The following is a 141,951-nucleotide window of genomic DNA, read 5'->3' on the forward strand; positions in this document are numbered from 1 at the left end:
CGTTGGCCCCAACTGTATCTCGCAATACAGTACGCATTTTCTTCGCAATACTAACAACGTCTCATTTTTTATGCTGTGGGTGCCGTACGTGCTGTGCTTTTCGTTAGCAACATCTCTCAAAATGATCGCCGCACGCGAAGTGGCTCTCACCGGCAGTGCCGTTGGCGATAAGTTCCCAATCATCGAGCAATTCGAGACATCCTTTGGGCCACAGGCTTTATTTTATGTAACAGAAGCACGCAACAAGTGACCTAACTCGTTCTTGCAGTGAGTGAAGAAAAAACGGGTAGGAACACTTTATTACAATTAAGATGAACAAGGCTTTCGTGCAGAGTCTGCAACCTGATGAAGTGCAGACTCTGCACGAAAGCCTTGTTCATCTTAATTGTAATAAAGTGTTCCTACCCGTTTTTTCTTCACTCAGTGTAATCACAGTTAATTGGACTTTGGCGTTGCTTTTTACTTTGTACTATATTGGTCTTGCAGCGACAATGATAGTACAATACCTTATTTTGGTTCTACAAACTGTTTACGTGCGACTGCAGAAGCAGACGACTTCCCAGAATCCAAACATGCCGTGACGCACGACTTCCTGGGATGAACTCCGGAAGTTCTCTTTCTACCAATGAGAGTCTCCGAAAACTGCTACTGCTCGTAGCCACGATCCACTTTAGAATACTCGACTTAGGGCGGTCGTCGAAGTGTTCGTGCAAGCCACTTAACCGCAACCCTAAACTTAGTGCACTAACGCGTTAGTGCAACACTTGCCAAGTGTTACACTTAGGATTGTTTCGTGCAAGCGGGCCCAGGACCTGTTTCTGACTCAAGTACCATAAACATCGGCTCAGGTTTCCGTTTATGGATCTATTCGTACCGTGGTCTGGGGAGACCATCTTGGGACACGCGGTATACATATCGCTCTCTACATTACTATTAGTTTTAGGGGGGATTTGTTAGAGCGCTGACAGGTACGTCACTTTCCACGATTGTTGGAGCAATTACTGCTTCCAACATGCTCGTCCGTAATTTGGGTAGTCCGGTGTAGTAGTAGTTAGGTGTCCGTAATTAACATCGGGTTTTTTTTCCTATCGCTGTCTTTGCGAACCGCTCTGTATTGAACTAGCAAATGAAGGAAACAAAATACCGTATATGTAGGGCTAAGTGGACGAAATCTAAGAGTGGTGACCAGTCAGTGAACAACAGATTACGAGGGGGCTGCTGTTTATTCCAGTCGTGATAAATACACAGAACAGAACACATCAGATCATTTGTGAAGGACGAGCTATCAACACAAAGTGGGACTGTTAACACAATCGTGTACCAACACCCCTCAGACACACCTTTCATCATCTCCATCCTGATGCACAACACAGCGAACACAATGCACGCGATAGACCCTGCATATGGGCAACAACGAAGAGAAGGTGATACAAGATCGTCACAGTGCACTCGTGTACACTCGTCAACAGTGAGTACTTCTCAGCCACCTGCCACTGCGCATGTCGTGTTCCATTAACAAAACGAACAAGCTGCCCGTTCAGGCTTTCAAACGGGTATGCGGAATAATTCCACAGCGGTCCCCACATCTGCACGGAGTCACACAGATGCGTCAGGAGGGGCGCGTTATAAGTAGGGCCTGACTTTTTAGGGTTAAACCCGTATCCGCCCGATATTTACCCCCCGAACAAAATCTGTAAAATTCGGGTTTAACCCGAATCTACCCGAACACATCCGGGTCGCGTGGCACACTCATAAGCGTGCATTAAAATAAAGTTTGATAACATTGCTAAACATTAGTTCCATGTTAAGACAAATTTTTATTAAACAAAAAAAAATCACCCTAATACACCCGAATTCCTGACGACAGAATATGCCGTAACGGGATTTAACCCGAATACACCCGAATTTTCAAATAAAAAATATCACCCGATATTTACCCCCCGAATTTGGCCAAAAATAAAACCCGAAAAAGTCAGGCCCTAGTTATAAGTTAGATTCTCCTTCCCATACAACTCTTGCTATTCCTGTAAGAAAGACGACATTGCTTTGCGACATTCTCCAAGTTTTTCGGTTGGAATAGTGTCCGAGAGGTAGAAGTGCATCAGTCCCACGAATTTCACCCAGTTTCTGTAATATACAGATGGCAAAATGGCACGCAAAACCGTTGGGGAATAAAATAAAAGCCAATTTTGCCACTCCGAGGCTTTCCAGTACCTTCTTGACTTTATTGGCCGAGGCAACCTTGAAATCTCCCATATCGGGTGCAACTCGTCTGTCAACTTCTTCCATCATTGACCCTATGCTGTACGGAAAGGCAGCGCGGGTGTCGAACCACATGCATGTTGTGTGTCTGACGAAAGCAGAACAAACAGCATGCATGAAGTGAACGCCCGAAGGGAATGTATGCCCTTTACGCCACATGTCGGTTGCTGAGCCTCTGCAGCGAGATCCAAGAAAGATTGGTGCGTCCTGGGTGGGCGGTGATATGGTGCGTACGTGACTGTTTCCTTTTTGCACAACCTCTCCTTCCTGGACACACTAGCCACAGCCATGCGAACCATTCAACTGGTTCATATTCATGACCATGGCTCTGGCCGTCCACGGAGCATGGCCCTGGAAAAACATGGACAGCCGCTTTCCGATATGCCAGTGCTTTCGCTATCGCTAGTGTCAGATGATGCGATCACGACTCGCTCTGCCTCAGTGCTCTGGTCTTCACCTGGTGCAATATAAACATCACCCTAGAAAGCAAAAGATGTGTATACGCATAAAGAACTTTGTTTCGATATTAGTGGCATCATTCAGAGCATTAAGGCTCGAGACTTTCCAGACGAGAAGGCGTCCGTAACCCTGGATATGTAAATGTGTTCCTATATAAAGCATAGCAAGCGTGTAGTAAGGTACCTTACCACATAAGTATGATAAAATCAGGTTAACGAACAAGATAATTTCAAGTGCAATAACCAGTGATAGAATGTGACACATCTTCATCATCTGCAACCCCCAAAATGGTGTACCGAGCAAAGCAATGAATGTATTTAACTTGATCCTTAGGAGCGGGATCGCTGTGAATATTTCGAAGCATGGTTGTTTGTTTCGTGGTGCGCATTTCAGACCTCCGATTTGACATTTTTGTTTTGTGAATTGCCTTTAATCCAATGTGGAACTTTGGTTCAGAACACGCAGTACGCGTTTCTGGCGTAAAGGTGTTCCCGTGACGGAACCCCGCAGGGGTGCCATGATTAGTTTATTTTACCCTCAAACGCGACGTTGATCGATATAAAGGAGGAGTCAAACTATCGAGCCTTACATTTGACACACGTTTGTTCTATATTCGGCACCGCCTTAGGACAGCAGAGCTTTTTCCGGCAAGATAATAAGAATAATTCAGGATTTGCGTCGCAGGTCAACTATGATCATGAGGAACGCCACAGCGGTTGGACTGTGGATTAATTCCAACTTCGAACAGCTTCGAACCCGCGACCTTGGCGTTGGAAGGCATACGTGTGGCCAACCAAGCCACTGACTACGCTCTTTACGACAACAGCTTTCCAATAACGGGAGGAAGATAATTGCACATTGTGTCGCGGAAAGTGCGGGGAAATCGCAGACTGGCTCAGACTAGTATGTAGACTGCAGACATGGTTTACCTCGTGCCGTGATAATGCGTGTCAGCCACGGTCACTGCATTGCAGGCGACGGGGAACTGGCGTCAATATTTATTTATTTATTTTCACTTTATTATTATATTATCCGTAAGTCGAAGCGGTGTGGACTGAAGTGGTTCCCACTCGTTTCTCTGTACCACCCCGCTAGCTCAGTCTTGACGCAGAATCGGCGCAAATTGCAATTTTGGTCCAGGGTTGCGTAGGACATGAACGATGGCGCTGTTGGCGCAAATGGCTCATTACTTCCATCATTGTAATGACATACCTTTAGTAATTTTACACAAAATTACCTCTACCAGGGCGACGTAATACCTGCAGATACCTACCGTGCTTCCGCCTCTACTTCCAGATGACGTCGATGGCACAGCCCCAAGAACACACACGGTCCTCAGGATGTCCCCACAATATCATCGTGTCCTCGTCCTTCGAGGTGTATCCCCAGAACATCCTGAGGATGACAGTCGCGGACTGTCCGTGAAGAGTCATTCAGATACGTCCTGTGCCCGTCCCTGTGAGTAGATAGTGGGACGAGAAATATTACTTTGTTTAGTTTACCAGCTCAGACTCTCTAAACACATTTGTTTTGTTTTTTTCTTTTTTCGGCCGATCCTTGGACCCGATTGACATTCGTCTGAAATAAAGGGTGGTCTAGCGTAAAATTATCTGCCTCCGAAAAGGATGGCTGTCTATGATACATGGAGCATTTCTCGTGGAAATGACAGAAACGCGCGATTCTGTTATACTGCTTTTGACTTGCAAAGGTCCTGCCTGAATGTCTCAAACGAAAATGAGTAAGAAACATAGGCTTTGCAGTGATGCAGAGCTAATACGTCAATCAATTCCTCGCTTTTAGTAGTTTTTCTTCGCGTAATCGAAGGAAACATGGACAGCTCACCCTCTGCTTTGTGTCGCAGACGAGCATGGCTCTCGAATTTACGGAGGGTCACGTAATAAGCAATGAACAGTATCGGTTTCGATAACAAGGTTGCCGGGCAGTACCGCTTGCGTTGCTGTTCTGGGAAAGAATTTTTCTTTCGCCTTTCGGAGTGAGTTTCTCAGACTTTTCTCCGCGTCTTTTATATTTCTATCTGCTTTCTTTTTAAACCGCTGCTAAGATGCATGGAGTCAGTATGCGACTGTTTTCTGCGCAATAAAAAAAAAACAGTGATATAGATTCTCTGACGAGGCTATTTTATAAGTGTGCATACTGAAAAAGGGATATGAATATTAAAAAAATGGTGCATCCTAGAAATGCTCTAGCACTGTTCTCGAGAGGTCCTCACGTAGGATCTGTGGATGATCTGAGGATACCATGGGGACGCTATATAGTGCCAAACTGACATGTTGAGGATGATTTGAGAATCAGATTCCCCATCCTGGGGATGTCACCCCCGTCAATGCATGATGCTCTTAGGATTTCACTGGGATGACAGTGTGTTGTTGGGGAGGGTCGTCTGATGGCGCTACGTGGTCCGGACCTCGATCATCCTCGGGAGCCTCAGCGTGTTCTCCGGCGTCGTGCCCCTGACGTGAACATTCCGCCTGTTTGGAATGCCTGAACTGCGTGGTTTCGGTGTATTGGGATCGAACAGCCATTGTCGATACCTTTTTGGCATAATCAGGCCGGGCCGGGCACCTCCTCTACAGCGGAGGACGCGGTAGTCACAGACTGCGACACTCATAGCGTGAAATATCTCTGAACCCGTTCGTGATTATTCCGACAGCAAAAGGGGTAGCCGACGCACAGCATAAACCAATGTCAATCCGCTATAATAAAAGAAGTGAACTGCTTCGCGAGCAAGGATGTGAAGAACAGCGGTCAAGGTCAATGCGACTGCTTTGACAGTCAACCCAGCGCAGCCTTGGCCCTGGCCTATCTGTTTTTCTCAGTTTTTTTTTTTTTTGCATCACATATCTTCCGGCATGTGCTTATCCCGTCGCTATCACATTTATCATATCATCCGCCAGCCTTTCCTTTTGTGCGCAGCCCTGGCGCCGAAAGCTGAAGAAACTGTATCCTCCTTGTTGCTTCCACTTCGTCAAATCGTTGAAACAGCGTTGACGGCTTTGGTTTTTAAAATGACGCACATATTGGTAAAATGGACAACAGCTGAAGCATGGGATGTCTACCCGACGCGCAAGGTGACTGATATTCAGACAGCAACTGAAATAATGAATGACCCACCAATCGTGGAGTCACTCGTCGGACGCACCTTTGAAATTACTTGGAAGAGCGGGGAGCCGCCGGCAAAGGCACATTTGATTGCTGCGGGTAATGTCTGTTTTCTTATTTCGCACGTTATCGCTTTGCGGTCAGCTACCGTTGCCGATCGCCTGCTTGAATTTAATTTAGATTGGCGCGAGCTTTATCAAGTTCAGCAATATTGCTAACACGAAGGCAAACATTTTTGCCGGCGCATGCGCTCCGATTTGTTTCGGTAAAATGCGAGACTTGCCGCCTTGAAAAAACGTGTGGGATTCTGAACATCGTCATATACACACAATGTTCCAGGAGACCCAGGCAACCATGAGAGAAGACGGAACCGCCTCGCCGCACGAGCATGCAAGAACATGTCACAGGTGACTGGCTCAAAGCACATATTTTTTTTTAGAACAGCAAATCGTGATGGGTGCATTACAAATTAACTGATTGCATGGCAATGAATGTGTGACTATCCATAATTCCGTGAGTCATCCCAATGATTGCGTCGTCGCTTGGCCCTAGCTTTAAAACCTATTCTGCCCTGTCACAGGCGAGTGGCTGCTGTGGTCATGAAGAACAAATAAAGCAACTGCAGCGGGCGAATGATGACCTGAAACGTAATATAGAGGATCTGGAAAACACGATGGGTATACAAGAGTGCATCACGATCTGCTGGTTTTCGCTGACTGTTTTACATATTTCTGACTCCCCAGACATCCAGAAGACCGTGAAAACACTCGAGCGAATTGTCAGAAAGATGAAGGCTTCTCAGGAGGAACGTCCTGTGCTGGAGCCGAACCGGGTGAGCGCTGACGAATTCGTAGCTGGGCGCCCTAGTCACATCCGCTCACAAGCATACGTACTGTTTTTTGTTTTCTTCACCGTGTCCTTCCTGCTACAATATAGCAGTGACACCTACTACATTTCGCATACGCACGGTGTCGAAACTAAATGTGCACAACATTTCTCATTAAGCGACCTGTCGCGGGAAACTGGTGTCGTTGCTTGAAGACTTGTGTTGCAAACATGTGCCGCCTTGCAAGATCCACGCGTTTCTTGCACAAGCATCACAGGGAACTTATCAGCCTATCGGAACTTATCGTTGCCTATGACAACGATTTTTGTTAGAAATTATGTTCACATTTAGCGTGGGCACCTTGTATATGAATGAGTGGAACGAACTGAACGTATCATATCTCGACGAAATGTGTTTTCGTTATAGCGGCGTTGGTATCCCAGGTCGAGCCCCAGTGAAGCGCACGTAGAAGCTATTCGAGCACTATACCTGTGCAGGCTGGAATCAAGAATTATTTGCGGTCACAGAATCGGCACGAGTTGAATGTCCGGCTAGGTGTCACATGGCTGTCAGGTCGGCGTTGTTGCCACCGCGATTCATTGCACCAGGATTCGACAGTGTCGGGGAATGTCCTAGCTGACATCTAGGTCTTAAGTCACTTGAAACATTGCAATCACTGCGGTGTTGTATTTGTGAATTTTTATCATGTTCCAGTACGCATTTTTTGCAGACCTGCGGGGTCCTGGTCGGGTAAGGCCCAGTCTTCATCGGGCACTGTCGTGCTGGGCTTTATTTTTTCTGAGTCGGGTAAGACGACTCTGCTTCGGGCACGCGGGCAGGACATTAGAAGCTGCAAAATGCTTAGTCGTTCACAAAGCGGAGTGACCGTGCGTGCCCAATTATTAGGGACGTACTGGATGTGGCACAATCCATGTCAAACATGCGTGCGGTGTCTGCCCGTTATTTAGTCTCTTTCTGTAACAGCTGTGTGAACATGCAGTTTAATTTTCTTTTAATTTTCTTGACGACAGGTAGACCTGGGAAGCGGCGTGTACGTGTCCAGCGCGACGCTTACAAGGCTACAGGAATCCTACAAGGATTCTCCCAGCAAGTTTGCCCGTGCTCTCACTCGTGTACTTTTTACAGATGAAGAGCTAAAAAACCGATCACTTTTTGGTAAACAGTCCAACAGCCACAAGAACAAGGACCCAAGGCCTGCCCTCGACGAGAACCGTGTGACAGCTATCTTGGGTATGCGCTTCTTTGCCGTGCATCACACTTCCCAGCAAAAGCGTACCCGTCGTATACTGTCCAAAGTGGCAGTCCGCATTCAAAAGGAGCACCGAGGTGTTCGTATAACAGTGCCGCTTATGGCAAGGGGAAGAGACTTGTGAAACAAATACCTCAATCCAAAACCCATCGTAACTCGCGTCAATGATTATTCTCCACAGAGCACGAGATGCTATGACGACGCATGGAAGTGTCCCGCGACATAAGACTTTTGTTAATGAATAGTTTAACCGCTGCAGACAATTCAAGACGGAGGCTGTGTTCGGCATATCTTGGGCGCTGACTGTGCTCAGGAAAGACTTTCACCTACTTTTTGCCAAGGCCGTTGCGCCCCCCCCCCCCCACTGAGATGTGCAAAAACTGCAATGTGTCATGGAAAGGAGTCCGAGAACCAAAAGGAGAAAAACAGGGTCGCTGAAATTATTAGGAATCAGTCCTTAGGCACCGCAAGCCTTTTTTGTCCAGCGTCCTCCCTATTACCCCTATACACCACTTTATCCGCACCGTATGTACGATATGGATATTAACCAGGGACGTACAACGTGTAAACAGTAAAACAGCCGTTCACGATTTATGTCGTCTAAACCGTTAGGTAGGCATGAATACGTGCTTAAAAGATGTAAATTCCTTTCCGTGGATCATTCGCTGTTTCTATTGCAGAGCACACGTGCGCTCCATTCAAGTGCGCGGACTACCTGGTGAAAAGAAGCCTCAGTGCCATGCTTCAGAAGCTCAACAAGGGCACCCCATGAAGCTGCTGTGTACAATGTGCAAATAAATACTTTGGGTGGTAGTTCGCACCAACAGCTTGTCGGATGCAGTGCTGAAAATATAGCAAGGCCCACTGCGTTGTTTTTAGCAAAATAACATGCACACCCCGTAGAAGGGTGCTTGCTGGAGGCATGGATGACCAAAAAAGTAAGCTGAATGCTTCGAGCCAGCGTGAGTTCTGGGGCGCTTTAGAGACTGCATATTTTCTGCGGTAAGCGTGCATTGAGTTGTGCAGGCTTTCTGTAGGAAGGTAGGCTCCATTTCTTCGACGGGTGGCAGCTAGTCTGCTGTATGCGTGAAGCCTTTCCGCGTACTAGGTCACTTGGAGTGTGTACGGTATCGAAAGCGGGGAAATTTATTCTACATAGACTTTCCATACGAAGACTCGATCCGCTGGACCAAGAAAGATGAAAAAGCCTGCTCCAAGGTTTAAGAGGGGATACCACCTCCGGCGGCCCCATGTATTTTCTATGGGACAAACTTTGCAGTCTCTTTCGGTAAATAATGAACCGATTTTCACGAGACTGGTATTGTTGGATAGTATTCGGAAATGCGCTTTGTCGCTTCAGGAAAAAATATTGCTTTTCTCAAGACATTTTTCTAAACGCGTTATTGAAGTACAAAAAATTACCAAAATTGGATACTCAAGCTTTGACACGCTCTGATAAAAAAACTAAGAGACCTATGCGGAAATTTTCCTGGAGCGGCAAAGCAAAAATCTTTCCAGAGCATTTTAACAGAGGATCATCCACATCCGATTATCTGTTCTCTCGATATATGATAAAATGTGAAGGTTGGTAACGCGCTGCATTTTGCGCCTTCCTGTGGCGCCATATCGCGGGATAAAGGGGTACAAAGAATCCCTCCGCCACACAGCAGCGTAAATCCAACACCCTATCCTAGATTCCCTTTCCTGAAAGGTTCCATTCCCTCTGATGAAGTCTTTGAAACAGCTCTTTATGGGAGATTAGGTAAGGGAATGACAAAAGCGTCTGCTGTTTGGGATTGTTGGAGATAGTATGTGTGTCGCAATCTCCCAGTCTGTTCCCTGCCTAGGGTTTTTCCGACCTGATCGGTATGGCAATGCAAGTTTTCCGGCAGGCAAGTCTGCAGCTATGTCGATCACCCTTGTTTGTTTTCTGTGCACAGTGGCCGCCAATTTTTCGGTGAAAGGACCATGTATCCTACTTTTATATGGTGCTGTCTTTGAAAGCATACAAGTTTTTAATTGCACTGAGTATGAAAATCGGCACTGCTTTTGTTATTAGTTGCTCCGGTGCAGGGTTTTAGGAAAAAATGCCCCCACCCCCAAATAATCAAAATGCCACTGAAAAAATTATCAGCTGGAAGAAATGTGCACACAAAAAATGTCCCCTGAGGGACATCCAATATTGATGCGCGTGGGATTGTTCACTTTGGACGCCGGCTTTTTGCTACAGTGTGAATAAACACGGGGGGGGGGGGGGGGATATGAAGATGAATTAAAGAAAAAGGGAAAAAAGGAAAGGTCAACCGAAGCGAGTAGTCGTATATTCTGTTTGAATTCCGAATCAAACATGCAATTCAACGTTCGAATTCCTAATCGCATTGATGTTTCTTCCAAACCGAACACATTTCAATAATTGATTGATTGATTATTTAAAAGAAAACCAGGAAGAAACATTTCAATAATGTCGAAGCTGCACACGTTTAGAGGGCATAAAATAATGTGAGCGCTGCTCCAGCATGGAAAGCAACGGAGGACACGAAACGTCTAGGTAAATTGTAGCAAGATAAGCTAAGTTGATAAGGAAATTTAAAGATTACGTCCGTTTCATGCTGAATAATGATTTCGCATGTGGTGGATACCATGCGTACGGGTGTAGAAAAAAATGGTCGACAAAAAATGGCCCCTCAAGCAGTCTTGTGCCCGTTACTCGACAAAAGTAATTGATTACCGTTACCGTTACTTCTACGCAAAAGCTAATTGATTACCGTTACCAATTACTCGACTCCAAATGTGATTGAGTAGCGAGTAGAAAAGTAACGCGTTACTCCGGTCGTTACTCTACATTCACGCAAATTATACCCGTCCTTGTGTGCCCCAAGAAAAAAAAAAAAAGAAGAGAAGAAAGAAAGAAAAGGAAAAGAAAAAGCTGTTCAACAGCGGAACAGCTGAAGAACAGCAAAAAACGCAAACGCGTAGAAGAGGTAGATCTGTACGGCTACTGTATTTATGGCCTCGGAAGCCATTGACCCGATTGTGGGAGAACATTGTGTGGAACTTCCCCATGACTCACTAAACCCCAAAAGCTTCATGTACCACACCTCTGGTATAGGAAGGGATTTGGGAGAGCGACCCTGAGATTCCAGAACGTTATTACAATGTCCTCCGCTTGCTATAGTAGAACTAGAGTCACTAAAAAAGAAGAACGGCCCAACTAAGGCTGAATGAACGTCGAATGAACGTTTCATCAAAGGCAGATTCACCGAATCCGAAAATCGAAAAAGACTGCAGATGCATACTATAAACAACGTTGAACTAAGGTTTTATATGGCTGTTAATTCATTATTTTTCGTTGTACCATGGCGAAATTATCTTCGTATAGCACCCGCAGATTTCGGGTAGCTTACGCGCACATATCGCTATCCCATTTCAGATCTTTCCCAACCAATGAAAAAGGTGCCCAGAAAATATAGAGGTTGCACCCAGCTTGGGGTATTTTTTTTTTTTTTTTCAATATGTGTCCTACTGCTATACGTGATTGTTCCGCACTGTTCTATTCCGCTGTGCTGTTCGTGAATGACAAAGATATGAAAATAACCAGTGGTCTCCCCTCTTCAGCTGAAAAACCAAACAAACAAAGAAAGAAAAAAAAAGAAAGAAGAAAAATTTCGCATATTCGTTTCGAATACAGCTATTTACAATTCGTTGCGCATGTAGTGCCGCTGCGAATTAATTTCTATCGGAATGAAGTTCACCAGGGCGCCGACAATCGCTCATCGGATAAGAGCTCACCCAACGAGATCGCTCACATTTTTACCGACTGCGACTCTTTTACTGCCATGGCCTTTTCTTTTTCTTCTGTGGGTTCAAATGTCCCCGGACGAAATGTCCCCGGACAAAATGTCCCCGGACGAAACGTCCCAGGACAAAATGTCCCCCGAAAAGGCCTCGGACAAAATGTCCCCAGCTGCCGTCATCAGCCGTCTGCCAGTCCTCAACTGCGTTCTTGTTCGGCGGATTAAAAAATCAAATTATTCAGATTTTTTCATTTAAATATGATGAATATTGATTAAATCACTGAGTTGATTTTTGTCTTCTAAGACAGATCTTCACCTCATGGCTTCCGTGTGTCACCTCGTAGTAGCGAAATCACTTTTTGAGCACATACAAAGAAGGGCGTCTAGACTTCTAACAGTGCGGCTAACAGTTACTAGCTAATGCAAATGGAGATCTATTTGAAAACTATATATTATGAATTACACCGAATAGTAATAGGAAAAAGAAATAACTGGAAAAGTTCTACGCTCGTGGAATGACCACCCGCCATGTGTAACCAAATTGTTTGCCAGTGTACCGGAGAGCCACTGAAGGGGTCACGTGACGCTGTTTGTGCTAAAAGTCACTGAAGTATAATATATTTCAGGCTGTGGTTCATTCCCAGGCTCAGTCTCATCTTCCCCAGCGTCTGCAGTTTTATGTTACTATTCGAATTCAAACATATTCGAATTCTAACATAAGGGAGGTGATTTAAATCTTGATTAATATTCATGACTTAAATCGCGATTAAAATCGGTGATTTAAATCTAGCTGATTTAAATCAATCAACCCTCCACATGATAGCATGAAAAACATTTGTCACATTTGAGGTACCAACGGCTGTGCAACCGGACTGCATCTGGGGACATTTTCGGGGAAGTTTTGTCCGGGGAGATTTCGTCCGGGGACGTTTTGTCCGGGGACATTTTGTCCGGATCCCGAGACTCGTAAACATCAAGCATAGACATGAAAGAACTAAGATGTGGGTTCGAGTCCTACAGCTGGCTAACCTTTTCAGTGACTTTCTCCTTTCATCGTTAATCAAGCATAGGTTCGCTTGCGTGTGTGTTTTGCAGATTGGAGAAATTCTATATGGTAATGTAATCAATCAATCAATGCACCACATCTTTTCTGTGAATACACAGCACTTGGCTTTACGAAAGCCTAGCTTCTATCTGCGAAATGTTTTGCAACTCCCAGCCAAAGAAACATCAGCAGGTCAATATAATTTTAAAGAAATAAGCGCGGCGAACGAAACGTAACACTTCGACTTTGCGTGCTGGTGTCGAAGAACTCAGACATGGAAAGCTTAGGAAAGCTAAGATAATATCAACCCCAGAAGTCAGGAGATGCTGTCCACAAAGGGACAATGAAGAAGAATTCGCCTTGGTCGGACCTGTCTTTTTTCCTTTAGCTCAGTTGACCTTGGCAACCCACACAAGACGAGAGATCCCTGCACCTCAATAGTCAAGGAGGTCACACGTGTTTATGGAACTACACAATCCCGCGGAGGAGAAACTCGTAACAGGGGTATTCATTAGAACTTTCGCCTTGATGAGACCCGGATGTTTGTGTGGCGCCATCTACATGCGACAAAGTCGTGAATCGGAGATGGCTCCTCGGTGATATCCCCTCTTAAGCCTTTCTGAATACGGGGTCTGTTTAGTCATTCTCTTTTCTGTAGGAAGACAGCAGAGCTTATAGTACGCAGACTTTCTATAGGAAAATGTGTTCCAATTGGGATTAGAAAGGTGACAGGTGTAATAGACGGTCTACTGGATTGTTTCACGTTTTCTGAGTACTAAGTCGCTTGAAGTCTGTATATTTTCTATAGGAAGGGCAGAAGATTTTTTGTAAGGGCAGACACACACAGGGGACACACAGGCAGAGAGGGCACCTACAGGGTCACAAGTGGACACACACTGGCGAGAAGCCATACAAGTGCGATCTCTGTCCTGCACAGTTCCGGCATAAGACGAGCCTGTCTTATCACAAGCTAAAACATACAAGCGAGAAGCCCTATAAGTGCGATATCTGTCCTGCAGCATACCGCTTTGGCTCAAGCCTATCATATCACAAGCAAAAGCACACTGGCGAGAAGCCACACAAGTGCAATCTCTGTCCTGAACAGTTTTCAGCTACAATAGATTTCTACTACAGCTTCGCGCCCCTGGTTGTGCGGCTCACCGATTCGGTTCGGTTGTGCGCTGTGCTCATGTGGCTCACTAACTCGTTTTCTGATCCGTTCGCTTCGCGCCGTTGGCTGGCGGGAGTGTCTGGCTCGCTGAGTCATGGTGTGATTCGTTCTCTTCGGGCTATTCTGAGTCTGTTCGTTCGCGCTTTATGGCATTATCCACGGAATGGTCTCCTGATCGAGTGAGTGGGAACGGGGCTTGGACTGGTTTGCTCTGGACTGTTTGGTGTTCCGCGGCTGATCCTTTACGGGGATGAATCCGTTCGGTAGATAACGAGTTGATTATATCATTAAGCGGTCTTAATAACGGTAGCAACCCCGACGCGTCCGTTCGAAAAGGGGTGCAACCCGTTGCCGTGCTAGCGCTGTAACCCTTGGCCTTTCTATTAGGATTTGTTTATTTCTCGCCGTATGAAGGCGATAAAACTGGCAACGTGAAGTAATGAGATATGCATGAAACTGCTCGAGACCCGACTTTAATGAAAGGCGATGTCCGTAGCATATACATTAGCGACAGCATACATTCGGTATGATTTACGTTAGAAAACGGATGGAACACGAATGAACAGGTAATTGTAGTGAACAAAAGTGTAAACATTACGCGACTTGCGTTTTGAGTTCGAATGTTCGAGCTCTGGTTACCACGTTTTTATTTCGTGTTTGTTCATTTCCTATGAGTGTCGTGCTGATTGTGAGTATGCATTGTATTGTTCACCAACATTAATTTATCTTTAATAAAAATATACCCCCATTAATTTATCTGTGGTTTTTGAGTATGTAATAATAAGCAGAGATAATCACAGCAACATGCGGTTGCCAGAAAAGCGCCGTTCTTCTCTTCACCTCTTTCTTTATAATAAATGTGAGGTCAGCGATCACATGACCTCATGACGTCATTGCGTCACGTGTGTCGTGACGTCACTGAATCACTGAACGAATCTTTTGAACGAATCAGTAAAATGAACTGAATCAAATGAATCGATTCACCAAAAAGAGTCGTTTTGCCCATCGCTAATTCTCTACCACGAATCCATCCTCAAGCTGGTCAAGCAAACCGCAGTCTCCAAGCGCATGCGCACAAGAAGCGAGCAGACGACGAGGCGGCGGCAAAGAGCGGCACGTGACGTATTTGCTGGCGCATGCGCAGCGCAACTTAATTTCCTCTCCCGAAGGCCAAGTGTTGATCACGGCAGTAAACGTCGTCTGCTACGGCGATGTGCTGCATTAAATAAATAACACGAGTTCAGTGATATCGGGAAATAAATTCAATATACATGCTAGAAAATCTATCATCATATTTTATTCCCTTTTCGTTACCCATGCAACGACATCGGCACCATTTTTTTTTTCCTTCTTTCTTCTGTGGCGGCGGTACGTGTTTTTAGTATAATGTCATTAATTAGAAACAGCCTTTAATTTTCGCTTCGAGGCATTAGAAACGTGGTGCTCTGTCAATGTAAACGATATTCGGATCGTCAGCGTTTCCATACCATAAATCTAACCTAAATTATCACCAAACTAACCTTCGACACTACAAACAAGTTAGTTGCTGTACAAGGGACGGAGATTGTCGCGCGTTCCGGGCAGCCTACTGCTTGGCCCTCCCAACTTGATTATCGAAGTGGATTTAGGGGGCCAGGCAAGCTATAGCCTATAGGATGGCCCCATTAATCTGACCTAAGAGCACCATACATCATAAGCTGGGTTAGTTTAGGGATAAGTTAGGTTAAGTGCTGGAATATGCTGAAGTGTAATTATGTTCTTCAGCCTGAAATGTAACTTGCAGTTACTGAGTTACTCCACAGAGGACATAGAGGACGCATGATGATGATACCAATGTGTTGAACATGAAACAACTGATGTTCTGAGGTTGTAACAACATAGAAGGGACAAATACATACAAAGCCCTTCTATGTTGTTCCAGCCCCAGAACATCAGTTCTTTCATGTTCAGCAGTTGCCGCCTGCGTCGATCCCGTCGTATGAATATGTGTATGAGTGAGCAAAAATGTAAGAGTGAAAGGAGGATGAGTGAGAGAGAGTGGCTGGTTTGTCCCTTCAGATGACGCACCCCGGAAGTCGCTGAGAAGGCGTGTTAACTTAGCTCAATTGGTAGAGCCCTAGACCGGCAATCCAGAAAATGTGGGTTCGAGTCCTACAGCTGGCTAACCTTTTCAGTGACTTTCATCTTTCATACCAATGTGTCTTCGTTCGGGGATTGAGTGGAACTCTTATGCTGACTACTTTTATGTGCGACCCGTTTCGTTGCGTACCGGTTATCGAGCTACTATCTTTTAGGGTTCTGCTCGGGTTCGAGTTCAACAGTGTCATGAAAATTTCGGTTCGGGTCAGTGTTGCCACATCTACAGATTTGTATGGAGATCTACAGATTTCCGGCAACATCTACAGATCTACAGATTATTTCTGAAAACTACAGATTTTTTATTCCATGATGAAACAAGGCTGAGAATGGGATACACGAACATACACAAAGATCGTTACCATGACCAGGCTTGTTTCATGGATTCCATGCACCAGCCAGTCCATAGGTGCCGACTGCGGTGCGGGGGGTGCCCTGCCCCCCTCCGGAACATGAACTAGGGGGGGGGGACGCCGCCTCCCCCGGGAAGTCCCGCTAAGAGACTGACACCAACCTTTGGGGCTCGGCGAGCCCGGGTCAGAAGGGCGAAGAGGCACCAACCCCAAAAATGCATCTTGCAATTTGTAAAATATGTATCCGCCCACCATATACTCATTATCACAGTAGAAGGCGAGGCGAAGAAACAGAGATGATGACACAACACATAACCTGAATTTCGCCCAAAGCAATCAGATCAATGAAATGAAGCAGTCGAAAAGGTACCAGCAGCTGCCAGTGAGATGTAACGGTAGGATCTTCGGAACGCATATCCGTTGGGAGCGGGTTCAACTCCCGCTGCTCCATTTCATTGACCATATTCATTATATTGCGCGCATTTCGGGTCAAACACCGAGGATTCAATGCATTTTGTTCCTTTTGCACTCAGTTTTCAAAGGCATAATGCCTTCAGTTGTGCACATGTTCACTGTTTACGTTCTCTCTGTTTTTTTTTTTTTTCTGGTCTTCCTTCCTCTTATTTCTATACCAGGTCTGCATACATCATAGGATCCCGCTAGAGTGTGTGATTCTTCAGCTTTAGTTTTGTGTTATTCATTTTTCTTTTTCTTTTATTTCCTTCTTTTTGTTTTCTTTTGCTTTCTTCTTTTCTTTGTCTTTTTTGTCTTCCCCTTTCACTTTTTTGAATAACAAACCGACATCCATCTGGCTTACTTTTCCTTTCTTTTTTTTTCTTAATAAACATATACCCCCTCCCCCGCCAGAGAACTTACTTCGCGGTGCGCCCTTGCCCCCCCTTACGGGAAAATGAAAACTCTCCATCTCTGAGCCAGCCTGTGTTTATGCTATTGTCAGATCTCCTGACAATCGTTAACAAGTTGTAGAAGCCCGATTCACGATGATCCACTCTCGGTCGAAAAAACAAACAAAGAAATAGAACGCATTTTTAATTTCATGTTTGCTTCGGTGTGTGTCAGTATATAATCTTTGATATTTCGTATCACCCGTGGCACGGAGGGTGTTCGCACTTAATTACAAGATGTAGCTATTAATCATCACGGTTAGATCGCTTATGTATTGATTTGTCTGATGATGATGCTTGCCCAGGCGAAAATCTGGACTGGTCCCAGAATGGTTCCAGTTGAATCTGGACTGTTCCAGTTGGATGTTTGATGGTCCTGGAATGGATCCAGTTGAATGTGGATGGTCCCAGCCGTATTCCCAAGTGGGGTGGCTGGTTCCACTTTGGTGACATCAGTGGTACCACTCCGGTCTCAGATGGTTCCAGAAGTTCCAGCTGGAGCCTCACAGGTACCATTTTGTTCCCAGAATGGTCGCTGAGACACCAAGTTGGGCAGCTTCCCCCTTTGAGATTTCATCTTGTCCACACTTGCCATGTTTTGTTTGATCTATTACTCTGATGTATTTTAGCACAGGTATGATCTCTTTTTATTGCTGTTTATCTAGGTGCGCGCGTCTGCGAATGCTGTATCCCTGTAACTCCAATTCGTGCACATTCTCATCTGAGGTGAATATCATAATATATTAAGTACCAGAGATGTGTAAAACAATACATGTCAACAACAACAAAAATTAAGGTAAATACTAGAAGAAAGACAGCAACAAAAAAAGAAAATGTAATTGCAGCGGCTGATGCAATGTGAAGACGCCACGGCAATTCAAACTTCAAACGGCGAGAGCCGAGAGGGAGAGGAGAGGGCGAGAGTGGCAGTGGCAGGTGGCAGTTGGAATGGAACTGGGACGCCTCGCAGCAAGTTGGTTTTGTCTTCAGTACTAGCCGTCGCAAGGATGGTGTATCTCCTGTGCAGTATTTACGTGTGTTTCAGTGCGCTTTGTAAGACAATGCGATGACAATGGTTCCTGTGCAACACATTGTCGATTTCCCGGAAGAGTTTTGACGCCAAGAAGACGTAAACGGTGTAGGGGCAAGAACGCACTGTGAAACGCCAATCGGACTGCACGTCGCGAATGCTTGCAGGTATGAGTGATGACCGTGATCCTTTGATTACTATTAATTAGATGTTTCATTTTAGAAGCATCTTTTTTTTCACTTTTTCACTTTTTTTTACTTCGGAGGAACTTGAAGAGAAACAGGATAATACGATTCCGAACGTACGGTGAAGAGGAATGGGTGTATGTCGCGACCTGCATGGAAAACAGGAGTGTCGTGTCATCAAGCAAATACAAGATGTGAGGTGGCCAAGGAACGAAAGCTCCCCGTGGTCCGTGAGTGCATCGCACAGGCAGGCATATATGCTTTGTCTAGACACAGTGAGTGATCAGACTTATACTACGTGGTATGTACATGTAGAGATGTATTGATTATTCCTTTCTGCTCAGTGTATGCTTTTAGCAGAATAAACGGTAATTACTTGAGCAATATGTGCATTTCTACGCATTATTTTCGGTCATGCATTCAGTGGTCCCAGCTGCTAAGTGGCCGGATCCCGGACCGCTTAGCAGAGGGGACCACTGGATCAATTCCACTGGTTCCACTTCAAGTGGGACCATCGTGGAGCTGGTTCCACTTTCAAGTGGTCCCAGGCACTAAGTGGTCCCACACCCAAAGTGGGACCTGTCCAATAAACCACTTTGAAGTGGTCCCACTCCAGATTTTTGCCTGGGTGATCTTTTCTTATTCTTGATGCCTCCACTGGAAATAAATAGATCTCACGCAGTCGCCGGCGCATTGGCACCGACAATCAGGTGGTGGTGGTGTGCTGATTCAGAGCGGTTTGCGTGACGGCTTGCTGGTTGCTGCTCGGCTCTTCCCAGACAGTACAGCTGGCGCCAGGATCTGAATCCAGGAGAGCCAATCCATTGTGCCCAGCTCCCCAATAACTTTTGCCATGACATATATTTCCGTTGTTTCGATGCAAAAAGCGAAATAGGAAATGTCAGACGACGAGACGCACAAAATCCTGGCGTAAAAACGACATCACTTAATCAAATTGCATGTTTTACTGCAATCTACAGATTTTTACGGAAATCTCCATACTTTTTAACAAGCGATCTCCATACATTTCCTCCGACGGGTGTGGCAACACTGGTTCGGGTACGCATTTCGGTTCGGTTCGACACCATGTTCGACACCTTGCCTGTAAAGGGCGCCTCACACTAGACGAACAAAACACGAAGCAGCAGCAAAGCACGAGCAAAACACGAAAGCAAAACTGCTGGCGAACAATGTTTCCAGAGCACGTTCGTCGAACATCTTCGCACACTACAGAAGCAGACAAAAAACATCGGAGGACAGCTGTTGAAATTGTTGAAATCGCGAACAAAAACATGCACGAAGAACATGTGCGCCGAACAAAATCTGTGTTTCGGACATTGCTCGATTTTCGAGATGGAAAACACGGCTCTCCACAGTATAGCGTTGCGAGCCCTAGGGAGTTTTCTTAGTTCGCGAGCAGAACATCTACGTTGTTGTTGTTGTTGTTGACTAGCAGTGTTGAGTGTACAATCAACATGTTCAGGCTGAAGATTCCAATCACTAATGTCGTTAGGAAAGAATTATTTCAGAAAGGAAGTGATATTACAATGGGGAAGCTTAATCACATGGATGTCGTTCAGACGAGATGAAATGTAGTTAAAAAGCGATAGAACTTGCGTCGTCTGTTTTGTCTGTCTGTCTGTGTCCCCTGCACTGGAGTTTTATCGCTTTTAGAAATCTAGTTAGCAGGGACTAGGAGACGATCGCCAGTGTTTGTGTTGTGATACATTTTATGGTAGAGACACCGCCTGGCTATCAACCGTCTTGACTTGAAGATCAACGTCGAGATTTTTTCTTTATACGTGAAACACTCGCGTCTCTGGAATAGTTAGATGTAATGAAGCACATTTTGAACTGACTCTAATGCTTGAATTAAGTACTCTTGATGAGAATCCCATATGTATTCGAGTTTGAGCAGCACGAATGTACGATATGAAAGCAGCTATGAAAGTGATGTGGTGGGAGCACAAGATGGCTGCGAAAATTTAATTTGGTAACTCTAAACATAACTCTAAAAACAGCACGCCATCAATGGTCCCATATCGGTCCAAAATTGGCAGCCAATATAACTTACGTTGGGCCAGTATATAGGCCGTGCAACAAAGGTCCGGTAATACGCCAATGAAACTGCCAATATTGGTCCAATGTTGCAAGCCCGTGGTGAGCCAATGAAAAATACGAATGCCCTGTAGCTATAGTAACTGCCACTCCGGTCTAGTTTTAATTGGTTTGAATGGCAGCACGACAACGGGAAGGCATCACAGTACAATGCATTATTTTTTCTCTCTCTCTTTCGTCTTTTTTGTTATATTTACCTGGGTAGGTACTGAAACACTGCCATGGGTAGCACAGTGGTGAGAGTAGGAGCAGCCAAGATAACACCACTTATTGCTCTTCATTGGCTTGATTGGCCCTCATTAGGCTCACTAAAACCGAGACAGTGCCAATATTGGACCAATATTGTGTGCTGCTCGGGTAGTTAGAATCCGCAAAAGTAACTGTAATAACAACTAAAGCACGCATCCCGAGCTTTCACAAGCTGGCAATAACTATAACTTGCGTCCCCTCGAAACACGTGTCCTTGTGGCTGCTATGAGGCCCTAGGACATGTCCTGCGCTGTGTGCGAGCCGCTAATTCTGATTCTCGCTCATGATGAAGAGGAATAGCAGTCTCTGTTCGAAATATATGGGCGGCTCTCCTCCTGTTACACTTCCCTTCATCTTTGCTTACCGGTTCACCGAATTTTCTCCTCATCTGCATCTCTTGATGACATCTAAGTGGACACATTACTTCCAAGGACAACTGCATATAATCATTTAATCACACGTACACAAATTTAATTTGTAACAGGCATATTTGAGTCAGTTGAGGTTCCTTTACACGAACCTTGATTACTTCAAAGTAATATGTTCCGTAATCTGTAACGATAACTGGAAAAGCAATTTGGAACCCTTACATTTATTAGGTCGTAATAAAAGTACGACTGTATCACACATGTGTTTCGCTCGACAATATTTACTTTATTCAACTCTGCAGCGAAGTGAGCGAGAGTTCCAAAATAATTTGAATTAAACTTTCTCCAATGTGCGAAAAACACTTTTGTTCATTTACATTTGACACCAAACATAATCGCACGCAGCCGTATTCTAATACTGTGGCATATCATAGCTAACCATATAACTAGCAGATTAGGAATAGACACATTTTTTACACATTTTCAAATCACCTTACGAACCTACTACGGAACGGTACTTTGTAACATAAGGAACAAGAAGAAACAAAATGCGTAAGTCATAATCACAATCACAAAAAATCAGAAAAGTGATCTTTTTTCTTTCATTTTGACACTGGATGAATATTTGTGCTTTCTCGGATGAAGGCAAGGACTCAGTATACTGCTGTTGATACCTCTATTAAAACTGCTATATCATCTTCAGAGCTCGTGTCCATTGACAGCTCAGTGGCACTTGGTGCTTAACCACAACCGTTGCCAACAATCGTCAGCATCATGAATGAAAGTCATTCAAGCGAGTCCATTTCTGAAGGAAGCTAACCAATTCGGGATCTTGGCTACTTTGGAGGGCTCGTTGTAATAGTTTCTTGCCTTCATCATCCTTAGCAGAAACATTTGTATGTGGAAGCAAGAGAGGAATATAGCTCAGGAGTAGTGATATCTCAGTCTCTGTTGGATGCCAGAATGAATAACTCTCTACATAATACTCTCGAATGCGGCTGAGTGTTGCACGGAAACACTCATCTACTGCGTTGACATCTGAGTGGAGTACCATCAGTTTCAGACAAAGCGTATCTTCCATACTCATATCGTCCTCACAAGATGGCAGCTCGAGATTAGTCAATAAACTCGCTGCGTCGTAATCACAAGAATATGGTAATAATGTCATTAGCTCTTCTCTCATATAATCTTCTGCACACATTCGCGTTGGTGATTTGCCGTCTTCATTAGGACAGTTCATAAGAGAGTGTGGGATGAGGCATCTCAGAACATTCATTTTGCTTTCTTCAGCGGAAAGAGCGCAGCATGTGTAACCGACTGTGTCGCGCATATTAGGAAAGGAGTGGGGAAGAAGGAAATTCACGATATCAACTTCATCACTGTAACAGGCCGAGTGAAGAGGTGTCCATCCATTCATGACACGGGAACTGATTCTAGAGCGGAGTAATAATAACTTCACAACGTCCAGATGTCCATTTAAGGCACACACATGCATTGGCGTCATTCGATACACATCGATCACTTCCACTGATGTATAAAGAGGAATGAGAAGCTTCACCACATTCGCGTGTCCCTTCCTCGCGCTCAAGTGCAATGCAGTGTTCTCTCTCTCATCTGTAAAGCACACGGATGAATGGGAGAGGTGGATCTTAACAGCTTCCACATTACCTTCCCCTGCTTCTATTAGCAACTTGATATTGCCATCGTCGTCGATCATTTCCGCGTTGACATCGTCAATGTGGAGATCATCGGTGTTATTCATGTGCGACCATCCCCGATATAAGGTAACGATGTCCTCATTTTTTACTCCACGTTCTACATAATCCTGCTCACTGAGATTTAAATGCGGCAGTAACAGCTTCATGTAATTAATGAGATTTTCTTCTTTTATCTTACGTAGCTTGTCCTTGGCCATATCATGTAGCAGTTTGCGGCTATCAGGATCACCAGCGATGACATCTAAATGGAGGAAGAGATGTTTCAAACACGAAATTTCTTGTTGGAAATCCTCGCTCACCAGCACAAACACAAAGCTTCTGCTGATCCTCTGTGCATGCCTAGGGTCACTGTGTCGCAAATAAGGCCATAGAGTTTGCATCACTTTCCTTACACCATCATTCGCCCAGACGTACAACGGTGATGAGCCGAACGTTTCAGGTGAGTTCACGATCGAGTGTGGGATGAGACAACTCACAACGTTGGACTCCACACTCGAATGATATTTCCAAATTGTCCTAGCAAAGTCTGAGCACGTTTCTCTTGCGTAGTTAAGCATGTGCGCGTTTGTGTGGGGTAGAAGAAACGTCACAGCTTTAAGGGAAAGAGAGGCAGAAGCCACATGAAGCGTTGTGTTCAGTCTCATGTGATGTTCGTCATATGTCCGAGTGCGAAGGAGTAACAACTTCATGGCCTCCAAATCATCTCTCTTTGCACATATATCTATCGGAGTTTCTTCATGATAATCGAGAACATTCACTGAGGAATAAAGAGGCACAAGTAGCTTCGCAATCTCTGCATCTTCACTCAAGTGCAAAGGAGTTTCAAAGTGTCCATTTCTATTGTTAACGGATAAATGTGCGAGGTAAAACTGTGTTGTCTCCAGATTTCCTTCTTCCGCGCTAATGTGCAACATTGTGTTTCCATAATTATCAACAATTCCAATATCGCAGTAAAGAAGGAGCATTTTACAAACAGTCTCGGACTTTGCATAAAAAAGGACAGTTCTATTGCTACTGTCTGTAAAACTGTCAAGGTTTCCAATTACCGAAGACTCTGCAGAACATCTCAAGCTTCGTTCCTTGCGTGATTTTAATTGGTCCATGATGTCTCTGTGCAGATCTACTGTACTCTCTCTCGGGGACACATAGGTCAGATACACATCTAAAACGCCTCGTAGGTCGTGTCTCACAGCCGTGAATATTGCTCGTTCAAGGAAATGTCTCTTTTGCTCCAAGGTTTCAAACCTGCGCAGATTTTCGGTAGAACGTCTCACTGCTTCCTCACTGCATCGAGCGCATAACACATTAAGTCTTTCTCCCGCAGCCGAAGTCTCAGTCTGCAAGCATTCCATCCACTTCCCAGCGTATTTTGCGTCCCATGGAGACCGCAGCTCTGCGTACCCAAACGGTGACAGTTGAAACAAATCCTCCTTGATTAGCTCATCATCCATCGGAAGCTTCTTCAATGTTGCTTCATCAGAATGCAGGGCTCCTAAGTGCAATGGCGTCCTTTTGAGCTCATCGACTCTGAACATATCCTCTCTTTGGATAACATGTTGCTCAAAATATGAAGCGTCATTGTTCATCACAGCACAGTGAAGGGGAAAGGACTCCGATGCCAGTGGGTCGAACAACATCATTACACCGCTGTATTCTTCTTCACGGTACAGATTGACAATGACATCCCTTAGGTCTAAATTTTCTGTTACTTTCGCTTTTTTCAGTAAGTAATCGGCTGCAAAGAATTCAGCGAATGTCTTATGAACGAACTCTGGAATTCCGTTGTTCAGACCATTCAGAAATCCTTCTTTGAGACAATTATTAGCTGCGTCCTTCATTAAACGTCCTTCGGGCTCTAAATTCTCTAATTCGTCTTTGTTCAATAAGTATTTCAATTTTTCCTGAGGGAATATACACTTCATAGCGAGGAGTTTATGGTTTTCGTAAAACTGAAGCGCTGCGGAGTCATTCTCCTCTTGTACGGCGTGTAGGCGGAGATTTTCTTTTCTTTTTTCAATTCTGAATACAAGGTGCTTGTACCACACAAACAACTTGTAGACGTGTACGATGTATAAGTTCTTATCGGCTGATATGTTTGCACGTTCAAGTAACGAAGAGTAATCGTCAGACTTTGCAATTTCCCCATTCTTCATTTCAAAGATCATACGAAGCAGGAGAGGGGTTTCCAGGATTGTCTTGTTTTTATCCTTCAAGTTCGTGAGCAGTCGCTGAAACAGCTCGGAAGCTCCATCGTTTTCATTGGTTGAATGAGCTGTTTTCTCATATTTTCTAATGAACTCCTCCCGATTTTCGTGTGTAAAAGGAAGGAGTTCATATGACACCGTGTGCAGAGCATCTTGTGCATGGGGCTTAAGTACAGTACGAGTAAAGATATATATCTTGTGAGCTTTCTTTTCAGATATAAACGATGTAAGCTTCAATATAGCCTTGCGGCATCTCTCGTTCAGTTCATCGAAGGCATCCAAGATGAAGACAATCTCGAAAGGGATTCCGTTGTTCAAACTTTTCTCGAACAAAGCGAACTCTACACCATTTTTTTGTACTTGACACAGATCCGCTAGATACTTGCACATATCCGCTTGACTCGCCAACGCTGTTTTAACAGATGCCATTCTCTGAGGAAGGTCGACGTACATCACCCACCGCTTCGTATCTCGATCTTTTACCTCTGTGCACAAGTGCTTTGCCAACATACTCTTTCCCATACCAGGTGCACCAGAGACTATGACAACCTTCTCGTTTACGTTCAACAACTCCTCCTCAGTGTAACAGTCACTTCCTGTCATTCGAAGATGACTGAGTTTACCATTTGATTTTGTCCACAAGAGTCTCTTACGAGGTTCCTCGAACTTTAGCAGGTGCACTACTTTGTTTCGGAAATGAACATTTTCCAGGAGAGCTTCGTAGTCACGTGGCTCTTGGAGGAGCACGAATTTCTCGAACTTGGTTAGTTCCTCCTTGGCTTTTGCCTCACAACCGCGAGGTAGAAGTGTTGCGACGTGATTGTGTGGACAGTCGAGAAGTGCGAATGCCTCACTGTCGTCATTTAGATTGCATTCGTTCAAGTTAATTTCCACGGCTCTTCTACACTCTCTTTTCACGTAATAGTTCTGAACACGTTCTTCTCGTTCACGAAGAGGAGGTCCCACGTCAATATTCCGCGATTCGCACAACCTTAGGAAAACCGCAGTGTCCACGCACTGTAGGAAGGTGTCTATATTCATGGCTTCTGGAAGCACTGAAACATATTGGCCCTGAAGTTTTACGCGAGAATTTTCGAACACTTCTTTTTTGCAGCTATTCTTGACATGCACAAAGCTTGCTTCGTCGATCCTGTGATCTTTGTGTCTCTTCGCAAAGAATGCATCTGCTTGTACTTGTTTCAGCAAGTATTCTTCGCCAGTGTGTTCCACAAGCAAAAGGACTTTTGATCCAGTAGCACAGGATACTTCACTGAGAAGTTTAATCACCTTTCGGACGTCTTCGTTTGGATGGACGGATACTAGCACAAATGCACATTTGTAGTCTAGTAACACATCCTGCAGAGTGGAGTCATATTGGTTCGCTTCGAAAAACAAGTATGGCCTTCCCGTAGATTGCACAGCGTTGTGAACCATTATTTCGAGAAGCCTCAGTTCTGGACCCGTAAATACGTGAAGCGACCCCTCTTTCCAGACACTCTTCTTTAGTGGTTTCTCGAATTGCACTTTGAGATTGTCAGTTTTGAAAGTTTTGTTCAGTCTCGCGTTTTCCTTTTCTATCTGTGCTGCATCTATGGATGGGATTCCATTCTGAATGTATTCCCGCATGTCTGGGATGACATGTTCCTCGAAAAACTTTCGTAGTTCCGGTACTTCCCGTTCCAGAACCCTATTTCCATCGTCGCAACCATATTGGGCCAGTATGTGAGGAATCCGTACAATTAGCTCTTGTTCTTCATTACGGGAGACAGCTTGTTGGATAAGAAGATTCAGCTCTTTTTTCCTTCGTTTTATGTCGTTCAGAATGGCTCCGTATTGCTGTTCCCTCTCCATGTCCCCGCAGACATAAGGCTTGCCATCATTATGATACACTAGGCAAAGTGCCATGTGACATAACTCGTGAATGAGCGTCCCGCGGGTTACGGCTTCTTCAGTGCTGGCCCCGACGAAAACTCTCTGTTCGTTGTAGAAAGTGAGACCGAGGTTGTGTCTATCCCAGCATCCCGTAGTCCGCTGAACGCTTTCACTCTTGTAGTCGAATACTACTTCCAGGTGCGGTGCTGTTGCAGCCACTTTCAGAATATTCCTGTTTAATTCGTCACTGGAGAGGTGCTTGAACATCTTCTCCAATCGCTCATTGAAGTCATCACATCTGGTGACGCTCCGTGATTTGATTTTCAGATAGTCGATGTAAGAGTCCACGCATTCTGTCGTGTAATACCGCTGCCGTCGAATTTCGGCGCGTCCAAGAGGTGTGAGATCTTCATAACACGATGATTCTCCGGTGTTCTTGAGTCCACATTCACGCGAGACTAGCAGACCATGAATGCGGAAAGCTTTCTCTTCAATAGCTTTGTAGCGAGCAGAGACATCTTCATCGGGGTCTAACCACACTTTCAGGGCAGGCACACCATCCAGGCACTTCAGAACACGGGTCTCATCTCTGTCTCCTATGGCTCGATGCATTTCCTTCCTGACCTCCTTCCATTCTTCTGACCTTTCCATGTGTAGATCAGGTACGGATGCTGAAGCCATTCTTCTTGAGAATGAACGAGGAACTCCTGAAATTTTGAGGGGAAATCAGAAATGCAAGCACGTTCATCGAAAGTATTCGTCGAACACAAGTTGGCAAGTATGATCGTTACATAGCATGTTAGAGCTTCGTACTGTTGACACTTCAACTGAACGTAAAATGCGGTCCTCGTGTGCACTGCTGCATTGTTTTGGCGTTGGGACACAAATCAGATTGCTGTGGCGTCCAAGAGCGACATAATGGACGAAAGCCGATTCCACGTTGACGGGGATGTGTCCGTAGCACCAGGACCGGGCGGCAGTTGCATCATCCCTCAATAGGAAATTGCCAATCGCAGCTCTCAAAACATCCAGTGGCACCTCTCAGCAAGAATTTCATCATTGTAACCCTCCGACACTTGAATCTAGAAGTATGGCGTACGTAGCGGAGGAATAAACTATGTGGTCCTGGAGCTATTCAAGTGGTTGCGACCCTCCTAACATCAGTAATTCCGTGGGTGTTCCTAAAAACGACATGCTGGTCACAGTAGCCAACCTGTATCGACGACGACTGAGTACGCGTGACCCATTTCTTATGCAAGTGTTCGTCACCACACGTCACGAGGTAGAGGTCTAGTGTAGTTAGTACCTTGATAAGGTTCACATACTGCAGCGTTATCGAAAAGAGGAAAACACACACACGACTGCAGTTTTCGTGTGTGTTTGTGGTTTCCCCTTCGTGATTGTCCCTTGTCTGTACTGTACAGCAATGGGGTAGAGTGTTGTTCTGTGTGGGGTATTATGTCAATCTCGCCCTATACGTCAACCAGCGGGTCATGGATGGCAATTTATACCGTCCGGAGTTTTTCGCCGGTTCGACCCCTTGCATGCGAGCACGCTTCCGGCTCATCGGACAGCGATCGCGCGACGAACTCTTTGCTATAATGCGTGCCAATGAGTGGGGAGGGTCAACCTCGCCGGTGACCAACATGGCAGAAATCGCGAAAAGCGGTGCTCACCATTACTTAAGCTACGTTAGGCGCGCTTGTGTTGTCGGTAGACGATTGAATGCTATTATCGAAACGTCATAACCAAAAAGTGGAGCTTCTCAAATTACGCGCGAAACACCAGGTGCCTCTCGCTACGAGCACCGCCACGGGACAGGTTTCTCTTCGATATTGCCCTTCCTCTGGGTGCCTCCTGCGTGGAGCACTCCGCACCCCGCTCGTATCGGGGAAACCCCGGTGCAGTTTTATCGAAAATGCTATCAAATTGCGACAAGCTTGGCGGCACAGTCAGCTTAGCGATTCGCAATGTCGCCGGCAATGTCAATTATGTCACCGGCAGAAGGGAAGTTTCAAACGGAAGATGGTTTCGAATGCGATGCTTCTGAAGCTTTATGAAAACACACACACACTAAGGAATTTTGAGAAATTTTTGTGATGTTTTGCTATTGGAAGGCATATCCTGGTGGGCATCGCGTTAACTTGAGAATTCCGGATCCCTCGCGGGGTCCACCTTTAACCGCTCTCGCTTGTCGTTAACAGTCTCCAGTCCGTATATGACTAGCACCAAATAAACTTATTGGAGATAAATAACGCAAATTGCACTAGCCGATCACTATTTTTTTTTCTTTTTTTGCGCGGGGATGCCGATCCTAGTTCATCCGCTGGTCAATTTAGATGAATTATTACATGGCTAACAGAGTACTTGTTTTTTTTTTTGTCGTTGTTGTTCTTCCGAGATAGCTCGAATTCGGTCGGAACTTTCAGCAGGACGCTGGTGGGAGCGAGCTTGGGGACGACTCTCTGACAACATCCGCCACGATATTGGCTGGAGCACAGTTTTTTCCCAGCTATGGAAACCGGTCTGGATCCCTCGGAGCCAGATTTTCTTCATGCTCTGTTGTGAAAGGGGCTATTCGCTCAAGATAGACCAGTGCAAGTTGGCTATGGATTGATTGCCATTGGGTTGATCCGGTAATGTTCTTACCCCGAAGGAATGAGGCGAAAGACATGACTCTGAGCCGCCAACGCCGCCAGTCCATTTTTCCTCGCAGCCGCCGTCGCCGCCGCTGGGCTCCTCCAATCTCTGCAATGCGGTTAGTTAATGAAATTTGGCATTTTAGAAGAGAATGGGGAAAAAAAAAACATGAATGGCACGTGACATTTAATTGTTGATAGGGTGTCTCAAATAAGGTGATAAAAAAAAACGTATTAAAAATCTCCCTGTCTGAACATGATGGTGTCAACGCTGTTTATCTCGAGGGAGATGTTGCCACCTCCGAGACCTTCACGTTAAATTTTGTACGCGAAATCTTTTCGGGTTAGTCACGGAATGTTTCCGAGTCACCTTACGCTGTTTTGACAGAAAGAGAAAGCACAGTCCAGATTTATCCCGCGGTATTCCAAGATACGTTTACTACTACACTCTAAGAAAAAAAGGACTACTTTCGCTCCTTTTGGGGACGAAATGCGTTGCCACAAAAAATAGTCCCTTTCGGGAGTAAATGCACGCGAGTAAATGAATGTCACAGAGTGTAGACTGCATTTCCCGCGCTGTTGTAAGAGTCCCAAGTACATAATTCGTGTGCATGCATGAAAATACCTTGAAGCAAACCGTCAACAGTGATATATCGAGTGATATAAAATCTTGCGCCATACATAGGGCAAAATTTGCGAACAAAGATGCTCTAACTGTTTCTTACTTTGTGTGCCGGGAAAGTTGCTACGTTGGCTGAGTTATACAGCCTTATGTCGTTTATTGGCACATATTTACGTAGACTGTTGCATTCAGGAGACTATTCGCGAAGTTTAGTGACGATTTGCAGTCCTGGGAAGTAAATCTCTGGACTAAATGTCGGGTTAGGGGACTAAAATGAAGAGTAACTGCAGATTAGGGGAGTAGAAGCTGCAATTACTCCCCGTTTTATTCCTTTTTTTTTTCTTAGAGTGCACAGTGAACCTAGTCAGAAAAAAAAAAGCCGTAATTTCGCGTAATCTTAAACTTTAAGTAAATTGTCGGCTCAGACATGAGAGAGAAGCGAGGCTTCCCTTCTTTTCCATGCATCTGGTATAATAACAGAAGCCTAGTTGCTGCGACGCAAAATTCTGTTAAATAAGACGGAGAAGGAAAAGGGAATGAGCGGGAGGGGAGATAATTTGCGTTCCTCCAAAGGACGGTCCAAAAGTAGAAAAAAGTAATGCGGTAGTAGTAGTAGTAGCAGTGCAGTACAAAAGTAGTACTATGATAAGTAGTTAGTGTTAGCAGTACTTGTTAGTTGTATTAATTAGTGAAGCAGCATCCACGGGGACTGCAGCAGCATATTTTGTTATCCTCTATCTTCACTCAAACGAGATCTGCACAAGTATGGAAGTTTTCCAAGGTTTTCACCGAAGTAACGTGCACAAATAACTACAATAAATGCTCTGCAGCGTACGTTTGAGGCAGCTTAGAGTCATGCGATTTCGTTCCTACTACAGCTCCTCATGCTCTGTTTTACGTCACCTAAAATAATCCACCACCCATTACTATGTCGGTGCTCTATACGGCTGCATTCGACTTGTTCGGGCCATCTTGTAAAGCCCTGTTCAGCGACTTCACGTCGGGGGTCCCCGAAATCCACCATTAAGAATAAACGTTTAAGAATAAAACATTCCAGAATAATCCGCTTAAAAAATACAAGGTTAAAAATATATCTCCTAAAATAAACCGCTTACTATCCCCGCTTAGACATCACCGTTTAATAATCCACCATTAAAAATAAACTGTTTCAAAATCCCCACACCGACAAGCACGGAGTCGGACTGATTGCAATTTACGAAGGGTTATATCATGTTATGGTGCCCTAGTTTAGTTTCGTTTCGGTTAGTTTGGGATAGTTTAGGCTATAGTTTGGTCCAGTGAGGTTAGGTTAAGTCCCTTGCTTTCAGTTCACCTTAATTTGGGCCATATACCACATGACTATAGCAACGGTAGGGTGGATTTGGGGGGATTCTGAAAGGAATTTATTTTGAACGATATATTCTTAATCGTGGATACCCTAGAGTTTTTACTTAAAGGGGGATATTTCGGCGATTATTTTTGTGCGTTGATTTTTAAGCGTATATTCTGGGAGATATATTTTTAACAGTGGGTACTTACGCGTTTATTTTTGAAAGGTTATTTATAATGGTTTCAAACGGGATACACCCCTTCACGTTGCATATCGTTGGTGAACCCTAGCCTTTATTGATTCCTGATAACATTGGCGCCAATAGCGTTGTTGGTTGAGCTGTGTGGCAGCGTAAAATATTACGTGTGACGCTTACATATGCTTACCACAAGACAGAAAAAAAAATATGCACGTGTAGCATATAATGTGTATATATGTATGTACACGTACACCTTGTGGTAGTGCTAAGAAAAGGTCTATCCGAGATTCCCCGCCATTGCTCCCCCCCTCCCCGGCCCATCAAAGAACAGACAATCCCCCTTCCTCCCCACCAGCTCTCGTGGCATTGTGGTTCGGACGCCGAGACTGGGAGATGACACGGGTTCGAATCCCGTCGCCGGCTGTGCAGTCTAATGTTTTCCCCTTTGTTTTCCGAAGATATTTCGGACGAATGTCGGCACAGATCACCGTGAAGTCGGTCCAGGAGGCACACTAACACCCCCTGTCCCTCACTCCTTCCTGCTGTCCTCTCTCCGTCTGTACACGTCTGTACGCCGTTCATAGCCACAGTTGTTTCGCGGCGTTAACTCGGAATTTAAATAAACAACACCCCCCCCTCCCCCCGGTTTACTTTGTCGCGGGGTCTCCCGATCTCAGTGCATGATCCGCAGCGGTACCAAATGAACGAAAAGCTGTGCCAAAACGGTACACTGACATTTTATTGGAGCTGAATTCCGAATGAGTTCTCAGGGACAAAAAGTGTCGCACAACTGGAGAAGTTCGCGGCCATGGAAGCATACTTACGTCTCCCTGGTGGTTGGAGTGAGCCTGCTTTCTTGGGTTGGGGGGGGGGATATTTTCTCGAAACGGGGGGGACGGTGTTTTTTGCAAATCAATCTTCAGTCCAGGCTCGATCCTGCACTGTGTCCTGCTGTACTCTGTTCTGAGTGTCGCCCCAGCGAAGAAGCCAAGCTCGCATAACTAGGTCGTCGGAAACGGACGCAATATTTAGTCTTGGGTAAGTTACTCCTAAAAAGTAACTGAGTTGTAGTTATAGTTACTTGCTTGGTCAAGTAACTAGTTACAGTGGCTGAGAGAAAGTAACTTAGTTACATTACAGTTACTTTTTATAAAAATGACCATGAGAGGGTGACGCAATAGTTAAAAACATACATTTATTTACGTTTACTTAAGTGCGATAAAAGTGTTATTGCACTTAACCAGAAGCTGTACAAGTCAATGTGTGGCTCTCCCACAGGGAAAAATACGACATGTGTACTTACGTAAACAAGGATCGACATTTATTCGAGTAACTAGTTACATTTCGCAGCTACATTCACAGAAATAGTAACTAGTTACGGTTAAAAGCTACTTTTCTGGAAACGTAAGTAGTTACTGTAACTACTTAACCCCAAAAGTAACTAGTTACAGTTACGTAGCTTAGTTCCTACCCAAGACTGGCAGTATTGTCGTGGCTTCTCTCGTCAAGAGCGGACATCCAGTGGTCAAACATGAACGGAATTCTGGAGGTCGTTATCGCCGACACTGAAGCCTCAAACTTGAATATGAATTCAGGGGCACGAACTGCTCTTCGTCGAAAGATGAAAGTCACTGAAAAGGTTAGCCAGCTGTAGGGATCGAACCAAAGTGCAAAGTTGGGGTAGTTGGTGTGACATTACTAGTTTAGGCTGCCAAGGGGGACGTCGGACAAAGTAGGAGACACGAAAGCTGCTTCTGTTGTCGTGTCTCCTACTTTGTCCGACGTCCCCCTTGGCAGCCTAAACTAGTACAGGGATCGAACCCACATCTTCTGGATTGCCGGTTCAGCCTTTCAGTCCAGCCTTTAACCTTTTCAGTGACTTTCATCTTTCATCGTTGATTTCTTAGGCAATTTGAGGCTTTGTTTGTATCTGTCCCTTCTATGTCGTTCCAGCCTCAGAACATCAGTTTATCTCTTGCTCTTCGTCTGCTGTACTAAAGCCATCGGGAAAGAGAACTCGTGCTGAATGGATTCAGTATCTTGCCCTAGCTCTGGAGGAAATACTTCTCAGACTTAAGCTTGAGAACCGAGATATGAAAACTGATATGCCTTTTGAAACTAATATAAAGGAGGACTCGAGCTGTGTCACAGGCTCCTGTGCAATATGCCTCGACTGTGCGGTGCGCCATGAAAGCGTGGCATCCGTGTATGACGCGATAAACGCGGGCGCCGTGGCCTTTAGTTGGAGTGAGTGGACCTGACGGTATAGAGTTTGGCCCTCGTGCACAAGTGAAATGAGACGTGGAAGCGAGGATCATGTGAGCATCATCAGCGTGAGGCATCGAGAGCGTGGCGTACCTTGCATGAAAGCGTATTTATGAGAAGCCTCCGGGTCTGCTGCCACACGCCTCCTAGTGGCGCAGTATGGCGGGCACGGTCAGAGCCATTTATAGAGAGAGTTTGGCCATTAGGAGGAGCCTAACTTAAAGCGCGTCAGGCGACGTCACGGCTGAACGACCTCCCTCGTCGTGCTCCATTGTTATGCGGTCGTCAACCGGTCGCTGACGCCATATCGATGCTGATCGTTGTTTATAATCCAAGGAGAGAAGGCACGTGCGTATTTCTTGCTTCGAAAGCCTTTCGTCCTTGAACACTTTCAGTTCGGCAACAAAGCCCCCTTGATCGGGATCCGGACATTTCGGTGCAAAACGTTGCTGAGGTGTCCCGGAAAAATGGTCTCGGGAATGACTGTCACGATGTCGACATATCGTAACAAAGGGAAGAGGGCGGCTTGGCATCAAAAGTAGTGTTGTCAAGGAATTTGGTTTACATGGAGAAGAACGTGCTTTATGTATTTTTATGTATTATTATAAATTGAAGACCTGATATGCACGTGTTCGTGGTCTGTCGTGACTTTTAAACTTTTGGGGAATTTTCCTTTTTAATATTTTGCGCCCCACGTTCTGGTCGGTGCTGTACAGATATTATTTTTTTTTCTTTTCTCAAGAGTAGATGAAGAATTGCTGTGTCATTTTGTAGTGAGCATTATCTCGAAAAGGGTATCTTCAAGGCAGGGATACTATGCAATTTGAATTTCATTTGTTGAGGACGTGGCGGTTACATCTTTGGCGGAAGAATTTCATTAGACATCATTCCCCTTGTATTCCTATATAATTTTTCCTCGGGAATGGCCACCCTCTTACCCTCTTCGAGATAATACTCACTGCAAAATGACACAGCAATTCTTCATCAACTCTCGAAAAAAGAAATAAAAAATGAATAATTGTACAGCACCGACTAGAACATGGGGCGCGAAATATTAAAAAAGAAAATTCCCCAAAAGTTTAAAAGCCACGACAGATCACGATTACATGCAGATCAGGTCTTAAAACTATAATAGTACACAAAAAATACATAAAGCACGTCCTTCTCTATGTAAACTAAATTCCTTGGCAACACCCCTTTTGATTCCAAGCTGCCCTCTTCTGTTCGTTTTATTACGATATTTCGACATCGTGACAGCCATTTCCCGGAACCGACGTTGCAGTGATCCCCCGCTTTGCACCGAAGTGTCCGTGCACCGAAATGTCCGTGCACCGAAATGTCCGTGCACCGAAATGTCCTGCACCGAAATGTTCTAGACCCCCCTTTATCACTGGTGCCAGTGGGTCATAAGTAGGTTATTCCTGTAGAGTACATTCATCGCGACCACGAAGCTGTAGAGCAGCTGGCGGACAGCATCAATATGGCGCGGACTAAATGGCTGATAAGCGGATTCCGCTCGGATTCAGGCTTTTTGGGCTACGCAACGACGACTCTGATGTCAAAATAAGCTCCTCCCATGAGGCGGCAAAAGATCGAAGAATGACCAAACTCTCCCTATAAATGAGCGGTACACGTGTGAACGCCGGGTACTTCGACGCCAACTTGAACTCCTCGACCATAGACCATTCAGCTTGTCCAAAGTACTTGGCCCATGGAGCTCCCCTGAACATCAGTGCCGGGCTCTTCGCTCCCTTTTCGTTTTCATGCAGGCCACTAGACTCCTTGAAGAGCTCTAAACAGAACTCCGACCTGTCGTTGCTTCATTCTCACCATAATTCATCCTCTCATATTAACCACTGTGAAATGGGGTAGTGTCCTGTGGCTACCACGGGGAAACATCCCATGTCATCATCACTTCTTCATTTATTGTTATTGTTGTTGTTGTTCCCTACAAATGGCTCTGGGGACGGAGTGTCGTCTTTTTTTCTTTTTTTTTCCTTATTTGGCCGACCGCTTCGCAACCCGCTTGAAACGTGTCGCGACCCACAGTTATAGGGAACCACTAACTTAATATATCTACTAAAATATATCTACTTTCACGGACCGCTGCACGATGAGCACTAGCGTGGTGCGGCTGATCACAGACGGTTGCATTCGTTTCTAATACTCCTGTCAGACGTACTAATTTAGTGTCACTTAGTTGAAGTGCACTCCGTCCCGTAATGTCACTTTCACTACGCTCCTGCTACACGGTATAAGTAAGTGTCACTAAGCAGTCATGGTGATGACGATGGGCGAGCTTGAACTCCCACCAAACATCGGGGAGTGCAATATACTTTCTCGATAAAATCGTTTTTCTTACGTCTAGAAACATTTCATAAAGATTTTCTTCGCAGTTGAAGTCGATTTAATGTCATAAATATAATTGTTGGGAACCAACACAAGTATATTTATTTGACAAATTTTCAATCTTCTTCTTCACCTCTTTGGTGGTCTTTACTATGTCTTGCGCGTGCAACTGGCTCGCGATGTCAGCATACACTTTCGCGCGCTTGGTCCTCTCATGTTCTGATAGCATAGGTTTCTATCTCAGACCATGACGCCCTGTCTCTTTTGTCTTCCGTTATTCAGTGCTTCACTGCGGGTATTTCGCGATTTCGCCGGAAACCCTTAACCACCGTGCAATGTAAACAAATATGGCTGCCGCGAAGTGGATTACGACCTCTACTGGGCAGTCTGTGAACGAGAGTACCGGTAAATCACGCCAAAAAATCCTTACGTCTTTCTTATATAAATCAGCGCTGTCTTAACAAACTTGTCCAAATATAAATTCCGGTTGGGTTGTTTCTTTCCTTTTCCAAAAATAAGCATTTGTTACGCAATTCCTGCCGTGGAGGCTACGTACTTGATTGTTGCAGGCAAAGTGAAGTGAGTTTGGCGAACTCACTTCATCGTAAGTGTACTTTGCATCTAGTGTCACTAAAAGATGCCGTGTGACTCCGAAAGAATGACACTTACTGTAAGTGTACTCGCTGAAAGTGACACTAAATTAGTTACATCTGACAGGGGTATTAGTTCAAAGGCATAAGGATGTATGCCAGGATTTTCTTGTTATGAATCGCGGCACTTAGCCGTTTCAGTTATTTGCACTTTTGTATTTTAGTTATTATACTATTTGAGCTAAATGCCCACTCCGGCTGTTCCAGCATTGTCCCCTTCCTCGTCCGTGACACGGATGCAAGTGGGACCACATCCTCGACGGAGCGACCGTAGCTGAGGACGCTCTGTCCAGGTAGTGGGTCGGACGCTTCTTCTACAAAGGCAGATTATAGGGCATGTTGCGTAACTATACTAGAGTTTTTCCTGTGATCCAGGTACCATAATTGGTGACTTCGAGCTCGTATAACATCACTGAAGCAATGAAGCAGGTGGGCTGGTGTGGTGTAGTTTATTTATGTCCCTGTGTCTCAGGGTTAATTATGAATGTACTACATACTACTGAAAATCAGACATGTACAAGATACTCAAAAGTGTATTTAAGATAAGATAATAAATACTGACGCTAGAATGTAATTAAGATAGAGTATAAATACATGAAAATTAAAGTAATTAAGATAGAGTACGAAATACTTCAAGAAGTATTTGAAATACAATTAAGATACTATTTATCCTTGAACGGAAAAAGTCACTGGTCACTGCGGCAAATCGCCGCTATGTGACATGAATCACCTAAACCCCGCGTACTACGCAAGCAGTCCCTGTGTGATAGGAGTCATCTAAACACAAGTCCCAAAAAGGTGACAAAGAGATACCACATAACTCCACTAAGCATATGTGACCCAGAACAAAGCAAACTTCGAGCAGGTTCCTGCTCGGCGAGGTCAGAATTCGGCGTTACCACGTCAGGGCACACATAATAGAACCCTTACTCGCCAAGGATTAGTACACATAGGGCACGATCTCTAAATGGAGATTTCCAAGAAGGGCCAATGTCCGGATCAAGTCCGAGGGAATCAGGAAATTTCCACTGAACAAGCAAAATAATGAAAAGACGAGACACAGAAAGTTTGAGAGTCAGATGCAAAATATATAATTAGAGTATTGAGTAGAAAATACCATAAAATGTATTTTAAATAGAGTACAAATACACAAAACAAAAAGTATTGAGTAGAGTACCAAAATACCGCAAATTGTATTTAAAATACAGTATTTTAAATACAATACTCCAAATACGTACAAGTCTGCTGTAAATTTGGTTCAACAACGAACGTGTTAAGCAACAAACTTTTGTCCCAAATAAATAAGATGTGCAGAATACTATTGTTCTCGGTCCTGTGCTCTGAATCCCTTTTATGTACGTATGAAGACGCCGTGCAGTTCAGTTTCTATAGGCACTGTTTTTAACGCTAACTGTTCGCACTCACGAGGTGTTCAACAGCGAATAAAAATAATTCCGTGAAACAAAACTTATTCAAACAATAAGCCCTCTGACGCAAGGAAATACGGCTAGCCCGTCGCGTCTGTGGACTACGAAATGCGGAGCAAATTAGTATCGCTTAAAGCGCGGAGCTGCTTTGAGAACTGGAAGTTGCAACTAGGCAAAAAGGTTCTCAGTCGAAATCAAACTCGAAACTACCTTTCAGACAAATAGGCAATGTCAGAAACAGAAAACAATATATTGTCCTGTTTTGGCTAAATACAGGCACATGAATAGCCAACTAAGTGCGTAGGGGCACTGATGGCCAGTAGTTAACTACATGTAATTAAACTACTAGTTAAACTACGTGACTGTAGCTAAAAAGTAGTTATCAACTACTTGCAGAAATGTAGTGGCAACTACTAGTTAAACTACTATTTCGAGTAGTTGACTACAGTAGTCAGGTTACTGAAGGCACCAACTATTTCCGATTTTGCCGCAAGCTTTACGGCACGTTTGTGCTTCCGACCTTGAGCTACTTGTTTGACAAGAACGAAGGTGCAGAGAAATTGTGCCGTGCATGTGTTAAATCTGCACTTTTAATGCTTGTCCAGTGAAGCCTCATTTGCTGCGAAATAATTCTGCAACTTAGTGTATCGCGTAGGCACAGAAAGAATCTCTCCGCAAGGCTTGTATTTGACAATCGTAGCATATGGTTTGAGTCAAAGCTTGTCATTGCTTGTGACTCGTGTTTAGTTGTCCAAGAGCACTACCCGCTCCTTGCAGTAAAGTTTCTCCAGGAGCTGGAGCGCCCTCTACCAGCCACGTGTTAACATTTGGGGAGTAACTTTGGGGTGGCTCTCCTACTTTCCTTCGGTTAGACTTCTCTTGCTACATGGTATCCACTAAAGCAAAGCTTATTACGATCGCTCAGTACAACGCACCTTTATTTAGTGGCTCTAAGTTAGACAATGTTACAGTGCGCGTTCGTCATTTTTTGTAATGAAACAAGTATCAGACGCGACAAGCTTGCCAGGCAAACCTCACCGAAATTAAGGAGGAGTCGAATACTACTTCCAATTTCTCCCGTGGATTCGATATTTTTACGGTTGCTGTTTCTTTTTATTTATTCATCTATTTATTTTGTTTTATTTTTTGCGGTTTTGTAGTGGGTTCTATTTTTTCTGGTTTCTGATGGATGGGTTTGATGTTATCTTTTGATACATTCTTCGTGGAATTCGAGCGTGAGGTGAAATTGCGGTGCTACATGGTCATCCTTATAGGAAGGGGCCGTAATAAATAACATAGTGAGTTTTAGCATACCGTACGCTGTTGCCTTTGCGTAAGGGACAGCATCTTGGTTCTGCGCAATGCGCAAAGCCCTGCTTATGTCTTGTGCGTGCAATGAACCACCAACGCTGTCTCTTATGGGCGCAAAGGCGACAGCGTACGTTATACTAAAACTCGCTATTAAGTGTGCAGCAAAACACGCGGAAATCCACCCCTCTCATTACAGGGCTTTCTAAATGACAAGCTAAAAAGACCTTACATAATATTAAGGTAAAGGTGTCGTCATATCTACTGTTCAATTACAGGTCTAAAAATTGCTGCGTAGTTCTGAATTTTCGAAATTTCATTTTCGTTTCGAACGTTTCTCCAGAGTGTACTCTTAAATTTGTGCAATGAGCTCTCACAGACATAATTTCGTTGATGTCAGACAGCCACCAGGCCAACGAAACGTCAGCTCCGTATCCGTGGCAATTTTAATGGGAATTTGTTATCACCTGTACCGTATGTGAATAGTTTATGTAAACCCAGTGACCAACGTAGCTGTGACCTACCTCTCCGCGTGTTTGAACTCTGCATATCCACCCCCACCCCCCCGCGTAACCATAATATCACAACCGTTCAACCATAACATGACAATTCAACAAACCGACAACTACTGAGATTACGTGCGTGCGGAAATAGAATTTCGCAAAAGTCGACTATTTTGTCATGGTTCCAAGCCAGCACACATTGCGACAATGCCCCGGGACATCTTCAGCACTAGTCGAGTGATGTGCATTCACGGGTCATTGACCCTTTGACAGCCCTACTTTGTCAAAAAACATTGTCCAGGAAGTTCATGGGCCAGAAACCGTATCATAACAATCAACAAGTATAGAGCGGGAACAGCCGCAACACAGCCAAATCGCGTAGTCAAAGCAAGCGAGGATACGCACCCTTCACTACCCAACATTTTGCACAGCGCCGGTAGGGGACATCAGAGCCGTTTATAGAGAGAGTTTGGCCATTAGGAGGAGCCTAACTTGAATCGCGTCATGCGACGTCACTGCTGAACGACCTCCCTCTTCGCGCTCTATTGTTGTCCAGTCGTCAACCTGTTGCCGACGCCATGCTCATCACAGGGGTGACACAAACCCGCCATTGTTGTAACTACCCTCAAGCGGGTGCTTTTGGCAAAACTGCCATCTTGTCCTGGTCGCACGTCATAGAAAACGTCATTTTGAGGTCATGTGACTTTGTTTACATGTCGTATTGCCGCTTACCGACATATTTTCGCCGTCATAACACCCAGAGATGACCGTATTTTGCCAGCGTAAACTATGCGGTGCTTCTTCCGCAACATGGTAGCCCATTTCACCTTAGTTTAAGTACATCGCATCGGCTCGGTAAGTCTTAACGCGCGGTCGTCATCACATCTTTGGAAGTTGTCAACAATACGAGGCTTTATGTGTAAAACTGCGCGTTTTATTGCGAGATTATCGGATAAAAATAATTACCGTGATCGAAAAACATCCAAAACGTCGTCCAGAAACAACAACCGCATTGTTTACAAACGATTTGGCCGCCGATCGCGGGCGCCGCCATCTTTAAGGTCACGTGCGCCTTGACGTTTGCTGTGACGTGCGACCAGGACCTGTCCAGGATGCACTGCGTTCGCCCAGCTCGCTTTCGTCTACGGAGCAATACATTGGATGCCACCCCTGTGATGCTGATGCAAAGCGCTGGTCACGATGCAAGGGGAAGACACGTGCGTACGGCGTCCTTCGAGACCTCTTCGTCCTTGAATCCTTTCAGTTTGGTAACAAAGCCCCGATTTGACGGGCGCCTGTGGTCTATAAGCCGGCGACGCTGGTAGATTACATTGAGCGCGACAAAAGTACATGTCGACCAGCCGGTGAAATGCATCAAGATGGCGCCTACCTGCTGGCTGATAAGCGGATTTCGCTTGGATTCAGGCTTTTTGGGCGGTGCCACACCGACCTTGACGTCAAAACAGGCTCCGCCCGTGAAGCGGCAAAAGATCAAAAGATGGCCAAACTCTCTCTATATACGGCTCTGGGGGACATACGACGCTGGCTCCACCTGCCTGGTGCAAGGAGCGGACAAGGGATTGGTGTTGATGGACAACGTTAAGTAGTTATAGATGTAGTTAAACTACATTGCGGTACACTGTTAGAAGAAAAGGTATATAAAAGGTATAAGAAAGGTATAAATAAGGTCTACAGTACGACATTTATATCGCATCACCACTGTTTATACCCTGTTTAAACCATGTGTAAGGTATAGATCACTGATTCTATACCTTCCACGGCAGCTGAGGGTATAATAAAGTACTTCTATATCACGTTTATACCTTCAGCGTTTTGTATGCCTTTTCTTCCGCAACATCTGTGATCACATTAATTTGTAACGGCGACTATATCATCTCAGTTAAACAATAAGTTAATTTAAAAACATAGGCAGTAATACAGTAGCATTCTAATTATATTGGGTAGTGACATCTGGAAGCATATGATTTCATCCCAAAATAAATAAATTTGCACGCCCTCACTTCTCGAGTTGCTTCCCGGGCGAAGGATGGTCTCCACCATGTGTAGCCGCGGTGTGTTGTATATGCGCTGGGAAGCCGCCACTCCGATATGACGCTGAAGCAAATCGAATATTACCGTTTTCTTCAATTATACCACAAGGTCTTCAAAATATACCCTCTAGGAGGTATATGTTTATACCCTGAGGTGCAAATAATATACCTTTATGGAGGTATAAAGAGAGTATACCTTCTGGAAGGTATAGCGTTTATACCTCAAGAGGTATGCGCCCTGGGACAAGCCGTTTATACCCCAAAAGGTATAAATTTTTCTAACAGTGTAGTTAAAATGTTGTTTTAACTACCCCCGGAAGAGTAGTTCAACTACTAGTTATCTACTCAATCGCGAAGTAGTTAGTACTGATAGTTAAACTACTGTAGATGTAGTTAGTGGCCATCACTGCGTAGGAGCACGATCACTTCGGGAATCACACTATATAGTCACGTTGACTCTATATTCATGAACACGCATAATTGTGATGTTTCGTTTCGTGCTTCATAAGACTGGAAACAAACAGGGAAGGATAACGGACGTATTTTCGTTACCGTTTCCATTTTCGTTTCTGTTATCCGTTTCTGATACCAGCTTTTAATTTCGTTTCCGTTACGGTTTCCGGTAACGGAACGGCTGTTACAGAGCTGCGGGAGGACAGACTCTGGCACCACCCTGTTTTGCCCAAGGTTGCTTCGGTGTCACGCGTACACACTACACGAGTAATTTTACGTCGTTGGGATTCGCACATCGTGCACGATTTTTGAAGAAGTATAGGAGCATGTCTTCAGTCACTCTGAGTCCAGCAACCCAAGATGGGCGTAACCTCCATCCAATGTCGCATTCATAGGCGGCAGGGATGGGCAGTATTTAAATACATTGTAATTAAAATACTATTTAAAATATAAATACATGTATTTATATTTTATATTTAAATACAGACTCGAAAAATGTATTTATAATTATATTTAAATACCAACTTTCGGCTATTTATTCTTGTAAATACTTTATAAATACTCTTAAATACAGAATATACTGACTCATATCTTAAAGTCGCCCTGCATTTGACCTTTCGGGAAGAAGGGCGAGTTTGGGGCGCAATTATGCCGGGTTTGCGCCAGCATGCGCATGCGACAAACCATTTTAGATGGCGAGTTTTTCGCTGTTGTTGCGGACAACGGTCGTGACTACCCGATTACATTGTTCTACGAAGAATCTTCGTCAAATTTAATACGAGCATTTGTTCATCGGCACCTGTGGAGATGCTGTTCTCCTTTGCGAATCTGATTGTACGGCCGAACAGAAGATGCCTAAAAGAAGCAGTCTTCGAGAAATTTCTAATATTAAAATCGCCACGATAATCTAACAAATCAATGCTATTCTTTCTCGCTGATTTGTCCTTATGATCATAATTATTTCTCTAATTCCAGATGACATCTTCCTCACAGTATTTATGGTAGTAGTTACGGTATTTAAATACAGTATTTATATTTTGTATTTAAATACTCACGTTGAAAACTATTTATGAAGAGTATTTAAATACCCCTGTCAACAAAGTATTTTGTATTTATATTTAAATACTCAAAAAATGTATTAATGCCCATCCCTGATAGGCGGACGCTCTCGGTAGTACACAATACTGCCATAGCTACGGTGAAATGAAGAAACTAAAAAATAAAAATAAAAGATCATACGCTGTCATCATATGGTGCAGTAGAGTGCTTGTCACGAGTAGGCAAGCGAGTGATGCACCTTCGATGCTGCGCTTTGTTTCCATGCTCTCGTGTAGTATTTAGAGTATTACAGGGAATGGAGTCATTCAAATACAAAAATGAAATGAACAGTCACTGGGGGGGGGGGATATATTTATTAGACGAAAAGGAAAAAAAAACGGGGAAAGGTCAGCCAAACGGGACGTCGGCTTGCTATTCCAGAAATAAGAAATAATAAATAAATAAAAAGAAAAGATAAGAATTAAAGAAAGAAAGAAATAGGAAGGAATAAGAAATAAATAAATAAAGAAAGAAAATTAAGAAATAAGAAATAAAGAAAAAGAAAAAGAAGTAGGAAAAAACGAAAAACTACCAGATGATGAAAGAAGGATGAGGTAGATTAAAGACAAAGATGACAAAAAAAAGATGACTAACAAACGGTGAAAGAATGATGAGATGAATCACAGAAGATGACTTTAAAAAGAAAGCATGAGGTTAATGCGTTGAAGGGAACAGTCACTGAAATGCCATCGCACAACAGGAATAGTCATTACCCGAATTCAATACCGGTGATAATTTTCGTTTCCGTTTCTGTTTCCGGTAATGGAGAACAGTGGTATCCGTTTCCGTTACCGTTACCATCTCCAATTTCGGTAATATACCGTTTCTGTTTCCGTTACCACTACCGTTACCCTTCCCTGGAAACAAATACAAAAATTGCCGACGAAAATGGCTCGTAATCGAGTTAGAAGTGACAGAGATTATTATAAGGTCATATGCCCTGTGTGGGTAACGCTGCCACGTCGTCAGAAAAGATAAATTTCGAGTGGTCATTCACGTGATGCCTTCGTGGGTTCTTATCGTCTTATCAGTTGTTTTCACCTGCAGGCTACCCAAGGCGAGCATTCCTAGCCAGCAAATGTGAAACTTAGCACTCTATAAAAAAACCTCAGAGGGCAACCTACCGACAGTTGTTCGGATAAAACACCACAAGAAATCGTAAGTGGTGGACCAGTAAGATTGTTCTTTACTGCGAATGCTACACAGTGCATCGGACGATAAGAGGACAATGATGGGCGTACTATATGGATGTTTATGGATAGTAACAGCAATGACGAAGATCGGATTTAGTCGTAAAATATGAACCGAAAAATAAAATAAAACGAACCAATATGTGGGAAATTTTCGGTGCGAAATCGGCGAAAGTGATGATTTAAATTAATCCAAAGAGAAGCAACGTTATGCGTCGGTGATCACTAGGGTACGTAAGTAACGTTCTGGGAAGTAGCATGCGTGACTTATTGTGACAGCACACCGTAATAATTAGCTGGCAGTAGAGAAGTAACACGATAAGCGAAGATAGACACAAAAGAATTTGCTCGCTAAAGATACGCCCCCCTACATTGATTAAAAGCAATTTACGAAGACAGTAAGAACAGTATAGAAATCTCATCCAACCACTACAATACTAGATGCAACGCAACATTGGTAATACTGAACAATACACGCATTGAGGATCTCACCTCACTTTAGACTTCCACTGATGATCATGTGAAGATATAGAGATCCATCGAACACCTGGCGAAGTCTGGAGCGACGCTTATGGGAGACCTGCCTATGTAGGAGTAGAAGGCCGATAAGGCGTTATCAGCGTTATCATTCACCGCGTCTTTGTTTGTCGTACGAGTAAGTGTCGCCTCCTTGTGTGAGAATGTGGGTTTAGAATAAAGTTGTGGGTTTACAAGTGTTCTCGTTCTTTTCTTTTTTTATTCCGTATTACTGTCTCGAATCAAGTCTGGCTATGAGCGTCGTACAGATGTGAGCAGATGGAGAGAGGACAGCAGGAAGGAGTGGGGGACAGGGGGGGTGAGTATGCGTCCTTGGCCTACTTCATGGGGAACGATGCTGACATTCGCCTGGAAAGTCTGCCGAAGGAATAAAGTTACACGACTACGTGCAAATATTAAAGGGTCGGGATGCTCTCATATAGATAGGACTCGTCGTATCGCTTTTTTTTTTCAGAGTAATGACGACAACTATCTATTATTCTACTTACCACACTTAGAGGGGCAAAAGCCCTTTAACACACAGTTGTTTCCATTCCCATTCGCGATTCCAGTGAACTACAGGTGGCGGCCCAAAATTCCGAGATAAGCGGACGAAAGGAGGTCTCCCCGAGCGTCAGCTTGTTTCACTTTCATGAAGAAAAAACAACGACCAGAACAACAACGAGGAGATTGGGGAGAATGATAATATGAGGTCAAAACTTAAAACGGCAAATAGAGGTAACCGTGAAAAAGGATGATGATGATGATTCAGGTTTTCTTGGCGCATAAGCAACGAAGGCCATAATGTTCCAAGACAATGAGAGAGAGGGATTTTGGGTTTAATGGCACAAAGGCAACAAAGGCCATAGAGCGCCAAAACTATGGTGAGTGTGTGGGAGATGATGATGGCCAAGACAATGATAAGGAGCACTAAGGAGTACTAGTTAAAAGTAGAGTGATTCATGATTCAGTTAAGACAAAACTGCACAGTTATAGAATAAAAGGACATAAAAAGGTAGAACTACAATGCGTTAGAAGACCAATGTCTTCAAAGAAGCTAAAACCCGTTCCAATGGTAGAAGAGCCTCATCCCCTAGCAAAAGGGACGGATGTAGAGGTGGGTGTGGTAAGTGTAGAGCTCGTGAAAATGGTGAAGTCAATGTGTTTCGTATGATTGACGTGTGATAAGCATGTGTAGGACAGACATCTCGTCGCATCGAGCACCCACAATTCGCGAAATTTAGTGGTCGCGAACACGGTCCGTGCCCCCGATTCGCGAACAATTAGGGGCGCGAAAAAAAAAAAGGGTTTTACAGTAACGAACATAACAGTGTTGAACATAACAACGAGTCAGCAAGGAAAAATAGCATTTATGTGTTAGATTATCACGGTAATTTTAATATTAGAAGTTTTTGACTGCATCACTTAGGATTCTTGTGTTCGGCCGTACAATCAGATTCGCAAAGGAGAACAGCATCTTCACTGGTGCCGATGAGCTTGCATTAAATTTGATGAAGATGCTTCGTACAACAAAGTAATCAGCCGCGACCATTGTCTGCAACAACAGCGAAATATTGTCCATCTAAAATCGTTTTTCGCCTGCATGCTCATAGCTCGAACTCTGCGTGTTCTCGGCATTTTAAGGCCGAAGACTTTAGCACCGGCGCAAAGCGTAAAATTCTCAGACGTGGCACCGTGGCTACGGTACCTACGTTTAGTGATCACGAAGTTTACACAGCCTTGCATCTCCCACGAGTGCAAAACGAACACAAAAAAAGCACCAAAAGGTAGCGTCGCAGAAAAGCCACCGTCAAGAAAAATTCTCAGAGAGGCTTCTATCCGAACAGCATAATAAAGGTTAGCAGAGCATTGTAATGGCAAACCGCAAAAGAAGAAAAGAAGTGTAAAAGTAAAATAAAAAGGGACCAATACGTAGGAAAACAAAACAAGCAACAGCTGATTTAAAACTGAAGTGCTTGCTTATACAACAAATTCTGTTGGACGTCGTAACAGGTGTCAGTCATCTCTTTGCCAGGAACAGTTTCTTCTTACGGTCGCATTCACCCATTCTCTGTAACTGCCCTGTATGTTAACACGGAACGCCTCTCACGTGAAACGTAAAGTCTGAACGCGCTTGCGTCTGACAATCATAAACGCATGATAACTGGCCCAACACGCAAGGTGCTGCTGCCAAGTTTATGTGTACGATGTACGGCACATAGTTCGCGAGTTTCACAGTTTTACATGCCACCTACGCTTCACAGCACAGCCTATTTCTGAGTATTTAGTTTCACAACTCTTAGCTCTACATGAACAGAGAACCTGCGACAATACACAAACATGTACGCACGAAGACTTAACCACAAGGACCACTCATATTGCACACAGCTGAGCTACAACAGGCGCTCTTCTGGGTCTCGCAAGTGGCGCCCCTGGAGGGCGCTCCGCGCGTAAATACGGCACTTCCGCCCCTCGAGGCGCGGACGGAAGTCCCATAGGCGAACGGGCGAGTGTGTTATGGTCGTGTAGAGGCATGGAGGAAGGAAAGCTTTCCTTCCTCCATGGTGTGCGCCGCCGCGCCGATGCGCCGCCGCCGGATGTCGGGGCCTCGCCGTCGCCGCCGTACCAAAAACTGTCGGCGCGCCGCCGCCGCCACCGCCGATGTTGAAAAATCGGCGCGGCTGTGTAATGTGCCCATTTTGATCCACTTTCGATAAACGAATATCTCCCGTACCTAATATTTTGTTTGTTTTTCTTTCATCTTAGGTTCCAGGCTTCATTTGTGGTGTTTTTAGCAGTGACAATTTCATCTCCTGATATGCTGTTTATGCTTTAGAGTTTCGTTTCATAGTCGACCCTGGAGGCACACAACTCCAGGAAAACTTGTCATTCAATTCTTGCAGGTTGTTTGCCGGTCATCCACCAACACCATAGCACTGGTCATTATCCATATACAGGGTGTTTTGTTTTTTATTCGTCGCAGAATTTTTGTTAAAAAATAGCGGGACGAAATACATGCAGCTTTTGAGTTGGTCATGCGAATATTATCTCGAAGAAAGTATGTAACTATAAGATGATTAATTACCCCAAATTCATGAATTCTGTAATTAAGGAATTTTGCTTAAAAACGGGATAGCAGAACGGAAGATACTCATCGTTGAAAGCCATTCCATGTTTAAGAAATTCTTAAACGCGCACGTGTGTTGAAATATCCGACGCTGAATGTCGCTATGCAAATGAGCCGAAACAAGAAGTACGCCATTTCCGAGCGCAGAAATGACGCGACTTTCGCCTTATCTGGGTTGGAAAGCGGTCTACCTGACAAACAGATTACCGCCTACACCAATCAGCTCGATCGCTCCAAAGCACTTGATCCTCTCACGTGGATTGCCCGTCGCTCTTTCTGCGCTCGAAAAGTGCGTAGCAAATAGTGCATTTTGTGTGTGCCGGCGAAAAGCACATAGTCAGAGAGGGTGTTTTCAATCGTTTCAAGCGTTTTCAATTCTTATAATGCGCGCGAAGCATGGCAGGCTCAACCCACTCGTTCTGGACAAGTTTATACTGTAAAACCCTTTAATTTCGCGAGACCTTAATTTTTGCGAATTTTGCGAATCGAGAAAATTCGAGGAACTCGTGGAGTGCGCGAAATTTAGTTGTTGCGAATATATCCCTACTCGATTCGCGAAAATTTAGGGCTGCGAAATTAAATGATTTTACAATATTTATTCACGATAACTACAGCCTCTGCAAAAATACTGTTCAGTGACGTGGTGGGTGCGCCTTATGTCATATCGTTTGCTAACGTTCGCATATTTATGTGGTTTCCCAAAAAGAGCCACTGGATCAGTGGACAGAGCTTTCACGCGTCGCCGTCCTGTGAACATTCGATTAGCCCTCGCTATAACTGTTACGTGTAGTTGCCATTAAAGGGATGGCTCGACGTTCTGATTATCTAGCTATGTTGTTTTCTCCAGCGCTTAACGCGCACGTAACGCGCCCAGTCGAAGTTCTTGGTCGACGACCTTCTTGAAGTGCTTTACTATCTCCTAACGTTCCTTTGTGTGTTCGGTTTTCTTTCATAATACTATCCAGTGCTGACGCGCTTGTTTGGTGCAAGGTACAGTAAATACTGCCACCGTCGCGTTGAATATGATGGAGAAAATACCCCCGCTCTGAGGTGTTCGTGCGTCCCCTTTGGAGAAGATAACATATTGACAGCTCACGGGGCGCACGCCGATATGACAGCATCGGCGTGACGCCGCCGCCGCCGGGCTTTCAACGTGCTCTACGCCGCCGCCGAAAAAAATGCCCACGGCGCGCACCTCTAATTGCAAGTTGCAACAGAACCGTTCCACGGTGCTCGCTCGGATGGCTCGGATGGAGAACAAAGGAGAATGTGATTTCTGCGTCGTGAGCTGCTTCTGCTAATTTCCATCTCGATTCTGTTGAACTTCGCCTCTTGGAAGGGTAAGCCAGTGGACCAACTTACAGTTCGAACGTGACTAATATGTGACTGAACTTTTCCTTGAAAATTTCAGATTTGGCTTTCTTCATGCTGCACTTCCAATATTGGATCTCGAAATGTCCCGAGATTCATATCGTACCTGATCATCTTAAGAAACGCGGACTGCAGATTGTCATATTGTCTGTCCATTGTGCGATACCTTGTGACATTGAAACATGTGTATACGTGTGAAACACTTCCCGACAGTGTGCTCGAGATGTTTTCCATTATTGTGTCAACCTGGATTAGAGCCCTGCACCATCCGCGGATGGAAGCGGATATCCGCAAGATACTTGCGGATTCGGATGAAAATTTAACACTTTCTGCGGTGTGCGGATCGGATGCGGATGGCGCGAGGTCGGATGCGGATACGAAGGCAGCGGATCGGATGCGGATATACCGCGTGCTGTCATTTTTCCACCAGCGCATATTTGTATTGCGCGCCGACAGCAAGCGCATGCTCGGGTTCACCTTTGACCATGCACGGCGGCAAGACGGGAGAGGAGGCATTCAGGCGTCTCGAACCGCGCGAGCACCGACGAGGTAGCGTTCCACGCGTTCCAGAAGTCTCTCCATATCGCATTTGTTGAAAGGTTTACCTTTGCTTGTCATCATGACTGAGCCCTTCCGTGACAGCATGGAGGCATCCGAAATTATACCAACATGCTTCCGGCGGTCTTTACGCGTCTTTCGAAACGCGCGGATTTTGCGGATCGGATGCGGATGGTGCGTTTTGCTCAGCGGATCGGATGCGGTGTAAGCTGTTGTGTATGGTGCGGATGCGGATGCCAAAAATCTCATCCGCGCAGGGCTCTATCCTGGATATGCCACTTCAAGGTATGTATTTCCGTAATAAAATAGTGTGTTGCTCAATACCTCATTGTGTGTGTGTGTGTGTTTTATGCACGTCGCGAATGTGTGAGACTGTTTCAGTTTGGGCTTCGCTGGCGGCATGATTCCGTTGTCAGGTTGGAAGCTTGAAATGAGAACTGACAATGTTTGACGTTTGTCTGGTCTCGTTCGTACGTGGCGAAGGCGCATCGTATCGCATGTGTACCTCATGCACGAAACGGTATGTGCGCGGTACTTCATATTTTATCACGTTAACCGTACATCTTCAATCAGAAAGAAGAAGATAATGTACCTGATGTTCGTGTGGTACGTAACCGTTACTGGGCGTAAAGTGTAAGCTGGAAACTGAAGTGGACTCATTAGCAAGTGGTTCTGCAAGTGGAGCCATTTGCAAATAGGTCCCAAAGTGGAAAAGCATATATGTAAGTGGTTTCCGAAGTGGAACCACTACCAAGTGGTTTCCAAAGTGGAACGGCTTCGAAGTGGATTTTAAAGTGGACAATTTCCAAGTGGTTCCACTTGCAGATATTTTCCACCTGGTATAGTGTCGAGTGTACAAGCAACATGTTCAGGCTGGAGATTCCATCAATAATATCGTTAGGAAAGAATTATTTTAGAAAGGAAGTGATATTACAATGCGGAAGCTTAATCACATGGATGTCGTTCAGACGAGATGAAATGTAGTTAAAAAGCGATAGAACTTGCGTAGTCTGTTTTGTCTGTCTGTGTCCCCCGCACTGGAGTTTTATCGCTTTTAGAAATCTAGTTAGCAGGGACTAGGAGACGATCGCCAGCGTTTGTGTTGTGATACATTTTATGGAAGAGACACCGCCTGGCTATCAACCGTCTTGACTTAGAAGATCAACGTCGAGGTTTTTTCTTTATACGTGAAACACTCGCGTCTCTGGAATAGTTAGATGTAATGAAGCACATTTTGAACTGACTCTAATGCTTGAATTAAGTACTCTTGATGGGGATCCCATATGGCCGTTGCGTATTCGAGTTTGGGCAGCACGAATGCACGATATGAAAGCAGCTATGAAAGTGATGTGGTGGGAGCACAAGATGGCTGCGAAAATTTAATTTGGTAACTCTAAACATAACTCTAAAAACAGCACGCCATCAATGGTCCCATATCGGTCCAAAATTGGCAGCCAATATAAGTTACGTTGGTCCAGTATATAGGCCGTGCAACAAAGGTCTGGTAATACACCAATGAAACTGCCAATATTGGTCCAATGTTACAAGCCCGTGGTGAGCCAATGAAGAATACGAATGCCCTGTAGCTATAGTAACTGCCACTCCGGTCTAGTTTTAATAGGTTTGAATGGCAGCACGACAACGGGAAGGCATCACAGTACAATGCATTATTTTTTTTCTCTTTCGTCTTTTTTCTTATATTTACCTGTGTAGGTACTGAAACATTGCCATGGGTAGCACAGTGGTGAGAATAGGAGGAGCCAAGATAACACCACTTATTGCTCTTCATTGGCTTGATTGGCCCCCATTAGGCTCACTAGAACAGAGACAGTGCCAATATTGTGTGCTGCTCGAGTAGTTAGAATCCGCAAAAGTAACTGTAATAACAACTAAAGCACGCATCCCGAGCATTCACGAGCTGGCCATAACTATAACTTGCGTCCCCTCGAAACACGTATCCTTGTGGCTGCTATGAGGCCCTAGGACATGTCCTGCGCTGTGTGCGAGCCGCAAATTCTGATTCTCGCTCATGATGAAGAGGAATAGCAGTCTCTGTTCGAAATATATGGGCGGCTCTCCTCCTGGGACACTTCCCTTCATCTTTGCTTACCGGTTCACTGAATTTTCTCCCCATCTGCATCTCTTGATGACATCTAAGTGGACACATTACTTCCAAGGACAACTGCATATAATCATTTAATCGCACGTACACAAATCCAATTTGTAACAGGCATATTTGAGTCAGTCGAGGTTCCTTTACACGAACCCTGATTACTTCAAAGTAATATGTTCCGTAATCTGTAACGATAACTGGAAAAGCAATTTGGAACCCGTATATTTATTCGGTCGTAATGAAAGTACGAGTGTATCACACATGTGTTTCGCTCGACAATATTTACTTTACACAACTCTGCAGCGGAGTGAGCGAGAGTTCCAAAATAATTTGAATTAAGCCTTCTCCAATGTGCGAAAAACACTTAATTTCATTTGCATTTGACACCAAGGGCAGTAAACTTAGGACCCATATCTCCAGTGTTGAAGCGTATCACCCTGCTAGATGGATTCAACTTCACACATCTTTCGAGTAACATTGGTGACAAGCCATTACCACTCTAAAAAGTATAACACTGACCAACTTTGTTTTTTAAGAATGTGAGATTCAATCGCTGTATGATAGTTATCTCTAGTCTACGTGAGATGCACTACATAGACATAATCGCACGCAGCCGTATTCTAATACTGTGGTATATCATAGCTAACCATATAACTAACACATTAGGAATAGACACATTTTTTACACATTTTCAAATCACCTACTACGGAACGGTACTTTATAACATAAGGAACAAGAAGAAACAAAACGCATTAGTCATAATCACAATCACAAAAAATCAGAGAAGTGATCTTTTTTCTTTCATTTTTGACACTGGATGAATATTTGTGCTTTCTCGGATGAAGGCAAGGACTCAGTATACTGCTGTTGATATCTCTATTAAAACTTCCATATCGCCTTCGGAGCTCGTGCCCATTGACAGCTCGGTGCCACTTGGTGCTTAACCACAACCGTTGCCAACAATCGTCAGCATCATGAATGAAAGTCCCTCAAGCGAGTCCATTTCTGAAGGAAGCTACCCAATTCGGGATCTTGGCTACTTCGAAGGGCTTCTTGTAATAGTTTGCCTTCATCATCCTTAGCAGAAACATTTGTATGAGGAAGCAAGAGAGGAACATATTTCAGGCGTAGTGATATCTGAGTCTTTGTTGGACGCCAGAATGAATCACTCTGTACATAATACTTTCGAATGCGGCTGAGTGTTGCACAGAAACACCTATCTACTGCCTTGACATCTGAGTGGAGTACCATCAGTTTCAGACAAAGCGTAGTTCTCATACTCGTATAGTCCTTATAAAATGACAGCGGGAAAATAGTCAATAAACTCGCTGCGTCATAATCACAAGAATATGGCAATAATGTCACCAGCTCTTCTCTCATATAATCATCTGCACACATTCGCGTTGGTGAATCGCCTACTAAATCAGGACAGTTAATAAGAGAGTGAGGGATGAGGCATCTCAGAACATTCATTTTCCTTCTTTCAGCGGAAAGAGCGCAGCACGTGGAACCGAACATGTCGCGCATATTAGGGAATGAGTGGGGAAGAAGGAAGTTCACGATATCAACGGCATCACTTGCACAGGCCCAGTGAAGAGGTGTCCATCCATACTTGTCACGGGAACTCATTCTAGAGCGGAGTAATAACAACTTCACAACGTCCAAGTCTCCTTTACAGGCGCACACATGCATTGGTGTCTCTCGATCCACATTGATCACGTCCACTGATGTATAAAGAGGAATGAGAAGCTTCACCACATTTGTGTGTCCCTTCCTCGCGCTCAAGTGCAATGCAGTGTTCTCTCTTTCATCTGTAAAGCACACGGATGAATGGGAGAGGTGGATCTTAACAGCTTCCACATTTCCTTCCTCTGCTTCTATTAGCAACTTGATATTGCCATCGTCGTCGATCATTTTCGCGTTGACATCGTCAATGTGGAGATCATCGGTGTTATTCATGTGCGACCATCCCCGATATAGGGTAACGATGTCCTCATTTTTTACTCCACGTTCTACATAATCCTGCTCACTGAGATTTAAATGCGGCAGTAACAGCTTCATGTAATTAATGAGATTTTCTTCTTTTATCTCACGTAGCTTCTTCTTGGCCACATCATGTAGCAGTTTGCGGCTATCAGGATCACCAGCGATGACATCTAAATGGAGGAAGACATGTTTCAGACACGAAATTTCTTGTTGGAAATCCCTGTTCATCCGCACAAACACATAGCTTCTGCTGATCCGCTGTGCATGCCTAGGGTCACTGTGTCGCAAATAAGGCCATACAGTTTGCATCACTTTCCTTACACCATCATTCGCCCAGACGTACAACGGTGATGAGCCGAAAGTTTCAGGTGAGTTTACGAGCAAGTGTGGGATGAGACACCTCACAACGTTGGACTTCGAACTCGACAGATACCCCCAATGTCTCCTAGCAAGGTCTAAGCACGTTTCTCCTTCGTAGTTAAGCACGTGCGTATTTGTGTGAGGTACAAGAAACGTCACAGCTTTAAGGGAATGAGAGTCGGAAGCCACATGAAGCGATGTGTTCAGTCTCATCTGATCTACGTCATATGTCCGAGTGCGAAGGAGTAACAACTTCATGGCCTCCAAATCATCTCTCTTTGCACATATATCCATCGGAGTGTGTTGCTCATAATCGAGAACATTCACTGAGGGATAAAGAGGAAGAAGTAGCCTCACAATCTCTGCATCGTCAGCCAAGTGCAAAGGAGTTTGAAAGCGTCCATTTCTATTGTTAACGGATAAATGTGCGAGGTAAATCTGTGTTGTCTCCAGATTTCCTCCTTTCGCACTAATGTGCAACATTGTGTTTCCATCCTTATCAAGAATTCCCGTATCGCAGTAAGGAAGGAGCATTTTACAAACAGTCTCAGACTTTGCGTAAAAAAGGACAGTTCTATTGCTACTGTCTGTAAAACTATCAAGGTTTCCAATTACCGAAGACTCTGCAGAACATCTCACGCTTCGTTCCTTGCGTGATTCTAATTGGTCCAGGATGTCTCTGTCTAGATCTACTGTACTCTCTCTCGGGGACACATAGCTCAGATACACGTCTAAAACGCCTGGTAGGTTGTGTATCACGGCTGTGAATATAACTCGCTCGAGAAAAAGTCTTTTTTGCTCGAAGGTTTCACATGTGCGCAGATTTTCGGTAGAATGTTTCACTGCTTCCTTACTGTATCGTGTGTACAATATGTTGAGTCTCTCTCTCACAGCTGAAGTCCCAGTCCGCAAACAGTCCATCCACACTCCACCGCGTTTCTCGTCCCATGGACAACTCAGCTCCGCGTACCCAAACGGTAACAGTTGAAAGAAATCATTCTGAATTAGTGCATCATCCATTGGAAGCCTCTTCAATGTTGCTTCATCAGAATGCAGGGCTGCTACGTGCAATGGCGTCCTTGCGAGCTTATCCACCTTCGACATGTCCTCTCTTTTGACACCGGGTTGCTCAAAATATGAAGCGTCGTTGTTCATCACAGCAGAGTGAAGTGGACAGGACTCAGACGCCAGTCCATCGAACAACACCATTACATCCTCGTAGTCGTCTTTACCATACAATTCTAGGACTTTTTCCCGGTAGCTCGATTTTGTTCTTATCTTTGCCTTCTCCAGGAGATAGTGAGCTACGAAAAATTCGGCGAAAGTCTTATGAGCGAACTCAGGAATTCCTGCGTCGTTAATTCCATTCACGAAACCTTCTTTCAGACAACTGTCACCAGCGCCTTTGATCAATCTTCCATCAGGATCTAACTTCTTTAATTCGTCTTCATTCAATAATATTTCCAAGGTATCCTGAGGAAATATACACTTCATAGCGAGGAGACAATGGTTTGTGTAGAATGAAGACTTCAAGTCATGGCTGTCCCCTCGCACATCACTTAGGGAGATGTTTTCCTTCATTTTTTCTTTTCTGTGTACAAGGTGCTTGTATTCGGCAAACATCTTATACACGTGTACAACGTATATACTCCTGCCACCAGCAATGCCAGCAGTATTAAGAAGTGAAGAGCAAATGTCAGACGCTGTAATTTCTCCATTCTTCATTTCGGCCATCATACGAAGTAGGAGAGGGTTTCCTAGGATTGTTTTGTTTTTCTTCTGCAAAGAGTTATACATTTGTTGGAACATACGCAAAAATTCATCATTCCTTGTGCCTGAAGTTTCTCTTTCGCCCCTATATTTTGCGAGGAAGTAATCCTGGTTGTTATCAGAAAAAGGATCAAGTTGATATGACACCGTGTGCAATGTATCTTCTACATGGCGTTGAAACACAGTGCGAGTAAAAACGTATATCTTGTACACTTTGGTTTTAGCCAGAAACAGTATAAGATCCACCACACGCTTGCGGCATTCCTCGTTGATTTCGTCGAACGCATCTAAGATGAGAGCAACTTCGAAAGGGCTTCCATTGTTCAAGGTTTCCTCGAACAAGACAAACTCCAACCCATCTTTTTGTACTTGGCACAGATCCGCGAGATATCCCAGACAAGGCGACACAGTTTCAACTGATGCCATTCTCTGAGGAAGGTCGACGTGGAGAACCCACCTCTTCTTGTCTTGAGTTTTTAACTCTGTGCACAACCGAGATGCCAGCATACTCTTTCCCATACCTGGTGCACCAGAGACTATGACAACCTTCTCGTTTACGTTTAACAAGGCGTCCTCGTTGTAACTCTCACTTCCCGTCATTGGAAGGTGACTGAGACGACCATTTGATTTGGTCCACAAGAGTCTCTTATGAGGTTCGTCGAACTTTAGCAGGTGCACTACTTTGTTTCGGAAATGACCATCTTCCAGGAGAGCTTCGTAGTCACATGGCTCGTGGACGAGTACAAATTTCTCGAAATTCTTTAAATCCTCCTTGGCCTTTGCCTCACAACCGGGAGGTAGAAGTGTTGCGACCTGATTGTGTGGACAGCCCAGAAGTGCGAATGCCTCACTGTCGTCTTTTAGATTGCATTCCTTCAAGTTAATTTCCACGGCTCTTCTACACTCTCTTTTCACGTAATAGTTCTGAACACGTTCTTCTAGTTCATGAAGAGGAGGTCCCAGGTCAATGCTCTCTGACTCGCATAGCTTTAGGAAAACAGCGGTGTCTACGCAGTGTGAGAAGGTGTCCATATTTATGACCTCTGGAAGCCGTGAAACATATTGACCTTGAAGTTTTACGACAGAATTTTTGAAAACTTCTTTTTTGCAGCTATTCGTGACATGCTTAAAGCGTGCTTCGTCGATCCTGTGATCTTCGTGCACCCCGGAAAATAATGCACCTTCTTGCACTTTTTTTATCAAGTTTTTTTTCTCACTGTCTTCCACGAGCAAAATGACTTTAGTTCCAGCCACACGGGACACGTCACTCAGGAATGTAAGAGTTTCTATAAAGTGTGTGACATTACGAACTGTCACGAGCACAAATGCACATTTGTTCTTCACTAACACATCACAGTCCAGCGTGGGGCAGCTCTCGTGTGCTTCAAAAAACAAGTATGGTCGACCAGTAGATTCCACAGCGTTGTGAACCATTATTTCGAGAAGCCTCAGTTCTGGACCCGTAACAATGTGAAGCGACCCCTTCTCCCAGAGACTTCTACTTATTGGTTTCTCGAATTGGACATTGAGTTTGCCAATATCGCAAGCTTTGTTGAGTTTCTCGTTTTCCCTTTTTATCTGTTCTGCTTCTACGGATGGAATGCCATTCTGAATGTATTCCCGCATGTCCGGTATGACATGTTCCTCGAAAAACTTTCGTAGTTTCGGTACTTCCCGTTCCAGAACCCTATTTCTATCGTCGCAACCATATTGGGCCAGTATGTGAGGAATCCGTACAATTAGCTCTTCTTCTTCATCATCGCTGAGAGCTAGTTGGATGAGATCATCGAGTCCGTGTTTCCTTCCTTTTATGTCATTCAGAATGGCTCTATATTGCTGTTCTCTCTCTGTATCCCCGCGGAAATAAGGCAGGCAATCATTATTATATACTAGGCGAAGTGCCATATGACATAACTCGTGAATGACAGTTCCACAGGTTTCTGCTTCTGTAGTGCTGGCCCCGATGAAAACTCTTTGTTTGTTGCAGAAAGTGAGACCGACTTCACCTTTATTGCTCCGTCCCGTAGTCCGCTGAACGCTCTCACTGTTGAAGTCGAATAGTACTTGTAGGTGCGGTGCTGTTGCAGCCACTTTCAGAATATTCCTGTTTAATTCGTCACTGGAGAGGTGCTCGAACATCTTCTCCAATCGCTCATTGAAGTCATCACATCTGGTGACGCTCCGTGATTTGCTTTTCAGATAGTCGATGTAAGAGTCCACGCGTTCTGTGGTGTAATGCCACTCCCGCTGAATTTCAGCTCGGTCAAGAGGTGTGAGACGTTCGTAACACGATAATTCTACGTCGTTCTTCACTCTGCAATCACGCGATACTAGCAGAGCATGAATGCGGAAAGCTTTCTCTTCAACAGCTTTGTAGCGAGCAGATACATTTTCATCGGCATCTAACCACATTTTCAGGGCAGGCACAGCATCCAGGCACTTTAGAACACGTGTCTCATCTCTGTCCACTATGGCTCGATGCATTTCCTTCCTGACCTCCTTCCAGTCTTCTGACGTTTCCATCTTCAGATCAACTACAGACGGTGAAGCCATTCTTCTTGAGAAGAGACGACAAACTCCTGCAATTTTGAGGGGAAATTAGAAACACGAGCACATTGATCGAAATAATTCATCGAACACAGGCTGGCAATGTACGATCGTTACGTAACATGTTAGCTTGCTCCTGCTATGAAAATTCAACAGTGTAAAAATGACTTCTTGGTGTGAATTATGTTGTTTTGTGTTGTTTAAAGGGACTATGAAACGATTTTTTTCTTCGTTTCGTTCGAAAGAAGGCATTTTTCTGAGTCTAGAACCGAAATTTTACTTTCGTCGCGCGAGCGGATTTCTCGGGAGCGAATTTAAACGGAGCGGCGAAGGGAGGACAGCTAGCGCCGCGCCGTGGCGAGCTACCGAGCGGAGACACAACGGGCAACTTGACGCGACCACGGCCGGCTCAGCAACACGTCATCGTGACGTGTTGCCGAGCCGAGGAATCCCGCCAGGAGCATGCGCCGTAGGATCCCGCGTATGCGTTCATCGGGACTGGAAATCTCCATGACAGCAGCTTTCGCGCGATCGGCAGATTTCGGCAGTGGCGGCAGCCACAGCGCGAGCTCGCGGCATTACTTGCCATTGTGCAACACCGGTGACGTAACGGGGAACCGAAGTGCGGTCCGTACAGTTACACCATCGGCAGAGAAATATGCGCGGGAGAGGAGGAACGCGGAAGAGACATTTCCAGCGCGCGCTCCTCGCAGAGTGGAGCGATTTCGTCCGGAAAAATTTGTGGCATATTAGTTTCTCTGCGGGAAGAACAGTTTCCATCGAAAAAAAGTGTGGGGGTTCGGGAAATTTCATAGTCCCTTTAAACATAAATCAGATTGTTGTGGGGCTTAACAGCGACATAATGGACGAAAGCCGATTCCACGTTAATGGAGATGTGTCAGTAGGACAAGGGCTGAGTAGTAGGTGAGTCATCTCTGAATAGGAAATTAGCAACAGCACCTCTCAAAAGATCCAGTGGCACCCCCGGGCAAGAATTTCATCGTTTTAACCCTCCCACACTGGAACCAAGAAGCGTGGGATACGTAGCCGAAGGTTAAACTATCTGTTCTCGGGGCTATTCGTGCGGTCGCGACCCTCCGTAACATCGACGATTGTGTGGACGTTACATAAAACGATATACTGGCCACAGTAGACGACACGTATCAACGACGACTAAGTGCGCGTGGCCCATTTCTAACGCTAGTGTACGTCACCCTACGTCACATGGTATATGCTTGGGGTAGTTGGTACCTTGGCGAGGTTGACATAATGCAGTGTTATGAACAAGGGTCAAACACGAAGGGGAAAATACAACCACACACACGTTTTCCTTCAATGTTGATGTTTGTGAAAAAAAAAAAATTGGGATCGACTTAAGTCGTCACGCGACAAATTCGGCTACTCCCATAAACGGACCCCCACCAAACTTAAGAAGGAATGGAAAAGGAAAACAACGCAATTTTCGCGAAAACTGTGGGCCAAAGGCCAAGTCATCGGTTAACGTTACGCAGAATGAGTCACACGGTTTTACGCTTAGTCGACAGACTCCCACGCGCAGCGCTGAATAAATGTCACAAGCTCTGCCAAGGCAGCATCCCTCTTGTCAGGTGGCTAACGATCGAGCACTTTTAAGCCTTAACCGCATGCGGCGGTTTCTCGACGGAAAGACGGCCAACTTTCCCACCGGCATGACAACTCGAAGGAAAAACGGCGGGATGAACCGCATGCACAGATTTCCACTGTGGCGGACGGTGGCGCCCTAGCGGCCGTTTCGTTAGTCCGTGTTAAATTTTGACTTCAAATTAACCGATAAATATTCTCCTACACACAGAAAAGTTAGAGTGACACACAGAACAAGTTCTTGAAGTCAAAGCATATTCGCGAAGCAACCGTTAAAAAATGCGCCCTCAGACAGCAGCGGGCGGGCGAGACCGTGCCTTCCCACTTCCAAGGTTAGCCATACGAGCATCCGAAATGCCCGCCACTGGTACGGCATGTCCGCTCATGGAACGATAGCGCGTGAAGCAGTGCTATTGGCAGCCGTCGAGCGGCCGCTTCCGCTCCTCGCCGAATTTTTCTGTTACCAGTGGGCGCGTTAGGTTCGTGCTCCGGGAACATTCCCTCTTTCAGGGGATCACTTAACACCTCCGAAGTGACTTCCGGTGCACGTTCCCGGGTGCACCCTGCGCACCCCTTCTTCGGAGCCGGGGAGCCTGGGAACGCTGGGGAAGAGCGAGGCCAGTTCCGGAGCGTGACGCATGTTCCGGTGTACTGCCTTTCGAAATGGCGCAACCGTTGGAACCACTGATCTCGATTGTAAAAGGCTGGATCGCGGATAGGGAGCGCGAGCGTGAAGAAACCGGCCGCCATCTTACGGTGCTCACAACAGTCGCCGCAGCGATCATGGCAACTTCTTGCAATTACGGTCGTACCAACCGTACTGGCAAGGTTACAGGGCCTAAATTTATACAGGTGAGTCACTCTTTATCGAGGAATAAATAGGCGTTCATTCTGTATATTTAGTTGACCATTATGAAGTGTTTTTTTGTCCAAAACGAGCACTGGATGCAGGTTGCTTAATCGCTCTTCCGACGTTCAATCGAGCACACTTGCATTTTACCCGGCGGCAAATACAGTTTGAATGCATAATATGCTTGAAAGAACACGTTACACTACACAGGTAGTGTTGTCATCAATATATGTGCGAGCACTCGAGCGCTTTTTTGCATGCATTGCTAGCATGGTACACGGTGTTCTCTGCGGAAGCAAGTGCCACATTCATTTCTTTGAATTACCTTCACGCGCAAGTTCGGTATTACGTCATAATGAGACCACGATTGTCACCTTTTTTCATGTATTGGTATTCTTTTGTGCCTTGGTTTGATTTGTGACAAAGAATCCTACATAACGGTGGTGTGGCGCGACTTGAATAACGCCTTTGTCTGAGCTGTATCGTCAGCTTGTTACGATAGTAATAATTTGTAGCGTGTCGCGCTATTTGAAGCAGTTTTTAAGGCAAAAGTGGTCTCTCAATACAGGTTTCGTCATGAGGGCTACCCAGTGAATAATCTGTGTAGTGTGATACGGCTGGGTGTACAGATAAGTGTCACGTTCCTCATCCACTGGTTTCTACTTTACAGGAAGGAACAACCTCAGTGCACGCACTGTGGTTAGCCTCTCTCAGTTTTGCATATTTTCTTACATGTTCACATCAGAAATACACCTTACACTTTAGGCTCCTTCACCCAGCAATATAATAATTAGATATTATTATTCTTTTTAGAATAGTTTTTCATCTTTTTAATTTTTAGAAGATACACGGATTGTAAACCATGTTTTAAACTGATGTTTTAACATTTGTCCAATACATTTATTAAACAACATATTCATTTTTAAGTGGTTGCACCCAAATCAATGTTCTGATGTATTATTTCCTTTGTTGTCGATGCACCATAAAAATTGGAGTAATCATCATCAATGCAGGTTACTTCACAGCTGCCTCGACATACTCAAGAAATGGGTGCAGAACCTGCGTAATGCCCACAAACTTTGACTACCACAGCACCTCCAGAAAGTAAAGGCATATGTGTCACGTGGGATTTTTAAAGGCGTTCACAGTATATAATACCTTGTATTAACTGTTGTAGATGTAAGCCGTCTCTACAGTACACTCTCAGAAATTAAAACCGTGATAATTGTTTCAGTTAATAGGCATGCACATATACGCTATAAGAAAATTATTTCGTGAGAATGCACTTCTCTGGCTACTGGTGTTGTTTACATCTACTGTTGATCACATTCATTTATCACGTATTATATTCTTATATATACTATTATGTTAACACATATTTGATCACATTAAATTCAAAATTCATCATATATAAGAAAATACCAGGAGGGAAGTTGCTATTCATTGCTCATTCTAACCTAAAATTGAGTGCTACAAATTTAGAGAGAGTACCTGTCCATTGTCATTCCTAAAATATATATTGTCATTGTAGCAAGGTCATAAAACAATAAATGTAGTCTTTTGTGACCTCCCTGCACGTTCATTGTATCCTGAAACGCATAAGTGCAAGAAATAACTCGAATAAACTTGATGTCGTATATACTTGATATAAAATGTTGAATAATATAATGTATGATATAAAATGCTGAATAAACTTGAACTTGTATATTCTCTTTACTCACCATCAGTGGTCTTCTTTACAAAAGCATATCGTGTTAGATTTTTTTTGTTTACGTTTCACAGACTGGGTACACGAGGGCCAAAATGACAAAATCACAACTGTTTCAAGCTCCAAATCGTCCTGCTGCAATTATCCTGTTGCAGACCATACGTGTGTAGTGCAAGAAGGCCCTTGCACATCAAAATGTAAGATGGGAGTCACAGTTAATGCAAAGTGGTTCCTATGAGAGACTTCGATGCTGAACAAAATTGTGCAAACTGCGGAAGGTGCCATAGAAGATATTCAGAAAGCGTGTCTGGTCTCACAACGGTGTTACGACGCTCTCTATTAGATGACGATGATACTCATTGGAGTTTCAGATGTGCAGCTGCATTTTTTCGAACATGCTCCACATAACAAGCATGACAAAGTCAGCACTGGATAGCAGGCCCCTGTTCCTAAGCAGCGTTGCTCACGCTGCAGTTGTATTCAGCAAAAGCATGTGAGTACTCGAGAAGGGCATTCAGTTTGGCACAACCGCGCCTGCAAATAATCAACAAATGAAGGAAGAAACAAACAAACATAGAAGGGCTGTACTTCAAAAAGAGGTAAATCCTGCGTCTCAAGGAGGTGTTACCACTTTTAAGTAACTTAATTGATTAAGCTTACATCACTACCTGATTAACTGTCCTAACGAGCGTGTTCTAATTGCGTGAAGCAATTAGATCACGCTCACAACGTATTTGGGCTGCTTCGGTGTGTCCATATTTGTGAGGCAAAGCACCGCAGTCGTTCACTAAAAGACACTTTCTGCGGCGGTGCTTGATATAAATCATACGAAACCGATACACGGCTAAAACAACGGCTCTGATTCTACAGAACGATCTCTTTCTGCCATGCGAGTATATCCTTTCCCGGACCGTTCTTTATGGAACAATTTTTGTCCAGAACGCAGCACGGGATATTACATACATGGTGGTTGTTAACCTCACATCGTTTCTTGTTGAAATATTGGCTGGGAAACGTACTGTAGTACAATCCCCAGCGCTGCACTGTTGTGACGGTCTAGTTTCGGAATGCAAAACATAACGTAATTAAGAATCGAACGGCAGGACACCTGTGAAACACTGTTAGGATACATCAGTATACTGGCACCTTACAAAAGTGTGTGATGACAAGCAACGATCAACGCCTGCAGCGCTATAAATACTCACAATCTCCGTTGCCTCCCATTGTTTTCTATGGGCGCACACTGCGCTTTAGGGCCTCCCAGCATGGCGGCCCGAATGCACGCCTCTCCCCCGCGAGCCCCTCTCCCATGCGCCATCCAGCCTTTATACATAGAGATCTGTGCGCGTGACGTGCATAAGAGCAATGCCGCACGTGACTTGTGCATGCCTGTTTGCGCGATAGTTGATTGTCGCGTGCTAGCATTTGTCCATTATGATGTTTTTGAGTAGCAATCACGCGTTATGTAGACTAAAATGCAGAGTAGCGTCAATGTAAACACAGGTATCACGACGCAGCCTTCTGTTCAGTACACTCATGAACAAAAACACCTCTCTGCATTCCCAGCAACGGCACGGTCCTCCGCTCCACTTTGCCCATTGGGGACGTCATGCTCACGTGACGGCTGACGTACATAGAGGATCCTTGGGGCAAGGAGTATGCGAAGGAGAAAAACGAAACCGGATGTCTTCAGAGGAGTATTTTTTATTCGATATCTCGAAAACCACGCCGTTTTGTGAGCTGACACTTTCCACCCAGCATGTAAGCCTCCGTGGCAGTTGGAAAAAATCAACTTCCGGTTTTCCCGGACTGTCCCTTTAAGGCGGTGTCACACTGGGCCGACAACCGACAGAACCTGTCGACTGACATCCAAAGGCGTCGTGTCTGCGAACCAGTCACATTGCACATACAAAAGACGGTCGACACAGACATTCGTATGTCGGCCGTCGCCGAATGCCGCTATCGACGGACCCTCCTGACAAACAAGCTTGGCACACTGAATGACAGCGACAACCGACAAGTCCCTTCTTTCAACATGGCGTCCCGAATAAGCCTTTTGGGAAAAGTACGGCGAATTCTCGTTGTTTACACTTGGTAGTCATTATCACGAACATACGAGACCAACACAGACGCAGGTGTATCTCATTCCTTGACGCTATGTCTCCCCTGCTTCAGTTCACCTTAGAAGGCTTTGCAATGCGCTTTCCGTGGCGTATTCGGCCCTTGGTGATTGCGTCAGGTGAAGTGGGATTGTGTGCGCTGACATGTGTGTTGTTTACGTTCATGGACCCCTATTCCGTTTTGGGATTCGTCAACGGTGCTCCGAGTGGTGACCTCATAATTATTCTATGTACGCTTCGATACCCCACCCGACGGGGGACTCCTAGGTTGAACTTCTGGACAATCGGACTCCACAACCGCAAGTTCAATTTCTCCCGTCTTACTGTTCTCCTTCAACCAGCGAGCTTGTCCTCCAAGCTGAGTTTGTTACAATACTTCATGTTCCAGCATAACTAGTAGAGTGTTTGTAATAAATTATGCTACCGATACGAGTGTGTGACTGGATTACTCAATGATCGGGTGACCTGCATGTCCTGCTTTTAAAATAGTTGCTGTTGTTAAGTAAATACAAATACTTCTACCATTTAATACCGTTCGTGAATAGGCCAAGCCACAATCTATGCCTGAAAAAAAAGGAAAAAAAAACCTTTTCGTGCAGTATGTGTCTGTTGTCGGCGGTATACTTTGAGCAACGATCAAACCATTGACATCGTCAGACATTGTCTGTCTTCCGATTTTGTCATCCAAATGTATCATACAGAAGCGACATTTTGTCGAATTGCGTCTGTCGCTGTCGGTCGGCGCAGTGTCACAGCTGTGCTTTGCAATACAAAGTATGGTGACAACGTCTGTCTTCCGTCGGCGCCATGTCAGTGTCAGTGTCATGTCGGTCCAGTGTGACAGCGCCTTTAGAGTGAGACGGAGCGGAGCATAACGACACGAATCATCAGCCACTGCTGGTGAGTTCATAGTTCGACGGCACTCGGTGAAACGCGATGCGTCAGCAGCCGTCGGGGGAGCAGAGCAATGCTCAACATCTGGCGCCGGCCACCGAGCTGTGCACGGCGTGAGCTCTGGTGGGCTCGCGTTTCTCATGCAGGAAGGAAACACAAGGAGCGGCTCTCCGCACCAGGCTAGCGTAGCCACCCTCTAGCGGTCGCTCGAGTCAACATCGCCCATTGCTTCCTGTCCACCACGTGATCCCCTCTAAAGTTTCGGTTTTGCGATACTTTGTTTCTCGCGCTGCTCTCCGTATGATTTTGCTTTTTGAAAGTAATTTATTGTGAACTACAGCTCGCATTGTCTGCTCTGCTGGCGCCATGCTGTCTGGAGGGTCACGTGAGCGGTCATGTGGTAGACAGGACTGTACCAGAATACAATTCGAAGCCGGATACGCTCGTGCCGATTGAAAACTGTCGGAAGGGTCGCTCCTTGTGTTTCCTTCCTCCATGGCATTTTTCATTATGGCGTCGCCCATTGTCATTGTCCTGGACTCTCTGTTAATTTGTTTTGCCCACACCGGCCTTGTGATTACAAAAATGTTTAACTAGATCCTATGGGAGTTGTATAGAAATGCCTAGATAAAGCAGATTGAATTTCTACAGGAATACTGTACAGTTTTCATGTACTCTTAAATATATTTTCTATAGATAATTGGTGACTGGTTTCTATAGAATCTGGATACAGGCGAGTGGATACAAATCCTATACAAAGCAGTTAGGAACTGTAAAGAAACTGAATAGAGATTGAATTGAGTAGCTGTCCGGGAATTCTATACATTTCTTGTTCGATGTATATACACCACGTATACATTGTCTTTATTTGTGATGCTTGGTGTTTGACTGCATAGCCCTGAGGAACATGCAACATTGACGATGTTGTAAGGTAAAACACACTCAGATTTATTTACATTTTATGTACAAAATTACTGTTGTGAGTGGCCAACAATGTAAATAATTTGAGTTTTTCAATTTTGTTCTGAAAGTTATTATTTTCCTTTTCACTAATTTATTTTGTGAAAATAAATCAATTTGATAGCTGCAAAGACAGTTACTGAGTGTTGTGCGGGTATTGAGCTACGTAAGGTGAGAAGATACATTTCGATAGGGGATATGTCTCTATTGAGAATGGATACAGAATATATACATTCTGGATTCGGATGTCTGCACAGAAAATAAATTAATTTGATAGCTGCAGAGCCTGTTACTGATAGTGCGCAGGTATCTAGCTACATAATGGTGAGAAAATATATGTTTCATGGAGGATTTAAATCTATAAATAATGGATACAGAATATATACATACTGGATTTGTATGTTTCTATAGAAAACATATAGAACCCACTAATTAAGCTCCCTATATAGATCCTATGCAGTTTTTAACTACAAGATAGACACTGGATACGCTAGGTAGGCATTCTATAAAACCCCTATAGAAACTAGAAATTCATTTTCGTAAGGGATGTCACCCGCGGAAACTGGTCTATAGAATACACGACCGATGGTCTATAGACGCGCGACTTTCTTCTTCAACTGAATGTGCACGTTGGGGGTCCCAACCCTATTACAGCAGTACAAGCAAACACAATGGGAAAACGGATTGTTTTCCGTCGGATTCCAGCACGCGTGTACAGTTGCCAGGTATGACCGCTTTCCCTATACGAAGTGAGAAAACCTTTTATAGCTTTTTCGTTAGATTATGACCCCGGTAGGATTAAGATGAGGAAGAGTGGCGTAGCGATAGGTTCCTGTAGGCGCGGAGTGATGGCGAAGACTACGTCTGACTCTAAACCAACTTCTAAAACGCGGGTGCTTCTCAACGCTGGTGCGGGCGCCTAAGAGCTGCGTTCCAAAATGACACACATTTAGCCACCATGAGTTTGTGACATCATGGCATTCTTCCTGACCCACATGAAAATGAAGGGAAGCGAATTCGACCCGCACATTTAGATATGGCAAAGAAAATGTGCAAAGAATGCCTACGAGAAGACTGTAGAAGTGTTCCTTTTATTTTCCTTATATTTTATGGGGGGAAAAAGGTCCCTGGTTGTGTGGGCAGAAAAATGGTCCCCCAGGCTCCTGCGCATCCAAAAATACGAGGGTATGGTTGCCGATAACTGATGAAACACGTCACAGCCGACCGAGTTTTACCATTCGCTCTCCCCATTTGTTGAAAAAGGAGGCATAGACCTTTTCTCATATGTTAATAGATAATAACATCTCCAAGCGAATGTAATCGCTTTTATGTTCACCATGTATGAATGGAATGCGGCTTTTATTCTTCATAAACATCGATGTTAATTAAGAAACCTGTGTCCCCCAATTTTTAAAAATCAGGAGGGTGTATGACAGCATTTGGTCGGCTAGGATCAGTTTCATGGAGTTTCCAGAGTGACTGCTCTATTTTTGTGCACACGGAACCCCGTTGGACCATTATTTCCGCCCACGCAACCAGGGACCATTTTTTTCGGGACCCGAGAACGCCCCACGGGGTACAAGGTTCTAGAGTTTCCCGCCAAATCCACACGAAGTGGACTTGAGAAGAAAATTAATGTCAGCCGTCAAACGTACACGTGTCACAAAATAAGCTATTTTTGTGTACACGGAACCCCGTTGGACCATTGTTTCCGCCCACGAAACCAGGGACTATTTTTTTCGGGACCCGAGAACGCCCCACGGGGTACAAGGTTCTACAGTTTCCCGCCAAATCCACACGAAGTGGACATGAGAAGAAAATTAATGTCAGCCGTCAAACGTACACGTGTCACAAAATAAGCTATTTTTGTGTACACGGAACCCCGTTGGACCATTGTTTCCGCCCACGAAACCAGGGACTATTTTTTTCGGGACCCGAGAACGCCCCACGGGGTACAAGGTTCTAAAGTTTCCCGCCAAATCCACACGAAGTGGACATGAGAAGAAAATTAATGTCAGCCGCCAAACGTACACGTGTCACAAAATAAGCTATTTTTGTGTACATGGAACCCCGTTCGACCATTATTTCCGCCCACGAAACCAGGGACTATTTTTTTCGGGATCCGAGAACGCCCCACGGGGTACAAGGTTCTAGAGTTTCCCGCCAAATCCACACGAAGTGGACATGAGAAGAAAATTAATGTCAGCCGTCAAACGTACACGTGTCACAAAATAAGCAATTTTTGTGTACACGGAACCCCGTTGGACCATTGTTTCCGCCACGCAACCAGGGACCATTTTTTACGGGACCCGAGAACGCCCCACGGGGTACAAGGTTCTAGAGATTCCAACCACGTCCACACGAAGTGGACATGAGAAGAAAATTAATGTCAGCCGTCAAACGTACACGTGTCACAAAATAAGCTATTTTTGTGTACACGGAACCCCGTTGGACCATTGTTTCCGCCACGCAACCAGGGACCATTTTTTTCGGGACCCGAGAACGCCCCACGGGGTGCAAGGTTCTAGAGTTTCCCGCCAAATGCACACGAAGTGGACAGGAGACGAAAATTAATGTCAGTCGTCAAACGTACACGTGTCACAAAATAAGCTATTTTTGTGTACACGGAACCCCGTTGGACCATTGTTTCCGCCACGCAACCAGGGACCATTTTTTTCGGGACCTGAGAACGCCCCACGGGGTGCAAGGTTCTAGAGTTTCCCGCCAAATGCACACGAAGTGGACATGAGAAGAAAATTAATGTCAGCCGTCAAATGTACACGTGTCACAAAATAAGCTATTTTTGTGTACATGGAACCCCGTTGGACCATTGTTTCCGCCACGCAACCAGGGACCATTTTTTTCGGGACCCGAGAACGCCCCACGGGGTGCAAGGTTCTAGAGTTTCCCGCCAAATGCACACGAAGTGGACATGAGAAGAAAATTAATGTCAGCCGTCAAACGTACACGTGTCACAAAATAAAGCTATTTTTGTGTACACGGAACCCCGTTGGACCATTGTTTCCGCCACGCAACCAGGGACCATTTTTTTCGGGACCCGAGAACGCCCCACGGGGTACAAGGTTCTAGAGTTTCCCGCCAAATCCACACGAAGTGTACATGAGAAGAAAATTAATGTCAGCCGTCAAACGGCACACGTGTCACAAAATAAGCTATTTTTGTGTACACGGAACCTCGTTGGACCATTGTTTCCGCCACGCAACCAGGGACCATTTTTTTCGGGACCCGAGAACGCCCCACGGGGTACAAGGTTCTAGAGTTTCCCGCCAAATCCACACGAAGTGGACATGAGAAGAAAATTAATGTCAGCCGTCAAACGTAAACGTGTCACAAAATAAGCTATTTTTGTGTACACGGAACCCCGTTGGACCATTGTTTCCGCCCACGAAACCATGGACTATTTTTTTCGGGACCCGAGAACGCCCCACGGGGTACAAGGTTCTAGAGTTTCCCGCCAAATCCACACGAAGTGGACATGAGAAGAAAATTAATGTCAGCCGTCAAACGTAAACGTGTCACAAAATAAGCTATTTTTGTGTACACGGAACCCCGTTGGACCATTGTTTCCGCCCACGAAACCAGCGACTATTTTTTTCGAGACCCGAGAACGCCCCACGGGGTACAAGGTTCTAGAGTTTCCAGCCAAGTCCACACCAAGTGGACATGAGAAGAAAATTAATGTCAGCCGTCAAACGTACACCTGTCACAAAATAAGCTATTTTTGTGTACACGGAACCCCGCTGGACCATTATTTCCGCCCACGAAACCAGGGACTATTTTTTTCGGGACCCGAGAACGCCCCACGGGGTACAAGGTTCTAGAGTTTCCCGCCAAATCCACACGAAGTGTACATGAGAAGAAAATTAATGTCAGCCGTCAAACGCACACGTGTCACAAAATAAGCTATTTTTGTGTACACGGAACCCCGTTGGACCATTGTTTCCGCCCACGAAACCAGGGACTATTTTTTTCGGGACCCGAGAACGCCCCACGGGGTACAAGGTTCTAGAGTTTCCCGCCAAATCCACACGAAGTGGACATGAGAAGAAAATTAATGTCAGCCGTCAAACGTACACGTGTCACAAAATAAGCTATTTTTGTGTACACGGAACCTCGTTGGACCATTGTTTCCGCCACGCAACCAGGGACCATTTTTTTCGGGACCCGAGAACGCCCCACGGGGTACAAGGTTCTAGAGTTTCCCGCCAAATCCGCACGAAGTGGACATGAGAAGAAAATTAATGTCAGCCGTCAAATGTACACGTGTCACAAAATAAGCTATTTTTGTGTACACGGAACCCCGTTCGACCATATTTCCGCCCACGAAACCAGGGACTATTTTTTTCGGGACCCGAGAACGCCCCACGGGGTACAAGGTTCTAGAGTTTCCCGCCAAATCCACACGAAGTGGACATGAGAAGAAAATTAATGTCAGCCGTCAAACGTACACGTGTCACAAAATAAGCTATTTTTGTGTACACGGAACCCCGTTCGACCATATTTCCGCCCACGAAACCAGGGACTATTTTTTTCGGGACCCGAGAACGCCCCACGGGGTACAAGGTTCTAGAGTTTTCCGCCAAATCCACGCGAAGTGGACATGAGAAGAAAATTAATGTCAGCCGTCAAACGTAAACGTGTCACAAAATAAGCTATTTTTGTGTACACGGAACCCCGTTGGACCATTGTTTCCGCCACGCAACCAGGGACCATTTTTTTCGGGACCCGAGAACGCCCCACGGGGTACAAGGTTCTAGAGTTTTCCGCCAAATCCACGCGAAGTGGACATGAGAAGAAAATTAATGTCAGCCGTCAAACGTAAACGTGTCACAAAATAAGCTATTTTTGAGTACACGGAACCCCGTTGGACCATTGTTTCCGCCCACGAAACCAGGGACTATTTTTTTCGGGACCCGAGAACGCCCCACGGGGTACAAGGTTCTAAAGTTTCCCGCCAAATCCACATGAAGTGGACATGAGAAGAAAATTAATGTCAGCCGTCAAACGTACACGTGTCACAAAATAAGCTATTTTTGTGTACACGGAACCCCGTTGGACCATTGTTTCCGCCACGCAACCAGGGACCATTTTTTTCGGGACCCGAGAACGCCCCACGGGGTACAAGGTTCTAGAGTTTCCCGCCAAATCCACACGAAGTGGACATGAGAAGAAAATTAATGTCAGCCGTCAAACGTACACGTGCCACAAAATAAGCTATTTTTGTGTACACGGAACCCCGTTGGACCATTGTTTCCGCCACGCAACCAGGGACCATTTTTTTCGGGACCCGAGAACGCCCCACGGGGTACAAGGTTCTAGACTTTCCCGCCAAATCCACGCGAAGTGGACATGAGAAGAAAATTATTGTCAGCCGTCAAACGTACACGTGTCACAAAATAAGCTATTTTTGTGTACACGGAACCCCGTTGGACCATTGTTTCCGCCCACGAAACCAGCGACTATTTTTTTCGGGACCCGAGAACGCCCCACGGGGTACAAGGCTCTAGAGTTTCCCGCCAAATCCACACGAAGTGGACATGAGAAGAAAATTAATGTCAGCCGTCAAACGTAAACGTGTCACAAAATAAGCTATTTTTGACTACACGGAACCCCGTTGGACCATTGTTTCCGCCCACGAAACCAGGGACTATTTTTTTCGGGACCCGAGAACGCCCCACGGGGTACAAGGCTCTAGAGTTTCCCGCCAAATCCACGCGAAGTGGACATGAGAAGAAAATTAATGTCAGCCGTCAAACGTACACGTGCCACAAAATAAGCTATTTTTGTGTACACTGAGCCCCGTTGGACCATTGTTTCCGCCACGCAACCAGGGACCATTTTTTTCGGGACCCGAGAACGCCCCACGGGGTACAAGGTTCTAGAGTTTCCCGCCAAATCCACACGAAGTGTACATGAGAAGAAAATTAATGTCAGCCGTCAAACGGCACACGTGTCACAAAATAAGCTATTTTTGTGTACACGGAACCTCGTTGGACCATTGTTTCCGCCACGCAACCAGGGACCATTTTTTTCGGGACCCGAGAACGCCCCACGGGGTACAAGGTTCTAGAGTTTCCAGCCAAGTCCACACGAAGTGGACATGAGAAGAAAATTAATGTCAGCCGTCAAACGGCACACGTGTCACAAAATAAGCTATTTTTGTGTACACGGAACCTCGTTGGACCATTGTTTCCGCCCACGAAACCAGGGACTATTTTTTTCGGGACCCGAGAACGCCCCACGGGGTACAAGGCTCTAGAGTTTCCCGCCAAATCCACGCGAAGTGGACATGAGAAGAAAATTAATGTCAGCCGTCAAACGTACACGTGCCACAAAATAAGCTATTTTTGTGTACACTGAGCCCCGTTGGACCATTGTTTCCGCCACGCAACCAGGGACCATTTTTTTCGGGACCCGAGAACGCCCCACGGGGTACAAGGTTCTAGAGTTTCCCGCCAAATCCACACGAAGTGTACATGAGAAGAAAATTAATGTCAGCCGTCAAACGGCACACGTGTCACAAAATAAGCTATTTTTGTGTACACGGAACCTCGTTGGACCATTGTTTCCGCCACGCAACCAGGGACCATTTTTTTCGGGACCCGAGAACGCCCCACGGGGTACAAGGTTCTAGAGTTTCCAGCCAAGTCCACACGAAGTGGACATGAGAAGAAAATTAATGTCAGCCGTCAAACGTACACCTGTCACAAAATAAGCTATTTTTGTGTACACGGAACCCCGCTGGACCATTATTTCCGCCCACGAAACCAGGGACTATTTTTTTCGGGACCCGAGAACGCCCCACGGGGTACAAGGTTCTAGAGTTTCCCGCCAAATCCACACGAAGTGTACATGAGAAGAAAATTAATGTCAGCCGTCAAACGCACACGTGTCACAAAATAAGCTATTTTTGTGTACACGGAACCCCGTTGGACCATTGTTTCCGCCCACGAAACCAGGGACTATTTTTTTCGGGACCCGAGAACGCCCCACGGGGTACAAGGTTCTAGAGTTTCCCGCCAAGTCCACACGAAGTGGACATGAGAAGAAAATTAATGTCAGCCGTCAAACGTACACGTGTCACAAAATAAGCTATTTTTGTGTACACGGAACCTCGTTGGACCATTGTTTCCGCCACGCAACCAGGGACCATTTTTTTCGGGACCCGAGAACGCCCCACGGGGTACAAGGTTCTAGAGTTTCCCGCCAAATCCGCACGAAGTGGACATGAGAAGAAAATTAATGTCAGCCGTCAAATGTACACGTGTCACAAAATAAGCTATTTTTGTGTACACGGAACCCCGTTCGACCATATTTCCGCCCACGAAACCAGGGACTATTTTTTTCGGGACCCGAGAACGCCCCACGGGGTACAAGGTTCTAGAGTTTCCCGCCAAATCCACACGAAGTGGACATGAGAAGAAAATTAATGTCAGCCGTCAAACGTACACGTGTCACAAAATAAGCTATTTTTGTGTACACGGAACCCCGTTCGACCATATTTCCGCCCACGAAACCAGGGACTATTTTTTTCGGGACCCGAGAACGCCCCACGGGGTACAAGGTTCTAGAGTTTTCCGCCAAATCCACGCGAAGTGGACATGAGAAGAAAATTAATGTCAGCCGTCAAACGTAAACGTGTCACAAAATAAGCTATTTTTGTGTACACGGAACCCCGTTGGACCATTGTTTCCGCCACGCAACCAGGGACCATTTTTTTCGGGACCCGAGAACGCCCCACGGGGTACAAGGTTCTAGAGTTTTCCGCCAAATCCACGCGAAGTGGACATGAGAAGAAAATTAATGTCAGCCGTCAAACGTAAACGTGTCACAAAATAAGCTATTTTTGAGTACACGGAACCCCGTTGGACCATTGTTTCCGCCCACGAAACCAGGGACTATTTTTTTCGGGACCCGAGAACGCCCCACGGGGTACAAGGTTCTAAAGTTTCCCGCCAAATCCACATGAAGTGGACATGAGAAGAAAATTAATGTCAGCCGTCAAACGTACACGTGTCACAAAATAAGCTATTTTTGTGTACACGGAACCCCGTTGGACCATTGTTTCCGCCACGCAACCAGGGACCATTTTTTTCGGGACCCGAGAACGCCCCACGGGGTACAAGGTTCTAGAGTTTCCCGCCAAATCCACACGAAGTGGACATGAGAAGAAAATTAATGTCAGCCGTCAAACGTACACGTGCCACAAAATAAGCTATTTTTGTGTACACGGAACCCCGTTGGACCATTGTTTCCGCCACGCAACCAGGGACCATTTTTTTCGGGACCCGAGAACGCCCCACGGGGTACAAGGTTCTAGACTTTCCCGCCAAATCCACGCGAAGTGGACATGAGAAGAAAATTATTGTCAGCCGTCAAACGTACACGTGTCACAAAATAAGCTATTTTTGTGTACACGGAACCCCGTTGGACCATTGTTTCCGCCCACGAAACCAGCGACTATTTTTTTCGGGACCCGAGAACGCCCCACGGGGTACAAGGCTCTAGAGTTTCCCGCCAAATCCACACGAAGTGGACATGAGAAGAAAATTAATGTCAGCCGTCAAACGTAAACGTGTCACAAAATAAGCTATTTTTGACTACACGGAACCCCGTTGGACCATTGTTTCCGCCCACGAAACCAGGGACTATTTTTTTCGGGACCCGAGAACGCCCCACGGGGTACAAGGTTCTAAAGTTTCCCGCCAAATGAGAAGAAAATTAATGTCAGCCGTCAAACGTACACGTGTCACAAAATAAGCTATTTTTGTGTACACGGAACCCCGTTGGACCATTGTTTCCGCCCACGAAACCAGCGACTATTTTTTTCGGGACCCGAGAACGCCCCACGGGGTACAAGGTTCTAGAGTTTCCCGCCAAATACAAGAGTATTAATACCGAAACTACCGCAGTGTGTCGCTAAGAGAGCAGTCGTCCACCCCTCTGAGGCAATGAACTGGCCGCATTTCGCCTGTTCCCGCTTTCCGCTAGGGTGTCGTGCAGAGGTGAAAGTACACAGCTCGCGTGTTCCGTAAACTTTTGTCCTGACCTGTACGTGCCGAAATATGCCCGAGTATTTACCGCGGCACGATATGCAAGGGCAAAACACCCCCGGGAACCTGTGTCGCGAATTTACGTTTCACGAATCACTCCTCAAAGCAGCTTTGTTCAAAACCGCAAAAATATTTTCCACGCGAAAAAAAAAAAAGAAAAGAAGTCTATAGTAATAATATATGTACAAGTTCCTCGGCCTGATATTTGCCGGAGCGCGTTTTGCCGTCACGCGCCTAACGTATTGGTGTGCACGAGTTCTACGGTTGTGCATTAGAGTGCCACAGTATTTTTATGAAAGTTCCACGTTATGTTCCTTATTTTGTGATCGAGGTATCGTATATCATATTTTATGACCGAGTCAAAAACGGAACATAAACAAGGTCCCATGACTTGAAGATGACTTTTCGTGTGATGTGGAGCCAGGACACGACAGCGATATCGACACGAGCGAACTATTGCTGGTGGTTTAAAAAAAAAATTAACATTGTGACAACCTTGCGCGAACCTAGTAGAGCAATGTGGCCAGACGTGTGGCAGACCGCGCAAACTATGACGGCGCACTTCTCAAAACTTAGAAATCAACTTTATGATACTTCACAAGTAGAAGCAACACTTTGAGAGAACACAGTGTGGATACATGGTTTTCAATGACATAAGTGCATTAGAGTCCCCAATACTACAGGCTGAGAAAACTTGAGTGATGGGCGACAAACAAAAACAAACACGACATGGTTGTGTCACCCATCGCGGAGGCTTGCTCAAGCTGAGGTTACTCCAACAGCTAGTCTGCATCTGCGTCATATTATGTATAGGTCCTGAAGACACGTGATTTATTCCGTTGTTTGGTCTGGCAACCCAGGAGTGTCCGAAGGGGGATTCAGGAGGAATGAAATCGATACTTTGCAGATGCGGACATATAAAGAAGGAATAAGGAACGATTGATTGATTGATCGAATGGTGAAGGCAAAAATGTAGATGCTAGTCCCAAAGTAGTTGAGATTTGCTAGTCCAGAATTATTCGGGACTCGTTTATCAGTAAAATAAATTTGTCTTTTAAACTTTATTTTCTGCGAGTTTATTGGCACGTCGTAGATACAGACCATCGACTTTGGAAAATTTACTTTTAAAGTTCGATTTGTGAGATCCATTTTTCAATTCAGTCTATCTTTACATTGGTTACTTCAGCGTCGTCCCATTGTTCCGATTATGGGTTCTGTATCAAGGGCGACTTCCGTATCGCTTTACGAAGGAACCTGTGACGTCAGCAGACATTGATTTTGTTCTCTATCTTGGCAGGGAGGCGCAAGACTCCCATTTTGAACAGATCAGAAGACGAAATAACATTCTGAATGACAGAAGGACAGAACTTACCTTATTCGATGTTATAGAAGTGTACAAGCGTCGCAGTTCCCTTGGGTGCCCTTGGTTGGATGAGAGAGTGTCGTCGAATGGCTCAACGAATACCTGCTATGCCAAAGTAAATAAATAAATAAATAAATAAATGTCGAGGGAATGTGAGCGTGACCAAGGTCACAGGGACCAACTATGCTATGTGATGTGCTCAATGTAACATCGCCACCATGGAGCCTATAGTAGTATTAGAGTCTTACATACCTTTGTTGGACATCACGTGATGTTTTTCCAAGTACCCCGCGGATCACGTGTCAGTCTTTGGACCCTGCACTGATGGTTTCCTGGTTCGTCGTCATGGGTTTTCCAAGGTCAGACCAATGTCCCTCCTGTAACGTGCCACGTGACTTACAAACTGCTCTGATGATCTGCCATCGTTAGAGATGACACGTGACGTCACAAGCGTGGCGGAAAGCGTGTTGTCTTAAATTCCATATAAGGCCATCTCCATGCTTTGTAATTACATACTTCCCTTGACGTTCCAAGGTGTATGTGGTAGAAAGCATGCTACGAAACGATGATTGGTGGACGGTCGAGGTTTCCTTTATTATAAGGGATACTACCAAAACTAACATAGTGGTTAGCATGATGGCTTCGCCACGCCGAGACCGGGAGGTGACACGGGTTCGAATCCTGTCACCGGCTGTGCTTTCCGAGGTCTTCCGTGGGTTTTCCGAAGACTCAGACGAATGTTCCCCACAGTTCCCCCTGAAGTCGGCCCAGGACGCACATTAACCCTCCTGTCCCCAACTCCTCCCCGCTGTCCTCTCTCCATTTGTTCACGTCTGTACGTCACTCACAGCCACAGTTGCTTCGCGGCGCTCACACGGAATTCAAATAACACTATATATGAAAGAGATAATAACAGTTGCGCTAAGTATTCGGGCAACAAAAGACGTTTATAAGGTCATGCCCAAAAACTGTGAAAGATAAACATAAACTGTCCATAATCTTTTAAATGCCCCCTCCCATGTCTAATATTATTGAGCTTTAATTCCTCCTAAAACAACCGCTCATAGCCATCTCGTTGATAGACACACCCTTCATGGAGGACATTACGTTTATATTTTTCACGAATGACCGTTAGAATTGTAATGTCATACACTTGACAAACTGCACAAATATAAAAATGTGTATTATAACACGCATTAATTAAGCTAGAAGGGAAAATGATTATATATTACGATATCTTATCCCGTATGTGAGCAAGACTTACACACACTCACTGCACGGTGACTAAGGAAAAGACAAGGTTCGAGAGGGTACTTCACGTGATGCCTTCATGGGTTCGTATCGTCTTATCAGTTGTTTTTGCACCTGCAGACCACCCAAGGTGACCTTTCCTAGCGAGGACATCATTAAACTTACACTTTATATAACGAACTATGACAAACAGACGACAACAATTGTTCAGAAAGACACCACCATACACGAGAAGGGATGGCAAGTGAGATTGTTCCCCACTGCGGATGCAACAGATCGTGTTGAGATGATAAGGGGGATACTGATGAGCGAACTACGCAGATATTTAGGGAGTGTAACATTAATGACGAACATTCGAATTAACCGTAACACACCCGCCAAAAAAGGGGGAAAAGGCAGACGGCACAAATAGGTGCGAATTCTGAGCGACCATCGGTGAGAGTGGCGCTTTATATTAATCCAAGGAGAAACAAGGGCACGCTTCGGTGATCCTTGTGAAATTTAGTTAGCCAGACGCAGGGTACGTACAATTTACAATCACTGTGAGAACAGCAAAAAGAAATCGGGACTACACAGTGACACGCTACAACGCAGCATAAATAATAGTGAAAGATATACGCATTGGGGATCTCACCTTACTCTTGAGTTTCACTGATGTTCACGTGAAGAGATGGAGCTCCATCGATCACCTGGCGGGGTCTGGAGGGACGCTTATGGGAAACCTGCTTATGTGGAAGGCAGATAAGGCGTTATCTTTCACCGCGCCTTTGTTTGTCATGCGTGTAAGTGTCACCTCCTGGTGTGGGAATGTGGGTTTAGAGTAAGACCGAAGGAATAGAGTTACACCACTACACTGCAAGCAGTATTTAAATGATAAATCGTGGCTTGAGTAGTAAAATAGTATGGAATAGTAGCATAGCATGGTTTGGTACATGATGCCTTTTAAGCAAATATAGTATAGAATGTGGTGAACTCACATTCATAGTCTATGCCTTGATTGATAGAGCAGAGATGACGTCATCGGGTATCATTGCTTTGGAGCGAGTATCTTAGTAAATGAAAGTGGTATAATGCGGAGAAAATTTAATAGAGGAGAGGATATTGTTGGCACTTTCCACCAGAGTGAGGGCGAGATTCAACACAATCCATTTTAAACTCTGCATTAAAGAGTGTACGTAATCTCTTTGATACAATCCCTGCTATCTTCCAAGACATTATGCACCTCTGTTCTATCCTTTCTGAACTACAGAAGGCAAACAGCTTTGCAGGTCCTCTGGGGTTATAGGGAAGATTGGAGTGAATCGATGTGCTCGATTTGGCCGATAAAATCTCGAGACCATGTTCGCATAAGGCATCAGTCCGAAATAGACGGTAATGCGAAGGAGATTATAAATTTTAAAGTTAACGCTTCCCACACGTAGGTTATTCCTCTGTAGAATGCTCCAAAGGAGAACGTCCGAAATGCTGACTCCATATTTGCCTTGTCTCTGTATTATTTACGACGGAAATGTTCCTGAAATGAGGATGAAGTGATGGTATTCGACATAAATATGTTTGTAGAGTGGGTATTATAATAGAACTGCGTTAAAACCTTCCGGGTATTTGCTTCTTCCTGCCGATGTCTACCTTAAGAGTGGAATTATACCAAAACCAGCTCCCGTGGCATAGAGGTTAGGATGATCACTTTGCTACGCCGAGACTGGGACGTGACACGGGTTCGAATCTTGTCACCGGCTTTGCTGTCTGATGTTTTCCCTGTGTTTTACGAAGACTTAATAGAAAAATGTCCCCCACAGTTCTCCCTGAAGTTGGCCCAGGATGCACATTAACCCACCTGTCCCCAACCCCTTCCTGCTGTCCTCTCTCCATTTGTTCACGTCTGTACGTCACTCATAGCCACAGTTGCCTCGCGGCGCTCACACGGAATTCAAATAAACACATATAAAAAAGATTATAACAATTGCGCTAAATATTCTGGCAACAAAAGACGTTTATAAGGTCATGTTCATCAACTGTAAAAGATCTCAAACTGTTCGTAATGTTTTAAATGCCCCCTCCCATGTCTGTAATATTCTTGAGCTTGAATTCCACCGCTCATAACAACCGCTTTAAAAACAACCGCTCGTAGACACAACCTTCACGTGGACATTACGTTTATATTCATGAATGACCGTTACAATTGTAATATCTTATACATAACAAAACTACACAAATATAAAAATGTGTATCATAATTTGCATTAATTAAGCTAGAAGGGAAAAATATTATATATTACAAAGTCTTATACCCTATGTGAGCAACACTTACACACATTCACTGCACGGTGACTAAGAGAGATAAGGTTCGAAAGGATACTTCACGTGATGCCTTCATGGGTTCTCATCGTCTTATCAGTTGTTTTTGTACCTGCGGACCACCTAAGGTGACCTCTCCTAGCGAGGACATCATTAAACTTACATTTGATATAACGAACTATGAGAAAAAGCCGACAGCAATTGTTCAGAAAGACACCACCAGACACGAGAAGGGATGGCAAGTGAGATTGTTTCCCACTGCGGATGCTACACATCGCGTGAGACGATAAGAGGGCGGGCAATGCTGGGCAAACTACGCAGATATTTAGGGATAGTAACATCAATAACGAACATTTGAATTAACCGTAACACGCCCACCGAAAAAGGAAAAAAAAGTCAGACGGCGCAAATAGGTGGGAATTCTGAGCGACCATCGGTGAGAGTGGCGATTTATATTAATCCGAGGAGAAGCAAGGGCACGCTCCGCGGTGATCCCTGGGGGTTTTAAGTAATCACCTTCCGGACGCAGCATACGTTATTTACTGTGACGATACAGATTAATACATTATGAGTCGCAGAGGAGTTGCAGGGTCAGGGAAGATAAACGCAAGAAAATTCCGCTTCTAAAAATATGCCATACAGTTGATAAAAAATAATTTACGAACCCTGTGAGAACAGTAAACAAAAATCGCAACTACACAGTGAAACGCTACAACGCAGCATAAATAATAGTGAAAGATATACGCATCAGGGACCTCACCTCACTGTGGATTTCTTTTAAGTATAGTAGTGTAGAAAGTGGTGAACTCACATTCATAGTCTATGCTTTATTTGAGAGAGCAGAGATGACGTCATCACATATGGTTGCTTTGGAGCGAGTATCTTAGTAAATGAAGGTGGTATAATGTGGGTGAAATTTAATAGAGGAGAGGATATTGTTGCCACTTTCCCCCATAGTAAGGGCGAGATTCCATTTTAAGCCTTTTTCTTTAAATTTCTGGATTGAAGACATTATGTAATCTCTTTGGTACAATCCCTGTTGTCTTCCCAGACCTTATGCAACTCTGTTCTTCCCTTCCTGGACTATAGAAGGCAAACAGCTTTGCAGCTCCTTTGGCGTTATAGGGAAGATTGGAATGAGTCGATGTGCTCGATTTGGCCGATAAAATATCGAGACGAATTTCGCATAAGGCACGAGTCCGAAATAGACGGTAATGCGAAGGAGATTATAAATTGTAAAGTTAACGCTACCCACACGAAAGTTATTCGTTTGTAGAATGCTCCAATGGAGAACGTTCGAAATGGTGACGCCATATTTGCCTTGTCTCTGTATTATTTACGACGGAAATGTTCCTGAAATGATGATTAAGTGATGATATTCGACATAAATATGTTTGTAGAGTGGGTATTATAATGGAACTGCATTAAAACCTTCCGGGTATTTGCTTCTCCCTACAATATGTCTTCTGTAGTCCATCATTCGAGACAACTTGGAGAATATGACTTCAGAACAGACGTCTTCCTTCAACTGCACTACATCACGATGGAAGAGTTTGTCAAAGAATGTTGTCTGTAAATCGAATAGCGCTTTGTTTTCTGATTATGTTATCGTACAACTAGAGTCTGTTTACATGCATCCATTTATATCTGTATGCACGCATGTCATGCGCGTGCAAGATGTGTTTCCTTTTGTTTCGTAAATTCATTCCTCGCTGCTCTAAAGTCTTCGACGATGCAGATATATTAATAAACTAAACAGACATTCTAGCCAGTCCTACTGTCCTCTCTCTTGTTAAAACCAGTAAAACTGTGCAATCCTCCTCTCTAGTTGTCGCCGTCTGTTCCCCGTAATGGCAGCTGTTGTATTAAAGAGTTGTCAGGAAATAATAGAAAAAATAACACGGCGGCTTCCAAAGTCTTTGATGCAATTATGGTGCTTATCTATTCTCAGAACCTGTTGGAAACGGCGTGTTTCATGGCCTCTTCGCTAGATAAGGTCTCCTCTTGGGTCCCGCCGGCACGAAAACAACTGATAAGGCGATAAGAACGCACGAAGCCATGAAGAGCAATTCCACTCGAGAGTTGTCGGGAAATAATAGAAAAAATAACACGGCGGCTTCCAAAGTCTTTGATGCAATGATGGTGCTTATCTATTCTCAGAACCTGTTGCAAACGGCGTGTTTCATGGCCTCTTCGCTAGATAAGGTCTCCTCTTGGGTCCCGCCGGCACGAAAACAACTGATAAGGCGATAAGAACGCACGAAGCCATGAAGAGCAATTCCACTCGAGAGTGGTCTATCGATGAATGTTTTATAAAAGACACCAACATTCAAAGTTCGCACAACGACGTGAAACAACGACGACAATAGCAACAACAAGTAAATTAGAGTGAATGATAATATTGGGCCAAACTTAAGACTCAAAAAGCAAACTAATGGTGAGAAAGGATAAATAGGTAACTATAAACTATTTAGGACTACGCATTCATATTAGAGATGGGATGAATCCAAATGGTTCCGAATTCGAAATCGTTACCAAGGAAAGTTCTTCGAATCTTACGGAACTCCAATCTTTCCAATCATTTCTTTAAAAAAAGGTCTAAACAACGAGGAAAAAACAACGTACAGCAAATTGTTTCGTCCCCCCCTGTCCACCAGGAAAAAACAACGTACAGCAAATTGTTTCGAATCAGCATATGATACCTTTGTTTAATGAAAAACAAATTAAATGATTTTTGAATTTCAGGAGAAAATATAGCCATATTGTTCTCCTTAAAGTTAATTTCCCGTATTCACCAGTCCCACTTAGCCACTGGTTTAGTGACGTCTGGTTTAAGTTGATCACGTGAGAACTTCGTCCGCCAATCACGAGCAATCCTCCTCTCCAGTTGTTGCGGCCTGTTCGCCGTACAGGTGTCTTTGGATTGTCTCGCGGCATGGCTTAGTGGGTTAAGGCTCGTTGGTGGTAACAAAAGTCGTGCTGTAGACTGGGAGGTGGTGGGTTCGAATCCTACCACCGGCTGTGCTGCCTTAGGTTTTTCCTGGGTTTTCCGAAGACTTTCCAGACGAATGTCGGCACAGTTCCCCCAGAAGTCGGCCCAGGACGCATACTAATCCCCCACTCCTTCCTGCTGTCCTCTCTCCGTCTGTCCACATCTGTACGCCGCTCATAGCCACTGTTGCTTCGCGGCGCTAAAATGCAATAAAAAAAATAATAATACTAAGAACCAAAGTGTTCAATGCAATGAGGGTGCTTATCTATTTTCAGAACCTGTTGCAAACGCTGTATTTCACGGCCTCTTGGCTAGATAAGGTCTGCTCTTGATGATTGATTGATTGATTATGTGCCGGTCTGCTCTTGTATGCCGCCGGCACGAAAACGACTGATAAGGCGAGAAGAACGCACGGAGCCATCACGAAAGTGGTCTCGGCGTCGAATCTTGACAATGGACACCTACGTTCAAGCTGTGCACAATGGCATGAAAAAAAAAAACCAGGACGAGAATAAGGACAAATAAATTAGGGTGAATGATAATATGGGGCCAAAGTTACGACTCAAAACAAAAGTAACAGCGAGAAAGGATAACTAGTTAACTAAACTATTTACCACTACCATTTATATACTATGGATCGATATCTTGTGCCCTCAGTATGTGATTACCTCTGCATTCCGATATATTTGCCTCAAAATTTCACTATTTTCTAATTCGCTATTTCACTATCCTCACCTATTTTCGCTGTAACGCAATTAAGAGCCAGAGGTTGCAAAACTAATCAGAAGTGGAACTGTTACAATTGCAGTTAATGGAACAGAAATGTAACTAATTCATCAGCGATGTTGAAGTCCGTATAGTTATTTCGGCGTGTCGGTGCATTATACATACTACATAGCGATAATGCGTAATAGAGACAGTGAACGTTATGGCCGAGACAGGCACTCTGTAGCAGCAAGCTGATTTGAATCGATGCAACGAACACTTGAAGTGACTTCGACTACACTCTTGTCGATACCCGTCCGCCGGACCCGTCAGGGTGTCATACTACCTAGCGGGACGACGCTTTCATAGGAGACGCTCGGAGACGCTTTCATACGAACCAAATATACGGCACCCAAAGTAATATTGCCACGTATCTTCTTTGGGGCGACCACACGCAACAACAGGCAACCAGGCGTCGAACGACGGGCTGGGGCCTGTGACACGTCGCGCTACATTGCAAGCGATCCTTCTGGAAGCATCTGCTCCTTCGCTCGCATCAATCAAGGACGGGCCGACGAGCCTTGGAGAGGCTTCCCGAGCAGCACATTGTACTAAAAGTCGAGTGCAATAGGGGTGGACGGTACGTGTCTTATCAATGTTCGTTGTCTGTTCAATGTTTCAAGAGTCTGTTCAAGGTCTTCCACCCCTAGGTGGTTCAAGGCCAACCCCTATTGTATTCAACTTTTAGAACATTGAGTTGCCTGGGTTCTGTATGTCCTCCTCTCCACCGACGCGCGCTTTCTACAATGTTCGCCGCCGTGCATAAAAGTTTGTGAGCTCCCAGTCGGACCATTATTCTGTAGAGGACGATGGTCTTCCTCTACATGAGCCCCTACCGGCGATGATGGTATGCCACGGAGAGGCGATGACGGTAGCCTATCTCCATGGCCGCGCCGGTGGAACTGAGGCAGGTGCTCCAGGCGCGTGGCCATCTTCGTCGTTGTCCACGGCCCGCTACAGTGCTCCCCCCTCAGACGCGGAGCGGCGATAAGAAAGATCGAAAACTCACCGCCACACTGTGACCCCACTAGGACGTTTCGCTCTCCTCGACGCCCGCTTCGACATGGTCCACCTGGACATAGTGGGACCGCTGGCCCCGTCCTCCGGCAATCGCTATCCGCTCCTTGCAGTAGAGTTTCTCCAGCAGCTGGAGCGTCCTCTACCAGCCACGTGTTAGCATTTGAGTAGTAACTTCGGGGCGGGTCTCCTGCTTTCCTTCGGTTAGACTTGTCTCGCTAAATGTTATCCACTAAAGCGAAGCTTATTACAATCGCTCAGTACAGCGCACCTTTATTTAGTGGCTCTAGGTTAGACAAAGTTACACTGCGCGTTTGTAATTTCTTGTAATGAAACATGTATGAGACGCGACGCGCTTGCTAGGAATGACTCTAGCCAGGCAAACCTCGCCGAAATGAAAAAGGAGTTGAATACTCCCAATTTATTCCGTGGGTTTGACATTTTTACGGTTGCTGGTTTTCATGGTTTTCTTTTTGTTATTTTTTTATTTTTATTTTATTTTTGCGGTGGGTTTTAGTTTTCCTGGTTTCTGACGGATGGGTTGGTGTTGGGTTGGTGCTCTCTTTTGATAGATTCCTTGTGGAATTCGAGGGAGAGGTGAAATTGCGGTACTACATGATCATCTTTATAGGAAAGGCCCGTAATAGATAATAGTGAGTTTTAGCATACCGTACGCTGTCGTTTTTGCGTACGCAAGGGATAGCATCTTGGGCCTGCGCAATGCGTAAAGCCCTGCTTATGCCTTGCGCGTGCGAACCACCAACGCTGTCCCTTACGTGCGCAAAGGTGACGTTATACTGAAACTCACTATTAAGTGTATAGCAAAATACGCGGAAATCCACCCCTCTCATTACAGGGCTTTCTAAACGGCAACCTATAGAGACCTTACGTAATCCTTATTAAGCTAAAGGTGCCGTCATGTCTACTGTTCAATGAAAGAATGTCTAAAAATTGCTGTGTAGTTCTGCATCTTCGAAATTTCATTTTCGTTTCGAACGTTTCTGCAGAGTATACTATTATAGTTGTGCAATCAGCTCTCAGACATAATTTCGTTGACGCCAGAGAGCTACAAGGCCAAGGAAACGCCAGCTCAGTATCCATGGCAATTTTAATCGAAATTTATTATCCCCTGTACCGTTTGTGAATACTTTATGCAAACTCAGTGACCAACGTAGCTGTGACCTACCTCCCGGCGTGTTTTAACTCTACATATCTACCCCCCCCCTCCCTAACCATAACAATACCATAACCGTTCAACCACAACATAACAATTGGGCAAACCGACAACTACTGAGATTACATGCGTACGGAAATAGAATTTCGCAAAAGTCAGGGATTTTGGCACGAATCCAAGCCAGCACACGTTGCGACAATGCCCCGGGACATCTTCAGCACTAGCCGAATGATGTGCATTCACAGGTCCTTGACCCTTTGACAGCGCTACTTTGTCCAAAAATTTGTCCAGGAAGTTCATGGGCCAGAAACCGTGTCATAACAACAGTCAGCAACTTTAGCTATTTCTAAGGCCAAGTAGAGCGGGAACAGCCGCAACACAGTCAAATCGTGTAGTCAAAGCAAGCGAGGATACGCACCCTTCACTACCGAACATTTTGCACAGCGCCGGTAGGGGACATATGACGCTGGCTCCACCTGCGTGGTGCAAGGAGCGGATCTCCTCACCGCCCGTGGACCGTTACACTCGATGGCCAGAGGCGTTCCCCATGCCGGTCATGTCAGCCGAAACTGTCGCCGCCACCTTCTTGTCTATGTGGATATCGCGTTTTGGCGTACGATCCCAAATCACAACTGACCTGGGGCGACAGTTCGAAAGCCAGCTCTTCACCGCTTTCGCTTCCCTCCTCGGCACCACCAGGCTGCGCACAACGTCCTATCATCGGGTCACCAAATGTAGAGGACGATGGTCTTCCTCTACATGAGCCCCGACCGGCGATGATGGTATGCCACGGAGAGGCGCTGACGGTGGCCTATCTCCATGGCCGCGCCGGTGGAACTGAGGCAGATGCTCCAGGCGCGCGGCCATTTTCGTCGTTGTCCACGGCCCGCTACAATTGTTTTAATTAGTTCTGTCTAAGAGCTGCCGCTCTCGTGTTAGCCAGCTAAGCAGCTAGAATAAAGCGTTCGCCGATTATTCGCCGTCTCGCTCGTCTGTTTTCATCCGTGACAATATACTACTGCGTGTTGGGCTGAAGTAATGAGTTGCTCGCAACGATGTTCCACTATGAGGACCAGCTATTGTGGCAAAGTAATTAGGGTGGCCGCTTTCAATGCCGAGACTGTGAGGTGAAATAGGTTCCAATCGCAGCACCTTCTCTGCTGTCTGATGTTTTCCCAAGGACGCATACCAACCACTCTGCCTCTCACTCCTTCCTGCTGTCCTCTCTCCATCTGTCCATGTCTGTACGCTTCTCATAGCCACAGTCGCTTCGCGGCGCAAACGAGGAATTTTCTTTAAAAAATTCCTCCGCGCGAAACGAATAGAAAGCAGCGCTGGACAGCTGGCGATATACAAGCTGCACGCATAGCTTGGTCCGAATGCACGTGGAAACTGCAATACCGGGCACCAACATATATGAAGTGTGCAGTTTGAGGGATGCTAGCAGACGAGGAGAGAAGAAACCACACAGGACTGGCGTAATATACAGACTTAACAGTACTGAGTACTCGAATACCCGAGGCACTCCTACCATCTACGGACGACATTTTTCGTGTGCGCTGTGTACTAGCGAATCTTCAAAGACTGATACCTCGCCATGAGGAAGGAGGAACGTATGATATATCGTACGCGCCAAATCGACATTATCAATGATGAAAATTGGTCAATCGTAAATAAAAATCATTCACCCTGGTAAATGACAAAGTTACAAATCTCGCAACTTTCGAATCCTCTCTTTAAAAGCGTTTAAAAAGCCAGGAATAAAAAAAAACTCTTCTACTGAAACCACGAAGGGAGTTCCCTGCCGATTCGCTGGATTTCTACCAAACTATGTTTATATTTTTGTAACCCGAAGAGGTTCAGTCTCGTGCACGAAAGTCATGTTTACCGTGTGTAAATAAATCAGTCATTCCTACCGTATAAATATCACTTTCTGATTTTCTCACCACCGGCACCTTGAAATCGCCTATTTTTTCTGCCTTCGTATCGTCTATGTTGTACCGAAAAGTCATTTGAAAGTATTTTGAAGCATAACTTGATAACTTTGTTTAATAAAAAACAATTTCGGGGCAAGATATACATATATAATTCTTCCTAAGTGTAACTTATCTAACACGTTGTTGATCGACTACGGGAAATACATAAACTTCGCCTTCTGATCCTGGGGCCGCGGGTTCGAACCCGCCAACCGAGGCCGCCAGCAACTTGGTGGCAGGGTGCATCTTGCTTAAACATCCCATCTTCTGGGGTTATTAATTCTAGGGACATTAATTAAATTACAGTTACTAACACATGCATTTAAGGCACCTTGTAAATGGAAAATAATTCTGCAGGTAGTAAATTCCAATAAGATAACTGCTTGTACTGAATCGTTATGTGTGAAGGTGTGCGGCAACAGTGAGTAAACAAATGCATGTGAGAGTAACTTAAGGGGAGCATCGCATCTGTCGCGGTGGATACCGGAACTGTATTATTATATTCCTGGTTCATCACAGACAATGACGCCGAAAATCCGACGGGAATTGGTGGAGTTCCTTCTCTACAATTTAATGTAATGAAATGGCAACAGCAGATGAGGGACACTGAGAGCATTCCTGAATACCCTTTGTGTAGACGTCACTTGGGCAAGGCGAATCGGTGAGCGTCCTTTGGCACAGACAAGGCCAATCAAGGAATGGCACAGAGAGCTTAGTAGTAGACGGAGAGGTCCTACAGCCAAGAGTTCTCTCGAATCCAAGGGAAGCCTACTTTAATTCAATTATAAGCCAAAATTCAGTTCTAATCCAACACAACCCAGTTCTAAGCCATCCAATTGATCACTATTAGTTCCGCACACTTCACGGTTTGATTGCAGTCTGTCAACGAACGCAAAGACCATAATAAATATTTCGGAGAGACTTCTCAGTCAATACTATGCACTAAACGAATGTGATTTGTTCAAAATTTGTCTTAGTTGTTTTGGAATGCGGAGTAACGAGCGAATAGACATGAAGACCATGAGAAGTCGATGGTAGTCAGGACCGGCCGAAAGGGGAGCCAAACTTACTCCTGATGGGCCAAATGGTATGCATCACCGTGCTTTTTCATTGGTTGCATGCCCAGCGTTGCCTGAATTATCTTGAACTATGGGCTCTATGGGGAGCTGTGGGAGCCTGGTCTGGCTCGCGATGCTCCATGGCTCCAGGGCAAAGGGTGAGTGATTTGCCTCAGTGGTTAAACCTTTTCCCCGATGTGTCTGGTCTTGGCGCATTTTTGCCTAGCTGTGAGTTTGTTTTATGCGAACATGACCAGTGTATGCACTGCCCCATGTTTAGACTTGATTTGCAGTGTCTTCTTGCATTTTTACCCGCACCTAGTACTTTTTCTGTGTTCCAAGCAAACCAGAATGAGCCCAAACACTGTAGTTAGGCCTAAGCGCCCCGATGGCTAGCTTCGTGCTCGTCCTTTTCCCTCCCAATGAGTAATATTTTGTACATGATCTTATACTTGTTCAACAGTGTCTTTCTTGTTGCCATGTTTATTCCCCTCCAGTATTTTGTTGCTCTGTCTCTCTCTTTCATGCGTATCGACATCGGTGGAGCCATCTGGTGTGATGCCTTGCAACTCTTTTGCCACAGGTCTGTCCCTGCAACCCTCGTGCACCGGGGTGATTTCTTCGAGATGGCGTCGTCGATTTTCAAATAAATTATTCCTCTGTGTCTGCTCTCTATCTTTTTAGTTATTATTTTTCTACAACCCGAGTTTTATAAACAAAATCTACGACAAGTGTTGCATTGAGTAAGATTATGCGCTGTTTAAAAATAAGCAAGTTTCGAGTAATTGGAAAAGTAAAAAGTGCAATACTTGCGGATTTTCTGTGCAAAACTTTGGTTCAATAATAGACCTCTTCTTGTTTGTAAACAAATGACGTCATAATGTTCGACACTGGCACCAATTTGATAGAATTGAACTACTTTCAAAGATAGTGGTGAACAAAGTCGCGCACTAAAGCTACGGTCTTGAGGGGATTACGATGGTCTCTGAAAGGGAAGCTACCTTCGGTCCTACTTTTCTTTCCATAAGAGGCAGCGAACATGTGCCCATTCGTGGAACCCAGCTCTCCCTTTCCGATCTGTTTCGGTTTCAGTCTGTCTACCAACGTCATGATGATGTTAATCAAGTAGAGGTTTATTATTAGTGTACTTCAGGGTTGATTTTGCATTGCATGCTAACTGGTGCTCGCAGACGACGCTCTGACAAATTTCCAACAATATTCACGACGCGGCCAACGTACTTCACTTATCTCAATATGCGCAGTGCTGAGGCATCCGAGGAAACTGAAACGCGAGCACAAGCATAAGCCAGAAGCATGCAATGCGAACGCGTTCAAGGGAGATGTACGAGTAGTAGATGTAGTAGCGGATGCCAGCAAAACACATGAAGTGAGGCACAATTTCGCGAAGTGGAACAAAGACAATGGGGGAAAGAGGTGAATCAACTATAACTAAGGCTGTGGTTCTTGTGATTCATACAGCGCAGGTGGTTTCTTTCATTTCACAGTGATGCTCCACTTCTTTCCACAGTAATGCCTCCGTGTTCGTGTCGTGTCCTGCTCTTTCACTCAGGTGGATGTCAAGTCGAGGAAAAGCTGGGCTCCAGTAGGCGCGCAACGCGGCTGCCTGAAATGAGACGAGGATCATCCCTCATCACCGCCTCGGGCTCGCCGTTCTCATCTGGCAATTTGTCGTTAGCCTCTCCAGCGTCAACATATAGGGTCATGGACAAGCTGGCATTACTGGTGCGTATCAGTACTTTTCCTTGCGTCTGAAATTACATAAATAGGACATTCTGAGGGCATACCAGTCCAGGCGCATCTCTGATTCTCGATCTTTGAAAAACTAGATGGCACCACATTCGCAATGCCTTGTCACACTGTTCGCGTTCCAACTCCACAAATAATCCCTATTGTGCACGATTGCACGATGCACAAGCACAATGTACTGAATGTCGAGTGCAATGGGGGTGGAAGCTATGTGTCTTGTCAATGTTCAATGTAGTAGTTCAATGTACAATGTAGTTTGACGGGTTTGTTCAAGGCTTTCCACCTACCCGGCCACCCTCTTGCACTTGAGTTTCAGTACGTTGTGCTGTTTGGGCTTGCACCACGCTCCAGTATTTGCCGAGAGATAAAGTGTAGTTCAGACGGAACAAGCTGAGTTTGATTCGTGACGCGTTTCTTTTCTCGTATGAGTGTTTTTGTTATTTTTGTTTTGGTGTCATATAATTAGGTTACACTTACTTTTCTCAAGTCAGTGATGCCTGTAAGCGGTTGTGCAATTTTATTATATCTTCATATTACTCGAATACCTCAAACCTGTACTACTGCTTAATGTGTACTACGCTGGTGCACAAATGTTATCAGTTACTGCAGATGATAGTAATGGGCAATACACACAGAGATGGAGTTATAAAATTGGGGTCGCCAGCTATAAGTTCGAGCGCTAGTCGAATGCCAACTGAAAGTGCCATGAAGTGGTCATGGAGACGGTATTACATACGATCAGAACTCGCTTGTCAGGATGGTTTCTCGGGGGATGTCAACTTGCTGCACTTGCGGTTCTATAACATGCGACGGCATGTTTTCAGATGAGTGTTTCAAGTGCACACACTAATACATAAAAGGGAAGTTGATCTCGCTCATTTTTTAACCTATTCTTCAATTCGATCTTGATACAATTTGATATAAACTTTCGCATTTGCTGCCAAGGTCGAATTAAGTGAAGTTTATTGGGTTATCAAAGCCACTCGTCCTCGTCTGGTTCCTCTACCTTTATAAAGAATGGTATAGTTTTCCGAAGTCAGCTAAAAATTTAACACATCTTACCACTTTTCCATTAAAGGTTCCGTGCTGGGACCGAAACACCACAACAACAAACTGCAATTCACGGGAGAGCCATTTATGTCTGCATTAATAATCGAACTCTAATTGTCTGCTGCTGTGTGGCTAATGGATTTATATGGCCAACAACATAGGGCACTGCTGAGCTCGCGTGTAACAGAGAGGGATCACTTAGTTGGGGTCATCCCGCGGTCGCGCATTGCGAGTACACCCACATTTTACCCGCAGCGGTCGCGAATCCCTACCCGCAATTCGTGACGATATGCGGGTAACTGCGGGTACCCTCGAGTATTCTCGCACCCGTGCCCAGCTCTACATATTCTTTCCTGAACATGGTTTACACTGGTGGTGACATTAAAGCAAACTTGAGTCTTGTCCCAAACGATTTGCGGTATCTTTTAAGTGCATGTAAGTGCATATTTCATACGTTGCTGCATATTTCCCCTGCTCGTCACATATGACGTATCAATCTGAACCACATTTCGCATTGCAATCTGCCGATTAGACACTTGGCATCGTGTCGTCTTCTTGAGATTCCGTCCCTGCTGCGTCCACACCACTCTGATTGCGCTGAATGCAGACTGTGCCCTCTCTGTCTGCAACAGAGAGTATGGCGCGTTCTCTTGGCGCCTATCGTTCGTCCGTCGCTTTTACGTCGTTTCCTTACGATGCCAAGACCTAAGCCTTCAATTTCAGGCCTCTACAAGACATGGACGACAGAGAATCCAGATTTGTGCACCTACGGAAGGGCATTACTCCGCAGGATGTGCGAGAAGAAGGTAAGAGAGCATGGAACATTCAACTATATAGACGAGCAACACTTAAGTTTCCTCCCTTAACGTATACAAGGCATGGGCTTTCATGCATTAGGGAGGATTACGAACGAGAATCTTTCGAGCAAATAAGCGTAAGTGGGGCCTGCTTTGCGACACAATGTACGCGCAAGGACGCTTATTAACGACACAACATCAATGTCGTTCTTTAGTTTTTATTTGCTTCACAGAAATTCATTGTCACGGCTGGTTATGTTTCCTGACCCGATTCTTCCGTTATTTTTCTTTTTTTTTTCTGTCTCTTATAGGTCAGTGATGAGAGGAAGTTCCAGTTGGACCAGCATGTGAGGTCTCACATTTCTGAAAAAGCGAAGGGGAGCAGAACTTCAACAACCTCTACATTCCTACCCTGCGAGCTCGCGCCTTGAGAGTTTGACGAATTTTGTGCGGAAGACCTTTCTGAAGACTTTGTCGCATCTAATATATTCCGTGGTGCAAACTCGAAAATCCGATGTTAAGAAAATGCCTCGAGAAGTATACTCGCACGAAGATACCGGCAGAATCAACTCTCCGAAAGAAATACCTGCCTCGTTTGTACGAGAAAGCCGTGAATGAAACAAGGTCTTCCGTTGGGAACGGCCCAATGTGGCCTGCTGCGGATGAGACGACGGACGCCTGCGGTCGCTATGTAGCGCATCTGGTTGTTGGAAAACTTGACGATAATCGAAGGTCCAGAGGCCTTGTCTGCTTGCGAGTTGAACACTCGAGAAAACAAACCACGGCACCGTAGCCAGATTCGTAAACGATGCTCTCAAGGTACTCTCGCCAGATGGGGGGCGGAGAGAGAACTTCAGGATATTTTATGCAGGTGCAGCTGCGTACATGATAAAGGCTGGTGACACCACGAAAGTTTTCTATGCAAACCTTGTGCAGCAAAGTTAGGAGGCCAAAGAAGGTGTCAGTCGGGAAGAAAGTTTTTGTGAAGTCAAAGGGAAACATACCGAGCAATGATGCCAGACGTTCCCCTGCTCCCTGAACCTATTGCGTCACAAGAAGGGGAACCTGGCTGGAGGCAGTAGATCTCTACGCCGCTCACTTCGACACCCCGAAAGACGTGGTGAACACGTTTTGTTCCGAGGACAGCGGCGCTGTCGGAGAAGCACAAGCGCTCTTTGAAAAGCCGGTGCTAGCTGTGGAGATACAGTTAGTGAAAACGCACTTAGTCTTCCTTGCACGAGCCACCCGGAGGCTTGAAACGGGAGGCCTCCTGCCTGTCGAATCCTTGGATATGGTGAAAGGTGTACACGAGGGGCTCGCAAAGGTCGGTCGGCGATCTGTTTGCTTCGGTTCCTGACGCCACCCTACCGAGGGTTGTGCAGGCGCACCTTACTTTCAGTCTTCGTGTATGCTCCTCTCACAACGGGCGACGTAGGGAGGTCATTTTTGACAGTACTCAACGGTACCTGGCGGCAAACACTTCCTTCAACAGTTCATATCATCCAAACACGGCCTCCTATTATTATTATTTTTTTAAATATCCCGCTATAGTGGCCTTTCACTGCAACCCCAAGGTATCCAGTTAAAAAGCTTCATATACAGCTCGAGTTTTTACCGCATATATGACACATTTTTACTGCATGTTTTGACCAGGTTAAGTGCACAGATGCGTGCATGTTTCATTACTTTCACCGCATATGACGGAACGAGGCCATCGTTTTTCTTCTCACGTTATTACTAAGGTTGATGGGAGCTGCACTTCTAGTCGTTGCAATCTCCGGTCCCCCTTTCGGCACAAACAAAAAAAAAGTTCTCGAGACTGACGTCACAGCCCTTACTCTCTCATACTATACACAATAATCTCTTGGTGATTTCTCCTGAGATTTCATTCAGAAACTGTTAACAAATTGCAACGCGTTCCACAACAGATGCTCGTAACACATATGCTTCACAAAGGAATTAATCTTACAAGTCGTGACGTCTTGTAGAAATATTCTTTTATTTCTTTGGGTTGACTTATTCGTTTATGTCATCAGGTGAGGAGATGCAGGGCGTAAACGAAGCATTCATCATAAACAGAGGAAAGGAATAAAGAAAGGAACACAGAGGCAAAACGGAAGCAATGCAATGCATGCTTTTCATGGAAGTAAACACTGGTTAGCAGTTCAGAGCCATTGTATGGCTGTCACTTTGTTGTTTGTTTGTTTACGTTTCACATGTGTCACCACCTCTTTTTACCCTCTGCCTGTTTGTGAGTGAGAGTTTCATAAATGTGAAACACAAGTAAACTACGGCGGAATACAGATCGCATCGGAATAGCGTTCGCCTATCTGTGCATTAGCATGTGCTCCTTCAGATGTCTGCATCAAGGACATGCGACAGCCCAGGACTGGTGCACTTTAAAGTGTACGCGGCCTCTAAGCACTTGTATGGTCACCATCCCAAGTGTGTCGTGGCTGCATGTTAGGTCACAGGTTCATGCTCTGGCTGAACTAGCTCTAGCAGCGGCTTCTCTAACTTTGTGCGTTCGTGCTCTACAGCACAGAGGTTGCACTTGTATGGCTTCACATCCATGTAGGTCTTCTTGTTTCACTGCAGGTTTGTGCTGTGCCTCAGCTTTGCAGAACAGAGAACGCTCCTTTGTGGTTTCTCACTGCAGGCTGTCTGCTTGTGATATTCTACACGACAGGGACTGCACATGTTTCACACCGCAAGTTTGGGTTGTGGATGAACACTGCAGGACAGAGGTTGCAATTTTATGGCTGCTCAGCCGTGTGTGTCCGCTTGTGCTGCTGTAGATTCCCGTTGTAACTAAACTTTGCGTGGCAAACGTCACACTTGTATGGCTTCTCCCCCGTGTGTGTCCGCTTGTGCTGCTGTAGGGGCCCGCTGCGGCTGAACTCTGCGTGGCAGAGGTGGCACTTGTATGGCTTCTCGCCCGTGTGTGCTCTCTTATGCCGCCGTAGGTTTCCGCCCCAACTGAACTCCGCAGGGCAGACATCACACTTGTATGGCTTCTCTTCAGTGTGTGTTCGCTTCTGCTGCCGTAGGTGCACGCCCTGACTGAACTCCGCAGGGCAGACATCGCACTTGTATGGCTTATCTGCCGTGTGTGCTCGCTTGTGCTGCCGTAGGTGCACGCCCTGACTGAACTCCGCAGGGCAGACATCGCACTTCTATGGCTTCTCTCCCGTGTGTGCTCGCTTGTGCTGCCGTACGTGCCCGCCCTGACTGAACTCCGCAGGGCAGACATCGCACTTGTATGGCTTCTCTCCCGTGTGTGCTCGCTTGTGCCGCCGTAGGTGCGCGCCCTGACTAAACTCCGCAGGGCAGACATCGCACTTGTATGGCTTCTCTCCCGTGTGTGCTCGCTTGTGCCGCCGTAGGTTCCCGCTATGACTGAACTCCGCAGGGCAGACATCGCACTTGTATGGCTTCTCTCCCGTGTGTGCTCGCTTGTGCTGCCGTAGGTTTCCGCCCCAACTGAACTCCGCAGAGCAGACATCGCACTTGTATGGCTTCTCTCCCGTGTGTGCTCGCTTGTGCTGCCGTAGGTTCGCGCCCTTACTGAATTCCGCAGGGCAGACATCGCACTTGTGTGGCTTTTCTCCCGTGTGTGCTCGCTTGTGCTGCCGTAGGTGCCCGCCCTGACTGAACTCTGCAGGGCAGACATCGCACTTGTATGGCTTCTCTCCCGTGTGTGCTCGCTTGTGCCGCCGTAGGTGCCCGCCCTGACTGAACTCCGCAGGGCAGATATCGCACTTGTATGGCTTCTCTCCCGTGTGTGCTCGCTTGTGCCGCCGTAGGTGCCCGCCCTGACTGAACTCCGCAGGGCAGACATCGCACTTGTATGGCTTCTCTCCCGTGTGTGCTCGCTTGTGCTGCCGTAGGTTCGCGCCCTTACTGAATTCCGCAGGGCAGACATCGCACTTGTGTGGCTTTTCTCCCGTGTGTGCTCGCTTGTGCTGCCGTAGGTGCCCGCCCTGACTGAACTCTGCAGGGCAGACATCGCACTTGTATGGCTTCTCGCCCGTGTGGGCTCGCTTGTGCTGCCGTTGGTGCCCGCCCTGACTGAACTCCGCAGGGCAGACATCGCACTTGTATGGCCTCTTCTCAGTATGCTTCGCCACATGGTTGTCGTCACTTCGTGACCACGAGAATGAAGAGGGATAGATGTTGCACCCAGAACCCTTCTCTCCCATCTGTATATCCGTCGGAGGAGGAGTGGAACACTTTTCAGACTCATTGTGACACTCTGCAAACATGTGGCATTCGAGGCTGGCATTCGACATGCATGCGAGTGCACGTGGCTTGCTCTGGTCTCGATGTCGCTCAGCGGGTTGGTCATTCATAGTGAATAGTGCAGTGCCGTCGGGCTGCAGTTCAACTGTTGTTGTGCTGAACTGTGCACCTGAAGAAGCGCAACTAGAGTATTCTTGATCACAAGTGCCTTTAGGCTTGTCCTGAATATGGAGCGTATCAGTGTTCCCTCTTGCGTCTGAAATTTCACAAATCGGACATTACGACGGCATACCAGACAAGGAGCATCTCTGATTCTCGGTCTATGAAAAACTAGATGGCACCACATTCACAAAGCTTTGTCAGGCCGTTCACGTTCCGACTCCATAAATAATCCCCATTGTGTATGACTGAGGCCACGAGCTCAAAGCAACTCACACCACTCCGGTATTTGCCAAGGAGTGAAGTGTAGGACTATCGCACCGAACAATCTAAGCTCAATTCGAAACAGTCACAGCATTTTGTTTCTTTTCCTGTATGAATATTTTTGTTAATTTTTGTTTCAGTGTCGTATAATTAGGTTATGCTTAAATATGCACAGTTATATCTCCGCCATCATGTGACCCCGAATGTGCAGGAAGGGCTTCCGGGCCATTATGCGCATTTGACACAGCTAAGCCATTCCAGTGAAAACTAGCCAACGATGTACTAGCTCAACCGTTTCGAGTAGACTGGAAACAATCGTTCATATTTCGTTACTGGTGTGCACATAGAACGTAAGTTCTCTTTTTCGCCACTCTCGCAGTAGTTTCGGCTGAATTGCATATTAAAATTAGAGGGTGGATATTTTCACCCACGTGGGTGTTTCAGAATCTGTTAGACGTTAAGTACGGCTTGCAACTAGGTTGGTCCACTCAACCTGCCCTGTGCCCGCTTGTGCCCGAAATCACGATTTAAAAGTTAACCCCTTGAACGTTTTGAAAAATACCTAATTTTGTTCACTATATTTGTTTTTGTTTTTTTCCTTTGCAGTACGTGGCATTCCATAGAAGCTGGCACAAAAATTTCTGCTCTATGTAAAGAGATGGCCGAGGTGTTACATTCTGCAGAAAGGTGACAGAGAGAATACACAAATGTAGGAAGCTCAAAGTATTCGGTAAATTCAACAACACCCGAAATATAGAAATGCTTCGCGAATGCCCCTGAGAATGAATGGGGTCCAACGAAGAGCAGACGGTGGGACATTCTTTGTTGACACAACACCAGTGATGGCTGCTTGCTAAACCAGCCACACTGACATCGTCCTCTTTGCCCGAAGAACTCAGACGCGTAGAACTCAGACTCATTTCGTTCTTCGACAGTTCGAGGAAAGAACGAGTGTTGAAAGCAGTCAGTCCTGCACCGGAATGCTTTGAGTGTGCTCTGATGGCTTAGCCGTGTTGACCTAGGTACATGCAGAGTGATGTAGTACTGATGATGAATTCGAAGTTGACCACTGAGTAATTGAAAAAAAAAAAGGAACTGCAGCCGATGGGTCTTTCTAGCTCTCCCAGCGGCATTAAGTCACACCGTGCGTAAAGAGGAGTAACTGAGGTGTGACAACAGTACGACTTGAAAATAAAACGTAACGCTCTCCTTTGAACGGATTCAAGAAGTCGGATATATTCGCATTGGTGTAAGGGTCCCAGAAATTATCACTATATTCCAAAATAAGACGGACTAATGTTCTGATAGCTGTTAACGCAGTATGAGCTGTGCATTCACGAAAATGACGTTTAAGAAACCATAATTTATTGCCATCCTTCTTCGTTATGTATTGGATGTGCATATTCCAGAGCAAGTCTGATGTAAGAGAAACGCCCAGGTATTTGTATTCGGAGACCCTCGAGAGATTCGTTGAGTTAATACAAAAATCGAAGGTGAGCGGTCTCCTTTTGCGAGTGGCACTCATGACCACACACTTCTTTATGTTAAGAGGTAACTGCTTAGTCTCACAACAGTCTGATATTCTCTGCAAACAATTATTTAAACTTGCATAGTCATCACCGCCATTGATCTCTCTATAGAATACACAGTGATCGGCAAAAAAAAGTTCACTTTAATATCGATACCCACGCTAACATCATTTATGAAAATTAAAAAACACAAAGGACCCAGGACCGAGCCCTGGGGGAACACCGGGTGTAACTGTTACGAAGGACGAGCCGGCGTTATTCGCGTGGACAAATTGTTTTCTACTGTAAAGGTAATTGGAAAACCAAGTATAAAGTTCGTCTCTTATAATTTCCTTCAACTTTAATAGTAATCCTGTGAGAGACTCTATCAAATAAAAGTAACGCCAACTTGTCAACGAGCGTCTACAACTTTAGCAAGATCATGGGTTGTGTTCACAAGCTGTGTCACTGCGCTTAGGCAGTGGCGAAAGCCATGTTGACAGGTAGAGAACAAATTCTTACCTTACAGATATTTGGAAATATGCTTATATACGACATGTTCTAATTCCTTACTACGTGTGCTCAGAAGGGATATCGGCCGGCAATTTGCAATGTTTAGTTTGCAACCTGTTTTAGGAACTGGAACAACCTTGGCTATCTTCCCGTCGTCCAGGATCTCCCCACGTGTTAGAGATACGTTGGGATTAAGAAGGTACTTGGTTCCCCACTCGGCGTACCGAAATTAATGCATACAGTGCAATTTTTTATTGAAATTTATGTCTAATCTAATCTGTCTAATCTTATTACAGTGTCACACGGGCAATCTCCACTGAGGCCAAAGTCCATCGAAAATGCGTGTGACGCCATCAAGCGGGTGATGCGTCAACTTCTCAATGAGTGTTGGATCCAATGTTTTCTGGTAGGTTGACACATTACATGCTAGGGGGGCCTACCTGCATCTTCAATGGTCATCAATCTCGATGGTCATTGAAGACGGCCCTTTGACAGCGGTATTCGTATTAGTGCGTTCAGCTACAGCATTAAGAGTTTAAGCTGATTTTGAGAATTACAAGGTGTCCTGGCAGTAGTTTAAGCTCACATCATTTTATACCCAGAGCGCACCGTCGCACACATTCTAGATTGGGGCAGTCCGCTGAGCATGCCGTACCATCAGCACTTGACGTTTGTGATCATGATGTTCATTTGCAGCCGAAAAATTCACATTAAGGGAGAATGACTTCTGCGTAAGACATTACAGAACGTTTGTTCGCACAGCGCGCAGAAACGGCATAAAATATCGTCAAAACAGAAGTACTGGCGTGTTCTCCTTGTATTATACCGTTGTCAATGACACATTTTGAATAATTCCAGGACTATCCGTTGATTTGTATCGAGCCCGAATTAGCGAGTATTTTAGTGCACGACACTCTATCCAGATGGCAGCACACTTTCGATTCGCACCAAACTTTAATTTATCAAAACTCAACAACACCAAACTTATGATGGTAGTTTAGAGCGTTCACTTGTCTTGTGCGAACAAGAAACACCCATAGATTTCTGAAGAAGTAATTTCCCCTTAATACAAATGCTATTTCATCTGTTTCAGCGTTGGTCGACGTTGTTTTCTTAGTGTCATCGCCGCCATCTTGCAAACCCAGAAGCGGCAGTGCGAATAGCGAGAAGGAGAGGGTGAAAGGAAGCCTCTGCACCAACCCTCCTTCAAGTGTGTGTGTAATCATGTTCGCGAACGGTAGACAAGTGTGTGCGTTGTTGATCTCTGTCACCGAGACTCACTTTGTCCACACCTGAGACCGATCACAATGTCTGCCTAATCTCGATTGCGCGCGCGATGTGGATCCTGCGTCGGTGCGTTTTAGGTATCACACTTGATTCCTTCAGTCACATGCATGGTTACCTTTCGCAGTTAGAAACGCAACATATGCGGTGAAATTCTGCAAAAATTGCCGTAATGCGAAGTTGGATAAAGCATTGCCGTGTATGCACAGCCAACTCTGCCAATTTTCCTCAGGGAAGGGCATCTTTGAGAGCTTAAAAGTTTACCCCATTTGATTACGATACTGACTGGTACACGAAATCTGATAGCTGTCGTCCAAAACAAGCTTTGTGCAAAATCGCCAGTTCGGATCACATCAACGAAGAACGGCACAGGTAGGACACTGTCAACGAAAAAGTAGAACATGCGCGCCTTTGTTAAGAGTGCTAAAGCATTTTGCCCAGTTCTAAAGCTGCATTTGAGCGGAAAGCTTTTTCCCAAGGACAACATACCCGGTGATTCAATGTAAGGCTCTCCATCCCACGCATCCTTTGAGACTGATGACTTCCTCCAGTACTCGTCATCCAATGCCATAGACATCATCATTCTCACAGTCTGAACTGCATCGTCCAGAAGGACGCACCTCAACCGCGGACATTCCATTGACGCGCGTTTCGGCGGCGACACGTAACCGTCTGCCAACTCAAGTTTGGGAAGTCCTCAGAGTACGTGCAACTTCAGGTCGATCCGCCTTCTTTTCCTTTCCTTCTTTTCCACACCCGGGAACCACAGACGCCATTGTAGCACAAAGCGAACAAGAAAAAAAAAAAAAACGTAACACAAAGCTTAAGGGGGATAGAACAATGTGGAGAGGGAGCATCCGCCTGTACTTCTATCGAGCTCCATCTAACACCAGCCGATAATGTCCCGATGTGTTTTACTGACGACCTACTAGATTATAACGACCACGTCATATGCACCCCTTCCAAGCGCCGCGTTTTTGGAAGGTAGCGGTAGCGCAGCTCATCGTCAAAGTTATTGCTTCCTCAACTTCTACAATACTTTGTACATCAGCTTAACTTCGTATTTCTGTACAAGCTGTGGATATTCCACAGATGTTTCATTCTGAACTTGAGTATCATCTTCAATCTACGTGTTTTCATAGGAGCTATTGCTGTCGTCTGCTACGGTAGTCGTTCGTACGCTTCTGCACGTTAAGAATTCAAATTTTCATCTTCCAATCGTGATGCAGATCTCGCGTGCCGGTGAGCAGTGCCCTAAGCGGGCGGGCTCCTCAACTATCAATTTAGTAGGTCTTGGTTTTACTATCCATCGGGAGAACTCTGATCGATATATGCAGACAGACACTTTCACGACTATCATTATATTGATGTCACGTTAACATGTGCTCCAACGGGTGAGATGACAGGAATCAGCAACTTGATCTTAATATTGGAGGTACCGTTATCTCAAAGATCATAACTGTAATAATTAATGAACGTAATAAGTAATCAACGTAACAATAAATGGGCTCAGCTCGTGTGCAATGAGCAGAAAACTGAAGGTGTTTCTGTTGCATCCCTGCTTTTTGTCTGTATGACGGCAATGCAGTTTGGTGTTGACTAATATTCCTGTCATATAGGCAGTCTTCAATCACCATTGTAGCCAATGGCCATTGGGATCATGCGCAGCGCCACCAACACATGGACTTTTCAAAGAGCATCGCATCTAACTGAATCTCAATGGCTGACTGGTTACACTTGGCGGCACTACACACAAGTTGAATGACTGTTGGTTTCAATGGTTATTGAAGACTGCCCATGTGTCATGGCCTGGGTTTATAAATGCCCTTGAGCACTTTGTATTTACCTTCAGGTATTGAATCACAGTTGCGTCCCATCTGGTCCAGCTCTGTTATGATTGCAACATTGTAAGGCTCTGTCTTCACTTCTATGATTGGATGTTCATTGGAAGATTCCTCTCGACGTTCTTCTTTAATGTGACACGTACCAGATGTCACTCCTGCAGTAAAAAAAAACAAAAAAAAAACGGAATAAGTAAGTCATATTGCAAATCTCATGCGACGGTTTATCTCCATAATGAAGCTAATCACACTCCGTTGTAACCTGTCCGTGCACATTGCATTCAAAAACGTCGGTCGACAAAACCAGAAATACTCTGACTATATGGGGTGAGATAACCAGATGTATGACATCTTCCTAAGCGACGCTCACATGTGCAGCTTTCGCTCCTAGTCGAACTAGCCCCTGCATTTTAGTACCCCTGCATTTTAGTACCCCTTTAAGGTAATGCAATAAATGCATACAGATATGTTTCTTTGGCTTTAGCAGAAGAAAAAATGAAATGATCTCTCAGCTATATGTGCAGGAGTTGAACCCATGCCCGATAGTTTGGCACAAACGAAATCACATCGCACCAATGGGAGTCACGTGGCAATGCTCCTCTTGCGGATTGGTCGATTGGCACAACCAACTTTTGAAGTTTTTGCTCACTGACCGATCTCCACTAACTCAAGTTGATGGTCCCCACTCACTGTCGCTAGCTCTGAGCTGGCCTGTGTGAGCGCTGCCTTACAAGCATCTGTCATACTACTATTATAACAATAATATTAATAATAAAGTTGTACCTTTATAAAGACAACTACGATAATGAGTAGAGCCCGGATTTTTAGAAAAAAAAATTATACGAAGGCAGAAAAAATAGGCGATGTCAAGTTGCCGGTGGTGAGTAAATCAAAGAGTGATATTAAACGGTAGGAACAACTTATTTATTTACACATGGTAAACAAGACTTTCGTGCACGAGACTGCACTTCTTCAGGTTACAAAAATGTAAACATGGTACAGGCACATATATACAGTTGAAGGGGGAGTTCTGGCATGAGAGGGTAACAGGTTGATGGAAAGGATGCAAACAAACAGATAAAAATCACAAGAACATAAATACAAAAGCAGGTGTATCAGAAGCGAAACAACGCGAGCCCAAGGGCTTATACACAGGAAACGAGAACACTTGTTGGTGACGTTCGAGGAATTAAGGATAAAAAGGGGGGGTTATGGCGACGGAATGAGGACACGGGTGCGGAGTACAAAGGTGACCAGTGGACCGTGAGAAAGTGAAGACGGAGGTGGTCTCAGGATAGACATCCTGAGACCTATCCTGAGACCACCTCCGTCTTCACTTTCTCACGGTCCACTGGTCACCTTTGTACTCCGCACCCGTGTCCTCATTCCGTCGCCATAACCCCCCCTTTTTATCCTTAATTCCTCGAACGTCACCAACAAGTGTTCTCGTTTCCTGTGTATAAGCCCTTGGGCTCGCGTTGTTTCGCTTCTGATACACCTGCTTTTGTATTTATGTTCTTGTGATTTTTATCTGTTTGTTTGCATCCTTTCCATCAACCTGTTACCCTCTCATGCCAGAACTCCCCCTTCAACTGTATATATGTGCCTGTACCATGTTTACATTTTTGTAACCTGAAGAAGTGCAGTCTCGTGCACGAAAGTCTTGTTTACCATGTGTAAATAAATAAGTTGTTCCTACCGTTTAATATCACTCTTTGAAAAAAAAATTATGTTAGGTTCAAAATCCTCATTTAGGCACGAAAAATGCCATTACAGGCACGGCACTATAAATTGATTTTTCTCTCACCGTAGCACTGAAAGCTCAAAAGGAAGCGAATAAACCTGTTTTATCCGCAGGAACAATATCGTAAATGGTAGCTGTGTCTGTTTTCCTTATGTTTTGCTGCACGAAATGCAAAACTTTTTGGTCCTAATATGGTCAAAAGACTTCTGTTCATTGCCACCTGTTCCACAACACTTCACAGAAGGATTTGCAAAATGTACCGTAATCTCAGCGTATTAGCCACAGCTTACACACATTTTTTATTCTTACTTTTTTTTTTTTTTGCTTGCAGGCGCTCTGCGGCTTATCCACTGGGACGACATCGAAATACATCATGTAAGAATAAAACACTCAAAAATAACCCTACTTGCAAAATAAACTCTTCAATATAAATAATAAGAAAATCCACCCTGCTTAAATAAACTACGACAACTTTGAAGAATAAACACCTTCGAAATAAACCTTTTAAAATCCACCGTCCCTGATTGGTGGACAGCTGACGGCTCTACATCCGCCGCGGAAGGTAGGGTGCTCATCGTGCTTGGGACTACCCCGGGTAAGAACTGTGCACGAGGATCTCGCTCCACTGGAAGTAGGTTGTCTGTCTGTCTGTGACCCGTGGTCAGTGTTGCCAACTTAGAGACGCGATGCCGTCTACTTTGGCAGCTGGCAAATTTTTTCCGTCGTGCATCTTGGCCAGCTTTATCTCTCTCTGTCTATCCTTTTTTTCTGTGTGTGTGCATGCTTTCTTAACATTTCTTTCCTTGAGATGGTCCGCTGGATGGGGAAACGAGCATTTTGGAGCGATGTCCTGAGTGTGCTTCTCGGTGACAAATCGTCGCTCGTTACCGAGTAGGTGCTGGGGTCTTCGGATGAAATGATGTTTTTTTTTTACTTTGCAGCTGAAATTCTCTATAAAGGCCCTGAATCCTACTTATGCCAACCGTATCAAACGAGCATGTGTGCAATCCAGTGATGGCCACTAACTACTTCTACAGTAGTTTAACTATAACTACTAACTACTTCGCGATGGAGTAGTTTAACTAGTAGTTCAACTACTTTTCAGGGGAGTAGTTAAAACTAGTAGTTAAAACAGGGTAGTACATTGCAGTAGTTTGAGGGGAGTAGTTAGTAGTTAAAAAATAGTATTACTTTTTTAACTACTGCAATGTAGTTTAACTACCTCTATAACTACATAACGTTGTCCATCAACACCAATCCCTCGTAGTGTTCTTGGACACCTAAATATGAATCACAAGCAATGATAAACCTTGGCTCAAGCCATTGCTACGATCGTCAAATAGAATACAAAGCTTGCGGCGGGATTCTTTCTGTGCCTACGCGATAAACTAAGTTGCAGACAAAATCGGAAGTAGTTAGCACCTTCAGTAACCTAACTACTGTAGTTAACAACTCAAAATAGTAGTTTAACTAGTAGTTACCACCACATTTCTGCAAATAGTTGGTAACTACTTTTGAACTACAATCAGGTAGTCTAACTAGTAGTTTAATTACATGTAGTTAACTACTGGCCATCACTGGTGCAATCCCTACAAAACTGCTGGGGCAGCCGTAGAGATTCGGATTCGAAGCGTTGTCTCCTGGCTTCAATTCACATTGCCACCACTTTAAATTCCGCTCCGTGTAGCAGATGTCATAATAGCATCCAGCGTGAATGACCGTTGCCGCGCAATCTGTCCATAACAGTGCCATGGTTATACTCCTCCCGCCATCCTCCCGAAGCTTGTTAGCCTGGTCCACACCTTGGCTGGCTCAAGGGTCAAGAGTGATTAAGGGCGCCGGAACAGGGGGAGCACAGCTCCCCCAGTGTCAGCCCAGCGTCGTAATCTTCTATGGTCTAACGGAATAACCCGTGCATGTGTTCTTTTGGCGGTTCGTTTGGCGGCTGTCACTGTGTGCGAAGACCGTTTGAGAACTACATGCCAATGGTGTCAGGTTTACAGGGTTCTGGAGTTGACCTCGGAAATGTTGCTGCTACAAAGTCGACTGTCGAAGTTTCGAAGTGCAATAAAACAGTCGGAAAGTGTGTAACGGGGGGCGCGAGCGTTACCAGACTCAATCCACGGTTTTTGGTGGTGGTGGTCGAGGGGGGGGGGGGGACAGAGGCGCAAACGAGAATCGCGAAAGGCACGCAAGACACCAGACGTCTGGGGGAAATAAGGATAAAAAGAAACCGCCCCGTTGAAGACAGAGGGTTGTTATAATGGCGATTTGCGAGGCGCAGCCACAGATTTCAGTCGGTTGTGGCCAGGGTGCCCATTTCGAGCTAGCGTATAAGACCTGTAGTAGGACAAGTGCGATGAACTGAAACGAAACGTCGCACCGGTGTTGTGTTCATGTGTCGGCAGTGGCAACGTCGAGGGAGCACCATCAAGTCCTCAACTGCAGCAGCGTTACAGGATTATTAAATTCCATAGACATCGGAGAAGGCCACACATCTGGAAAGAGATATGTATCGCAGCTTGTTTCTCGTCTTATGTATATGTTCACCCGTCATAGTAAAATATTGTAACTGTTAACCCGATTGGTGGCTCCTCGCTTTCCACCGTACCGATGTCCAAAATTACCCGCTGTTTTCATTTATCCGGCTTTTCTTATTGAGTAGCCCTGGAGTTAAAACGACAGCGTGACACCCAGTCAAAACGCTGGGTGTCAAACAGAAACATTCTTACTGAGCTCCAGACCGGACCAGGAAAGTCTGGTTTATTCGCAGAAGGCTCGCGGATCAGACGATATTCGCTTCCAGTCCCGGCACACGTAGACGCCGCGACGGCGATTCCCGGGGACAAGTCCCCGAACTTCTAACAAGAGGTCCCCGAAGAGGTCTAGGCACTGCGCAGAAGTAAAAAAAAGCCGGACGCACTGAACTTATGCCAACTAACCCACCACCAAGCGCTATTTAATTACGATACTTCTGCAATGTTATTTTAGATTTACTGTACAAATATGCGCATCTCATTTGTTAGGTGCACGTTTACAGTTCGTGCAGCAACCCTGTATAACGCAAGCATGAGCTATGGTGGGACTAGAATGTTCATTCTAGTCCCACCACGTAGACCACCACCACCACCACCACTGGTGGTGGTGATGATGATGATGTTTAGGGTAGCATGTTTTTTCGCTCCGCCAGTGGAAAAATAGTTCCGACGCCACTGAGAGTGAGTGCCCTGTGTTCATACGTGCATCGTCCTCATCCCTTTATGGATGTTTTGAAACCCGAAGTTGTTAGGCGAAGAAATCTAATTGGTAACAGTATACAAACGTGAGTAAGGAACATCATAATAGCAAGTTCTGCCAGAAAGAACATTGTGTAACCCATAAACTATCATACGGAGCAGTACCTTCTTACGCCTAAGCAGCATTTATTTTCACGGCGTTTATTTTGAGGGTGTGTATTTTTAAGTGGTTTACTTAAAAAAACTGATCGTTAAAGGTGAATTTTTAAGCACGTATTTGTTAATGTTTCATTTTGCAAGATTTATTTCGGCGTACAGCCATCCACCAGTGCGGCGTACCTGATCGCCATTTTTTCTCTGGTATTTTCCGCATGTGCCAGTTTTAACGAAAGGGCCAACAGTGTCTCTGGAACAGCACCGTCCTGCCAATGCACCAACAACGCGTAACGGGGTCAAGACCACATTCAAGTAGACTGACCTTCCCCAAGAGGCCACTGACCCCTAGATCCATGAGAAACCCCTTGCCCTTGTTGCACGTTCCTCATGGATCGATGGCTGTATGGGTGTCGGAGCAACTTGTACTCCGCCATCAATTTGCTGGTGTCCTCACCCGGGTTTGAACCCGCAAACTTGGGACCAGTAACTGAACACGCTAGCAACTGAGCCATCGTGGCCAGTGGTCTGAGTGACATGTCTACAATATCTTACTACCTTCAACGTATAGTTTATACGAGGATTTTACCATCAGCATCGCCTCCTGGTGAAGGCTCGTTGCACTGATGTTGCTGTACCTGGCCCTCTTCTGGCAGGCAGGCAAAATCAGGTGGCTCCGATTTCACTTTCACGATCTGACCACTGAACTCTGGTGAGAGCTGCATCGCTTCAGGTTGTGAATCCGAGGGGCTGGATCTTGATCACTCAAGGACACAAGGATCTCTCGCCTCTTCCTTCATGAGGAGTAAACTGTTGGCTGTCATCGTCCCACGTAAACTGTGAGAAAGAGAAAATTGGCTCCAGAAGTGAACGGTTGCTCCAGGCTCAAACAAATATGCGTATCAATTAAAGTTAATCGACTCACTGTTTGTCCCCCCAGAGGGCCTGTCTTCGGGGGTCTTCAGAGAGGCCGTCTTCGAGGGTTCCCAGTCAGGACAGAGGACATGCCAGAGAGGGGTACCCTGTAGAGATTGTTTCTTAAGAAAGAAACATGATGCTTGTCGAAGAGTAACCCCGAGACGGAGGGACCACCGCAAATTCTTTCAGGTTACTCCCAGCATAAGCGGATCAAACTTTTTCTCTCGACTTTTTACTCCCCGCTCGGGTCAGGTTACTCCCAGGTCCCTGCGGTTTTGACTCATTTGAATATCGAAACTCAGAGATGAATGCTGTAACGCGTGTTTCAGGATTCTCAATTTTAGGTAATTAGTCTCGAAATTGCACTCTCTCTTCGACAGCAAGTCCTCCTGGCCATAGAACTCGGCCGCAAAAACGACGTCTGTACCGACCTCGTAGTTTCGTTACGAAAATTCAGCAAAGTAAGTTTTGTCACGATCTCACAGCTCAGTAAAAGAATAAGAAGGAAAAAGAACAACGGTTGTGATTAGGAATCCAGGGAATCGATTCCACAAAGCTTATGAATCTCTAATCCTCTCTTTAAAAACCGTATCAAAAGCCTCGGGGAAAAAAGACCTTCTAATGAAGAAAATTTCAAGCACAATTTCATATCTTTGTCTAATGAAAAACAAATTCAATAATAGTTGACTTTCAGGGGAAAAATATATCGTATACTCGTTCTTAAATGTAATTTATGTAACATGTTGTTCGGATATACTGATTCTGAATTTACATATTGTAGCTTAGAGGAATTCCGAATGCCCAGAGTGACACACGCTTATAACATTGTGACATCAGCGCAGTGGCATAAGCACTAATGTAGTGCCCCACGAAAATGAACCAGGGGCAGTGGTTTATCCAGAATCCCAAGCACGAGAGGGGTGTTGGAAAAAATTGGGGATGGAGGTCATCACTATAGTTGCGTCATTACAGCTCAACATATCATTACAGACGTGTCTGAAGCCGGAATTGCAAGGGCCCCCCTGTAGGGGGTGCACAGTCAAAAAAGTTATGGGGGTGTCACTGAACATTTGGGGGTGTAGGGGGGGTCTGGATAAAGCACTGACGAGGGGGACTCCTCCACCCCATGTAAAGCCTCATAAAACACATCCTGAAATATTTTCCTGGCTATGCAGCTGCATCATTATGACATAATTGTCATTGTTGTCCATAATTCTTGAATATGTTTTAAATATATAAAAAAAAGTCTTCTTGACAGCATATGTCTTGCGGTCATCATCAAACAAGAACATATGTCGTTTTGTTCAGCACCTTCTATACTTTTTTTAAATTTCAGTTATGACATAATTGTCATTGTTGTCCATAATTCTTGAATATGTTTTAAATATATATAAAAAAAAGCCTGCCTGACAGCATATGTTTGGTGGTCATCATCAAACAAGAGCATATGTCGTTTTGTTCAGCATCTTATATACTTTTTTTTAAATTTCAGGTGGACGTAAATTGTAGAAGGCAGCAAGTGGGTGAAAAGATCATGGTCATAGGTCATGTGGCTCCTGGAGCTCCCAGTGGGCTCCCTTGTGGAGTAACTTTTCAGAACACACAGACTCAGTTTCCTCACAGAACCAACGAGTAGGATGTTGCTCAAATACTGAGACAAAATGGCGTAACACATACAAATATCATGTGACACAGTATGACAATAAAAACATTATTCGTGAGGGATGCATGAAACACTGTCGTAATATTGTGTGCATGAAGCATTGTGTGTGACACAAGCCGTGGGGGCACACCGCCTCGGACACACTTTGGGAAGCATGAAATATATACAGAGCTAATATGGTGGATGCTTCTTTTTTCTTTTTGGCCGTGATGAAACATCTTCGGCCGAAATGAGACTACCTTCGGCCGTAATGAGATTTGGCCGTAACAAGACACTTGGGGATTAAAGGATTTTCGGCCGTAATGAGACTTTTGGCCGTAATGAGACTTTGGCCGTAATGAGATGTTACCATCCACCTCATCCGCTGGTTCCATAATCACATGTCATGTCTGTTGTCTAGTGTTTAGCTCGTAATGCATTTTTTTTTACAAATATTTTCATGAGCTGGCGACCGTGTGTGCTTAGAGAGGTACCGTGGATTGCGTAGTACTAATTAGGAATACAAGAACACTGAGACTGGTGGCTATTGGGGAAGACAGCTTTGCAAACATCTACACGAGAGTCGTTAAAATCTTCCATGAAGGTGATGTTGCCGAGACAATACCACCTGCCTTGCCCTATGTGGACAGTTCTTCAAATTCTTTTCAGATAATCAAGGTTCTTTTCTGTCGGTTATGCGGACGTTTTTTACGCAGAGTTATGAAAAACTAGAACACCAGAGAACACGTTAGCATGCACACCTTAATGTTGATGCAGTTTTTTTCCCTTATATATTCACACAAAGAAACCCAATCCTGATAGCTTTCCTTTCAAGGGTACATGTAGTAAGGCTTCATTGTGGTTTTGAAAACTCGCTTTCAAAAATTAGAACGCATGTTGCAACATTTAATTATATCCGCAGGAGACGTCACACGGCTACATAGAACTCACTGTTTTCTGAAGATGAAGCCTCGTTTGTCACTCTTGCTTGTGCATGGGTGTCTGTGTCCCGTTCCTTGAGGTTCTTCTGTTCCAGGTGCTTCCTGGAACAGAACTTCTTGTTGCTCGTCACAGAATATCCTGGATCAGTATGTTAGCACTGAACAAAAGATTTCATCAATAATGACAACGAGGAGTATGTAGATTTATACGTTGAAAGCGATTTAAAAAAAACGTACCGGGAAACAAACAAAGGACGACACAACACACATCGCAGCAGACATGTAGATTTACGCGCGTCATGTCAGTCAGTCAACAGTGAAGATTCCCATGTCATCTCCATTCACAGATTCCCACGTTGCTTTTGCCTCCAAGTGAACAGTAAAGGCTCCTTCTAAGTGACACTTGAAGCTACTTTGTCATTAATACAAGCGTACTAGAAGCTATGGTGGGCTAGTACTCGTTCTCAACCTACAAGCTCGTGAGATATGGCCTGTCTTCTTACAATGGAAACAGACTGCCGATAAGAACGGGCACGCTTGCGATGCGTGCTTGGTGGATGCGCACCTTGAACACCGTTAGATTAGATTCTTTCATCTTAAGCAGTCCTTCCGTACTATCTTCTTTGGCATGCGTAGCTGTGGCATTACGGGCCGCGCTTTCTAATGCTTGCGCCTTATCAATTGCCTTCTGAAATGTTAGGTTCTTGTCTTTCGTAAATAAGACCTTTTGAATTTCCACACGCTGTAGCCCAACAAACAAACCTGTCCCTCAGGGACTCGTCCAAAAATGCGCCTAAATTACAAGTTTCAGCAAGCTTCCGTAACGCTGCAGCAAAATCCTGAATGCTTTCGCCGTCTAGCTGAGTACGTCTGTGGAATTTCGCTCGTTCACCAATGACAGAAGGCTTCGGGGTGTAGTGCTCCCGCAGTAACTGCAGTATCTCTTTAAACTTCTTTTTACAAAGAGCGTCCGGGCTTGTGAGAGACTTCAAAAGTGCGTATGTTTTTGGACCGATAATACTAACGACGGCGTCGACCTTGTTGTCATCCTCAATGCGGTTGACATTCAAATAGGACTGAACTTTTTCTTCATACGCTGTCAGTCACTAGTAGACTCATCAAAAGACTACAGGGAACCTACTTGAGCAATGCGTGTTGCCATATCCCTCGAAATTGTTACTGTACTGCCGTGAGAATTCTTTCCGGAGATGGTGGATCGTACGTACAGCTCGTCGCCAATTGCTGTCTAAACCACGAGAGGGTGAGTAGCAGCATAGCATACTTTTATTCTGCTCATACCGAGCGCTCGACCCGGCAGCAGCATGAGTGAAGCACAGCCAACAAAAGACGCGCACACAGCAAAACAGGCAGCTTATCTACCTTCTGCGCACATAACATACCGGTGCTAACTTTGACTGTCATCACACAACAATAGTAAACTATGTCATACTTCTATACTATACTACCCTACCAGTTAAGCGACTATTTATGATTTACGTGCTTCTTGCACTTAGTGGTGTAAATCTATTCCTTCAATCGTACTCTAAACCCGCATTCCCACACCAGGAGGTGACACTTACTCGCACGACAAACAAAGGCGCGGTGAAAGATAACGCCTTATCCGCCTTCCACATAAGCAGGTTTCCCATATGCGTCGCTTCAGACTCCGCCAGGTGATCGATGGATCTCCATCTCTTCAACTGAACATCACTGGAAGTCTAAAGTGAGGTGAGGTCCCCAATACGTATATTTTTCACTATTATTTATGCTGCGTTGTAGCGATTCACTGTGTGGTTGCGATTATTTTTACTGTTCTCACTGTGTTGGTAAATTGTTTTTTATTAACTGTATAGCGTATTTTTAGAAGCGGGATTTTCTTGCGTCTGTCTTTGCTTATCCTGCTACTCCTCTGCGACTCATTATCTATTAATCTGTATCGTCACAGTAAATAACGTACGCTGCATCCGGAAAGGTGGTTCGTTAAATTGCCTAAGCATCACCGAAGCGTGCCCTTGTTTCTCCTTGGACTGATATAAAGCGTCACTCTCACCGATGGTCGCTCAGAATTCCCACCTATTTGTGCCGTCTGCCTTTTTTTTTCCTTTCTCGGTGGTTGTGTTGCGGTTAATTGGAACGCTCGTCATTAATGCTACCATCCCTAAATAACTGCGTACTTCGCCCATCATTGTCACCTTGTCGTCTCAACACGATTTGTTGCATCCGCAGTGGGAAACAATCTCACTTGCCATCCCTTTTCGTGTCTGGTGGTGTCTTTCTGAACAATTGCTGGCGACTTTTGCTCATATTTTGTTATATAAAGTGTAAATTTAATGATGTCCTCGCTAGGAAAGGTCACCTTGGGTGGTCCGCAGGCAGAAAAACAACTGATAAGACGATAAGAACCCATGAAGGCATCACGTGAAGTACCCTCTCGAGCCTAGGAAAGAGATAACTATCTCTTTCCTAGTCACCGTGATGTGACTAGCTCACATAGGGCACATAGACGTTGTAATATATAATCTTTTCCCCTTCTAGCTTAATTGATACATATTATAATACACATTTTTATATTTGTGCAGTTTTGAAACCTATAGCTCCCATTGATGGTCCTCTATTCGACAGAAAATATTTTTTTTTGTTATGTTAAACCGGTAGGGCCCTGCTGTAGGTGAAACTAACCCTGAATGACATTACTGACATGCCATTTAAAAGTCAGACTACGGACACTTTATGAATACGTTGTGGAGGCGATCTTCAACACAACGCAGTGACGAGCATGAATTTATGAACGCCAATTGTTGTTAGAAAGCATGAAGCAAGCCCTGTATGGAATCTGAGACAAGGCGCTTTGCACCACAGTTGTGTCGTCATGTCCCGTCCGTAACCTTGGAAGGTCGTCATGGGGATGTCTCGTAAGTCACATCGCACATTGCAGGTGGGCCATGGGTCCGGCGTGGGAACATCGACGACGATCGTAACTAAAGTTTTCGGCGGAGCCAGGGCACGATGAGCGCAGGGTACAAAGACTGACAAGTGATCTACCTGGTGCTTGAAAAAAGTACTGAAGAAAAAGGTTTGTAAGACTCGAATACTATTATACGCTCCATTGTGTGGTATTGCATTCAGCCAGATAACATAGTTGACGGGGACCATAGCCCGCATTGCCTTGACGTTTTCTTTTACCGTAGCAGGTATTCGATCAACCACCCGTCAACACGTGCCATCACAGCGAGGGCTCCCAGGGAGGTCACCTTCTTGCACACGGTTGTAACGCGCAATAAGGTAAGTCCCGTCAGAGCCTCCCACTTACCAGAAACGACCGACTGACAAAAAAAAAAAAAAACGGAAAAAAGAAAAGTAAAAACGCGTATGCTGGAATCTGTTGCGTATAATTTGACGCTAGATAAACATTTTGAACATAGAACAGATTCCTTAAAGGGACTGTCTGGACTCCAGATGTGAAGTAAATAGGCCTCATCAGATGGTAGTCATTCGTGTAGTAGTTTTTCTTTATTTTTTACGAATCCAAGCGGAAAATATTTTACTCGTTGGATATGTTACTCGCAAATCGTTTATTTCAAGTTACTTCGGTTATGTGACTGGTTGTTTGACATAATATTCTGAGAGATGTTCGAATATGTTTATTCGCGTCATCTTCAGAAAACTGTTTCGATCCCTGCCATCTGGGAAGCGAGAGCTTCGGCCACGCTGATTGGTTTTCGCAAGCACGTGACCTTACCGGAAATAGATGCAAACACGTCTTCGAAGGTGTCTTCAGTGATGTCACGGCTGGTTTAGTTGCGGTATTCTCAGTGCGAATTTTCCACGCGCAATTACTTTTACTTTCATATTGTTATTATGTTTTACAACTTGATGGAAAGAGAGATACATAACAAACGTAAATATATAGTGTAACACACTAGTGCGTAAATAACGCAGTATAGGCAGTACAAAGACTCGTTTTCTTCTATAGATTAACTCCAGACGGCTTCATCATTTGCAATGCTCATCTTACCTCAGATATGCGATCTTTTGAATCGCTATGTTTCCCGTGTGCGAACCACACTCTGAAAAACCTTCCTACTTTGCAGAGACGATGACGACCGTTACGACAAATAAATCAGAGCTGGAGCTTCACAAACTCCTTGAACGAGCAGTCCTTCTCTCCTACTACGACAAATTCGTCGAGATAGGTGAGCCAAAACGGAACTTCATATCACCGGGCATGTCAATCAGGGACGTGACACTTTCGTCGTCAACCACGCAGCGCCAACAGGTCGGGAGTGACCGCTGCCGAGGTCATGGGTTCGAAACCATGTACCATGCGAGCAGGAGTCTGTCACGTCCTCCTCTGAGACTGTAGCCAAATACGCGTCCTGTGCGATGAGGTTTAGCGAAGGTTGAGTAACTCTCAGTATAGGACGAATGATAAGGTACTTCTTGACCAGAGTTCCCTTTCGAGGCCAAACCCCGATGTTATTAGAATGCTTATTTCCTTTCTACGACCGCGAAGAGGCAAAGGTCCAAGTACAAACTATCGTGTGCCAAGGTTGTCTACACTGAGGGATGTGTTTATATTGACGTAATTCATTTGCAGAAATATGTTGCAAAGACAACTTTCACCTTGGAACCGAAGACCAGCTTAAATGGGTTGTCGGGTCCGGAAGCGCGTACGTAAGATCGATGGTGTAATTTTCTGCACCGCTTTATAGCTTCATTGGTGACGTTTCCCTCCCGAAAACAGCTTACATATTAAATAAACGGGATTTAAAAACTCGCACACTCTCAGAAGTACTGAAAAAATCTCTCCAGATATAAATAGCGTTGATCCCTTTAACATTTGGGGAAGTATATTTTTCGTACGATTTTTTTTTTTCATGTTAGGTGTCACCCTAGGTTGTGTCACCCTAGGTGTCGCCCTTGTAGGTTTCACCCTACAACAGAAGCGTCAAGTTCTGAGAACAAGTACTTTATATTACTTAGAGCAGCTACTTTCCAGTACTCTTTGCATATTCTCAAGCTCAACGATGGTCGCCTCATGATGTAAAAAAATAAGAATTAGAGGAAAATCTGTTGGAATATAGATAATTACCTCAATGCTATGCACGTTGGAGTACGGATCCACATGTCAGTGCATTGACAAAACGCAAGGCGACTGTTCCGTCCACAAAAAAAAAAAAAAAAAGAAAAGAAAAAAAAGAAAGAAAGAAAGAAGAGAAAAACACCGGTCCAGATAAATAAATCTTTGATATCAAAGACTAAGGCTTCAAACAATGACACTGGTACCTTTACAACGCATGGAGTCACGTGTCTTGGTGAGGCATCTGTCCACCCTAACCTCACTTTCGGATTTGCCCTTAGGCGGGGACATTGTGCAGCAGCTTCGTGACTCCAGCGGACACGATTTCCAGGAGTTGATCAACATGGTAGACATGGCCAGAAAGCCACCTCATGTCAAGAGGTTCAAGAAAGCACTGGCAGAGTGGAAACCAGACACAGGTAAATTGAAAATCAAATTTGGAGAAAGGGCTGGATCTTATGTACCGCGTGTTGGCACGCGTGCGCGGTACATAATGGCCGTACAGAAAGCCGGCGTTTCGTTGAACTAGGCGTCAATGTCCGGCCTCTCAAGCAGATCAGTTAACGAGCTATTTTCTGCAATCTCCGCAAGTCTTTCTAATGATTCTAATTGCGTGCACGAATCTCCTACATGGAAGCAACGATCGCGTAGGCCTTTGTGGGAACGCCCGGCTCTCCGTATATGCATAACTTGTCAGAAGTGGAGGATAGTTAGGTAGAATTGCAAGCGGCTGCGTTCCTCTCTAAAGAACTTACTCAACCGACAGTTACGTTACCGCCACATTAGCCCTTCAGTCGTTTCCGACAATGAAAAAGTGCATCTGAATCTAAGAATAAAAACCACAGTTGCAGCAACGTCCACTCCAGCGGATGGATCAGAAGGGGAGCTTCACAACCTACTTCGAGGAGCGGATCTTCTCTCCTACCACGACAAGTTCATGCAGATAGGTGAGTCAGAATAGGCCGTGTCGATGCATACGCGGAATACAAACGGAAAGTAGTCGTGCGTGTACATGGTGCGGACAAGGGACGGTGGCCGCATGATTCAGAGCGTACCCGGGACCAATTAAGAGTTAATTTGGAGAAGAGAAAGATACGGAATAAATTTATGAAAAAACAAATCTGCTTATCACGCAATACGTATTTTGACTCCCAACTGGTTCGTAGGAGACGCCACGCGACATGTCGTCACTGTGAGCGTTGCGTCTGGTGTAATAATGGCGACACAGAACACGATTGTCACGTTCTCACTGTAAGGGCCGACTTGCATTCTGAAGAGTGACTCCTGGTGGACAGCTTGACAGACGAAGCAGGATTTCGAGCGACGTCAAATGTCGCTCGATTGCAATGAGCAAAAATTTCTGGGGGTGGTGTTTGACAAGAAGCTGTCCTTTGTGCCACACATAAACGACATAAAGCAGAAGTGCCTGAAATCCTCCAACATACTCGTTTTATCCCATCGATCGTGGGGAGCTGACAAAGTCATACTGTTACGGGTCTACGACTCGGTTGTACGATCAGTAATTGAGTACGGGAGTGTCGTGTATGGCTCGGCGCGGCCTTCAGCATTGAAGGTTTTGGACCCCATCCACCACGAAGGCATCCGACTCGCCACCGGTGCCTTCCGGACGTCCCCTGTGAAGAGTTTATATGTTGAGGGAATGAATGGTCGCTCGACAGACGGAGACAATTTGAACATGTGAAGGCTGCGCTAAAGTACAGATGCCAGGGCAATGACCCAGCTGTACACTGTAGTGTGAACCCCGCTCTGGAGCGACTCTTCCTTGCAAAGCCCTCTGTTGTACCCACGTTTCCGCTTCGCGTGCAGACGGTGAGTTCCCGTGTGGGATTCAGTCCCTTTGGCGTTCCCCTGTAGCAGGCAGTCCTCGATGCTGCCCCTTGGCAGAGACATCTAATACAATCCAACTTCAAAATGACACAGTTTGACAAACAATCCACTGCACACACTGTCATTCTCCAGGAATTCCTGGAGATTCACCATAACTTCGGAAACCACCATGCAGTCTACACTGATGGGACCAAAGTAAGCAATGGTGTGGCGGCCGTTTCCCTTGAAGGTGATTCCATTATGACGGCACGCCTGAACACGAACGCCACAGTTTTCACCGCAGAGCTTTACGCGATTCTCCTGGCTCTGCGGCACATTCAACAAAACGACCTTCAAAATTCAGTAATTTATTCCGATTCGCTAAGCTCTGTGCGTGCGCTGCTTTCATGCTATGAAAGCAAGAATCACCTCGTCAAGCGAGTACGAGCGCTTGCGACTGAACTTTGTTCCCGAGGCTTTTCAATCTGTCTCTGCTCGGTCCCCAGCCACACTGGCATCCCGGGGAATGAACGAGCCGACCGTGAGGCTCGGCGAGCGTTGGCACAAGAGGAGTCAGCTCTCGGGCTACCCTACCAGGACATTCTGCCAGTATTAAAGACAGCTGTCTACACACAGTGGCAGCAGGAGTGGGACATGGAAGAAAATATCAAACTACACGTCACACAGCCACACGTTTTCCCCCCTCATCGAACTGAACACATCAACAGATCCTCCGAAGTTCTTTACACGAGATTGAGGATTGGGCACACATGGCTCACGCATCACCACCTACTCAGAGGTCAGGATCCGCCAGCTTGTGCGCACTGCGGTGACAGCTTGACTGTCTTGCACGTACTGGCATCCTGCCCTCACTTCGAACACCAACGCCAACAGAATTTCACCGCATTCTACAGATACCATGTCCCACTCCACCCAGCCCTTCTACTGGGTGACACTCCTCTTGTGACGTTTAATAATGTCATCCAATTTTTGACCATGTGTGGGTTAGTTAGTCAGATGTTGATGTTAAGTATTGCTCCGCTTTTATCCAATATCACCGAACTCCTCATGTAAATATCTCATCCTGGATCACCTCCTCGCTCACACTTGTAGATAGCTTTTAAAAAAATGACTGCCATGCTATCGCCTTCCTCCTCTCTCTCTTATCCTGGTCCATCTCATCGCTCATACCTGTAGATAGCTTTTAACCACCACACACTCTCTCTCTCTCATCATCATCATCTCTCACATACTCACCGTAGTTTTGGCGCTCTATGGCCTTTGTTGCCTTTGCGCCATTAAACCCATAATCTCTCTCTCTCTCTCTCTGCTTTTCTAAAGGTTAGCTAAAATTAAAAAAAAAGAAGTTGCTCTCATATGAAAGTCAGCGTTTGAATTGGTGTAATGAAACACAGTGTGCACAGCGCTAGCGCTACAGGAGAGAGCCACCAAATTGGAGTACCGACGAAATAAGCAACACAGTTAAGATGTTCAATTGAGAAAGGAAGATTTCCATTTATGGAAGGAACTAAAAAGGTCGTCCTACTTACAGAACACCGCGATGGTCGCAACGGTTACTTCCCTCTCGTTTTGAAAGACGTACGGTTCCACAAATTGGGAGGACTGCTTTCGCATACTACTGTCTATACATGAAACATGTTATACAGGATGTTTGCTGTAACGTGTTCCTAAAAATATATTTATATTTAAAAAAAAATACGAGGATGTCGCTCACTGCGTTCGTCTTTGCGTCACTTTTTTCACCAGGGAAGACTGATTTTGTCGTATTTCAACTGCGATAAATTGAATTTTTAAAATTGATCTCGCTAATTTACCGAGTCAACCCCACGTTTTTCCAACGGAAATTGAATGCGCATGTTCGATTTACGCCGAATCATCACTGAAGGCGTCCAGCTCCACAGCGGGAACACCTGAAAAAAAAAAAGAAAAAGAAAGAAGGAAAACAGAGACGCAAAAAGGGCGCCGTTTTGGGACTCCCAAGTCGCTGGGCGCGAGTATGTCAGCGCTATGTGGGCCGTCGTTGCTCCGCCCCCTTCACAATCCCTCGCCGCACAAAATTTGCTGCGTCACGCCTTCAGTTTCCCCTGACGCTTCCTGTCGTTCCACGCATATGTCTTGCCGAGTCCCAAAACGGTGCTTTTTGCATTTTTTTATGTGTTCCCGCTGTGGTGCTGGACGCCTTCAGCTATGTTTCAGGGTAAATCGAACATGCGCTTTCCATTTCCATTGGAAAAACGTGAGGGTGACTCGGCAGATTTGCGAGATCAGCTTTAAAAACTCAATTTAATGCTGTTGAAATTTGACTGATGAAAAAAAAAACTGAAAAAAAAACTGGTGTCTTCCTCGTGAAAAAAATGCCACAAAGACCTATACAATAAGCTGTATCCTTGTAGAATGTCTAGATTTTTGTTTTATATAATTCATAGGCACTCTATAGGAAACATCCTGAATATTTCCAGTCTCCTTGCCTGAACCTGACCCCATTGATGCCAGATAAAGTATTCGTAGCAGATTTTGAGCCCTGTTTGTCTTCCTGTTCTTGTGGATATTTCGTTCCCATGGAGTTGAGATGACTACAGGTGTTTTGTCGGCAGCCCTAAATGATGCTTTTCTTCCTTTCTTTTTTCGGAGACTGCCACGTTTCAGTTGTTGATCTTCTATGTACAGGCCCCGACAAATATTTACGGAACACGCAGCAGGTGCATTTTCTCCTGTGCGCGACAGCCAACCAGCGATCGGAAACTGGCCCGTTTATTCTTTCAGAGATGTGAGTGAGTTCCCTTGTAGCGACACACTGCGAGAGTTTCGTTATGGCTTTAATGTGCCCAAAGCAGGTGGAGATCTTGGGGGGGGGGGGGGGCACGCGTTCAGACCTGTCCTGAATTCCAGACTTGAACATAGTGTTAATGGGCCCATATCCCCACGCAGCACAATGTACTCAAAGTCGGGTGCAATAGGGGTTGGACTGGTAAGTGGAAGGCCTTGAACAGGCTTGTGAAACTAAAGAACATTGATGAAACACATACTGGCCACCCCTATTGCACTCGACTTTCAGTACATTGTGCTGCTTGGGTCAGAATGCACGTGGCACTTGTCCATAGGGACCCCCCTCCCTTTGGGAAATTCCTAGATCCGCCCCTGCTCGAAACATGGTTTGAATTGGTGTCGCTGCCGTCACACTCCTCTCCCCCTCTGAACGAGTGAACAATCCCTCTTCCGCTTGCCGCCAGGGTGTCGCACCGAGGTGGAAATATACCGCTGGCGTTTTCCGTAAACTTTTGCGGAGCCTGTACTTCTACTCTCGCGACAAAGAACGCCGTAAGCGGCACCGAAGGCCAAGCATCGCCGACGCTGGCCAAGGAACCGTCGAGAAATGACCAGGGGAGCAGGTGGGCTCAGCAGTTTTCTGACAGGCTGACGTCACCACCGCGGAACTCTGTGTCTTTCCGTCGAGAAAACGTTGTACGCGGGTCTCATTTTATAGCGCGGTCACCGCCATGTATCGCAGTCGGTGCTACTCTCCTGGATATTTCTAGGGTTCACTCACCATTCAACGTCTACTATCCACCCGTAGCCGCCCTTTCAGTTTGTTTTAGTGTTACTTCTGTAATGCACGGAGTCACGTGTCTTGGAACCTTAACCTAACCCTTTTGGAATTGTCTTTAGGCGGGGACAATGTTCAGCAGCTTCGTGACTCCGTGGGGAACGATTTCCAGGAAGTGATTGACCTCGTTGATATGGCCAGAAAGCACTTTCACGTCAAGAGACTCAAGAAAGCACTGGGCCAGTGGACAGGACAGTCAGGTAAATGAAGAACCAAACGGGGAGAAAGGACTCCATCTTCCTGTATGCCGTATTGGCGTCCAGTATACCGGTGTATAATGGCACACTGAATGCCGGGAAGGCTTTCTTCGTTGTTTCACAAATCCAATATTACGAGCCAAGCAGTTGACGACCTATTTTCTGTTATCTCCGCAATATACGTAATCGACTTAATTGCGTTTAGGAACGTCTCACATTAAAGGAGATGATCACGTAGGTCATTTGGGGGTACCGGACTTCCGCATGCACGATTGTATAGAAATGTAGAATTGAGAGATAGAGGTACCGACAACGTACCCACAACTGACTCGATTCTCACACGCGCTGTCGCCACATCAATCACTCTGTAGTCTTATCTCTGAGCATCGTTAAATGAAGATAGTGACAGGAGTTTCACGTTATCTTACAATGAATTATGATTCTGTGTGGATGTCGATCGATGGCTTAACAGTCGACATTGTTTTACAGTCGCGGTAGCGTCCAGTGCGGCCGACGAATCAGAAGGGGAAGTTCACGAATTACTTCGACGAGCGGATCTTCTCTCTTATCATGACAAGTTCATTGAACTGGGTGAGTTAAAAAGTGTGTGTGTGTGAATCGAATACTAGCGGGATTCAGGCAGGTTGTTCCATTTGCAAAGGCGTGTGTATATGTGAGGCCGGTGGTGGTGAAAGGCGAAATATGAGAGAAAGGGGAGTGTTAAGATAGAGGGAGTTAAGCCGTCATCTAACGCTGTCCCGAATGCTAGGTCTTCTTCCTGCGCTGAAGAAGCGCTAAAGTTCAGCTCGTAGACCTGTGTGAGCGCACCACAAAAATTCCACGCTCCGCTAATTGGCAGAGGGCGCGGCATGGCGGGAGAATCCCACCAGGCAAAACGGGGCCTCGGCTACTTTTACCATGGCCGTGGGAATGCAACTAGCCATCAAAACGGAAACCTTTCTACACAGTTAGAATTATTATTACAAATAAATCTCGTTCGACAGATTGATAATTTCGGCATGCTGAGCTAAGACTGAAGATCTTAGAATGATGGGATGGTTGTGTGGAAACTCTAAAATCGCCCATGGAAGGGAACGCGAAAAGAAGTGTTTAGTCCTGTCGTTTTGTGCACCCTTGTTTGGTTTTTCTTGCCATTCTAAGAAGTTTAAATTTGAAAATTTAGAATACTTATTTTAGAATGGGTTTAAATGTTTGCTGCATGCCTTGAACAGGAAGAACGAAAAAAGATTGAAAATAGGGCCTTTGGGATTGCAGAAGACAAAAATTCGTATTCCAGGTCGGGCAGAGAAATTCTACGATAGGGATGTGTCTAATGTGTCCGAGGACACGTTACAAATGTTTAACCTCGGTATTGGATTCGTTCTCAGGCGAAGACAATGTGCAGCAGCTTTGTGACTCAACGGACGAAGAGTTCCAGACACTCACCGAGCACGTAGGCATGGCCAGAAAGCCCCTTCACGTGAAGAGATTGAAGAACGCACTCAAACAGGGGTCAGGCCATTCAGGTAATTAGAGAAATCCCGGGTTCTGGTAAAATGACTCACTTTTCGTGTACATGCTACTGGCACTCCATGGTAGCATTCATACACGACGGTCCATATTGGCCAAGGGGAATTCGGTTGTATACGTGCGGTGTGTTTTGATTCCCACGTCATAGTTTGAGTATATAAATAGTAGCAAGGTGTTACGTGGCACTGTAAATCAGTTGTATTTTGCTTTATGTTTCCTTTACTTCAATCTCCGCCCGTTATGCTTCGAATTATTCCAGTCGTTCTCACGAACAATCCGCGATCCACAAAAAACATTACGGACCCTTCGGAGTACGTACAGGTTCAGGTTATTAAAGGCATGTGCCTCAACAGGGATTCTGAACTTGGGAGAGGAAATTTAGAGATTGAAATGGGGAAAGGACGCCACGCGGCACTCACTTCCGGTCGTCACTTGTGTAGTGTATCATTTGCAGGACATCTCCCTAGCCAGCTGTGCTTCGAGATTCGCACAAACGATGTAATACGCGTCTATTGCCCTTTGTTGTGTAACTCAGGATGCAGGTCCTCATCGTATTGGAGAACCTTCTCTTAAATACTTTCTCTTAAATATGCTAAACAGGGGGCCAAGTGTTACATCCCCTTCTACTTATGTTCTTCCTCTTTCTGGTCCAGTAAAGCTTACATATTCCTTTACGCTAGCAAGTCGATTTTATTTTATCTTAGCTGAAAATTTGAAATATTACTACTCAGACATATCGCCTACAGTGAACTTCCTTTGCAGCCGTAATGACGTCCATTCCTTCAAACGAGTCGGAGCGTGAAGTTCACGAACTGCTTCAGCGAGCGGATCTCCTCGCCTACTACGACAAGTTCATCGAGAAAGGTGAGCCAGAATGCGTCTTCGTGTCACCAAATATAGCGAGCTCACACGTACTTCGGTTGTTTTTTTTAACGATCAGGATCAATATTTTTCGACATGCTCGCTGAACGATTCGCCTAGCGATTTTTGCGAAGTCAGCCTCGGTAGATCAGTGGTATATTGCGGCCACATGCCTCGCATTTGAAATGGCGCGAACGTTTATACGAGGCCTGTATGCTTTGTTACATCTCCGAGTTATTTGAATAATGTTCGACTTTTTGGAAAGACGATAGGGCAAAACGAGCCAAAGGGAAGTCAACTGTGAGCGGCATATACGTTTCCGGTGTCAACAGGTATACGATCTACGGTGTGCCGAGAGAAAAGAACACTACAATGGTACGTAGATGAAAAAGAAGGGCGTTGAAGACACACACCCCTGACGATAGCCCTGAGACCCCTGTATCTGTCCATCTCTCGTCGTCTCCTATAGTCTCGCGGGAGAGGGAGATATCTTCGTTAAAGTAGAGGTATTGAAATGTCGAATCTGTAACGATGTATAAGTGGTATCTCAAGAACACGTCATTCATCTAGCTGTCCAGTGTAAGGAACATGTTCCAAAAGCAACTCCAACCCTGCATACCTGTATAAGGTTAGGATAACCACATATACTGTTCCTGTTCACGAAATAGCTTGTAATTGAATCAATTAGGGTGCCATAGAACCGTGATATGATCCACGCAAACAGAGATGGTCTGACCTCTGAAGACATGCGTTCAACTGGGATTCTTTACGACCTGAGTTGGACTATCAGTTCATGGTTGTTCGTATTTAAAGTCCATAGGAGAGGAAGACGATCAAGTAACCTTGGAATCAAATTCGTGGCGTACTTGGCGCGGCTCGAACCTTGAACTCGTGTTCATTAGGAGGAAACGCTTTGTAACCACGTGGACCCCTCGGGTGGTTGAAATTTTTGTCACGAATTTTAACCGTATAGATTATAGCTGGAACTGACAAGCTGGTGCTTGCCCTTGCAGAGCTCTAGCACTACTGTCATCAATTCAAAACTACCGAGAAATACAAAATATGAATCGGACAAATTCCTATGCTCGATGATGGGACAGTTGGTTAGGATCGTCGCAGTACACAAAGCAGGTTCCAAGCAGCCTCCGTCCAATTACAATCCAATTTCAATCACAAGCTTGTCTCGCCAGTTCGTGGAGCGTATGGTTTTTAAAAATGTCACAACTTTTGTAGAATGCAATGGCTTTTTCTACTGTTATGGGTACGGTTTTACAAGATGATATACCTGAAAGACGCAACTGTCCCCAATCTTATACGATAATCTCTCACTCGACGTTGCTCGCCAAGCGGCTGCAGTGTCCCTAGATTTTGCTAAGGCACTTGACAGGGTACCACACACTGGTCTCTTCGATGAACGAACCTCAATATGCAACACTGTAGTTCTAACCGTTTCTTCGACAGTCGGAGACAGTGTGTCACACAGTGAACACCTCGTCGCACTTTGCCCACGTGTTCTCCAGTATTACCCAGGGAATAAGTTACAATGCAGCTCTTTTTCTCGATATTTCTCAATGACCCGCCACCTGCCTTGACCTCACAGGTCCGTTTGTTTCCCGACGATGGCGTCTTGTATCGCATGATTTGTTACGCGTTCGATTCACAGGATTTGCAGTCTTGTCTTGCAGTCAGACTTTGTGTCCGACTCTCCACCGAATCGGCACATTGTCAGGTACAGTGGTGGCCGGGCAGACCAAGGTTGTTTGCCTTCATGAGCGGCTATGTGAAACTTAGTCCTGCACGGATAGGACATCTGCCGGTCACCCCTACCGGTTCTTCTTAAATCGCACAACAATGCGCACAACAATGAGAGTAGTCTTTTCGCTGTAGAAGCCCATCTGCCCCTTCCTACACCTGAGCTCTGCGAACAAAGAGGTCTCTTCCGTCGCATTTTTTGTAGCAGTCATTCGAGCACAGACATGTTGAGCATGCATTTCATCGAGGCTGGACTATTCCCTCGAGGTTCATTGCCATCGTCTGTTTCACTTTAGTGCTTTTGTGTTCGTTTGGTGCGTCTCTACCTGACCACCATAAAGTGTTTTGTACTGGCGTGGTGCTGCGGTATTGTTAAGTTTGTATATGCGCAGTATGCGTTCTATTTAGCTCAACAGTTGTTCTATTGTTTCAGTCAGTGATTTGCGTTAGTTAACCTATAGTACCCTAATTTGTATAGTTGACTGTATTGACGTTTCATATTGCCTAGGTCGCACCGTTGATTTGTCTGGTTTCAAACTTCTAGAAGTCTGTGCGTAGCCAGTGCCACATCCGTTACGTAATGCCCCTAAGCGGGCCTCTAACTAATGACCAATAAATAAATAAATCAAAACGACAATTTCTCTCGCTTGTAGAGCAGCGCTTCGCGTGGTCTACAGCGCATTTAGTAAATCGTCTTCATGAGACTTGGAACGTGTTTAACTTAAGTGTTGAACTTGACCCTAGGCTTGGACAATGTGCAGCAGCTTTCTGACTCGACGGAAGAAGAGTTCCAGGAGTTCGTGGATCTTGTTGGCATGGCCGAATTCCCTTTTCACGTGATGAGGTTGAAGGACGAACTGGAACAGTGCACAGGGCATCCAGGTGAGCTACGCACCATTGAACTGAGGCACAGCACTCGGTCCTCGTGTACTCCACCTTGGCATTCCCGAGCGGAACATAATGACTCGGAGAACGTCGATACATTTTTCTTCCTTGATTCAGAATTTACACGCTTACCAACTATTTTTTTGAATCTCCGCAATGCACCTACTGTCGTACTGACTAACGACGCAGACTGAACGAACGAATAACCCTATGGACCCGATGATGGACACACCTATATCCTAATACGCAGTTTAGTTGTTGTTTTTTTCTCAATTTACACGCTTGGTAGTACGTTGTGTGCACAATGCAAACTAACAACGTCTATCGAGGTCTCGCGACCCGTTTAGATACGTAGATCAACAGTCCACTGCTGTCTTTACACTTATGTACCACCATAATACCTATCGTATATTTTTTCTTTCTGTTTTTTTTTTCATTTAAATGGGCCCTGAAGAGGTTCGTGCTCTCTGTCTCATAGGATACTGGACGCAGTTGTATTCAGTATTGAATGGTTATTATTTTATTACACGCACAATGCAATGTAGGGAGTGTAAGATGTGCGCGCTATGTCGCTTAATACGAAGAAAGGATATGTCGTGATGACGGAGTGTCCCACCTGCCCGCGTGGAGACCGCCTGTGTCCGTTCTACTCGTTAGCTCCACTCACAGACAATACTTTACTGCAATTGGAGGATGCGGCTTCGAATGCGACCTTTGATTTCTTTTCGTTAGCTGGTATTTACCATATCTTACTCTGCTTATTACGCCGAAATATCGCTATCATCCTTAATAGATGGTTATCGACGTGTCTGTAATATATACAGGGTGTCCACGCTAAGTGTGAACAGATTTTTTAAAAATATATATAACACTTTTTCCAAGATGAAATCAATTGCAATATAGCATATGCTGAAGGGCACTCCCTAGTAGGGCATTAGCAAAGTCCAAAGGCAATGTCTTAATTAACTTTCCTTAATTAACTTTCCTTAATTAACTTTTTAATTATAAAATCTACAAAGTTGTCCCAATGAGAACATCTGTTCCTTTCGGTCACCTGATATCGTAGCCGTTTTCAGAACAAAAATCCGTTCGATAGATCGCCCGCAAAAAATTCGTGAAGGAACGCCATTTTTTTCTTTATTTTGTTCATTGCGCTTCTTAGAAGACGCGTATTTCCTTCATCCCCAACGGGAGAGGGGGAAGGAGCACAGTGCCGCCTCATGCGTCGAAGATGAGCTTTAACTTGCGGAAACAAAACAAAAACAAATGTATCGGGTGACTCTATCGGAACTGGCCTTATCTTGGGTTGCATTTTCTGTTTCCTTTTAATCTTTTTCCAGGACGCGAGAGGCGATAGTGTGCTCTTTCTCCCTCTCACATTGGGGGTGAAAGAAAGACGAGTCTTCTAAGAAGCGCAATGAACAAAATAAAGAAAAAATGGCGTTCCTTCAGGAATTTTTTGCGGGCGATCTATCGAACGGATTTTTGTTCTGAAAACGGCTACGATATCAGGCGACCGAAAGGAACAGATGTTCTCATTGGGACAACTTTGTAGCTTTTCTAATTAAAAAGTTAATTAATGAAGGTTAATTAAGACATTGCCTTTGGACTTTGCTAATGCCCTGCTAGGGAGTGCCCTTCAGCATATGCTATATTGCAATTGATTTCATCTTGGAAAAAGTGTTATATGTATTTTTTAAAAATCTGTTCACACTTAGCGTGGACACCCTGTATATATATATATATATATATATATATATACGTAGACAGCATCCCCAGCTAAATGCGAACATATTTTTTATATATGTATATTAAAGTAAAACGTAAAGAAATAAACATTAAAGCATGCAACGTCACAACCGTCTGATATACCAACCTCTTTCGCCTGCGATGGCGCCTTTCCCGTTCTCCTATACGTGTCTGCTTCATTCTCGTCGTAACAAAACCGATGCTTCGGGACGGCCGCTGTGACGACCACAAAAATGGTACCCGGAGACATTGACGTGGCTTAGTTCAGTTCGGAACGCTGTTTCGTACGCAAGCACAGTTGTATAGTTTATTAAGAGCGCAATAGTCAACCCGAAAATAAGTGACACGTTAAGGACCAGCTACAAATTGTATTGATAAGTATGTATTGATTACCTTAGCATCGTGTCGTTCTATTTCTGGATATACCATCCGTGCACACTGAGATCCCAGTGTTTGTGTTATACTGGGAGCACGGCGACATTTTTCCCTCGTGGTGTGCGGCAGTATCTGGGCGACGGAGTTTGTCGCGAGAGGCGTTTTAGCGTGCAAAAAACGCTTCGTGGGCGTCAGATTTCAGACAACGTGATGATACAATAAAAGCGAGTGCCGCGATCCGGACGAAATGTCACACTTGATCAGTCTCTTTTACTTCGATGAATATGTGTTTAGGTTACTAATTTCTTTATCAAAATTACAGGAACTTATCCGGCTGGTCAATTTGATCCCCACGTGGAAAGGTTGCAACAGTGGAAAGACCTCAGGAAGGAAATGCACGAAGCCATTGCGGCCAAAGACGAGGCTCGTGTTCTAAAGTGCCTGAATGCTATGCCTGTATTGAAACTGTGGCTGGATCCTGTCACAAAAAAGTCAGCTCGTTACAAAGCAGTCGAAGAGAAAGCTTTCCGTATTCATGGTCTCTTAATCTCGCGCGAATGCGCCCTCAAAGACGACGAAGAATCATCGTGTTACCAAGGTCTCACACGCCTTGAACGAGCTGAAATTCGTCGGCAACAGTATTACACCACCAAATACGAGGACTCTTACATCGACTATCTGAAAAGCAAATCGCGGAGCACCACCGAATGTGATGACTTCGGTGTACGATTGGAGAAGATGTTTAAGCAGCTCTCCAGTGATGAAGTAAACAGGATTATTCTCAAAGTTGTTTCAACAGCACCACACCTAGAAATAGTGTTCGACTCTGCGGCTGAAAACGTTCAGAGGATTACTGGATCCGGCGGGTGTTCCACACGCGGTCTGACCTATCCTGAAGAACAAATGGTTTGCGTTTGCGGCAGCACAGAGAAGCGAGAAGTTTGGGGAACTCTCATTCATGAGTTGTCCCACATGGCACTGTCCTTAGTTTACAAGAATGAGGGAAAGCCATATAACCGCGGCGACAAGGAGAAGGAACATCATTACCAAGAAATTCTGAACGATGTTAAAGGAAGGAAAAATAATGTGCATTTCCTTATCCAGAAAGCCTTCGACAATAATGAGGAAGAAGAGCTAATTGTACGGATTCCTCACATACTGACCGAATGTGGTTGCGACGAAGGAAATAGGATTCTGGAGCTTCAAGTACCGAAACTACTAAAGTTTTTCAAGGACGCTGTCATGCCAGACATGCAGAGATACATTCTGAATGGAATCCGGTCCATAGATTCAACGGAAATCGAAAAAGAAAACACAAGACTTGGAAAGGCTTTCCACATTGGCCAATTCAAAGTCAATTTCGAGAAGCCGCTGGACCTGCGTGACCTGCAAAATATGCCTCTTCTCGTCCTTGCGGGTCCAGAACTGAGTCTCCTCGAAATAATGGTTCACAACACTGTGCAATCCACGGGGCAGCCATACTTGTTTTTCGAAGCAAACCAAATGGACGATACGCTAAAGCATGTGTTATTGAACTACAAATGTCGATTGGTGCTTGTCACGGTTTATCCAAACAAAAACGTCCAAGATATTATTGCACTTCTGAGTGAAGTATCCCGTGTGACTGGAACAAACGTCATCTTGGTTGTGAAAAACAGTGACAAAGAGTACTTGTCGAATTTGTACAAATTCTTTGCCGGGAAACATGAAGTTCGCAGTATCGTTGAAGCAGACATCGAAAATGTCACGCGCGACAGCAAAGAAGAATTGTTTAAAAATTCTTCGTTAAGCCTTCAGGGCGAATATGGTTCAAAATTTTCGAATGTAATGCATACTGATACTTTCGTACGCTGCTTAGACACTTCGGTTTTCCTAAACCTGTGCCAATATAAGACAATTGACCTGGGACCTCGTCTTCATGAACTTGAAGGTTCTGTCATGAACTGTTATGTGGAGCGAGTGTTTACAAGGACTGTGCAAATTAACCTGAAAGCGTGCAGACTTGACGATGACAAGGAGGCTTTCGCGCTTCTGAAGTGTCCGCAGGAATACTTTGCAAAACTTGTACCTGATGGCTACGAGGCAAAACATCAGGAAAGTTTAGAGCGTTTTGAAAAATTTGTGGTCCTCCAAGAGTCACGTGACTACGACGCTCTCTTAGAGAATGTTATTTACCGAGACAAGACAGTGCATCTGTTCCGCATCAATGAATCGGGTAACGGACTGTTGTGGACTAAATCAAATGGCCCTCTCAGTCACCTTCCAATGACGGGAAGTGACGATTACACAACAGAGAGGTTGCTGAACGTGCCCGAGAAGATCGTCCTCGTCACTGGCGCACCTGGTATGGGAAAGAGTGTGTTGGCATCTCGGTTGTGTACACAGGTAAAAACTCAAGACAAGAAGCGGTGGGTGCTCTACGTCGACCTTCTTCAGAGAATGGCATCTGTTGAAACTGTGTCGCCTAGTCTGAAATATCTAGCGGATCTGTGCCAAGTACGAAAAGATGGTCTGGAGTTCGTTTTGTTCGAAGAAAGCTTGAACAATGGTAGCCCTTTCGAAGTCGTCGTCATGTTGGATGGTTTCGATGAAGTTAATGAGAAATGTCGCAAGCATGTGTTCGACCTTATACAGTTTCTAGCTAACAAAAAAGATTACAAGGTGTACCTTCTTACTCGCACTGTGTTTAAACCCCATGTACAAGATACCTTGCACACTGTGTCATATGACCTCATTCCTTTTTCTAATGAAAACCAGAATGAATTCCTCACAAGATATAGGGCCCAAAGAGAAACTCCAGCGACCAGCAATGAGGCATTTCTGCAAAAATTCCAGCAACTGTACTGGACATTGAAGAAGAAAAACAAGACAATCCTAGAAACCCCTCTTCTACTTCGTATGATGGCTCAGATAGAGAGCGGGGAAATTACGAAGTCGGACGATTACTCTTCGTTGCTCAAAATTGTTGACATTTCCGGTGGGCGCAGTATATACACTGTACACATGTACAAGATGTTTGTCGAGTACAAGCACCTTGTGCACCGAAAGGAAAAGGTGAAGGAAGACATCTCCCGAAGTACTGTGCGAGGCGACAACCATGACGCGAAGTCTCCATTCTACGTAAGCCATGGTCTCCTGGCTATGAAGTGTATATTTCCTCAGGATATATTGAAGAACTTATTGAATGAAGACGAATTAGTGCAGTTAGATCCCGAAGGAAGTTTCATCACCGGCGTGGATTCTTTCAAAGAAGGTTTTGTGCATAGAATTAACGATGGAGGAATTCCCGAGTTCGTTCATAAGACTTTTGCCGAATTTTTCGCAGCTCACTACCTGTTGGAAAGGGCAAAAGGAAGAAAAAAATCCGGGTTTACGGAAAACGTCGTCGGATTGTATGGTAAAAAAGACTACGAGGGTGTAATGCTGTTGTTCGATGGACTGGCGTCGGCTTCCTATCCACTTCACTCTGCTGTGATAAACAACGACGCTTCATATTTCGAGCAATGTGATATTCAAACAGAAGACATGCTGGTTGGCGATGAGATCAAAAGGACGCCATGGCACGTAGCAGCCCTGCATTCTGATAAAGCAACATTGAAGAGGCTTCCAATGGATGATGAACTAATCGAGAATGATTTATTTAATATGTCACCGTTGGGGTACGTGAAACTCTTTTTCCTCCGGGACGAAGAATGGATGGAAGATCTGTGGGAAGGGTCTACTATGCATTTTTTGTCGAGTATGGGTATGAAGAAATATCTGTGGTCTGACCCTTCAGCTCTGAGAGAGAGACTCAACGTGTTGTACACTCGATGCAGTGAGGAAGCAGTGAAACATTCTACCGAAAATCTGCGCAGGTGTGAAACCTTCGAGCAAAAGAGACGTTTTCTAGAGCGAGCAATATTCACGGCTGTGATACACGACCTACGAGGCGTTTTAGACGTGTATCTGAGCTATGTGTCCCCGAGAGAGAGTACAGTAGATCTAGACAGAGACATCATGGACCAAATAGAATCACGCAAGGAACGAAGCTTGAGATGTTCTGCAGAGCCTTCAGTAATTGGAAACCTTGATGACTTTGCAGACTCTGACTATAAAACTGCCCCTTTTTACGCAAAGTCGGAGCTTGTTTGCAAAATGCTCCTTCCTTACTGCGATATGGGAATTCGTGACGAGGATGGAGACACAATGTTGCACAATAGCGCGAATGAGGGAAATCTGGAGACAACACAGTTTTACCTCGCACGTATATCCATTAACGAAAGAAATAGATACTTTCAAACTCCTTTGCACTTGGCTAAAGATGCAGAGATGGTGAAGCTACTTCTTCCTCTTTATCCCTCAGTGAATGTTCTCGATTATTATGAAGAAACTCTTATGGATATCCATAAGAGTTTCTTCATATATCACATGCAAACTCTATGGCCTTATTTGCGACACAGTGACCCTAGGCATGCACACAGGATCAGCAGAAGCGATGTGTCTGTGTGGATCAACGAGGATTTCCAAGAAGAAATTTGGTGTCTGAAACTTCTCTTCCTCCATTTAGATGACATCGCTGATGATCGTTATAGCCGTAAACTGCTACATGATGTGGCCAAGGAGAAGCTACGTAAAATAGAAGTTAATTATATTAGTTACATGAAGATGTTACTGCCGCATTTAAATCTCGCTGAGCAGGATTATGTAAAATATAGCGCAGGAAATGATGACATTGTTACCTTATATCGGAGATGGTCGGACATGAATAACATCGATAATCCCCACATTGACGATGTTGACACCGAAATGATCGATAACGATGGCAGTATGAAGTTGCTAGTAAAAGCAGAGGAAGGTAATGTGGAAGCTGTGGAACTTCACCTCTCCCATTCATCCGTGTACTTTACAGATGGAAAAGGGAACACTGCATTGCACTTGAGCGCGAAGAAGGGACACGCGAATGTGGTGAAGCTTCTCATTCCTCTTTATACATCAGTGGACGTGATCAATCTGGATCGAGAGACACCCATGCATGTGTGCGCCTCAAATGGACACCTGACTGTTGTGAAGTTATTATTACTCCGCTCTAGTATGAGTTCCCGTGACATATATGGAAGGACACCTCTTCACTTGGCCTGTGAAAGTGACGCCGTTGATATTGTGAACTTCCTTCTTCCCCACTCATTCCCTAATATGCTGAGCTGGAGGGGTTCCACGTGCTGCGCTCTTTCCGCTAAAAGAAGAAAAAGGAATGTTGTGAGATGTCTCATCCCTCACTCTCTTATAAACTGTCCTGATATGATAGGCGATTCACCAACGCGAACCTGTGTAAGGCGTTATATGAGAAAAGGGTTGGTGACATTATTGCCGTATTCTTGTGATTATGAGGCACAGAGTTTATTGACTATTTTGCCGCTGCCATTTTGGAAGGAGTATACGAGTATGGGAACTAGGCCTTGTCTGAAACTGATGGTACTCCACTCAGATGTCAAGGCAATAGATAAGTGTTTCTGTGCAACACTCAGACACATTCGAAAGTATTATCGAAAGAGTGATTCATTCTGGTGTCCAAGAGAGACTCAGATATCACTACTCCTGAACTATATTTCTCTCTTGCTTCCGCATACAAATGTTTCTGCTAAGGACGACGAAGGCAAGGAATTATTGCAAAAATCCCTCCAAAGTAGTCAAGATCCTGGATTGATTAGCGTGCTTCAGAAATGGACTCGCTTGAGTGACTTTCATTCATGATGCTGACGATTGTTTGCAATGGTTGTGGTTAAGCACCAAGTGGCACCGAGTTGTCAGTGGACACGAGCTCTGCAGACGATATGGCAGTTTTAAGAGAGGTATCAACAGCAACATACTGAGTCCTTGCCTTCATCCGAGAAAGCACAAATATTCATCCAGTGTCAAAAATGAAAGAAAACAAATCACTCCTGTGATTTTTTGTGATTGTCATTACGACTAACGCATTTTGTTTCTTATTCCTTATGTTACAAAGTACCGTTCCGTAGTAGGTTCATAAGGTGATTTGAAAATGTGTAAAAATTGTGTCTATTCCTAATGTTCTAGTAATATGGTTAGCTAGGATATGCCACAGTATTAGAATACGGCTGCGTGCGATTATGTTTGGTGTCAAATGTATATACCCAAATGTCAAATGTAAATGAAATAAAGTGTTTTTTGCACATTGGAGAGGCCTTAATTCAAATTATTTTGGAACTCTCGCTCACTTCGCTGCAGAGTTGTGTAAAGTAAATATTGTCGAGCGAAACACATGTGCGATACAGTCGTACTTTTATTACGACCGAATAAATGTACGGGTTCCAAATTGCTTTTCCAGTTATCGTTACAGATTACGGAACATATTAGTTTGAAGTAATCAAGGTTCGTGTAAAGGAACCTCGACTGACTCAAATATGCCTGTTACAAATTGGATTTGTGTATGTGCGATTAAATGATTATATGCAGTTGTCCTTGGAAGTGATGTGTCCACTTAGATGTCATCAAGAGATGCAGATGGGGAGAAAATTCAGTGAACCGGTAAGCAAAGATGAAGGGAAGTGTCCCAGGAGGAGAGCCGCCCATATATTTCGAACAGAGACTGCTATTCCTCTTCATCATGAGCGAGAATCAGAATTAGCGGCTCGCACACAGCGCAGGACATGTCCTAGGGCCTCATAGCAGCCACAAGGACACGTGTTTCGAGGGGATGCAAGTTATAGTTATGGCCAGCTTGTGAAAGCTCGGGATGTATGCTTAAGTTGTTATTACAGTTACTTTTGCGGATTCTAACTACCCGAGCAGCGCACAATATTGGTCCAATATTGGCACTGTGCCGGCCTTATTGGGCCTAAGGAGGGCCAATCAAGCCAATGAAGAGCAATAAGTGGTGTTATCTTGGCTCCTGCTACTCTCACCACTGTGCTACCCATGGCAGTGTTTCAGTACCTACGCAGGTAAATAAAAAAAGGACGAAAGAGAAAAAAAAATAATGCATTGTACTGTGATGCCTTCCCGTTGTCGTGCTGCCATTCAAACCAATTAAAACTAGACCAGAGTGGCAGTTACTATAGCTACAGGGCATTCGTATTCTTCATTGGCTCACCACGGGCTTGCAACATTGGACCAATATTGGCAGTTTTGATTGGCGTATTACCAGACCTTTGTTGCACGGCCTATATACTGGACCAACGTAACTTATATTGGCTGCCAATTTTGGACCGATGTGGGACCATTGATGGCGTGCTGTTTTCAGAGTCATGTTTAGAGTTACCAAATTAAATCTTCGCAGCCATCTTGTGCTCCCACCACATCACTTTCGTAGCTGCTTTCATATCGTGCATTCGTGCTGCCCAAACTCGAATATGCATCGGCCATATGGGATCCCCATCAAGAGTACTTAATTCAAGCATTAGAGTCAGTTCAAAATGTGCTTCATTACATCTAACTATTCCAGAGGCGCGAGTGTTTCACGTATAAAGAAAAACCTCGACGTTGATCTTCAAGTCAAGACAGTTGATAGCCAGGCGGTGTCTCTTCCATAAAACGTATCGCAACACAAACGCTGGCGATCGTCTCCTAGTCCCTGCTAACTAGATTTCTAAAAGCGATAAAACTCCAGTGCAGGGAACACAGACAGACAAAACAGACGACACAAAGTTCTATCGCTTTTTAACTGCATTTCATTTCGTCTGAACGACATCCATGTGATTAAGCTTCCCCATTGTAATATCACTTCCTTTCTGAAATAATTCTTTCCTAACGATATTAGTGATTGGAATCTTCAGCCTGAACATGTTGCTTGTACACACGACACTCCGAGGTGGAAAATATCTGCAAGTGGAACCACTTGCAAGTTGTTTATGAAACAAATGCCCCTTTGAGAAACCATTTCGAAGTTGTCCACTTTAAAATCCACTTGGAAGCCGTTCCACTTTGGAAACCACTTGGTAGTGGTTCCACTTCGGAAACCACTTACATATCCTTTTCCACTTTGGGACCTATTTGTAAATGGTTCCACTTGCTATGTGAGTCCACTTCAGTTTCCAGCTTACACTCTACGCCCAGTAACGGTTACGTACCACATGAACATCAGGTATACATTATCTTTCTTCTTTCTATGATTGAAGAGGTACGGCTAACGTGATAAAATATGAAGTACCACGCACCTACCGTTTCGTGCATGAGGTACACATGCGATACGATGCGCCTTCGCCACGTATATACGAACGAGACCAGACAAACGTCAAACATTGTCAGTTCTCATTTCAAGCTTCCAACCTGACATGGAGAAGGGAAACATGCCGCCAGCGAAGTCCAAACTGAAACAGTCGGAAATCACACATATTCAAGTAGATGGGTAGAAATCCAGCGAACCGGTAGAATGTAGGAAGGAGTTGCCTCAGGACAGAAGCCGCCGATATTTCGAACAGAGACCGTTCTTCTTCAGAAGAAGAACAGTCTCTGTTCGAAATATCGGCGGCTTCTGTCCTGAGGCAACTCCTTCCTACACATATTCAAGATAGGGCAAGCAGTCATTTTGATCCTGGGAACGAGGCCAACCGGAAGTCGCACGTACGTTAGTAATGAATTACGCTGTAATTTGCAAATTTTATAGTGAGGTTAGGTTAGGTCAGTACATTTTTCACGCGCGGGGGTGGGGTATTCCCCCCCCCCCTCCCCGCAGTTGTTCGAGACTGTGCTCACCTCCGTCTAGGCCTCGTTCCCAGGGTTAGATCTGAGTGTGCCCTCACTCACAGGGTGTATGCTATACAAGGTCAGTCACATTTCCGTGCGTGGCGCGAAATTTACCTGACAGATAGACTTCTGCTGCCGCAGAGTGAAGAAGTTACGCCAGGAAACCCTACAAAAAAATCGTCGAAATCAGGCACAAAATAAATACGGGCACGCAAACTTTCGTCTTCATGCATTTCCTATGCGCTATACAGGTTCAGGTTCAGGTTATGCCTTTCCCCTTTAAATCGGGGCAGGTCTCCTCAATGGATCCACTGGCACTAAAAAATAATAAAACAACAATAAAATAGGGCACTGGTCAGTTTTGGTATGGTGGTCGTCGATGGGCTTGACGCAGGAGGCTTCTTGCTGTTTCTCCCAGTTGGTGAGGTGGCGCTTCGTTCCTTCGATGATGTTGCCGATGTCGCTCTCGTCTGTTCTGTTTGTGGGAGTGTTGAGTCCAAGTGCGGTGGCGACCTCTTCGCACTCTGGGCGGGTGTTTCTGGTGGTTGCGCATCGAAACATGACGTGCTCTAGATCTTCTTGTTCCTCACCGCATAGGATGCATTTTTGGTCGTTCTGGGGTCCGAACAGCTCTGCCAGCCGTTTACGTGTCAGGAGGGCGCCAGTCCTTGCTTGAAATATCAGACCGCTTTGGTGGTCACCGTTGTGGTAGGCTGAGGGCGGTGGTTCTTCCTTGTGTTGATGGTATAATTTCACGCTTTGTTTTTTGCTTGTTCGTTGTCTCCAGTAATCCTTTTCGATTTGGCTCATTTCCTTGTGCATCGTCTTGTTCCATTCTGTTGCGGTTTTTGCTTTGTGTCGGCTTGTTCCCTTACTGTATCCCAATGGATCCCGAGCCATGTCGGAATTTCAGGCAATGATCGTGCTGACGCTCTTGCTCGGCAAGCCCACGACGCTGAGCAACCAACTGTCTTTCCCCTTGCGCACTCTATGTGCCAGCTGAAAATCCGCCGCTGCACTGCCAACCGCACACAGCTCTTTCAGCAAGAAGCTATACGCACCAATGCCTTCCTCAAATCCATTGACCCTTTAATGACATATGCTGTGGCTGGCCGCATCCCGCGCATCGAGGAATCGCTGATTCATCGGCTGCGGCTGAATGTGGCCCGAACTCCTCTCCTCCTATTTAAGATGAATCAGCACCCATCACCTCTTTGCCCAACGTGCAACGTAGAAGCCGATGTGCCACACATTCTCATTGCCTGCCAGCGGTACGAAGTCCACCGATCGAGTCTCCGGCGCCGCCTTGCTCATCTAGGCTACCGAGAGCTTTCCCTCGCGGTGCTACTTGGCCCTACCCAGCACGCTGAAGTCGCGTCTGCGCTGACACGATTCCTTCGGGAATCTAAACTCCTGGGCATTCTCTGATGCGCAACGATTAGTGAAGGAGCTGTTACTTCTGCATTTTTTGATAATTTTCTGTACCCCAGCTGTTTTCTTCTGTTTGCTTGAAAGCATTAGGGAATAGCAAGCCCACACCGTGGCTAACCTTTCCCTTTCCTTCTTACTTTGCATTAAACATATTCCCCCCCCCCCCTTACTGTATTTGGAGTCGATACGTCCCATTCGTTTTGTCCATTCCGTTTTCACGCCTTTGTACCGAATATGGTGGAATATTTTCTTTGCTATTCTGTTTGCAGGCAGATGAATAAGTCTTCCCAGATATCGTGTTTTGGACCTTGCCTCTCGGTACTCGAAAGTAGACCAGCCGATCTCTCCGTCTATTGCTGCATTCGCTGTGGCCAGGTTTCCGCCCAAGATCCACTTCCCTATTTCTCTCTGTTGACGTTCCAATGCTGCCATAGTTGCAGAGTCGTAGCATAGGGCCTCGTTTGCGTATGTTGCCCGTGGAACTGCTACGGTTTTCCAAAGAATTCTCCCTACGACGTATGTATTGTAGGAGTGCCGGGCCAAGTGCCATGTGTGGCCTTTCTTTTTGTTTGCAGCGGTGATCAAATTCTTTTTTGTGGCTTTCCAGGTAGTCTGTGTTGTTTTCGAGGAGTACGCCGAGGTATTTGTACTGGTCAGTTTTAGTGATCTGGAATTTTTTTATTGGGAAGGTCGGTTCGCTTGTGTTGTTGGTGTTGCCCTTCCCGATCTTCATCCATTTTGTTTTTTCCCTACTAAATTTCATCCCTTTCAATGTCGCTTCTTCTGTGCATATATTCAGCAGGTCCTGGAGGTCATTCGGCGATTTTGCAAGGAGCAGGACGTCATCCGAGGAAGCGATGACAGGGGTGCTCGTTGTCTCTTGGTTGCCTCTTGTGTCCGACGTAAACACGCCAGTCTGTCGATAGTTGTTTGTAGCTTCCGCATGGTGGCGCTAGTGACGTTGAATCCACATGTGTACGCTCCTGAACCGTCAACTGGCGCACAGCAAGTCACAAAGGATACAAAATACGGCAGAAACAAATGGAACACGAACGAACATAATAACAGGAATAATAGAGTCAAATGAAACTGTATAGAGACACAAAATGAATGAAATAAAAACGTTAGAAGGGCGGCTAAAAGTGTCGTTCTCGCAACAAAGCAATCACAAACAGACTGTCGTCTGCTAAGAGAAGGAGCAGAAATGTTTCGCTGGGAAGCGCCGTACGAACCGTAACATGTGCAAATATGGTGGCTAGATG

The 141,951-nt window shown here is 45.1% G+C and overlaps 4 protein-coding genes across 19 annotated transcripts; 2 read left to right on the top strand and 2 right to left on the bottom strand.

The window, feature by feature from the left end:
- Nucleotides 1-5,481: 5,481 nt before the first annotated feature.
- On the top strand, nt 5,482-8,709 carry LOC135374604 (uncharacterized). Its single transcript, XM_064607541.1, has 4 exons — nt 5,482-6,518; nt 6,585-6,673; nt 7,699-8,020; nt 8,618-8,709. Exons 1-4 carry the CDS (start codon nt 6,368-6,370, stop codon nt 8,707-8,709), a joined length of 654 nt encoding a protein of 217 aa, XP_064463611.1. The 5' UTR covers nt 5,482-6,367.
- A 12,847-nt stretch (nt 8,710-21,556) lies between these two features.
- LOC135374606 (uncharacterized) lies at nt 21,557-88,444 on the bottom strand. Of its 8 annotated transcripts, none has more exons than XM_064607546.1 (6): nt 88,018-88,434; nt 79,992-84,842; nt 78,359-78,483; nt 78,116-78,211; nt 29,735-29,833; nt 21,557-27,792 (listed from the first exon to the last, which is right to left on the bottom strand). In XM_064607546.1, exons 5-6 carry the CDS (start codon nt 29,787-29,789, stop codon nt 22,064-22,066), a joined length of 5,784 nt encoding a protein of 1,927 aa, XP_064463616.1. In that variant the 5' UTR covers nt 29,790-29,833; nt 78,116-78,211; nt 78,359-78,483; nt 79,992-84,842; nt 88,018-88,434; the 3' UTR covers nt 21,557-22,063. The 8 variants fall into 8 exon arrangements, 7 of the variants coding, with proteins under 7 accessions (XP_064463616.1, XP_064463617.1, XP_064463613.1 ...); XM_064607547.1 differs by having other exon boundaries at nt 78,116-78,208; nt 86,418-88,434; XM_064607543.1 differs by having other exon boundaries at nt 86,418-88,434.
- A 7,783-nt stretch (nt 88,445-96,227) lies between these two features.
- On the bottom strand, nt 96,228-114,188 carry LOC135374614 (zinc finger protein 501-like). Of its 8 annotated transcripts, none has more exons than XM_064607574.1 (6): nt 113,834-113,921; nt 112,703-112,794; nt 110,117-110,213; nt 109,781-109,985; nt 104,064-104,216; nt 96,228-98,745 (listed from the first exon to the last, which is right to left on the bottom strand). In XM_064607574.1, the coding sequence occupies exons 4-6, from the start codon at nt 109,914-109,916 to the stop codon at nt 97,424-97,426; spliced, it is 1,611 nt and encodes a 536-aa protein (XP_064463644.1). In that variant the 5' UTR covers nt 109,917-109,985; nt 110,117-110,213; nt 112,703-112,794; nt 113,834-113,921; the 3' UTR covers nt 96,228-97,423. The 8 variants fall into 8 exon arrangements, with proteins under 8 accessions (XP_064463644.1, XP_064463640.1, XP_064463641.1 ...); XM_064607570.1 differs by having other exon boundaries at nt 109,781-110,008; XM_064607571.1 differs by having other exon boundaries at nt 109,781-110,028.
- A 146-nt stretch (nt 114,189-114,334) lies between these two features.
- Nucleotides 114,335-137,034, top strand: LOC135374609 (uncharacterized). 2 transcript variants are annotated; one of them, XM_064607558.1, is made up of 12 exons: nt 114,335-114,420; nt 115,628-115,765; nt 115,881-115,974; nt 116,784-116,885; nt 118,054-118,191; nt 118,618-118,719; nt 123,287-123,424; nt 123,911-124,012; nt 124,810-124,947; nt 125,714-125,815; nt 128,309-128,446; nt 130,896-137,034. In XM_064607558.1, the coding sequence occupies exons 4-12, from the start codon at nt 116,789-116,791 to the stop codon at nt 136,304-136,306; spliced, it is 6,366 nt and encodes a 2,121-aa protein (XP_064463628.1). In that variant the 5' UTR covers nt 114,335-114,420; nt 115,628-115,765; nt 115,881-115,974; nt 116,784-116,788; the 3' UTR covers nt 136,307-137,034. The 2 variants fall into 2 exon arrangements, with proteins under 2 accessions (XP_064463628.1, XP_064463629.1); XM_064607559.1 differs by having other exon boundaries at nt 115,884-115,974.
- The last annotated feature ends 4,917 nt before the right edge of the window (nt 137,035-141,951 follow it).

Source organism: Ornithodoros turicata, unplaced genomic scaffold (assembly GCF_037126465.1).
Source record: "Ornithodoros turicata isolate Travis unplaced genomic scaffold, ASM3712646v1 Chromosome86, whole genome shotgun sequence".
Classification (NCBI taxonomy): domain Eukaryota; kingdom Metazoa; phylum Arthropoda; class Arachnida; order Ixodida; family Argasidae; genus Ornithodoros; species Ornithodoros turicata.

What these genes read in the sequence shown, in the direction of transcription:
- LOC135374604 (XM_064607541.1), top strand. Translation starts at nt 6,368, where the DNA reads ATGATTGCGTCGTCGCTTGGCCCTAGCTTTAAAACCTATTCTGCCCTG. An exon ending in CTGTGCTGGAGCCGAACCGG is followed by an intron (nt 6,674 to 7,698) that starts GTGAGCGCTGAC and finishes TCTTGACGACAG; the next exon opens with GTAGACCTGGGAAGCGGCGT. An exon ending in AAAGGAGCACCGAGGTGTTC is followed by an intron (nt 8,021 to 8,617) that starts GTATAACAGTGC and finishes TTTCTATTGCAG; the next exon opens with AGCACACGTGCGCTCCATTC.
- LOC135374606 (XM_064607546.1), bottom strand. Translation starts at nt 29,789, where the DNA reads ATGGACTGGCGGCGTTGGCGGCTCAGAGTCATGTCTTTCGCCTCATTC. An exon ending in TTTCGCCTCATTCCTTCGGG is followed by an intron (nt 27,793 to 29,734) that starts GTAAGAACATTA and finishes TCAAAATTTCAG; the next exon opens with GAGTTCCTCGTTCATTCTCA.
- LOC135374614 (XM_064607569.1), bottom strand. Translation starts at nt 113,972, where the DNA reads ATGCTATGCTGCTACTCACCCTCTCGTGGTTTAGACAGCAATTGGCGA. An exon ending in TGGCAACACGCATTGCTCAA is followed by an intron (nt 104,217 to 113,833) that starts GTAGGTTCCCTG and finishes TTTTTACTGCAG; the next exon opens with GAGTGACATCTGGTACGTGT. An exon ending in CTGTGATTCAATACCTGAAG is followed by an intron (nt 98,746 to 104,063) that starts GTAAATACAAAG and finishes GTGAAATTTCAG; the next exon opens with ACGCAAGAGGGAACACTGAT.
- LOC135374609 (XM_064607558.1), top strand. Translation starts at nt 116,789, where the DNA reads ATGACGACCGTTACGACAAATAAATCAGAGCTGGAGCTTCACAAACTC. An exon ending in CGACAAGTTCATCGAGAAAG is followed by an intron (nt 125,816 to 128,308) that starts GTGAGCCAGAAT and finishes ACTTGACCCTAG; the next exon opens with GCTTGGACAATGTGCAGCAG. An exon ending in ACAGTGCACAGGGCATCCAG is followed by an intron (nt 128,447 to 130,895) that starts GTGAGCTACGCA and finishes TCAAAATTACAG; the next exon opens with GAACTTATCCGGCTGGTCAA.